The following is a 144179-nucleotide window of genomic DNA, read 5'->3' as shown; positions in this document are numbered from 1 at the left end:
TTATTTTTGGACCAAAATTTATTTTTGATGCTTCAAAATATTCTAACGGACCCTCTGATGTCACATGGACTACTTTGATGATGTTTTTCTTACCTTTCTGGACATGGACAGTACACCGTACACACAGCTTCAATGGAGGGACTGAGAGCTCTCAGACTAAATCTAAAATATCTTAAACTGTGTTCAAGTTTAAGATATTTTAAAAAAAGTTGGTGTTGGTTAACTTTTATTTTCAAAGGAAATGTCTCAAAAGAAAACAGAAAAACAAAAACTGGAAAGTCATATACTTTGTGCTAACATTTTACTCCAGACTGCCTTACAAACGAGGGTCAGTTCAGCACTGGAGTGTGCAAAGATTGCTTCTGAAAGAGGGATCAATACCAACGCTTCATGCACAAACATTTAGACTCCAGACAAAGTAAGCATCATGCATCATATTTGGTTTTCCAAAAGAACCTCTTGGCTCTCTGTAGGGGAATGTTGCTAAAGCTACCATTGTCTCTGCCTGTTTTCACTGATGCTGCCTTCACGTGCTACCAGAATGATCACGAATAGGAATGTGGTAGTTAAAAATTGCATTTGGAAGCAATGTGAGGTCAGTGACATGGTTAAAACCCATTAAACCGTATGACCACGGTATGCCTGTGAGCATTTCATGAGTTCTTGAAGCTCCACACTTTTCTGAGAAGGGAGCAGGGTTTCCAGGTTATGCAACAAAACCCTCCCACCGACATGAAAAACAACCTGCGGTAACGGTGTAAAAGTAGCCCAATTCCACTGGAAAAAAAGCGGACTTGGCAACACTGGAAGTGAGGCGGGAGCACTGGCTTATATTCATTTCAATTCATTACACATACACACAGAGTTTTGGCTCATACCCTAAAAGTGGCAATTTCAACAAGCTATAAAAAAATCTGTGGGGTATATTTTGAGATAAAACTTTGCATACACACTCCCAGGACATCAGAGAACAAATTAAAATATTGTATCAATATATTGTATTGTACTGTATTTTTACAGTTAAAATTATACTTTTTCGAGTATATTACTTGAGCTTTAGCATACTATAATAGTCAACATTAAAAAGTATACTTTTGTGACTATTTCACACTATATAAAATGTACTTTGTTCACTTAATTTTTTTTTTTTTTACAAAAATATTCTGAGAATCAGTCATGAAAGTAAACTTAAGTGGCCTTTTATTTTATTCATCTTACATCTGCAAGTACTTTTTTTTAAATAAACATTTTTGTGCAGTAAAAGTGAACATTCAATATATTTACACACTTCTTTCTCACAAGAGTTATATTTTTCTTCACAGTAGTAATAGGGTGGCTGTTTTCTCAAAAGTACTAAAAGAATATTTAATGGAATTGTTTAGTAGTAGAATTGGAATCAGAAGCACTACGCCTTAAGACGGCATTTTAGAGATAGGGCACTTGAAAGGGTCCTCAGCTCAAACATGAAAAAGAATGTACACCAGACAATTGATTTAAGATTTAACTGCATCCTCGAGCAATACTGCCAATACCATCCACTACATCTTTGCACCCAGCCCTTCAAAAAAAAAAAAGTTTTCAGACAGTGTGTCTGCCTGCCACGAATGCCAAATAGAACTGCAAGATCTCAGAGCCCCAGAGACAATCGCCACAAAATCAGACAGTAGAAGCACTAAGGAGAGAGAGATGAAGGATGGGTAGGACCTCTTTGAAGACTTTTAATAGGCCTGCTTTGTGCGCTACAGCTGCAAGTATCTGTCACACTGAGTCCAGATGTAGAAACACACTCTTCCCTTACTCAGACTTCCTCTGCGTAGATCTCAGCACGCTGGTTAGTTGCTATCTTAGTTTCTTAAAATCTACTACAGACAAAAGAAAAGAAAACCTTAGTCTAAAACCAACACTAACATAACAAACCCTAACCACCTGTAAACAAGATCAAAACTGACTCTAGACAAGAAAAATAGCCAGAAAACAGCATTTTTGTATTTCTATGAAAGTCTTTCTTTATGAGAACTAAATTTTGAGCTTCTGTCCTCCAGTTCATTCACTCAGGTGTCCTAGCATTACTGTAATCCATTAAAGTATGACAACCACAATGTCAGCAGCAGTAATGAGCACACAATGAAGGAATAAACAGAAACCATCTTTATTAATCAAATTAACACCCAGGAGATTGCTGGAGGTCACAGAAACACAACCACCTGAAACACAGGACCGGACACAGACCAAAGAGGGCTTAAATGCAGAGAATAGTAATTAACTGAAACTAACAGATGAAAACATATCCAAAACTAATTATAGTAACACAAGCAAAATGGGAACAGGGAAAACCAAGACTTTTTTTTATTATCATTATTATTTGAACAGTGCATTGTTTTAAAAATTTAAATTTTCTAATTGTTCAAATGTTTTGCTTGAAAGTGTATTTGTGTGTGGACTGTATATGTTTTTGTAATATTAAAATAAATACCTATTGGTTTGATATACTATAGCCCCTTTCACACTGCCATTCTGGCAAATACACGGGTAATGTGTTCCGGCAATTGTTCCCGGGTCGCTAGATTGTGCACTTTCACACTGCTAGTGATTACCCAGGATATGTGTGTGCTTTCACACACAACCCGTAAAGATCCCGTAACGACACGTGACATCAGCGCGTGACGTGTAATGTACGAGTCGACAACGCTAGGCACGTTATACTTTCACTGAAGCAAGCAAACGATCTCTGCGTCAGCGTGGAAAGTGAGGAACTAACTGATCTCTGCTTCATTATAGTTTCCCCCTTTTTTTATCGCGAACGTTGATCTTCTTCCAATACAGGAGGTAAAAGAGTCGCGCTATAATCACTTAGACACGGAATTAGATCTTTTGTTCACACAGCGCTCGTCCCGGGTTGAATCTGGCTATGTTACTAGGTCCCCGACCCGGGTTCAATGCCGGAATCAATCCCGGGACTAGGGTGACCACCTGCTAATAAGCCCAAGGGGGGACAAGGGATATGTTTCTGAGGGACAATGTGGGACACCTTGCGCGGCGGTGCCCCCACCCCATGGGCAGACTCGCTGATAGTGGTTTACCCATTTCTAGCACATACCACCTTACATGGTATATTAATAATGCCATATTACCCTAAACATGTGTAATTGCTGTTGTATGCTCATGACAGAATTGACAGATGCACTTCCACTTACGATTTACTTTAGCTATTTTGTTTATTTTTAATTACAATTTATTCACTTTAAATACATTATAATATAAAATTATAGGATTAAAATGAATTGTAGTTGTTCAACACCACAGGAACAGTTTAAAAAAAAGTCTAACATCACAACTCAAGGGAAGGGAATTCACTCATTCACTAATCCCTATATAGTGTATGGCAGTTGAGTTCACTATATCAGGAAGGAGTGAACAAATAAATAAGTGAACGGATTCGGACAGTGACATGTAGCCTACACTGTGCGTGAGACTTGGAGCTGTTGCAAAAACATTGCCATGTGTACTTTTATATTACATGTACCTAATTTTAGAAAATAATACTAATAGCAATAATACTCAAAATTACTTTATATTGCAGTTATACCTCCGCGTCAGCTTTGTGGTTTCATCGATGTAATAATAAAAAATTTTTTTAATGCTTTTATATTCACAATCATTAAATGCTATTAAAATAACGTACTGAGAACAAAAATAAACACACACAAACGTTCATAATTATGTATTTATTACTTTTAGTATCTTGACACTTGCTCAAGCAGCGTTTTGAGCTCAGATAAGATGGCTGTTGAGCGTCCTCAGGCGACCGTTAATTTTACATCACAATACACTACATGTTATTAATGGAAAAATGTAAATTATCCACCAAATTATCATCATTTTTGTAAGTTAACAACGATGCCACCTCAGTAAATTAGTCAGATATTAAACTGAGTTATTGTCTACACAACATATTTTGATATAAATAATGTAGGAAAAACGTTAAAACCGAAATGATAAAGATTTAAACTTCATCTCTCATTCAAACTTGCTCGTGCTGAACTGTCAAGTAATGTTCGTTTGGCTGCCTGGGGCTCGAGGATATAGAGCAATCAACTTTTTTTGAGCAAGCATTGATTATGCGTGACACAGTCTCAATTTGTGGGACTCGTGAATTGGGCTTCAAACGCTGTGCGCGCATGCGCTACGCGGGACGGGTGGTCACCCTACCCGGGACGTGTTTGTTTTCACACAGAAGGCAACCAGGCAATGTTCCGGCAATATGCTGGGTCCGACGTGCAGTGTGAAAGTGGCTTATGAGATGCATAGACTACACTTTAACATTGTCATTTTAACATTTAACAATTGTCCTGCTGTGCAGTCCTTACAGTAATTTTTTAATATATATATATATATATATATATATATATATATATATATATATGAAGTAACACTTTTTTATACATATATTTTCAGTTTGGTGGCTTAAGTTGCTGCCTGAAATTTTAAATGAAAATTATGTGGCTTCCTATATCTTATGGTACCTCTTCGCTGAGGTAAAGGTTATTAGCCTTATTAGCCTAGTCACTGAGCATTTCCTTTAGAAATGTTTGAAATGTTAATGGAGGACGTTCATTTTGGAGCTGCTTGTAAATCACTAAGTAGCAGAGTGCATTACTTACATGTTATATGATTAAGAGCTACCTCAAATTCTATATGTTTATATATATCTGCTGAAAAGAATGATCGCTGGGAGAAGTGAAGAAAGAAGCCACAACCCTTTCTCTATGGCTAGAAATGTTATGCTCTGTTCTCAAAGACAACAGTAGGGATACAAATATGCATAAACCACTAACCACAGCTAATTCTTAACTCTAGACTAAACAAAAGAGGATCAGACTTCCTGTAAAACTCTGGACATCATATTTTGACAGAATAAGTTTAGGTCACAGTTCCAAGAGAAATTCACAGACTGTATTTATGTTTTGTATGTCATTTAAACAGTATAAATTTTACCCAGCAGACACTCTGCATAGATTTTTAGAGAATACAGGATATTTCCAAAGCAAGACTTGCCACAATTATGCAAGAGTATTGCATTAATTCTCCTCATCTAAAAAGCCCACCACAAATCACTATATATGGCTTAGGTTCCTCCAACAATGCAAGTCTATAGGCACCAATTCTCACTATTAACTAGTTGCTTATAGCATACCTATTATTAACATACTAACTGTTTATTAGTACTTATAAAGCACATATTCTGTGTGAGCATGACCATATTCTACAATCCTACCTAAAAATTGAACAACTACCTTACTAACTGCTTTAAAGCAGAAAATTTATTCTCCGTTAATTAAAAGGATCATTTCATTCCTGGATGATTTCTTTCTTCTGTTGAACACAAAAGAAGATATTTTGGTAACTGTAGATGTCCTTTTTTTATGTGTGGGAAAAAATATCCTTAAAAGATCCTGTTTTATGTTTCACAGAAGAGAAAAAGCCACACAGGTTTGGAGCGACATTAGAGCAAAGTCAGTGATGACAATTTCCATTTTTGGGTGAACTTTCCCTTTAATGTATTTCTGAACAACAAGCAGTAAATATTACCTTGAACAGACGGAAGTACAGTACTTCTCTGCTTCCATTACAGTACAAGACAAACTGTGAGGATTTATATAACAGTTCATTTTACTGTAAAAAAAGAAAATACTCTTCACTTTTCACTGACTGCATGCCACATGAGCTGCTCTCGGGGGTATTATTACAGCTCTGCCTTTCGTTAAATACAAATTCTGCTGATTCAGGCCGTCAGCAGAGAACGTGAAACATTCAATACTAGAAACACCTGACCTTCCGCTTCTGCATGTAGCAAAAGTTTGATGCTTTCCTTCAAATATCTGGAATTTCAGCTGTTTTTGCATACAAGGCAATACTCTATTAATGTCTGACCATAGAACCTAATGTGTTTCAGCCTCATAATGATCCTGTCAAACACAGGAACAGTTACAGATTCCATTATGGAGTCGCACAGGCACACATGGCATGTTATTCAGTCTTGGTGGACAGATCTGTGATGCAGGAAGAGTCTGAGACATACATGAGCAAGACGGGAGAGACACAGAGCTTTGAAGAGAGGATAGGGAATACATTAACTGCTTAAAAATTTGGGCTAAGCCGAGCTGGAAGAAAAAGAGCTTTGGAGTTTGGAGGAAAAAGAGACCGCGTGGGATGAAAATGTGAAGAAATGTGTCAAGGGTTGATAAAACGAATCTTATCAGGGGTGCATTCCTCATCTTTGAGAGATAGAGGCCAGGGAAACATTAAGGAGATGAAACAAGCATATTTGCAGCTGGTTTCTTTTACTTGTTCTGGTTCACAGGTTGTAGTTAAAGGTGTTTGCAAGCATCGGGATTAATATTCGTCATTTTAGGATTATGGATTTAAACAACCTCCGAGCCATTAATAATAAACTTTCATATTTAAGTTATCATGCAACATTTGTCATTGAGTCATATCTCAAATTTTGTGGCTTGTTAAAGGGGAAAGTGTTAGAAACAAACATCTTTCACCTTGGTGAAAGCTGCTGACTGACTGAACTATATATATATAAAGAATGATTTTCTCTTTTTCATAATTTTGATCTTAAATCATAGCACAAGCTATATATGTGTATTTTATCATTTAATATTTTTATACACAATGTCACGCTTTCTTTTTTGTGCAAGAATGACGTCGGTCACCACCTTTTGGCATACACTACACCTATCAAGTTAGGGTCCTGTTGGTGGTGGGAATGCAAACAGGATCAGGGTTTACTGTCAAGAATTGTACCGTACCGTACTGTACTGAACCGTATCGCTTGTTGGAAAGAGCCTTTAGTAATCATCATAACATCCCGGGTGTAGTAATCACCCAGAACAATCTAGAAAATGCCTATTAACCACCTAGCAATTGCCTTGCAACCATCCAGAACAGCCATGTGAAACCACCTAGAAACCCCCAAAGCATGGGCACCATAAACTGCCCAGGAAACACCCATAATCAGCTTACAAACAGACCGGAAATGCCCTATTGACCACCCAGAGCATCCAAGAAATGCCTAAGTAGCCATCTAGAAATGTGAAAATCCTTAGTAATCATTCTCAACACTTTAGCATTGTGGGAGCAAGCTCAGCATGCACAAAGAGCACTGGCATATTCTCCAATAAATGTGAAAATCTGAGTCCACAAAGGTTTCCCATATTGCCTTGAAGGTAAAAGCATTGAGGACATTCTCCCATATTAAAGAAACACAGAGACATGAATGAATGTCCTGCACCAAATGTTCCTGGGCATATTGATGTATGTCATCGGTTCATTCTGCTCTGAGAAGAAACCATAATGTGTGTGATGTTGAATGCTTGTGTTGCAGTGTTCCACTCTTTAAATAAAACCATCTCTGGGCTTCAGTCTCTTGTCTTGCTAGCCTGTGCACTGGCACCGTTTCAGTGGAAGCTGTCTATTGCTGGATTGATTGCTTGCTGTGTGCATGATTGTGCAGTCCTTCCAAGCTTTTCCTTCCAGAAGCTGTTTTGCACACAAAAGGCTAAGAACGATCATCTGGCTTTTCTCTACACCCTCTTCTTTCCCCAGTCATGCGAGGTTGAAACGTCTGTGCGCTCAGTAAGAGGCCAGATAAGCCTTCCCATCAGCCCTCTCGCCCCCCCTCATCCATGTTGGGGAAGATTTTGTTGATGCAAGGTCAGAGCTCCCCATGGCACTTCCACACTGGCACGTTTCGAGCCCTGTGCTCGGGCAAAATATCAGTGACATTCTGCATTCATGCAGCTTTTGTTTAGTGGCTCCAAAACAGAAGGGCAAACATGTTCATGTGTAACCTCTTTGTTGTTAACGTGTACTTCTGCATGAATTTCGACTTACAGTAATGCAAATTTAACATTAGACGTGATTGCTTTATTTTAGTCCTGGGGCTCAGTTTATTTTCCATGGAGGCCTGACGCAACAGGAAATCTCACGCAGAGAAAGAAAAAATATCCTAGACATTACTTCCTGTAAGCGATATGTAGGCAGGGCTCCGGATAACCAACAGAACCTGCCAGCTAACACATTTGTGTGAACACATTCATACACTCAAACATTCCCGTTGGATTTATCATGGCAATGTTTGACTAATTACTCCCTAAATTCTAAACTGAAATAATAAATAAGTCTTGAACTCGTAAACTGTTTTAAACTTCATGGCAGGCACTTTTCCCTCAGTAATAACACACTAATTGCAGGGAAAATCCACCGAGAGCAAACTGGTTGTTTTTCTCAGGGGTTCACTGGTGGGAAACCAAGTGTCGCTGTGATCGAGGACGGACTTGGTGGGTGCAAAATCAGTCTATTTTTTTCTTTTTTTTTTTTATTACGGTCACACTTTATTTTAGGGTCCAATTCTCACTGTTAACTAACCAATAACTATGACTTTTGCCTCAATTAACTCCTTATTTGCTGCTTATTAATAGTTTATAAGGTAGTTGTTAAGTTTAGGGTATTGGGTAGGATTATGGATGTCATGCATTATATGTACTTTATAAGCACTAATAAACAGCCAATATGTTAATAATAGACATGCTAATAAGCAAGTAGTTATTAGTGTGAATCGGGCCCTATACTAAAGTGTTACCGAATTTACATAATATATTCAAACAATGAAAATAAAGTGTCCGTAAAGATGCAGTTACTGCAAGGGGGTGTGGCGACCTTGTGTGGATGCAAATTGCTGGAAGGTTTTCTTTTGTCTATGGAATAACATGCACGGATGAATCCTGTACAATAAGACCAGAAATCCTTGAGGCAGCATGCAGTCCATTATCCAGTCCAGTCCATTTTCAATCCTGGTCCACTGCACGTCTGACACACTCTGTTTAGTTGACAGAGGTCTGTATTAAATCAGGTGTATTAAATAGGGAAGACTTTAAAATATGCAGTGCTGTCGCTCCCTTAGACCAAAAGAAGAAGAAAAAAAAGATTTCAACTAAATTCGTTTACTTACCCCTACTGCTCCTCAGGCACAATAGTACCGTAAAGCTGCAAGTCGTCTTTAACTCCTCCTGTTGATTCCTGCAGGACTGTGAGTTGACATTTGTGTACACAAAGAGTCTCTAAACCAGAAGGCTGTAACAGACAGGCGTGAGTAACTTAACTATGGCTTTATATTTGATTTCAATGCACCTGTGGACATAAATATGTACCAAAAGCCAGAAATGTCGGAATTATTAGGAATGATTTCACACAAATGGCCCTGAGGGTATGATAAAGCGCTTTGTAGAACCAGTTAAACTGACTCACTGTTTGTATCAGCATATTACCAAAAGAGCTCTTATATAACTCAAGCCGGCAAGCTTAAGCATGCAAATTGTTGAAACTTGCAAGATAATGCTGTCCCAAGGACATGGGACCTTCAGAGACATACAAGTTTATACAAATTCACTGTCCTTGCTCTAAATGTGTAGTTTAATATAGTTTGAAATTGTCAGATTGGCTCAACCACATTAGTCTTCGTAAAGCAATTATATGAAGGTGACAAATAATTATATTGTCCCCCATTAGTCATATTTTCCATGTCCTCTACATAGTCCTCTAGATATATCAGTGATGTGTAGTTGACTTCTGAAATGAGGTAAAGTCTCATCTCTGCATTTACTGTGTGCTTTTTTTTTTTTTTTGTCCAATGCAATATCATATTTGCATATGATGTTTACGAGTAATGCTTTTGAGTGTGTTAAACCCAAACTATACTCTGGATTTGAACTCATTCAAACAAACAAAAAATGGCAGTATTTTTGATCATTTTCATAAAACATTCATGGCCCCCTGAATATATTGTTGCATGAATATCTGAATATAGAAAAGAAAGAACAGAGCCTGACTAAAAACACCCGCTTACCCCAATGTAAGGATCGGAGGGACTAGGACAATTTTTAATACACCTCCGAATGGATTTGTCTGAAAGAAGAAAGTCATATAGACCTAGGATGCTTTGAGGATGAGTAAAACACAGACTAATTCATATCTGGGTGAACTAACCATTTAACCACTTAATATTGTGAATATTAATGGGTTTTTTTTTAACCCACTTTAAACCTTTATCGAGTGCCTGTAATAACTTCTGATGTGACCTGCATTCTGCTGCATAAAGAGCATTTAAGAATAAATCAGTTCTCAGATACCAATGACTCTTTTTCGCACCACGAATGATCGTATCTGGTATGAATAGCCCCATAAGGATGTATTGGATTTGATTCAAAAGCGTTGTTCTGCCAAATCTTTGCATTCAGTGTGAAAAGGCACAGCCCAATTTCTCTCAGTTGGCTGTATGCATGCACAAGTGTTTGCATCAAAACTGTCATGATTTCCTTTAGATCATGGCTCAACTCGACAAGTTTAAACGAGACAGTGAGATGCGAACACAGGAAGAAGATGCAAACTCAAACAGCCAGGACTCAAACCAGTGACCTTGTTGTGAGATGACAGTGTTTCCCACTGAGCCTGCATGCTGCCCCTGAAATGAACTCTTCACACAATCTATATTTCCATATTTTGTTTTCTCAGACATATTTTTGAAGAGACACCACTTCCCTTGCCTCCTTGGAGAAAATGACTCAGCTCTATATGTTGAAAAGACAATCTAGTGAGTCATATTTTAAGTCTCCCTGGTCACGTCAATTCCGTTTGGTGTGCCATGATCACTGATTTAGGCCAGGCAAAGACGATGCAATCAGAAACAGATGGTGGCAGCGTTGGATATGTCTGTGATGGTTCCTATAGAGTGCAGTAGATGTATTTAGGGAATCTCTAAGTGGTCATACTGAGAAAGAAAATGAGTATAGTTACCACACACTGCTATAACATCTGCAGCTTGTTAAACATCCTACACAATAGCTTTTGGGTGTGCTAGTGTTCACAAAGTTTCTGTTAAAAGTTTCAGTTATGGTAGTGCTAGATCTGATACTTTTAGTCATTCTATGCCTAACTGCTCTGTTTGTTGAGGGAATTAAGTATAGTAGTCTGTCTTGAATTTGAAAACAGTATTGCTCAGTATAAATTTTTATTATCCTAAAAATGTAGAGGTAAGTTTTAGATTTTTCTGTCTGGCATCATCCAAAGCCACAATCCTGCACAGCTGAGCTGAGTTTGGCATTTATCAGCAGAGTCCTGAAGCTCAAAGCCGTGAGTGGCCGAAGACAGACTCCGTTCCCCTCCGGAGAATCACTGACTCACCCTGTCACAAGGTGAAAAAAAGCCAAATTCAGCCGACACTGCTAGTGAACAGAAGCTGAATGTGCTAAGTGGGTGTTACTATGACCGCACAGGCTACACACGACTGTCTGAAACCATCAGTCATCCCTGAGGAGCCGCCGCTTCAAACTGACATTTTCTCTTACAGAAACAACAGTTAGGGGGATTCGACAATAACACAAACATAATACGTGCTGCATATTTACATTTAGTGAAGGGCTTTTCACACGTGATATAGTTAACCCTGGAACTTCTTAACCCCATCTTACTTCACTTTAACACTTTTCATAATTTACCCAGGGTTGACAATTAATCCTGTGTATTAATGAGCTGACGTTTTCATACTGTACATTTCTCAACCTAAATCCTGTAGATTAACATTCTTATTTGCATGTTGCTCCTTTTGAAAAAAACAGCATATGTTAGTTGGGTATGTTTTGAAGCATGGCAGCTGGATTGAGCTGGTCCTAGCTGGTCATTAACTGGTTTAAACTGAAAACCAACTTAAACCAGCTCATAACAAACTTAGGACCAGCTCAAACCAGCTGGCATGCTTCAAACTGTTGTAATGTTGTTACTCACCGGAACTCCAATGACTTTTAAATGGCGTCTTTCAATGTGCAGTCTGTAGTGAAAGCTCCCCCGACTCACGTCATAGGTCCCTTGTTCAAGACCTGCAAGGTTTCGGGGCCAGTTTGGAACAAGGATCTGGGATCTCATTCATAAACATTGCGTACGCACAAAATGGACATAGAATAAAGCGTACACACTTTTCCACGCACATATTTACATTTAGCTAACACTTTTATTCAAAGCAACTTACAATTGCTATATATATGAAGAGTTCAGATGCAAAAGCCTCTAAATGCCATTTGAAATTTTCATCTAAAATTAGGATTTTTATCAAATTTCTATATTTATGTTCAGTTATTTCACTTTAATAGCCTGGAAAAGGATCTGCACATTGCCATTAGAGTAAAATTTCTCAACCTAAGCATAGGAGCTGGTTAAAAATCGTAATTTTAGATGAAAATTTCAGATGGCACTTAGAGGCTTTTGCATCTGAACTCTTCATATATATATTTATATATATATATATATATATATATATATATATATATATATATATATATATATATATATATATCAGAGGTCGCACGCCTCTGGAGCAACTAGGGGTTAAGTGTCTTGCTCAGGGACACATTGGTGTCTCATATTGGATTCAAACCCGGGTCTCTCACACCAAAGGCATGTGTCTTATCCACTGTGCACACCACCCTATCATACATATCATGATTTTATTAAAAAAATACATTTGTCGTAAATATGTATGCAACGTACAGACTACATTCTAGACCATGCGCACAAACTATTATTCTTGTAGTGGGAAACGTAATGAAGTAAACAATGATTTTATATCAATTTCAATACATATACAGTTTTACATTAAATATTCCACTCTCATTAATGGAGATAAGCACTGAAATTCTGTAATTTTACAAACAACATAATTACATCATATTATTAACAATAAACATTTTGCTACGATTTAATGACAGCAATGAGTGCTATGGGTGCACAATAACTGAGCTTTAAACTAAACTGCATGTTATGAGAAATATTTTAGCAAGAAGAATGATCAGTGATGTGGACTTACTTTGATATAGCGGACTGCTGGATTCAGTTCTCAAATAGTCCATTGTCCGGTTTGAATAGGACCAATGATATTACATTACTGTACAACTGCAGCTGCATGGAAATGTTGATGCTGTGTGAAGGCATCTCCACATTATGAAAAATACAATTAGAAGAAAACGGTAATATCAGCACAGTTTCTTTTTTAAAATACATTTTCAGTGATGCTCTGAGACAATTGTCAGTCAGTTGTATTTACACTGCAATAAATATAGCTATTTATTTCCACTAAAAATAGATAAAAGTTATTTACCTTATTAGCAAAACTGCGTACATTTAATTTGATTTGAATTGTTTAAAACAATTGAAATACTATTTAGCCAGTGAAAAATAATGAGACCAACTCTGCTCTTAAATATTTATCTGATAACTATTTTAATCAGTTTTTTATATGGACATTTTCATTCTAAAATATAACAGGGATACTGGATGATTTTCAGCAATAAAAATTAGATGTAAATATTAATAGAGCAATTATCTGCACCTCAGTAGTACATTGTAAAACATTATGCAATAATAACTTATTGAGTGTACATTTTAATTTTAATTCAAATTCAAATGTATATTCAAATTAATAAATATATGTATTGTCCCCGTATTGGGACAATAAAGCCCTTCCCTAACCCATCCTAACCCATACTTTATTTTTTAACTCTTTGATTATATTCTTCACTTTCATTGAAAATAAATGGTTTTCTGATGTGATCTGAAACTTGAAAAGGGGGAAAATGTTTGCTAAAAGGCAGATTCGAAACCCAGGTTGATCGTTTTACCATCTGCACCCCTAGAGCTAAAAACTGATGGCTATCTTTTGTAGTGTTGACTAGCTAAATATCTTCAGCCAACAAGGCGGGCTATTTGCACTTGGTGTAAATAGACATTGCATAAAAATGTATGTGTATGTAACAAATGGCGCTAGGGTCTGGATAGATTTATGACGCTGTAAGGTCCACGCACTCGGTCCAAGGAAGGTGTCCAGTGCTGGCTGAAGGTTTCTTGCGTGTTCGGTCTTTTCAGTGTGCAAAATTATTTAATTTAAATTCAAAATTCATTTTATTATCTAATCTGACTCCGAATTTAGGTTGAAAGGCAAATTGGTTGTTTGTCTGTCTCTAATTATTAGTATTATTCTGGCATTTGATTATTCTAGTTAACTCTTGACTTTATATTTACTCAATCATAAGAAACATAAGTTGCACAGGGTGCCTCACATCAGCCGTTTTATGTGTGCCCCATGATCAATAACTCGCTAGTCTGAACATTATTACAACTATTTAATAAACCACCTCATGCTTGTCATTCTTTAAATAGTAGATCTGTTTAGCCCCCTACAGTAGGGTGACCACCTGCTAATAAGCCCAAGGGGTATGTTTCTGAGGGACAATGTGGGACACCCCATGGGCAAGACTCACTGATAGTGGTTTACCCATTTCTAGCACATACCACCTTACATGGTATATTAATAATGCCCTATTCCCCTAAACATGTGTAATTGCTGCTGTACTGTATGACAGAATTGACAAATGCACTTCCACTTATGATTTACTTTAGCTATTTAATTTTATTTATTTTTCATTACAATTTATTCACTTTAAGAATATATTACTGCTCATATACAGCATTCGCTTTGAACAAGACTGAATGATTTGTCCAGGGTTTTTTTTTTCTCTCATGTTTTTGTAATGTTTGGGAAGCCAGAATGCGCATGCATCAACAGAAACTGTTTTTTTTTTTCAGCGAACCATGCCATCCCTATTACCTCAATAATCAATCAATTACAGGCCTAAAACAATCATGCCCGAGCAGACGGATATTAGTACATCTCATCACACCGGCACCCACGTCTAAATCAGTTGTATGGTCTGGTTTTCAGTCTAAAACAGTTGCGTCAAGTAAAAATGTCTCGTCTTTTTCGGGAGGTGCACGCACAGTCAGCGGAGGCATGCACCTCCCAACTCGCACCGGAGGCTCGAACCTTTTTTTCTCAGATTTTGAAAAACTCCAGTGTGGGGTTGACACTGCAAAACCCCTGCTAACCTTCTTCAGGACGAGGTTTCTTAATCCAGAATAGAAATCAGTGCTAATCCTGCTTCTAAACTACAAGTGTGAAACATGCCTTTATTTGGGGTTAAACGTGGGGTTTAGAATGGTAATAACCCAGGGTTGTGGTCAGTGTGAAAAGCCCGAAGCCATTTTGTTTTTGTTTTTTGAGCAGGAAAGCTTAGGATTCAAGGTCTTCTGTATTTCCACCCACTCATTAACCACTCACTGATGGCTTACGTCAGTAACACACAGAATCACTTCGTATTTTGGAAAGAACAGTCGCTCTGGAGAAGATTCCATTAATTATACAGTGAAATCATGTACTGGTGCTGCTTGAAAGAATAAAACAACTAACCCTTTTAAGGCACCAGAGAGGTTTGGGCTTTTACACATGAGGTCATGTGTTTAGGTCTCGACAGGACAGTTCAAGCATCTCTCCTCACCGGCCCAAAGGGATTTCTCATTAATGCTATCAGCAGTTCTAGCTCATATGCTGTCCCAGCCATGCAAGTCATGAGAGGAGAAAAGGTACTATTAAATACACAGTTAACAGCTCAAGAGCCCAGGAGAAAAGATGGTAAGAAGTCATTTAGCAGAGGCTTGTATCCAAAGCAACTTACTAGGGCAATCTTCCCTTGAGTAACCAATATCTTGTTAAATGGTGCAACAGTGTTAGCTCATGGATCAACACATGCATGAGTTTAACTTGTTGGTTACCATCCCAGATCTTTAACCACAACACCACTTAAAAACAGTTTGCAGGACTTGATTTTGTCCATCATGGTTTGAGTGGATCATTGTCATTTGCTAATTGCTGCAGTTGCTTAATGAAAGTGATAGGTTTCTGGAGAGGAGGGATTGAAACGTAATTGCCCTGCTATAAGGCACTAAACTTAAACTTTGTCAGTACATTCAATGGAAAAAGAACATTGGTAACATTTTAGATTAGAAAACACATTCACTATTAACAAACAACTCATAATTTGCTGCTTATTGATAGTAAGTAAGGTAGTTGTTGTAAAAGTGATGTTTAGGTCTGGGGTCGTGTTAAAAGATCTAGAATATGATAATGCAGAAAAAAGCATTAATTTGTCTTTTGTAAATACTAAACAGCCAATTAGTAATATGCATGATAATTACTGTAGCAACCAGTGAATGCCATAATCTAAATTGTTACATATTCAGAATTGTTTAAAGCAAGCTCCTGGAGCATCCGACTACTCTCAAATTTAGATATTTTATGCACGCTCTTGTAATTTTTCAGCGGCTGCAAAATTCAATATTTTGATACAAGAAGTCCTCAGTGAGGTGGTTACATGATACTTGAAAAGCCCAGTGGTCCCACAGGACAAGCTAATGGATTCCCTTGAAGTGATTTCCTGCCCAGATGTGATTGTGGTCCAGGCGGATAGACTGAAATACTAATGAGTGTGTCTTGAAAGGATTATCCTCATTATCTTTTGCCTGCATCGTCCCATCAGTTCTACTGACTGGAACTCTCATTCCATATAAAGTTCTTAATGAACTTGCATCATAAACTCGAACACATGTGCCAAATGTGATGACTTGTTAGTAAATCAAAATACATTAATGATATGCAGTTTAACCTACAACCAGGTCATGACTTGACACACAATGTCGTCACTGAACATCATCATGACCTGTTTACAGAGACAATCCATCTGGATCGACCTGAAATTAAATGTCTTGTCAAGCCCAAAATGAAAATGGTTTATGGATTCCTCCACGGATCGAACCACCTTCCTTCCAGTTTCCAGACCAGAACACTACACCTCACCACCTCATATTTCACAGCACCAACACTCTTTTACATTCATAAGGCTCTCTTTTTTAGGAGAGCACCTCAATGTGTCTAAAGCATGTTTGTAAAGCGCCAGACCATTTTAATATAGTTGAAATACTTTTTGAAGGCCTTTAAGCTGTATGACAAATTGAGAAGCAAGAGAAAAGCTAAATCTGCTATCTGGTTAAGTCTCAGATGGCTGTGCTTAACCTGCAGCTACCGCTAATGAAAGGAATGTGGCTCGCTGTCATTTTCAGCCCACTGGAGATTTCTTGTGAGTCAGGAAACGGCAGAGCGCTGACGGCTAGAGAACATACTGCTGATTCAGAAAACAAATCAGATTCCTATGGATGGCAAGTGTGAACGTCTGCATAATGGAACAGCAGCTGTTAACTGATGGGATCCTTGGTGAATAAACCAATGGTGAACTTGTTTAGGTTAAAGAAACAATGCATGTTATTCGTACACCATATGTTTCAGTTCAGGTGATATTAATCAAGTCACTTCACAAATCTGCATTGGCTTCACTTTAATTCTCAGAGGAACCAATAGATCATTTTGTTGCCAAATGTATTAGAAATGCTGAGCAATGGTTTTAGAGAGAAAAAGAGTTGGAATGGACATTTTGTTCCAAAAAAGTTTTTATCTGCATAATCACAACTGGGTGAAACTCGTCAATGAATTTCTTTAATTCAGCATGCAGCCGGCTACCAATATCTGGCATACTGTACCAGCCTGATCTTACTAGAATTAGTTGATATTCACATGCAATATTAAAGGCATATTTTTGTGTACTTTCTGCTCGCTCCCATATTGCTTCCTGTCATGTCCTGTCCTGACTCCCACATTGCTTTCACATATACTGTGTGCTGAAACATACAAGAAGGACATATGGGCAGCATCTAAACTATTTTTAAAAATTACTATCTATACAAGCAAGTTTATAAACAAGCTTTTTTTTCCATTAACAATTTAAAGTTTATGCTTATGTACAAAGACTGAATCCATAAAAATAATAGTTAACACTTTATGTGAAGGACCTATTCTCACTATTATCTAGCATGCATATTATTAGCATATGACATATCACTAGTCTAAGACTAGACTAGGCCTTTTCTGTTGCTGCAAATATTTGAAATTCTGACATTTAAGCTGTTGGAATGCTGTTTAAATGGAAAGAAATTTGACCAACTCTAGTTGTTTTTAAATGTGAAAAATAAATGAAAATAGCATATTGGCTGTATTTTAACACCTATAAAGCACATATCGATGCCTTATTCTGCATGATCATATTTTAGATCCCTTAATCCACAACATACCTAAAATTAACAACTTACTCACTAATTATTAATAAGCATCAAATTTGGAGTTTACTGAGGCAAAATAGTCATAGTTAATAGTTAGTTAATAATGAAAGCTTAAAATAAAGAGTGACTAAATAAGAAAATTTCACCAGAAGTCACAGAACAGAATGAAACTGTAATGAAAAATGATGTAAATGTGATTAACCTAAAATGATTCAGAAACAATTCTAAATCTCTGAAGTTTTTCATACTGCATGTAAAATGCTTAAGTTTGTTGTCAGTACGACAAAAAAAAAAAAATAATATATATATATATATATATATATATATGACTCTGACACTATTTCAGGACTCATGGATCAGCCCTATTCCAGCATTAAATTGTTGCCGGTTAGTGAATGAGATGCCAGTCTTTGCACTGAAAACCATGCAGAAAATTGGCATAACTGTTCAGCACATTCACCCCCTGCTCTGTAAGTTGTAGCCGCATGATGCAATCAGTAAGAAACGGAAAAGCATACAAAGCAGAAAAAAAGCGTTGGAATGAGAAGAAGGAGAGAGAGCTGAGATAAAAATAAATGGCACTACTGTTGGCGAAGGTCTGCGCGGACGATAATACTAACAATCTGCTGCAGAGCACTGCCAATGTGTACAGGAAACACAGCGGAACTGCGCCGGGAGGGGGTGGGATGCATACGCACATACACACATATACTCATAAATGCATATGAATTCTCTAAGAAATGAACCCAAGAAAAATCTGATAAAACCCAAACAAATATTTATAAACAAAACTCAACACACAGTTCATTCCAAAACCAGTCTCTGCAAATAGACTTTTGAACATGAGGCGTCGCAGACTTTCTGGGCTTGGCTGCTTTTGCTGCACAGCTTTCTGGGTATTCAGCATGGTGGGAGCACATATCTGGATGTCTTCAGCAACAGATGCGACAGGATGGTTTAGGGAGCGTCTGGGTCACAGACGTCACACAAACACACCCACATGTACACACAGGACGTGTGTGTCTGGCAGAGAACTTGTGTTGCTGCAAATACAAACTGGCAGAGTGCTGCTTCATGAGAACCGTCACCAATAGGAATCTTTTAAGTCTTTCAGCATATGTTTGTGAACATCTGGATGCCAAGATCAGTAGAATTTTGGGGTCTTGAAAAGCAGCGGAAAAAAAGCAGTCCATGGAAAAGCAGAAGATGGAAGTGCATCAAAATCTCAAAGCCTCACAGTTCTAAACCACTTTTAATTGACATCGCATTCGGTAACGAGTTTTGATTTCTATGCTGTTTAATGTTTGCATTATTTTACACTTACATATGTGATCGCTCGTTTCTGTGTCTTCTTCACTGTATTTTGATCCAGATGTTCAGTACTCTTTCATAAGACATGTAAAAGCGCCCCCTACCGCATAACAATGAAATGGAAAAGCTGAAAATTCTATCAATGGCATAAAAAGAGTTAACATCAGTGCAACAAATAACACGCTACAAAAGTTTATGTTTTTGTTTTTTTTTTCAACGATGCCATTGAAGAAACATTCAGTGAACAGAACTGTAAATAACCTTTTTTTCGTCTAAATCTAAAGAATGTTTTCTGCTAAACAGAACCTTTTGTGCACTTGAAAGTTTTCACGGATGTTCTTGATGGAACCATCAAGAATCTATTTTACTGTACACGAGCAGCTGGATCCAGCATATGACTGCACTCAACTATAATCATGACTTTGCTATGTCACAGTGCACAGTTCCATCAGTGTTAATGATGGTGATCTATCAAAGCTGGAAACATTGCTGGCAGTGTTCTTCTGCCCACAGGCCACAGTTGCACCTCAATGTTATACAGCTCTTGTAATAACATTTGTGTCTTTAGAAAAATACAGTGTATTAGAAGTCACATGTCTGGAGAGAGGTTAATGACACACATGGGACTGAAGTGATGAGGTCTATGATGTGCCAGGAATCAGGGTTGATTTAGGAGAGCTCACCTTAAAGGCAGTGAGGCACTGAAGCAGATCGAGACCCACTGGGCCTTTTGGGCAATGACACTCACTCGGTCACTACTGTATAACCTTAACCAGAGCACAAGTACACACAACATCATATGAATGAATCCTGAATGAGTCCTTCAGCACTGTTGGGTGTCCATTACAGCTTTATTACATTGTTATAAAATAATATTCAAATTACTCAGCTTGTGTTTGAATATGATATGAAAATTAAGAATCTAAAATATCCTTGAACAAGATCAAATCTCCATTACACCATATCTTAATCAGATGCAACAAGTCTGCTGCATGCAATAAACATAGTAATTTTGTGTAATTGTGTAGTTAATCAGAGTTTTTGGCCTAATCGGCTGTGACGGCACTATCCCGTAGTGAATTCTATTTTTGGAATGTTTCTATTTCTGGATACAAACCGTGTGTCCAATGACAGTGAAAACTTTAGGTACTGATTATATGCATTGTATTACTCTGAAAAAGGTTCAGTTTGGTCACACTGTAGTTTGGGTACCAATTCTCACTATTAACTACAACTTTTGCCTCAATCAACTCTTTACTTTTTTTTAGGTATGTGGTTAAAATGTAAAATATGCTCATACACGATAAGGCAAAAATATGTGCTTTATAAGTACCAATAAACAGCCAATATGATAGTAATAATAAGCACTAGATAATACATTTTTATTTCTAGTTCATATATTATTGCGGGTGATGTTAGGTCTGTTGATTTAACTCATTAATTTAATTTGTTGGTTATAAAAAAAAATGTTAAAAATGGTTAACGCTTTTAATGCACCATCCTGGCAAAAATCTACAGAAGACATCTTACACTGATTGACTGTTTCTGAATGAATCTGGATTTTGGGTGAACCAATGATTCAATGAAAGATTCATGAAGTAAGCTATTTAGTTAATTCTTTAATGGATCATTCATTTTAATATATCAACTGAAAGTGAAATTGAAAGTAAAGTTACGTGTGGCCAAGCATGGTGACCCATTATCAGAATTTGAGCTCATTTAACCCATCCAAAAGCACACAGACCCTGAACACACACCTGGATGGAATAAATGATTCAATGACATTTACCACAACCTACTGACAGTTTCTCTTTCTTATTATTTCATTCTTTGCATATTTCCATGTCAATAATAATAATAAACCGATTAAAAGGACAGTTTACCCCGAAATTAGAATTCTGTCATTATTTATTCACCAGCATGTTTTTTTATTTATTTTTTATTTATTTATTTATTTTATAAAGTACGATATATTGGTTAAAATTTGACTTCCATTGTGTGTATATATATATATATATATATATATATATAGAGAGAGAGAGAGAGAGAGAGAGAGAGAGAGAGAGAGATGGGAGGAGCAAATGACAGACACAGTGGGCATGGCGCCAGGCCTCAGAGAGGCTTTTATTCACAGAAAATAAAGGAAAACAGGGAAATAAATGTGGCCAAAGTGGAAAAGGGTCCAAAGCAACAGGGAATCTGGTGTCCTCATCGTGCTGCTGGGTTAGTGTGGGTCGGGCAGTGTTCATGGAGGAAGGGTCCAGGTAAGGGACGGAGTCCGACGGCCGCACGCGCTCCCCTCTCCTGTCCGGGGCCCAAGGACATAAACCCCAAGTGGGTATAACTGCAAACCGGAGATCTCCAAAATGGGGTGTGAGCTCCAAAATTGGGCAGAACCTCCAAAATGGGGCGGGTCTCATTCAGAAAGACTTTCACCATCGGCTGTGGCTTCAGCCAATTGTTACTGACTTACATTTCAAAATAAAACTTTACAAATTAAACATTATTTCTAGTTCATCTAAAATAAAATATGCAATATAAATAAATGTTCTCCATGAGAGCAGAGCCCAAAGCTTGTGGCCAGTGGTGTTTGGACCCAAGTCTGAACCTTTGCTTCATGATAGATTTTCATAGATTTTCTATGGGGTTAAGGTCAGGCGAGTTTGCTGGCCAATTAAGAACAGGGATACCATGGTCCTTAAACTACACTGTGTGTACTGGCACTGTGTGTAGGTACACAGATGAAATCTGCATCTCCATAAAGTTGCAGTAGGAAGCAGTAGGAAGCATGAAGTTCTGTAAAACATACTGGTATATGGCTGCGTTGACCTTGGACCTCAGAAAAAACAGTGGACCATCACCAGCAGATAACATGGCACCCCAAACCATCACTGACTGTGGAAACTTTACACTAGACCTCAAGCAAAGTGGATTGTGTGCCTCTCCTCTCTTCCTCCAGACTCTGGGACCCTGATTTCCAAAGGAAATACAAAATTTACTTTAATCAGAGAACATTACTTTGAAACACTCAGCAGTGGTTCTTGAAGCACTGACTCCAGCTGCAGTCCACTCTTTGTGAATCTCCCCCACATTTTTGAATGGGTTTTGTTTCACAATCCTCTCCAGTGTGCGGTTATCCCTATTGCTTGTCTCCTTTTTTCTCCCACATCTTTTACTTCCCTTCGCCTCTCTATCAATGTGCTAGGGAATAGAAGTATTGTTTTGATTAATCTCTTTTTCTTTCTCTTGTTTCAATTATGTTTCAGTTGTTTTTTGTTTATAACCAAATCTTACTATGTGTTTCCAGATCCCTACTATCACTACCACTCGCAAACCACACATCACACAATGTAGGCAGTGCATTCTTAACAACCTGCACACTTTTCCTATATCTGCTTATACACTACTTTCTTTTTCAATTGGTCTCTGGAATTGTCAGTCTGCTGTAAACAAAGCCGATTTCATTACTTCTATTATTAGTCATTCAAAGCTTAATCTCATGGCCCTAACAGAGACCTGGATCAAACCAGAGGACACTGCTACACCTGCAGCACTCTCCAATAATTTCTCATTTTCCCACTCCCCCCGTTTGACTGGAAGAGGTGGAGGTACTGGTCTACTCATCTCCTATGATTGAAAATGTAATCCTTTACCATCTTTGGGTATCAACAGCTCCTTTGAATATCATTCAGTTACTGTTAACTACCCTCTTAAAATACATTTTGTAGTTTGGTGATTGACCCCCAGGACCACTGGGTAACTTTTTGGATGAATTAGATGTGTTGCTCTCAACCTTTCCTGAGGATGGTACCCTAAACTGTTTGCATCTTTGGATTCTAACAGTGCTACTGATACTTTCTGCTCCATTTTTACATCTTGTTTAGACACTGTTTGCCCCTTAACTTCTAGGCCAGCCCGTAACACCCCTTCTGCCCCTTAGTTATCTGATGTTCTACGTGAACACCGTTCTAAGCTTAGAGCTGCAAATCCAAAAATACTACTGACCTTAATGTGTATCAGTCACTCCTATCTTCCTTCTCTGCTAATGTCTCCACTGCTAAAATGACATACTACTACTACATGCTTTTTAAAACATTTTCCTCACTTCTTTGTCCTCTTCCTCCACCTCCTGCTTCATCTCTAATAGCTGACGACTTTGCAACATTTTTCATTAATAAAATTAAACACATTAGCGCACAATTTTCCACACCACAATCAGTCAAGCTCATATCACCAGCAAACTTACACTCATGTACATCCTTCTCTTCACTCGCTGAGGCAGAAGTCTCAAAACTCATCCTTTCTAATCACCCTACTACTTGCCCACTTGATCCTATTCCATCTCATCTCCTTCAAGCCATTTCTCCCGCAGTTGTACCTGCACTCACTCACATCATCAACACATCCCTCCACACTGGTGTTTTTCCCTCATCATTTAGACAGGCTCGTGTAACTCCACTACTTAAGAAACCCACCCTCAACACATCTCTTTTAGAGAACTACAGACCAGTTTCCCTTCTTCCTTTCATTGCAAAAACACTTGAACGAGCTGTGTTCAACCAAGTCTCTACGTTTCTCACACACAACAACCACCTTGACAGCAACCAATCTGGCTTCAGAAGTGGACATTTAACTGAGACGACCTTGCTCTCAGTTGTTGAAGTTCTAAGACTGGCAAGAGCAGAATCCAAATCTTCAGTACTTATACTGCTTGATCTGTCCGCTGCTTTTGACACGGTTAACCACCAGATCCTCCTATAAACGCTACTGGCGAAAGGCATCTCAGGAACAACACTTCAATGGTTTGAGTCTTACCTATCATAGGTCCTTCAAATTATCCAGGAGAGGTGAGGAGTCCAAGTCACAACATCTAACTACTGGGGTGCCTCAGGGCTCAGTTCTTGGACCACTTCTCCTCTCTGTCTACATGGCATCATTAGGTTCAGTCATTCAGAATCATGGCTTTTCAAACCACTGCTATGCTGATGACACTCAACTCTACCTCTCATTCCATCCTGTTGATCCGACGGTAGCTATTCGCATCTCAGCTTGTCTAACAGACATTTCTTCCTGGATGATGGATCATCACCATCAGCTCAACCTTGCCAAGACAGAACTGCTTGTGATTCCAGCAAACCCATCGTTTCATCACAATTTCACCATCAAGTTAGGCACATCAACCATAACTCCTTCAAAAACAGCTAGAAGCCTTGGAGTTATGATTGATGATCAGCTGGCTTTCTCACACCGCATTGCTAAAACTGTCTGATCCTGCAGATTTGCTTTATTCAACATCAGTAAGATCAGGCCCTTTCCTTCAGAACATGCTGCACAACTCCTTGTTCAAGCTCTTGTTCTGTCCAGGCTGGACTATTGCAATGCCCTCTTGTCAGGTCTTCCAGCGAATTCTATCAAACCTTTACAATTAATTCAGAACGTGTCAGCAAGATTAATTTTTAATGAGCCAAAAAGAATTCACGTCACACCTCTGTTTATCAATTTGCACTGGCTACCAACAGCTGCTCGCATAAAATTCAAGGCATTGATGTTTGCCTACAAAACTACCACTGGCTCTGCACTCATTTATCTAAATTTGTTACTTCAGACTTATGTGCCCTCTAGAAGCTTTCGTTCTGCAAGTGAACATCACTTGATTGTTCATCCCAAAGAAGCACAAAATCACTTTTACAGACTTTTAAATTAAACGTTCGCTCCTGGTGGAATGACATCCCCAACTCAATCCAAGCAGCTGTGTCCTGTGTGCCATCTTCAAGAATCGGCTTAAAACACATCTCTTCCATCTTTATTTGACCCTCTAACTTTAACACTCACTATTCTAATTCTATTCTTAAAAAAATCTAACTACCTTTCTAATCTTTTTGTATTCTATTTGCTTTAAATTTATTTTGCAATTGTATGTGTGTAAAATGAGGTTGTCACGGTTTTACGCTGCCTGAAGGAATACGGAGTCGAGGATAAACGGAATAAGGTTTTTAATATATCCAACACAGGGGATATCCAACATGGAGCACAGAGGTAGACACACGTAAGTAGCAAGTGGTAATGAAGACCCGACAAAACAGAACTGAAAAGACAAGGCTTAAGTACAAAGGATAATTGGGGAAACACAGGTGGATGGAATCATTAAATTGACAGGGACATGGAACACATGAGGAAGATAATAGACACACCTGGGAACTAATCAAACTAAACACGGAAGACAGAAACTGGGTCACGGGCAAAAACAAGCTAAATGAGTCCAGGTGTGTGACAGTACTCCCCCCTCCCGGTAGGTGCGTCCTCGCACCGTAGAAACAACAGGGGGAGGCGTAGGTGGGAACTTGGGAGGAGGTTCCGGTGGAGGACGGACTTCCAGGAGGGGGCCAGCAGACAGGGACCACAGAAGGAGGAGCCAGGGAGGAGACGACGGAGGAAGGAGCCAGGGAGGAGACAGGAGCAGGAGGAGCCAGATGGTCCACCAGAGACCAGCCAGGACGGAGATCCAAGGTGGGGTCGACGGCGGGAGGAGCCATGGTGAAGGAAGGGTCGACGACACCAGGGGGCCGACAGGCGGAGACTGCACCGGTGGGTGAGGAGCCCAAGATGGAGCAGCACAGCCGCAGAGCCAGGGTGACGTCGAGGATCCGGAGGGCCTAGGTGGAGCTGAAGGCTCAGGCGACCAAGGCAGAGGCGGGGTCCTGGCAGACCGTTGTGGAGCCGGAGTGACCGAGGATGGAGGTGGAACTGGAGGGAAGGAGGAGCCTGACAGAGCCGGAGGGATGGAGTGACGAGGTGGAACCAGAGGAGAGGAGTCCCGAGGTGGCGGATGGTCGACGACTGACCAAGGTGGAGCCGGAGGGACGAGGGAGCCCGGCGGAGCAGGTGGGATGACAGGCCACGGTGGAGACGAGGGAGCTAAGAGCCAAGGCGGAGCCGCTGGGTCGAAGGACCGAGGAGGAGTCCAGGGCTCGGAGGCTGGAGGCGGAGACAGGGCCTTAACACGCCAAGGCGGAGCTGGAGACTGGCAGTCCAGCGGCGAACCACCGCGCCCTGATGGCGCGGACTGAGGGTGAGCTGCGGGACTGACTGGCACCAGCAGGGATGGCGAGGAACTGGCTGGTCTAGGAGGAGGAGAGAGGAGAAGGATGGGAGGAAGGACAGGAGGATCAGGACTGGACGGAACCAGCGAAAGAGGAGTAGAGGGACCAGCAGGTTTGGGAGGAGGCGGGAGAGGGAGGCTGGGAGGGAATACAGGAGACACAGAAGATTCAGGGCTGGGCGGAACCAGTGGTGAAACAGAAAAATCATGGCTGGGCGGAACCAGCAGAGACACAGAAGATTCAGAGCTGGGCGGAACCAGCGGAGACACAGAAGATTCAGAGCTGGGCGGAACCAGCGGAGACACAGAAGATTCAGAGCTGGGCGGAACCAGCGGAGACACAGAAGATTCAGAGCTGGGCGGAACCAGCGGAGACACAGAAGATTCAGAGCTGGGCGGAACCAGCGGAGACACAGAAAACTCAGGGCTGGGCGGAACCAGCGGAGAAACAGAAGATTCAGAGCTGGGCGGAGCCAGCGGAGATACAGGAAACTCAGGGCTGGGCGGAACCAGCGGAGAAACAGAAAACTCAGGGCTGGGCGTAACCAGCGGAGAAACAGAAAACTCAGGGCTGGGCGTAACCAGCGGAGAAACAGAAAACTCAGGGCTGGGCGTAACCAGCGGAGAAACAGAAAACTCAGGGCTGGGCGTAACCAGCGGAGAAACAGAAAACTCAGGGCTGGGCGGAACCAGCGGAAATGGAGCAGAGGAAATGACTGGAGGAGGTAGGAGTGGGAGACTGAGAGGGTATACAGGGGAATCAGGGCTGGACGGAACCAGCGGAGAAACAGAAAACTCAGGGCTGGGCGGAACCAGCGGAAATGGAGCAGAGGAAATGACTGGAGGAGGTAGGAGTGGGAGACTGAGAGGGTATACAGGGGAATCAGGGCTGGACGGAACCAGCGGGGAAACAGGAATATTAGGGATTACCTCCGTAGACCAGTCCATCAGATCCAGAACTTGCTCCATATGACTTTCAGAGACTGCATATAGCTCACCCTCAGTCGCAGGAGTGTGGGCAGGGCTTTCCTCCACGCCCTCGATCTCCACGAGGACTCCCACGATGCACGGTGTTGCCGGCTCACACACCTGGTCAGTCGTGCTCTCGAGATCCTGTTCCCTGACAGTGGATGGCTCGGGCTCTGCGGCTGCGGTGGGCTCTGGCTCCGTGCGGCGTGATGGTGGCTGGCTGGTCTCTGGGTCGGGAGTGGGGCTGGCGAGGTCCTCTATGGGGCAGACGGTGAGAGGTGACCCATTTCTCGCCAGAGTCCACTCCACGTATGCGGCGAAATTCTCTCGAGGACCATCTTCGGACGACAACGCTCTGCATTTGGAGTTCAGGCTGGTGTTGTAGAAGGTGCAGAGCGCGCCGTCCGGGTAGCTGGTGGCATTTGCTAATAGGAGAAACCATCTGGTGTGGTCCTCGAGAGAGCGTTCTTCCTGCTTCAGCAGAAGGATGAGGAATTCGGGACGATAGAGGGGATCCATAGAAACACTAAGAAAAGAAAAGACTTTGAAAACACAAAAACAAAACGGAGGGAAGAACACGCAGTTTTCTATTTTCTCTTATTTGGTCGGGTCTTCTGTCACGGTTTTACGCTGCCTGAAGGAATACGGAGTCGAGGATAAACGGAATAAGGTTTTTAATATATCCAACACAGGGGATATCCAACATGGAGCACAGAGGTAGACACACGTAAGTAGCAAGTGGTAATGAAGACCCGACAAAACAGAACTGAAAAGACAAGGCTTAAGTACAAAGGATAATTGGGGAAACACAGGTGGATGGAATCATTAAATTGACAGGGACATGGAACACATGAGGAAGATAATAGACACACCTGGGAACTAATCAAACTAAACACGGAAGACAGAAACTGGGTCACGGGCAAAAACAAGCTAAATGAGTCCAGGTGTGTGACAGAGGTGTGTGTACAGATGAGGACAGTGGAAGCAATCAAAAACAACAAAAAGAGCAACGATATATAAGTGCTATAACAAGTCTCAATTAGGTTAACAAAGTACACGTAGCAATGGGATTTTATATATATATATATATATATATAGTGAGACATTCATTTTGTTGTGTTTTGTAGCATAGACTGGTGTTGACAGATAAAGTGCTTGACACTGGAATCTTATCGTATCATGTTCATTTAGGAGATGGTTTAACATAACTTGAAACTTTTGCTTTTATAATACACTGACAACCACAATATAATATATATACATCAAAGTCAATGAACAATTCATACAGTATAACTGAAATATTAATAGCACCATTCTACTCAACTGGATTACTTAAGTGCATTCATGTCCATGGCACAAACAGTGCTAGATGAGTTTAATAAGTTTTCTCATTAGGGAGTCCTAAGTATCAGCAACATTCATGCTTGCATTCATAAACACCACCAATAAACAAATGGGTAAAAAAAATAAACCAAAAAGTTAAAAGAGAATAAAGCTAAAGGCTCATAAGGCTTCAGGAAAATACTGTAGTGCAATTACACTGTATCAGATTGTGTTTCTGTTATAGTAGTGCTGGACTTAATGTTAGGTAAATGATGAAATTCACACATCTTTTATTGTTATAATTCAGCAAATTGTAATCTAGCAGTCGTTACCCAGCGGTCTATGAGATACAAACTATGAACCTTGTAGTACTGGAGTATGCAGGTGCAGATCCATCACTCTTCATTACAGCGTCTGGAACAGGGCTGTTACTAAAACACCAACCAAAACATCTATGTGACGCAAATGTCACATATAAATACTAGATTAAACATACGCTATTATCATCAATACAAAAGACTAGAGGAATTTTGCATTCAGCGTTCAGACTCCCCAAGTGCTTTATATAATCAAAAATGCCTCCTCACATTTCAAGCACTTAAACTTATTAAATGTAATGAAAACACTTAACATCTAATAAATGGCCAGGCACACACTGAATCTGCACATGCAGAAATAACACTTTCATATTAATATTTGTATTTTATGTTGTTTAAATCCATTCCTCTGAATTCAGATAAAGATTTTCCCTCAAAAGTAGACTCTAAAAACTGATGTGCTAAAAACAACCCAATTTGGGTTATTTTGGCAACCCAGCGCTAAAACAAAAAAGTACAAACCCAACCCAACTAACTCGGTTACATTTTTGACCCAGCATGCTGGGTTGCTTTTTTTATGGTTTAAAATCACCACACTGCTAGGATAAAATGAACCCAAATTGAGCTAGGCATTAAATCTACAAATATTTTTCATTTTAAAATCACTTTTACACAGAATGACTATCAAAAGGTAAATATTTATTAAAAACAAGAAGAGAAAACAGTCAAAAGTACCATGCATGTCACAGACAAATGAAGAACAAATGCAGAAAAGAATGGTGTCAGGATTGGACCTGTTGTCATGTGTGTCAGTTCTTGTTTTTCCTTATTTGGTCTGTTTCCTGTCCTTGTTTAGTTTGATTATTAATTTAATCCCTGCACCTGTGTTTCTTCATTATCCTGTCTTTATAAGCCCAAGTCCTTTCAGTTATGTTTTGTCTGGCCTACCAGTAACATATGTGTGTCTTCCTCCTGTTTTCCATGTTTGCTTTACTGCTGTGTTGGATTACTAAAGACTTTTCTGATTATCCTTGGCTCTATGTTCCTTCCGGCAACGTAGTGTGACAGAAGACCCGACTTCAACGGTCTAAATTGTATGTATGTTTGTTTTCTGTGTTTTCTCCTCCGTACTTTTTCTTTTCATCATTTTGTACCCCTCCTTTGCCCGCAATACCTCCTCCTGCTGGAGCATGGAGAGAATTTGCTCAGGGCACACACCAGACTGTTCTGGATCATGGCACGCCTCCCCAACTATCTGGACGTCGTGCTCTGTTCATTCTATGTGCCAGTTTGAAAATGGTGTACAGAGCGCTGTCATCCGAGGGCACTGGCGATAAATGGATCTCAATTCCCCACCTGTTCCCAGGGATTGATCACCAGTGCCACTCCTGTTCCAGAGTCCAGCCCATCATCTCCCCATGGTACAGCGCATAAACCAGAGACCAACCCCTCAGACCAGGTGGGAGAGCCAGCTACAGTGCCCACCGCAAGGGAGAGCGCCGCGGATAGTGTGAGTGCGGAGTGGAGCTCTGACCCCTGCATCGTGGCTGAGGATGAGTTGAATATGGAACGCCAAAAGGGCCAAGAGGAGGAGGATCTTATAGACTGGAAATCTGAACTGGAGGTTGAACTGCCCCCTCTCTTCTCTGTCGTCTCTGCTTGTCCCATCCAGCCCTCCTTCATCCTTGGTTTCCCCATCCAGCCCTGAAGGGGCTCTTGATCCTCCAGTCCTAAAAGGTGTCCTCCAGTGCCCGCTCGTTGAAAATACTGATTATCCAGACTCTCAATGGATTGACAAAAAATTTAAAATATCTTCATTTGTGTTCTAGGTTTGGAATGACATGAAGTAAATTATTTTGTGTGTGTGTGTGTGTGTGTGTGTGTGTGTGTGTGTGTGTGAACGAATCCTTTAAGAAAGGAAGACAAAGAATGATGAGTCTCCAAATAAGACAACTCCAAAGTTGGTTTGAGTTCTCCAATGAAAAACATGGACATCTCAAAAGAATGATGTTCTCCTATGCCTCTGGCTTTCAACATCTACAAAAACAAACATTCTTTTAGTTAAATACAACCAAAAACAAATTAATAACATGATGGAAATAAAGATATATGTTTTAGCTTACCCCAAGGACATCCAAGATGTAGGTTTCTTTGTTTCCGCGGTATTTCCCATTTTGATATTTTTAGGTCAAACCGTTCTTGTCTGTGACTCACATAATGAATGTCTATGGTCACCATGAGTGATGTAGACGCGCGAGAGATCGCCTTCTGGCGCTTTCCGCGCTTGCACAGACTAAGCCAGAGCGCACGTGCACGTCCCATCAGGAAGCACTCGCGCACTCAGATCAGTTTGACGTTGTTGTGTACAAGAGGTAAAAACTATATAAATACTGTTCGTTTTCTTACATAAACCGCTCGTTTCGTGTCTTAGGTCATCAATGTGTACTTATGATGGGGAATTGTTTAATTTTGACTCCTCTGTGCATGTTCTTTGAGGTGGTGACCATAGACATCCACAATGTGAGCCACAGACAAGAATGGTTTGACCTAAAAATATCAAAATGGGAAATACTGAGGAAACAAAGAAACCTACATCTTGGATGTCCTTGAGGTAAGCTAAAACATATCAAAATTTAATCTGAGAGTAAACTATCCCTTCAAGTTATGCTTGCTTTAAACTGTCTTTGCCTCTCTTCTGAAGAAGCTGAGAAAATCACCCCCTCCTCACACAAGCAGGCTTCTGTGTGGTTTATTCCCCAGCGTGTTCACAACAATTCTGAAATATTACATGCGAAACATTACTTTAACAATTATAACTTAATCAGCCTCAAAATAAATGGGCTAGATTTTATTACATAATGCCGATTCCTTTAGGAAACTACATTCATTTTAACTGTGAAAAAGCAGATGATGAATTAACATGTAAATATGTTAATAATCATCTGTTAACACCTCAAAAATTGTAAATATAGTATACATTAAATGTAAATATGACATAAATCACTCAGTGACATTATATAAGAAGTACCTCTTCCATTCAGTAAAAGAGGCCGTTAAGGCTAACTTATTTCTGAGGCGAAAACCGGGTCCAATTATTTTTTTATATGAGTGTTTTTCTTTTTTGACTGTCTTACATGAAATCTCAAAATACTCCCTTGACATAAAAAATAAATTATGACTTTACTGGGTTACTCTATCAAGACCACTTTTTAACTCAAATTAGGTTAAAACAACCCAACTTCCTTACCTAGCAATATCAACCCATATTGTATACAATATCAACACAGATTTGTCACTCAGAGCCACAGATGAGACCACCAGGATCAATGCGGTGGTCCATGGCAGCCCTTGTGGCCACAGAGAGACATCTGTTCATATTTCACCTTGACACCTCGCTAGTGCTTTTCTGGATTGTTCAGGGACTCTGTAAACACAGTCATCGACAAATTCCAGGTAGTCAATAAACAAGCAGACTCATTTCAGTGATTTCTCGATCGCCATTTTAATGGGGCTAGTAGGTGGTTCCCGTTCCTTGTATCAGGAAGTTCAGAAACGGAGCATTGCTAATCGTAATCCCTTTCAGAGGGTCATAGGGCTATCCTCCTCCACTTTGAATGTCTACATGGCAGCACATCGCGCCCCTGTGGGTGAGCAGTCTCTGGGAGGGAACCCGTTAGTAACAGGTTTCTTCTGGGGTACCTGGAGGCTGAGGTCTCCGGTACACCCAAGGATGCCTACTTGGGATTTGGCTGTGGTTTTAAAGGCCCTTTTGAAAGCTCACTTTGAATCCCTGGAGGAGGTTTCATTGAGATTTCTTACAGTCAAGACTGTATTCCTACTAGCCATCTTTTCCTTAAAGTGGGTCGGTGACCTGCAAGCCCTGTCAGTGGCCACATCATGTCTTAAGTTTGAGCCTGGTATCGCAAGTGCATTTCTTTACCCCAGATCTCCCAAAGGTGTCCTCTATTGTTCCACATCAAGTCGTTCTACAGGCATTCTGTCCTCCTCCCTTTTGTGACTCAGACCAAGAAAAGTTTAATTGTGTGTGTCCAGTACAAGCTGACTCACTGCAGTTGGATAGTGAATGCTATAACTACTGCATACGAGTCTTCTGGTCTTCCATCAACACTGGGGGTTAGGGCTCATTCTACTAGAGGTATAACGGCCTCCAAGGCCTTAGATCTGGTGTATCCATCCACGATATTTGCAATGCTGCGGGATGGTTCATGCCTCTGACCTTCATCAGGTTCCACAGCCTTGACTTTGAGACCACTAAGACCTTCCAGCTTAGCTGTGCCATTCCCATGATAAATCAAAAGTCAAATAAATCAAAATGACAAAGAAAAAAAAGGAAATTTGTCATCAGGTACCATGTTCAATAAAGCAGCATCTCAGAGATCTCAAATCAATTATTTTACAGTAGTAATTACTCCACCACATAGATTTGATTTCATTAACAATGACTAGGAAACAGTCATGACTAGCTAGTTTGTTTCCACAACAATGCATCGTACTATGGTGGATAATCAGTGAGTTACATCGTTGTACGATAAACACACACCAGATCTCTCTACCACACATATCTGAAAGCAGTGTTGGGGGTAATACATTACAAGTAATGTATTACAAGTTACGTAATCAGGTTACTTTTATTAAATAACTAGTAAAGTAACACATTACTTACAAGCAAGCCCAGGCAAAATTAGAAAAAGTATCTCAAAAGTAACACAATGCATAAAAGGAAATGCCATTACTTAATGCATTACTTTTTCAAAAGTAACTTTCCCCAACACTGTTTGAAAGATGTTTCAGTTTCCTACTACATATTACAATTTTATGCTAATCAATGCAAAAAACAAACATGCATCATACCAAGAACATTTACAGTGCCTTAATGTGAAACCACTTCAAAAATTGCCTTTCACCACTATCATATACAATCAAAACCTACGTGAATTTTAGGTTCACATTTTTTAGTGTATTACCCATTTAGGCCCCCCAAAAACTGCAAGTTTGGAATTCTAAAGAAATTCCTGCCTGGGTTAAAGTGCAAGAAATGTAGGGAAAGATAGAGACAAGGACTGAATGATATTGCAGATGTGAGCTTCAGTATGCAGCGGAGCATCTCAAGGGCTCCGACTGCAGGTAGTGAGAGACAGAGAGAAAGCATTTCTGCTCATCTTCATCATTCCAACCAAATTGAACAGATTCCAGTGAGTTCAGTGTGAGTAGGCAAACACAGGTGAGTTTCAGTAACAGAATTGGAAATCTATATTCTTCATACTGATGAAGGTGAGTGTAGTCGAGCTCTACTACAAAACCTAGTGAGCTATCTAATGTCTACAAATGGCAGCTGTCCTGTTAAGCAGCACAGTATTTTATATAACTGTGCTATACCCAAAAATGTTTATGTCAAGAGTGCATCTAAAAATAAGAAGTTCACTAAATTTTGGGAAAGAACTGAAACATATATGCTTATATACCAATAATACAGTATAGTGTTCCTTGATTTCAGTAACTTTATGAAATAAAACTGTAAAGTGCCTTTGTAAGAAAGTATTTAGCACCTCCAGGCACTGGTTTATTCCTCTACAGTTCTGTCAGTTGCCATCAGACAGTATAATGTCTTCAGTCTGCGATCTCAGTGAGGAGTAACTGACATTGAACAAGGACAGTTTCTTTGTGGACCAAACACAGTCACCAGCAGTGCTGGGCAGCAATTGATGCAACAAAACTCACTCACTTACACGTATAATGGATATCGCATTGTTTAATGTTAGTACCTGTACATTTTTTAAACACATAATTGTATGATGTAATTAAATTGTATGTATATAATGAGATTATTGCTAAGAAAATCTTTCTTTGATGATAATAAATTGGTGCTGCATTCTTTTGTCATTTGTTAATTTCACTAAATGCAAAGGTGCATTTATTAGTTTAGTGCTAATTTAAAGGGGTCATGGACTGCCTCTCTATTTTTGTTCTTTGAGGTCCACTTATAATGTTCTCAAGATGTTTACATCCAAAAACATCACAATTTAGAAGTAATAGGCTATTTTCTGTCCTGTTTTGACTCCCCTCATTAGAGTGCTCTGTTTGAATAGACATGGCGGATTGTAGACTCGGAAGTAAACGCCCACTGCTATGATTGGCTAATAGTCATGTGTGATTGACAGCCTACATCCTTCTTCAGATCCATCTTTATCATTTGGTTTCTGCGTAGACCTGTGCGTTCACCTCTTTCCTCTACGCGCACAAATCAGTGGGCGAGGCTAAACAGACATTGAGGTTGATGCTTTCTGGGGTTTTTTACCTGTTTTTAGACTAACGAAAAATTTTGAGTTCTGAAAACAGGATGTTTTTATAGTACAATGACCCACTGTCAAAAGATCAAGGGAATTTTGGTTTCTCACAGCTTGTAAGGGTGATTTGAATTGGATTTAAATCTTGTAAACTGGACAATCAATGATCCTCTTTCTCTTACAGGTTGCTAGAATGCCTTTTAACTTATTCTAGTGAATTCATCCCCAATGAATTCATCTTCAGAACATTCGGGAATCAATTCATTCTAGAGAATCAGTTCATTTAGTGCTCTGAATTAGGAGGATTGATCAAGGTTTGGTCATTACAGTGAGTCAGTTCGATCTCAGTGATAGCACAACATTTACATGAAGTGTTTCAGAATTTAATTCTGCTAAAGAATTTAACATACAGAGGGTTAAGGATGCATAGAATTTGGCTTTGGGATTCTGTATCTACTATGTACAGCATGCAGACTTTAAAAATGTAACACTGATACCTTGTTCTAATAATGTCCAGTCTGACTGCATTTTCTTCAAGTACATGCCTGTTTTTATGGACTTTGATGTTGGTCATTTTGCAGCTGAATTTCTCCTTTGAGATAACGTCTTTAACGCCTTTCTCCTACTATAGTTTGATTCCTGTATTTAAGATCAGTCACTCTAATTAGACAGTGTGTGTGTGTGTGTGTATGTGTGACAGAGATACAGTGCCGTCACCTGAGCTCTTGAGAGGGTCTGTCAGCGTTTGATGAGTAGATCATTACTGGCTGTTGAACTGGTGAGACCCAGGGGCCACTTCCATGTCATCGACTGCGCAACAAAATAAATCATCCACACATGCATATAGCCTACTCACCTCATTAAAACATTCTGTTATTCCTTCATCGTGAACAGGGAGAAATCAAAACTTCCCTTTCCTTGACCTTACAAACTAAATAGCAGGAAAATAAGAGGCAAATAAAACTTAAAATACTAAAGTTTTCAAATGAAAAAGATTTGACAACAATGTATAGCCTACCATACTGTATATCAACACATTATAATAAATAAGGTTAACTAACATGAACCAACAGTGAGTAATAGGCTACATTTGTTACACTATTTATTGATCTTTGGTTACATTAGTTCATAAAAGTACTACTTTATGTTATCTGAGGTACATTAAATAATAATGCAAGATACAAAGCAACTACTGTATACAGTATTTAGGATTTGTTTTACTTTTAATATAAATTTCAAATTCATTCTGATGGTTCACTAACCTGCAATAACTCAAATGTCTTCTGTTTCTTTCCCATTTTGGTTCTGGGAGTTATTAAATTTGGTGAGCAGATACAAAATTCTGTGAAAAGGGACCATTGCTTTACGGCATCAACAAATGACCGTGTAATTATGACTTACACTTAACCGTAGGGGCTTCCAAAGTCACAAAAATGTCATACAGTTGCTTTAAAAATACATTAACAAATGTTAAAATTAAAATTACATTGCATTAGAATGTTTTTTTTCGATGCAATGATTTAGTTTTCATTGTTAGTTTATGTTAACTAATGTAGTTACCTAATGATAAAAAAGTAACTCATAGTAAATTGTTGCCAACAATTTACATACAGACATTGTCTAGTAGATTTGTAATTTTTGATGTGTTGTCTTAATAAACATCAATACCTTAAAAATAAATACTTAAAGGGTCAGTTCACCCAAAAATGAAAATTAGCCTATTATTTGCTCACCCTCAAACCATTCAGGTCTATATGACTTTCTTCTTTCAGACGAATCCAGCTCTATGAAGTGAGAAAAAAGTGTTTATTACGTCTGAAATATGGATATTTATCTTACAAAAATACACATGAATTTCCTACAGGAGGCTTTTTTTCATGCCCCAGAGCCGTGTTTTATTAAGGATGTGCGTTATTTGACGACTTGTGGACTGTTGTATAGAAACACCCACTTTGCTGATAGAGTTTGGAAGAGCCAGGAGAATGTTTAATATAACTCTGACTGAATTTGTCTAAAAGAAGAAAGTCATATATACCTAGGATGCCTCGAGGGTGAGTCATTTTGGGGTGAACTAACCCTTTAAATACTTTGAAATGTCAGTTGTTTTGTTTTAGCATTTTTACTGATCTGTTGGCAAAGATATGTGAAGGTGCACAATAAAAAATATAAATGCTCTTTAAATCGACATCAGTAGTTTAATGTAGATTTCTAAGAGCCCCCTTTATCCAGAGATGTGTGTGTGTGTGTGTTTAAGCTTCTTTAATCCTGCACTAGGCTCATGTTCTGTATGAAACTAAAAGAGCTCAGCTATTGTTGCAAGTCTATAGAGAAAATTGCTGCAGTTTTGTAGAAAAAAAAGCTTACAGTAGGTCAGACTGTGGTTGGCTCGAGATGCATTCAGTGTGTTTGTAATTGCCTGAATAATGGACAATTAATCCAGTGTTTCTTATAGTAAAAGGCTTTAAGGGTCATGGCATACATTTTTATCAGTTTATTTTCCCCCCTGAGGTCCACTTAAAATGTTATAGCCTTTATATTATTATTGATATATATTTTATTAGCATTTTCTGTCCCTCTTATGCCATTTTGTATTAAATCTATTGACTATTGGTCGTGTTACCGGACATTTAAGACTCCACCAGTTTTTGCAGTTTGGTTTCAGTCAATCATTTTTCTGGACTGTGGAGGAAGCTTTATACAGCTATGTCAAGGGCTTTCATTCCAAAAGATCAATGAAAAGTCTTTTTGGTAGAAAATTACTTTAAGTCAAACATATTCCAATGTGTATTCTAAATAATTTAATGCAACCAAAGCAAACGGTGGTATTTATGTAAGCAGGCTGGCTGAGCAAACGCCAGTCTCTAGCTGTAGGGCAGGACTGACTTCATGGAGCAGGAAAACATCCCTAAACAGAACTGTTAATGTTTAAAGATGACGACAATAAGAAAACCAGGCCCTTGCGTTGGCATTTCATTAAAGTTTTAGTTGGCATGCAATTTAGTTTCTAAAAAGAGGAAAGCAAGTACCATTTTTTTTAATACTAGAATCACAGTGATGTTTGTAATTAACACATATTTTAATGATAGATCTTGAACTCATTTCACCAACAGTGTAAATTTTTTATTTTTTTTTATCTGTAAAGACTCTTAGAATTTGCTTTTTTTGTGTGTGTGTGTGTGTGTTTGTGTGTGTAAATCTAAAACAGAAAAGTTTCTTTGGCCTCAGATTCTTTCAGTGTTTAGGATTCAAATCACAATATGCCAAGACAGGAGACAACACTTTAAAGACTGTTAAACTGTTAAAGAGGAAAGAACTTCACTTGACCTTTTGTTCAGATGTTGTTTTTCGGCATAGAGAAATATCAACTCCACTATTTTCACAAAGATAAAAATGCCAGAACTCTTACAAATTTGCCACATTAAGAAATGTTGATTTCATGTTATTGTAGACCTGCTCAGAGTGTTTACATTCACAAAACCAGGTCCAAAAACAGCAAAATTCTGAAAACACATCCATATTCCAATAGACACCAGGGCCACTCAGGTTTGTGGGAAAACAGCCTCCCTTTCCATTTAGATAAAGCTGAAAAAATAAATAGGTCTCTTTTTTATATTCCTCTCGTGTACCCTTGGATTTCACGTCTGGGCAGATGCACATATGGCAGACCAGCTGCTGTTGATATATAATAATCATTTTACTCAGTGCACTTATGAATATGAATTCAAGACCATGTGCTGCTGGCCTCACAGCTCATTCTGTGGCTCACGCTGGAAGCTTACATTATTTCATTACATTATTAATCGCTCCGATGGACTTCACCCACGGGCGATACACGTGATTCAAACATTTCAAATATTCTGTGTTAAACAGCTGGAAATTCCTCTAACAAGCTCTGTACAAATAGCCAAATTCAAACCTTGACAGGCCAGATGTTTAGTCTCGTAGACAACAACTGCATCCCAAAATGACAAACCATACACTATGCACTTATACACTATATACTTATGCACTATGTACTCAACGATATAGTGTATGAATTATATAAGGTTATTTTGTCATTAATAATCAGAGTCTGTTAGCCCCTAACCAGACAGGAACATACATCTGGATCTGGCTGCTGTCTGGGTCCCATTTGTGATATAATTAAAGAAGTCAGTGTATGAAGTGTCCAACATTCCTCTCTTCATTTTTCATTTAAGTACATCATCCAGATATTCAAACTTTTTCTTTTTGGAATTTTCAGTGTGAACACACTACTGCACAAAGAATAGTGCATAAGTATGTTATTCCGCATGACAAATTCAATGATTAAAATCAATTATGTTATACAATCAATGATGACTGCGATTCATTGTAGAATTTATGTCACATTCCCGTTCATCTCAATGGCAGTTGCTCTGCCGGTGCAGGACTACCTGAAAGTTTAGATAGGCCAAATATGCCAAGATGCATACTTTTCTTCACTTCTTGAAATTCGTAAAATGTCATACTCTGAGTGAGCAGTTTTTTGGAGTCCCAAACTCTTTAATGTACTGCCCTGTTGAGTACTGGGGTGTGCTATCGCCCTAGTAATACATGTGGGGAATGAATTACTTTATGTTATGGGGCCGTTAAAACGGAAACTTATGAAAACGGGCTTCAAAGTTTTTGAAAAAGATAATGTTGTTGTTTCCTTGTAAACTGCTAAAGAAAAAAAGTGGAACCAGTGACTTTATGCACATGCGTGCTCACTCTATAGGAATACGTGTGAAGTCTTTACAAAGTGACATCGGCATCTACTGGCCTGATATGAATAATACAACATTATTTGTTTATTTTCGTTTGTCTGTGTGAATGAGGTTTATTTTGATAATGATGTGATCTGTACACAAATCTTTTTAGTACACTGTCGTCATGAAAACATGCCCTAAAGCATTCACATCTGCATTCATGATGTTGCATAAAGTATGTATCTGGTGAAAAAACAAAAAACAAAACACAATCTAATTGCAATTCATTCATTATTTAATTTTGATGAATTGGTGGAAAATCTATATTTTCATATGATCTGCCAATGGCCCTCTGATAGTTAGGTTTAAGGGTAGAGCTTCATGCTTTTTTCTAAAAATCATACATTTTCATATGATTTGTAAGTTTTTGCATATATATATATATATATATATATACAGTATTGTTCAAAATAATAGCAGTACAATGTGACTAACCAGAATAATCAAGGTTTTTCGTATATTTTTTTATTGCTACGTGGCAAACAAGTTACCAGTAGGTTCAGTAGATTCTCAGAAAACAAATGAGACCCAGCATTCATGATATGCACGCTCTTAAGGCTGTGCAATTGGGCAATTAGTTGAATTAGTTGAAAGGGATGTGTTCAAAAAAATAGCAGTGTGGCATTCAATCACTGAGGTCATCAATTTTGTGAAGAAACAGGTGTGAATCAGGTGGCCCCTATTTAAGGATGAAGCCAACACTTGTTGAACATGCATTTGAAAGCTGAGGAAATGGGTCGTTCAAGACATTGTTCAGAAGAACAGCTTACTTTGATTAAAAAGTTGATTAGAGAGGGGAAAACCTATAAAGAGGTGCAAAAAATGATAGGCTGTTCAGCTAAAATGATCTCCAATGCCTTAAAATGGAGAGCAAAACCAGAGAGACGTGGAAGAAAACGGAAGACAACCATCAAAATGGATAGAAGAATAACCAGAATGGCAAAGGCTCAGCCAATGATCACCTCCAGGATGATCAAAGACAGTCTGGAGTTACCTGTAAGTACTGTGACAGTTAGAAGACGTCTGTGTGAAGCTAATCTATTTTCAAGAATCCCCCGCAAAGTCCCTCTGTTAAAAAAAAGGCATGTGCAGAAGAGGTTACAATTTGCCAAAGAACACATCAACTGGCCTAAAGAGAAATGGAGGAACATTTTGTGGACTGATGAGAGTAAAATTGTTCTTTTTGGGTCCAAGGGCCACAGGCAGTTTGTGAGACGACCCCCAAACTCTGAATTCAAGCCACAGTACACAGTGAAGACAGTGAAGCATGGAGGTGCAAGCATCATGATATGGGCATGTTTCTCCTACTATGGTGTTGGGCCTATTTATCGCATACCAGGGATCATGGATCAGTTTGCATATGTTAAAATACTTGAAGAGGTCATGTTGCCCTATGCTGAAGAGGACATGCCCTTGAAATGGTTGTTTCAACAAGACAATGACCCAAAACACACTAGTAAACGGGCAAAGTCTTGGTTCCAAACCAACAAAATTAATGTTATGGAGTGGCCAGCCCAATCTCCAGACCTTAATCCAATTGAGAACTTGTGGGGTGATATCAAAAATGCTGTTTCTGAAGCAAAACCAAGAAATGTGAATGAATTGTGGAATGTTGTTAAAGAATCATGGAGTGGAATAACAGCTGAGAGGTGCCACAAGTTGTTTGACTCCATGCCACACAGATGTCAAGCAGTTTTAAAAAACTGTGGTCGTACAACTAAATATTAGTTTAGTGATTCACAGGATTGCTAAATCCCAGAAAAAAAAAATGTTTGTACAAAATAGTTTTGAGTTTGTACAGTCAAAGGTAGACACTGCTATTTTTTTGAACACACCCCTTTCAACTAATTGCCCAATTGCACAGCCTTAAGAGCGTGCATATCATAAATGCTGGGTCTTGTTTGTTTTCTGACAATCTACTGAACCTACTGGTAACTTGTTTGCCACGTAGCAATAAAAAATATACTAAAAACCTTGATTATTCTGGTTAGTCACATTGTACTGCTATTATTTTGAACAAAACTGTATATATATATATATATATATATATATATATATATATATATATATTTATTTTTTTTTATTTTTTTTTTTTCTACAATTTCACATGAGATCGGGTTGAAACTACACTTTAAAGAAAAACTAAAATTTCTTTTAACATTCATTAGCATTCTAGGGATAAATCGAAGGGATGTGTTTACATAAAAACATTTTTCAAACTAAAAACTTAACATTTATTTGTTTTGGTCGTTTATTTACACAACAATGGTGTTTTTTTATATTTACACCAAGGTACAACATTAGAAAGATTAGACCCTTCCTGTCAGAGCAAGCAACCCAACTTCTTGGCCAAGCTCTTGTTCTCTCCAGACTGGACTATTGTAATGCTCTCCTGGCTCTTCCTGCATGTACTGTCAAGCCTCTGCAATTGATCCAGAATGCAGCAGCGAGGGTTGTCTTCAATGAGCCAAAAAAAGCTCACGTTACTCCTCTCCTCATCAGGTTACACTGGCTACCAGTAGCCGCTCGCTTCAAATTCAAGGTACTGATGCTTGCCTACAAGACGACCACTGGCACTGCACCAACATACCTAAACTCTCTGGTTAAATCTTATGTGCCCTCCAGAAGTTTGCGCTCTGCAAGTGGACGACGCCTTGTGGTACCATCCCAAAGAAGTACAAAATCACTCTCACGGACCTTTTCCTGGACTGTGCCCAGCTGGCGGAATGACCTCCCAATCTCAATTCGTACAGCCGAGTATTTACTCATTTTCATAACATCTAAAGACTCATCTTTTTCGCCAGTACTTAACCATCTAATACTAGCACTTTCCCTTCTTTTCTTGTCTTTTCATTTATTAAAATAAAAAATAATAAATAAATAAAAACACCTGGCTATGCGTTATGTACTAGACTTGTCATGGCACTTGTATACTGTTGTTGTTCGCTTGTACACCTGACTGCTTCTGTTGTTCTCATTTGTAAGTCGCTTTGGATAAAAGCGTCTGCTAAATGATTAAATGTAAATGTAATGTAGAATGTTTTGGGATCCTGAAAATGTCAACTTAAAAAAGTTTCCAAAAAAGTTAAAAAAATAGATTCCAAAGTGCATGTTTACAATTATCGTCTCCATGTAAACTACGAATACACGAATTTGTGAAAACTGTGGTATCATGCACAAGCATATTACATGTTTGGCCTGTAGGTATTTCCGCAGGAACGTAGTGTTTCTTTACCAAGTGATATCGCCATCTACTGGCCTGGCATGTAAAATAAAGCATTTTTGTCATTTTCGTAGATGTGTGAACAGTAAATGTTTTGAAAACGCTGCCAAATCTTATATTTTAGTACATCGTTATCATGTAAGCATGTCATTGTCATGTAAACGTATCCACATCTACATTTACTGTACAGTCCTGTGTAAAATATGTCTCTAAAATATATCTGGTCTCAAACTGATTGTAGGGAAAAAAAAATGCAATACTCTGCTTTTTTCAAAAAATCATACATTGGAACTACACTTTAAAGAAAAACTGACTTTTCTTGTAACATTGATTAGCATTCTAGGGATAAATCTAAGATTGTCAGGATCCTGCCCTGACAGTCCTATCCATATTGTCTCTGTTCCATGTTTCTTTTTTTTTTTTTTTGTCTAAGCACATGGTTCTGTCTTTGTTCGTGTCTGCCACTTACTCCCCTTGTCCCACCTCCTTGTAACCCCTGGTCACGCCCCCTTGTTTAGCCTTTGTCTGCTTGATTGTTTTCACCTGATCCTCATGTGTACTGTTCTATATATTGGGTTATCTTTCCTTGTGTCTCTGCTGGTTCATTTTTGGTGTTTACTTGTCTCTTAGCCCAGAATTTATCCCTTTGAGCTTGATCATTATTTTTGACCTCTTATCTAGTTATTTATATCCTTTTTGGTCTTTAGTTTTGTTTCTCAATTTGATTTATTTATGCTAAATACCAGAGTGGGATATTGCCTGTCATCCACCGCTAACTGACATAATTTACTGTATGTGCCACAATTCAGTGTTTAATCCATCTGCTCTGTGAGCTGATGTTTAGAGTAAGACAGCCTCAAATCCTACTGTTTGGTTGGTTGAACAAATAATGTTACAATGGTTGAGGCCCAGCCCTTTCTCTGACCTTTAACACAGAGATTAAACATTCAAAACATTCAGAGTATTCCCATAAATAACAGCTCCAGGAAAAACTAATTGCCTGGATAATTCCAGCTGACTTCATCTCACGAGTTTCTGAAGCTCTTAAATATTCCTCCCTGATCGTTTCTGACAGACTGAAGAGAAACTCGCCAACGAGACGCTCTGGCTGACGTGATCAGAACATTAATATGTGTTTGTGCACCATCTTATGAAGTAAAGAGGATCATCTCAAGTGGAATAAGATTTCAAAGAAACACGAGACATTAAAGTTGTGTACTAATTTTCATTTATAATTTGCACTGTGATGTACTTCGAAATAAAATGGAAAAGAAAACCAAGAAAGAATCAACTTGCAGTTTAATAATCAGATGTGACGCTGATCATGTGAACGTCTTTGTACAAACCTGGAGTTCAAGAGGGAAACCAAATAAATTCACATTCATTTTCATTTTAGTTTTTTAATATACATACAGTATATATAAGATATATTTAGTGCTGCCAAATGATTGATCACAATTAATCGCATCAAAAATGTTGTGTGTATATAAATACACACACATACAATATATATTTTGAAAAAAAATTACATGCATATATTTATATCCTTATATTTTATATTAAATATATTTCATAAACATATTTATGTATTTGTGTATATTAAATATGCACAGTATATTATGTAAACACAAACTTTTATTTTGGATGCGATTAATCGTTTCATAGCACTAATACACACACACACACACACACACACATACAATTTCTGGTTAAATCTGTTTTGGACAAATGTTTTTTTTTTTTTTTTCGTTATCACTTTCCAAAAAAGCGAAATTATCAGAAAATGAAAAGTAAATGCACATTACAAGCATTAGTGATGGGTTATTTGCTTTTTATGTTCTTTGTGCTGAATGATGGGAAATGTAGTTTTATGCCTTGCCATGTTATTTTCAGTATACTATGATTAGGTACGTGCTAAATCTAATCTCAAATGTGAAACAAATGGAAATAAATTGAATTTGAATTCGGATAGAAATGGACAGATGGAAATAACACCCCTCCAAGCTCCAAGTATGAATCAAATAATCAGAAACTTTAACATGTCTGTACTCTTTTAAATATTAGTCCGACCCGGATGTAAATGATGTTATGGTCTTAGGTACAAAAAAAGCTAAATATAATCCTATGGCCAGAAAGAATCCTAAATGCAGTGTAATAAATTAATTCAACATCCCCATCTTTAGTGCCAACCATTTTTAGGCAACTGAACTGTAGCATAGTGCATGATGCAAGTATGAAGCAAATACAAGAAAATCTGTAATATTGTCTTTATCAACAGAAGAGCTCTGTGATTTCCCGCTGAATTGGTCTCTGTGTTCACTCTGTGTTCACACCACCTGTGGCAGCTCATCTCAGCCCGTCTCCAGGGTTATGAGTGAATCCACTGCAATCAGAGCCATTGGAGTCTGCTTTCATCAAGATAAATGCTGTTAATAAACCACAACCTGCCAGAAAAACACAGCACTCATTTGAGGAAAGCCAGGCCTGGGATATATGCATGTGAGCGCCTGCATAACAGAGCTATGTAGAACATAAAGTCATTTCTGGCGTACGATGTTGAGTTTTTCATGCGGTAGACCACATTAACATCCCATACTACTTCTGTAATATGACTCATTTCTGTGAAACAGGACATTAAAGGGGAATATATTACGCAGGATGTTTTATCCATTGGGAACTGATTGGATTGTATGAAATGGGTGTTGGTTTATTAATAAGAAGGACTGATGTCAACTGGAAAGGAAGTTATTTTGTTTTAACGAATGATTACTAACATGCACATAGTAAATGCTCATAAGAAGATCTGAAACATGCATTAAGAAAGCTCTTGAATAGCAAACACTCTTGAAACTGTGTGAAGAATGTGTCCAAGTTGCAGTTTATTCAGTGCATGGTGCTATGTTGTACATTTGTCTTTTTTCCAGTGGTGGCAAAAGAAAAAAGGGTGTGATGAGAAGAAAGAAAACCTCTGAGGAAAAACGTACGATTCGTTTCTTTTCTTCACCCCGGACTAGCATAGGAATGGAGTGCAACAATGAAGAAAACAACACTGAACGAACTACACCACCTCGGTCTCTGTACAGGATACTATTTGAACTATTATAAAAGCGTAACATTTTAAAATAGACATTTAAAAACAGGACGTGCTGGACTCGTCAGTTTGACGTGGGGCAGTATACTTTACGCCACCGGCAGTGTTGATGCACAATATAAAATCCTCAATTTCCCACTTTGAGTTTCTAGAATTGAATTACTGCTCCAGAATTGTCAGTCGTGACCTTTAAAGTCAATCAGAGGCAAATGAATGTCTGAATGAATGACTGAAACTCATTTTAATTTGCTGTAGATCTGCCCGATCTCTTTCAGATTCATGCTTGGCACAATTAATTACCATAATTGCTAATTAGCCCCATTCCTGGCTAATCGATTCCAATTCATCTAAAACCACTTCAGGTTGTGTGTGGATGTTCGTTTTGAAGGCTCTGCAGATCTGCTATAGACCACATGGGTAAGAACATACTGCCCCCTCTAGTAGAAAAGTAGAAATATACTGAACATGAGCAAAGTTATCCCTGCAAATCCCATTTAAAAACTGGCGGGAGCTGGTGTTTGGGATTCTGGATCTAATACAAAAACATCAAGAGAGCAGGGCATCTAAAATGCAAAGTACACACACAGACGAGAAACAAAACTGATGAAAATAAATAGAAATATCACAGAGTGTAGTTTCACTACAATACCCCACCATATCTTCATCGGACCCCCAATCCATGATGACACAGGACGATGTTAACAACAAAACAAAAGAACAATTATACAAGCCTTCAACAAAAATGCAAAGTAACTTTAAAACACAAGAGAATATCTGAAATCGCTCCAGCATTCTGAAGGAAAATGACACATTATTTTTACACCGAGAACAAAATAATACTTTCACATTTAAGAGGAACATAAAATAGGGGACTTTACAACAGGATGGACTTCTGGACTAAGAACAGTTCACCCAAAAAAAATTAAAATGATGTAATTTACTCTCACTTTACTCATGTTTTCCCAAACCGTTCCAAAAATGAGCACCATAAAAGTAAAAAAAGCAGTAATGTGCCTCATATACCATAATCCAAGTCCTGCGACATCATATGATGGTTTTAAGGAACAATTGCCATTTACTCACTGAAATCTTCCCCTGCAATGCTCAAATCTTATTGGTGTGTTCAAACATTTATGATAAACCTGTCAAATTTAAATGCATGAACGGAAATTAAATTATGGAATTATAGAACTCGAAGGAATGGTTCACCAAAAATTCTATAATCAATTTATCAATTTTGTATGACTTTCTCTTGTGTGGAATGCAAAAGAAGAATGTTGATAATCAAGAAAATCCTAAAATTCAGCTTAGCATCACTAGATGACGAATTTGTATTTTGGGTGGATGAACGTGCCCTTTAAGTGTTTCAGATTATGACAGATAATCAACCAATTGCAAACAAATATTAAATAAAATAAAAAAATCAACAACAACAACAAAATGACACTTTAAGAAAATTCCTGCCGCCCAGTTATTGTAATGTGAACTTACCCTTTGGAATCCACCAAACACAGTATGAATCTGAGTTAAAAAGTTGCTCTTTAGCCACTGTTTTAGAAAAGGGTTTTGTAACATGGTTCAGTCCATCATGGAATGTCATTGACGTGGTGCAGGTCAGGCAGGGTTTTGGAAGAAGTCTGCCCGAGGAGTGAATTATGCTTGTGGACGCTGGATGCTCAGTTTGCAGTATGAGTTGTTTGAGACCTGACAGATGTGTCTCAGATGGAAATGACTGGGTGGGACATGTGCTGCTACAGGAAGTGTTTGTCCGTGAGGGAACCCGTGGGTTGATGGGAAGGGGCCGGTCGTGAGGGATCTTGCGTTGTATTTTCACATTCGTAAACCCGACTGGTCGCGTTTCTTTCACCCTGCATTGATGTGAGATCAAAGCCTAATCAACAATCATGCGAGACAAACAAAACAAGACAGCATTTCTGGCAAAAAGTAAACAATCCCACGGGTCACAGAGTCAGTGATGAAAACCAGGATGGCCTGCGGCATGCAGACCTGAACGACATGGAAATAATGTTGGATGAGTGAAAGAAAGAGAGGTAAACACTGACGGGGCGAATGGGGTGAACTGGGTCTGTGCACGCACAACACAGGGCACTCTGGGAACAAACTAGTAGGGCAGCATTACCCATCATCCTCTAGGAGCTGTGTGTCTGTATACATACCACCCTGACAGCTGTTTAAACAGCACCAGACGCCCTGTGCCTCACACACACACACACAATAAAAGGACTAACGCGGAGACGCTTCCCTTTCTGGACTTGTTTTTCATTTTATTACATATATTTCTGTAAGCCAAGTTCTATACAGTCAAAACAACAGATCAAAAGCAATCTTAAATCCAAACATTCTGTTGATTGTTTTATTTATTTTTTAAGTGTTTTAAATGTTGAATGTTTAGAAACTTTTGGGGACAGATAAATTATTCTGGGAATGAAGTGATGGTCTTTATCAGTGTTGTTTTGTCAAGTTAATAAATAAATAAATAAATAAAAAAGGCTGAATGTTAAAGTATATATATATATATATATTTATATATATATATATATATATATATATATATATATATATATATATATATATATATATATATATATATATTACAAAAAAGTAATAAAAATGACAAAAGCACACAACAAAATTGCTAAAAAAAGACAACAAAAATATTAAATATAGGCTAATTCAAATTATTATTATAACTGTTTTGGTAAATACTATAATAGTGCATTTAACACACACACATACTAAAATAGCACTGTTCATCCTCATGGGCCATAAGTATGTAGTAAGTAGTAATTTAATAAAATAAAATTATTAACAACTTAACAACACTGAATATTAAGGTCATCTAACATCATCTAATTAATATGATGTATCATCTAATATCTAATACATTTGAATATTGAATGAAATTCTGCATCTCTTTCCCCCCTCGATTGAAATTCTGGAGCTGAACTGGGATATCACCAACCTGCATGTGTGTGTAACAGCTGTAAATATGGCAGTATTAGAGTGCTTTCTAAGGGACTGAGCTTTTTATTGGAGCACAGTTAATGGTAACAGTAAATCATACAGTTTAAGTGTCCATGTCTAATTCTCCGAGCTTCTCCTTTAGCACTTCTTTCTGTTGGTATGAAGTGTGCTCTGGAGGGTTTCCATCGTTTGCATCTAATTAAAGGATCTTGCTTTATTTGTAATGCCAGGCCTGCACTAATCCTCAGTTTTGAAATTTAGCAATTTTTAAAATGTCAAATTTTTATAAAAATTGAAAAGACAAAATCTCAGAAAGGCTGTGATGGGTTTAATGTATCGTGGGAGACGGTGTGGCTGTTTGGCACATAGGAGCAGAGATTTAAACCTATGCCATAAACACATCAATCTCAAGTGCTATTAGAGAGCCGCAGAGGGGCAGGAGACTCCATCACTGATACAATAATGTGTTTGTGCAGGAGCAATGCTGGCAATATTGAAAGGGAGGCATCGTATGGAATTAAATCATAGCTCTGAAATGTACAGCTGCTGGTCATACAATTAGAATATCATCAAAAAGTTGACTTATTTCACTAATTCCATTCAAAAAGTGAAACGTGTATATTATATTTATTAATTACACACAGACTGATATATTTAAAATGTTTATTTATTTTAATTTTATTGAAATAATATTAACTCTAATCAGCTAATTAACACAAAACCTGCAAAGACTTTAAATGGTCTCTCAGTCTAGTTCTGTAGGCTACACAATCATGGGGAAGACTGCTGACTTGACAGTTGTCCAAAAGACGACCATTGGAGGGCAAGACACAAAAGGTCACTGCAAAAGAGGCAGCTGTTCACAGAGCTCTGTGTCCAAGCACATTGATAGAGAGGCGAAGGGAAGGAAAAGACGTGGTAGAAAAAAAGTGTACAAGCAATAGGGATAACTGCACCCTGGAGAGGATTGTGAAACAAAACCCATTCAGAAATGTGGGGGAGATTCACAAAGAGTGGACTGCCGCTGGAGTCAGTGCTTCAAGAACCACTACACACAAACCCTGGGCTCTCATAACACCTGAGCAGTACCACAGACTGATCGACTCCATGCCACGCTGCATTGCTGCAGTAATTCAGGCAAAACAGACACAACTAAGTATTGAGTGCTGTACATGTTCATACTTTTCAGTCGGCCAAGATTTCTAAAAATCCTTTCTTTGTATTGGTCTAAAGTAATATTCAAATTTTCTGAGATGCTAAATTTGGGGTTTTCTTTAGCTGTCAGTTATAATCATCAAAATTAAAAGAAATAAACATTTGAAATATATCAGTCTGTGTGTAGTGAATGAATATAATATACAAGTTTCACTTTTTGAATTGAATTAATCAACTTTCAAATGAAATGGAATGAAATAAATCAACTTTTTGATGATATTCTAATTATATGACCAGCACCTGTATATCCTAAAACAGTGGTCAGCAATCTTTTTTACATGAAATCTTCTTGAAATCGCTTTGACACACTCACAACTAAATATTATTACTCATTATTCATTCTAAAAAAGAAGCATGCCTAAAATTGTTATTGCACTCTAAACAAAGAAATCCAGAAAGGTAGGTTTTTCTTTTTCAGTCATATGAATAAAATACACTCTAATTATACTGCAGAAGATATACTGTGTGTAATCATGTGCGTGTCTGCAGCAGATCTTATTTTGTAGATTTGCTGCAGTCACTCATCATTTTATCACTGAATATTCGCAGCAGTCGTCTGTTAGCAGCTTTAATTCATCTGGCTGACAGAACGAAAAATCAGTTGTTTTTTCCACCTTATTTAAAGGGTAAAAAATAACTTTTCATTAACTTCAGCATTTTTTTCTCTTCTTTTTTAACCATAATCATATTTTTTCAGCAAAAAGGTTTAGCAAAATGCATCCTCCAGCTCAGAATGCAGCACTTTCTCCTTTAATTTTCCACTTTTTCCACTAGAGCTCCTTTAATTTCTCCAGTGTTTGGCTTCTCATATTGATCATAACTGAATAAAACATGCTGAGTGACGACTAGAGGCATTATCACAAGATGTTTTTTTGGCATGCAGATTACTTCAGTATTTCTAAAATAAATACATATATATTATATTAATCTCACTTGCTATATTCGTTCATGTGCTGAAGCGGGTCTCATTCTCAGTCAGGCTGTGCAGGAGGAAACTAACCTGTGTCTCACGCCGGAGTTATTCAGGAGTGATCTCGGTTTCCTGATGCACCACCACTTTAGTCACAGACATGTCAGGGTGCTGCTCCTTCGCCTCCTTTATAGCCTGAGCAAGAGCCTGGAGAGCAGAGAGGACAGTACTGAAACCAGTCCACTAAACCTACACATTTAAAGGCCCCATGAAATAAAAACTGAACCTTTGTGGCTTTTAATCCAAGCTTTGAGGTCTGTAACATTTCAGATATATACAATTAGCTTTTCTCTTTCAGGAAAATAGACCAATACTGTTGACATATTCTCCTTCTCCGAGCCTTTAGGACGTTTTTATCCTATAACTCCTGTCTATAATACATTCTGCATCTACTGTGTGGCCGACATGATTATTAACTCTATGTGCATTTCACCTTATCATGGTCAATCTCAGTGTCTCCAGTGATCACGATTCTCTTCTCGATACGGGTCTCTGAGATCCCGCCTTTCACCGTCTGAGCAGAGAAAGGGAAGAGAACGAGAGAATGAGAGAGCCAGAAACACAGTGAAGTGTATATCTCATCTGTGCAGTACGCCAGCTCTTCACTAACTTTGTAAGATGCTGTGGAATGGTGATATATATTGTAATTAAACATGGCTTTATCTTATACACACAGCCTCTTGGCACCATTGTGCCCTAACTTGTGTGGAGCAATTGTGTTTTGCAGAAAGTGTTCGTCTTATAATTTGAAGTTTTACGTTGTGCTTAACCCATTTAACACAAATCAGTTGTTGTTTTCGCAGCAGACACTGCAGGTTTAGACGTAGCTTCATGTACCTTGGTGATCTGGGTGGTGGTGGTGGTGCTGACGGTCTCTGAGGTGATGGTCTGAGCACTCAACAGCATCCCAGACTCCTTCTCTGAAAGCGCGTTGGGCTATTAGCAAACAAATACACATGTGCTTAGAAATCTCTTCCATTACATCCCTCATTTATCACTTACAGTACATCCAAAGCCATTTCCTGTGGAGCCCCAAAGGGCGCACAGTAACGGAAAAACATGAGATGAGTTTTGTTGTTGTAAGTGAATTCATGTATTTTAAAGATGGACGAGTTTTCTACACTAACCAAAAGAGATGTCAGCAATAAGGTTGATTCAAAGAGCGAGCGGGCTCACCTGTGCAGACTCATACGTGATGGTCTTGGTCTCTGTATGCACAACTGGGATGTCCTTGGAGGCGATTTCGCTGCGAAGGGAGTTGGTGACATCAGAAATGGTGATCGTTTTCGTCTTCACCACAGGAGACTGTGAGAGGGGTCAAGACACAGTAGAAAGTGAGCAGAGAATTGCTTTTCTCACTACATTTACTTCACCTCACACACATCAACAGTTACTAAACACCTTCTGGGACCTTTGGCCAAGCCTTTGTACCGTGAGATTGATATTCTGTGCTGACTATCTGCTAGACAAGAAAAATTGCTTAGCCTCGTGAGACTTTAAATAGTTGGCAAAAAAAAAACAGGTACAAAATACATTAACTTCAATGATTTCATATGTACTTTATCACCTTTTCCAATAAAAATAATTTTCTTTTATGGTGTGTAAAAAAGAAAAGCTATCTAAAAACGCTTATTATGGCACACTGACTAGATTTCTTTGAATTTCTTTTAAAATTGCCACCTAGCTGAGTTAATAATAAAGGCAGAGAAAAGTGTTAAACCCAATTAATCAAACATGTCACAATCACGATGTGGACTGCAATAAATTAACAATATCACAATTATGGTATTGAGTAAAACAGGAACATAGTTCTGGATTTGTAGTATAAGAAATAACTGCATGCTTTTGCTAGTATATTAACATAAATTCCAACTAAAATAATTTAAAGTTATGATTTCTGTAATAATCAGTCTCGGTTGGAAATAAATTATTCTTCACAGAATTGAGTCCCAGTGGAGAAAATATCAGGAAGCTCCACAAACACTCCTCCATTAAGAGTGAAGAGTTAATTCTACAACTATATACATCCTCTTGACTGAGAGGACCTGAATGAAGCCTTCATCAAACCTAAAAGCCCACCGTTCCTATTACCCACAATGCTTGGCTCAGATATGCAGATTATGCATTTCAAAACCATCACAAATTAGTATGGTTTTGCTTTTTAATATTTTATCTATAGGCACTCGGCCAAAAAAGCTTTTGATCTAGGAACATTTGGCACATTGTAAGTCAAATTAAATTTTTATCCAATAATGGAGATGTCAGGTTGACAGATGGGAATAAACACTCTGGATAATTCAAGCCAAATCATGGGCTCACCGTGTGGTGCTTTCAAAAGAACAGATTGGTGTGGAAACTCGCATCAGTCTGCAAGTCTCCTTTTACATAGTTATCCATTTCAAGGGGTTATTGGATGCCCATTTTCCACATGTTGACATGATTCTTTAGGGTCTTACTGAAAATAACATATACTGTACTTTTATTATGCACTAAACCGTTTTAGTGTATCTTCCTTTAAATGCTAATGAGCTCTGCTGACCCCGCCCATCTCCTCTGTGGGATGACAAGCTGTTCTCATGAGATGGTTTACTTTAGCCACGGAACTTGCTGACTAGAACATTATTAGGAAAGGCATTTGCAAAGATTCCTTAAAAAAACCTTATACTCACTTTTTCCGGAGGTGAAGCTGGATCACGAATGATTTGAGCAAACATAGACACATTTATTTATCTATGACTGATGACAGTCACTCAGAGCGGGTCTAAGGTAAGACGCCAGTCCAGTCTGAGCTCAAATGCTACTGTTGCATAAGAAAATTATGCAAATTAGGTAACAAAGATATGTCCTGAACAAAATTTGCAATCACCCATCTTGCAGAAGGATTCTGAATATTACGATGCATCAAATCCACAATCAGCTACTCTTTACTGGGACTGTCCAGCATCACTCCACCAGTCTGATCCAGACACCTCAAAAATGAGTCAAATAAATATGCCATCTACTCTGACAACAGTAGATTTTTTACTTCTTTTTACAGAGAAAGAGGCTATGATTGTTGTATCATGTAAGACACATTTAGAAACTGGCATGCAGGAGTACTGATGTTTTTGATGCATGCTGGAGTCCCACTGAAGGAGAAACAGGATAATATTTGTGTGATGTGTAATTAAAGCCCTGATCTGAAAGTCTGATCCACTTAGGGCTGATACAACATAAATACTTCACAAAGAAGAAGACGGTATTACAGAAAATGTCCCTTTCGTTATGGATCGGCTGGCAATGGAGGAGAGATTTATATCTGCAAAGAGAAGCATAGTGCTACGTGTGCTGAAAAGTTGTCCAGAGAAGTCCAGTGGTCACAGCGTGGAGCTACCACTACATTTGCACATACTGAAGGAATTACAATGTTTGCAAGGCAGAAAAAAAAAAGTTTACGTTTCAAATGAACATAGGTTTGAGCCTTTGCTTGTGTATAACTGAAAGACCAATCACAAACCATTTAACAAAAACATCCCTTAAACCTGAAACGGTCTACAAGTCAAAGTTTTAAATGTAGTCTGTGTGGTATATGGTTTGCACTTATTTGCAGAAAATTTAAAAACATAATCAGAAGAACAACTTAACTCGATCTCATCTTGCAAACATCTTGTAATAAACAATGTTTTAGTTTTTTTATTATTACTGAAACAATGCCTAGAATCCAAGAGAGAGAAATAGTAAAACCGCTCCTTATTTTTTCATAATCCAGACAAGCTCAGTCTGAGAGCAGCTGCTGCCTCCCTGATATCTATTTCATTTCTTCCACGGTCTCTCAAATGAAGACAAGCCACCAGAGCATCAGCGTCAGGACCAGCAGGCTGCTCAACAGGAACGAGACGCGGGGGCGATGCAGTACCACTGGGTACAGCTGGCAGACACGGGCCGGTTCCTCTGTGGACATGCCTATGAAGATTTGGATGACATGTCCCTGAGCCTCAGTGTCTTTTTCTTCATTGCAATCATCATCATCTTCATCCTCCTCCATATGCTGCAGCAGCGGCGGGCCTCCTGGCGCGGGCGCCCACCTGACCCTTAACTGCTTTCGCCTGGACGTGCCTGCTGCACGCTTCCATCTCTGCGCAGGGCAACGGGACACCAAGAGAGACACAGAACAATGAACAAACATGTGGAGTGGGGAGAGACTGATGAGGGGGAGTGGGTCTGAAGGGTCCAGGCTCAGGATCTGAGCTTAGAGTTGAAGCGGGCCAGATGGATTTAAGCAAAGGCCTTATGGGTTTTTATGGTGTTGATGGACACTGGATTGAGATTAAGATTGGCAGCAGACATTGGACATTGTTTTGGCAGTGTGAGTATCCGTCAGTGACAGAAAACACCATAAGAACCAGCAGGGTTTGGATGGGACGGGTCACTAAGCGAGGATCAGATCAGTGGATGTTTCTGTCGCAGAACTAGACTCACAGTCATCCACAAATAATAAACAATTGTTGCTAACTAAGGTTCGGAATTGATTCCATTTTTAATGTGCGTTTCTGCCAATAAATACTTTTAAATACTGAACAGGGGATATGAGTGAATCTGTAGCACCACAGCTACAGAGAAACAAAGCAACTGTTTTAGTTGAGAGTTTGTGGTCTGAATCAAATGTAATAAAAGACAGAGTGCTTAAACGGACAACATAGCTTTATACTGCAATGTTCTCGTTGACCGCACGCAACAACGTACAGCACAACCGGTGTAAACTGATTTACGAACAAATGACTCTGAATTGATCAAAAAGACTCACAAATTAACTTATGAGTGTTCAGACTAATGACTTTATAATTGACTGAGTTGGTCAGGGGTGCATTTCCCATACAACTGCATAGCTTGCTGCTGAACTATCATTGTACGATGCATCATTGGAGAATTAAACTGGTAGTCATGATTTCTTCCTGAAACCATGGTAGTACGTTGCATGTTGGTTCAACAAAATAGAGCTGTAGTTAATGACACCAAACAAGAGGTGGAGTGCTATTTGTTCTCAAATTAATATCAGGTTCTTGCTGTGACTAAATAACAATGTATCTGTGGCCCTAATCAATCACACCTGAGCATGCTAATCAGTTTCTTCAGGATCATTAGGATTGGAGCTAAACTCTGAAGTAAAGTGGATCTTGCAAGCCAAATTTGAGGATCCCTTTACTAGAGCAATTATGTTCATGTATACACTACATGCAGATTTTAAAGATTCTGCTTTCATTCTCTTGACCAACTAAAAGCCTTTAGTTAAAATACGTATTAACTATGTACTGAATGAAAGATACAGATTGCATATGATAGTTTGCTTGTTTTGCTCAAGATCCATAAGTATTTAAGTAAGCAATGCTTCTAACCACAGCTCGAGATCTAAACGTAAATCTTTGTAACTAGCTCAACAACAAAATTGTTGAACTGTGTTAATAATGAAGCAACTCGCACCCAGTTGGCTAAGAATGCTTTTGGGAAACACACCCGAAAAACACACACTCGTACATTTACATGACTGATATATATATATATATATATATATATATATATATATATATATATATATTAGGCATGCACGATATTGGATTTTGGCCGATATTCGATATGCCGATATTTTCTAAATAATTTTGGCCGATGCCGATACCGATATCGATATATATACAAATATATACTGATATATTTACAAATATATACTGATATATTTAAACTTAAATTTTACTGAAGAGAAATCCATGTATCTCTTCTGTACTGATTCTACCATAAATTTATTATTTTACAAATGTAGACAGACATTCACATCTGAAAAACAGGTCAATTATTTCACTTGGAGAATATCGGTTTGGCTCATCGGCAGAAATATTCATATCGGCCGATACCGATAATGGTCATTTTAAGCTTTTATCGGCCGATACCGATGTTGTGCCGATATTATCGTGCATCCCTAATATATATATATATATATATATATATATATTTTTTTTTTTATCCCATTTTTGAAAAGATTTCGGTTCATACAGCTCCATGAAAACAACAACAACAAAAAAACGCTGTATTTTTAATGCCAGGCCAGTAGTTGGCGATGTTAATTTGACTACCTAAAGACTGAACACGTAATACGCATGTGCATGACGTCACCATTTTCATAAATCTGTGTTTTTTTTTTATTTACACAGAAATTATAATGGCATCATTTTCAAAACTTGCAATATTTACCCCATTTTCAAAATGTACACGTATTAATTGAAATGAAAAGTAAATAAATTATTAATTAAATTAGTTAAGAGACTTTATTAGAGAAGTGGATGTTAATTCATGCTGTGTACTTACAAAAAATGCTTTAGGAAAGAGATTATTATAATAAAACATAATTTAATTATTAAAAAACTGCATCAAATTTTTGTTTAATCTACATTTAAGGCCAATTATGGGGAATTATTCCTGATAATTTGCAAATGAATCATTAATTGAATGATTCAACTGAACTGCTTGGTGGAATCAAAAGAAGTATCTTTCCATTTCTTACTAGGGCTGTCATTTTTGAATATTAGTCTAGACCTAACACAGAGATGTTCAATGCTGGACATGTGCTTTTGAAATCTATTGAGAAAAAAAAAACAGACACCGAATTCTAAATACAAGTGCACGCTGTTTAGACAGAATTTGACAGAATAAGAGAATTTGAATTGTAGTTCATTTTGGATTGAAAGGAGTGTGTGATATGGCAGTTTAGTGTGCTCAAGTCTGAGACTGGTACATGATGTAATAGGCCTCAGCAGAGGAGGGCCGCGGGGCGAGAGAACGCGCCTCTCTCTGGGCGCTTCTAGACACTCCTGCTTGTGGAGAGGAGGAGGAGCGAGGTGGAGAAGGAGCTATGGATGACAGTGGAGGAGGACAAGACTGCGATCCAGGACAAGACTTTTGCAAGGAGGGTTGGAGGAGAGTAAACAAAGGGAAGGAAAGGATGGACAACCAGTGAAGGACAGGAACAAGAGGATGAAAAGGGGAAAAGACAATGAAATGAAGAGGAGGAGGCGTCAGTTTCTTATTATTTCCTTTTTTACTACTTTCTCCTTTTAGAGCTACTTTGGTTGTCAATAAACTAAAAGCCTCATGCAGCATCGTAACGCAGTGTAATCTAGCCATGCGATTCGCAGATCAAAGCAGAGGAAAGCCGGCGCTAGCCATTCAGAGAGCAGCAGCAGTACTAAAGGGGCGTGGCTTTGGGAGTGGGCGTGGTCAGGGGCTCTATAAAAGCCGTAGCACTGAGCAGATTCAGAGAGAGAGGAGATCTCCTACTCTGATTGGGCCATGGCCATAGCGTCCAACAGCCATTTGTGCTTCTGCATGTGTCGTTCTTTATCTACATAAAGAAACGTCAGTCTTTTCAGGCGCAAATGCTTCACAGCCCTGGCAGTAATGACCAAATGAGAGTACGTTTACCTCTGATATACCCCCCGCTACTCTGTGTAGGGGTAGGAGAGGAGGCGTCTTCACCTGTGTGCACACGTGCCCACACACACAAACGCACACTGAGAGTTTATAAAATAACTGCTTATTCAGATAACATGCTACATGTGTCAATGAGCAACTAGATGCATGCTTTATCAGTGGAAAAAAGAAAATGAATTAAATCCTTTAATAAAACTTATTTACGTAACGATTACAATTTCATTTTAAAGAAACTTTGGTAACACTTTAGTATAGGGCCCAATTCACACTAATAAGTAGTTGCTTATTAGCATGTCTATTATTAACATATTGGCTGTTTATTGGTGCTTATAAAGTACATATAATGCATGACATCCATAATCCTACCCAATACCATAAACTTAACACCTACCTTATAAACTATTAATAAGCAGCAAATAAGGAGTTAATTGAGGCAAAAGTCATAGTTAATGGTTAGTTAATAGTGAGAATTGGACCCTAAAATAAAGTGTGACCGAAACTTTTTAATTCTCTGTTCACATACTTTCCAGTTTTATATAACTTCCTTTTATCTGTGAAACAAAAAGTAGACAATTAGAAGATTATTCTTCTATTTGTATGAACAGAGAAGACTTGAAGTATTGCATGCTTTCTACTGTTTCCCACAGGGACTAAGAGCAACCAGCACAACTCTCCCATGTATTCGACAGAAGAAAGAGAGCGGGGCTTGATTAGCATTAGTTGTTCTTATGATTCCGAATGATTTTAACAGAATAAGCATTCAGATCCATGGGTGAAGTTGTCTAATTTACTGCCTGTCACATCAAACAGACTATGACTGGAAAATACACCATTCTGACACTGTTACTACATGATTGATGGAAACCTTTCTCTAAAAATGTACGTTTATTGAGATTCATTATAGTATTATGAGCGAAAAATACAATGATAAAAAAAAAAATATTTGTTAATTGGAAATAAAGGCTAAAGGCTTATTTATAGTAAAATATAAATGTTAGATGAAAAACAAAATTGGAAAATGTAAGAAATGCTGCTCTGGCAAATATTTTTTATTTTATTTTTTTAAGTTGAATATCTAAAATTACTAGAACTGAAATTAACAGAAAAAGTAATGCAAATTACAACAGGATATTATTTTCCTATAATAAATAAATAAATCTTTAAAAAAGATTAATAAATCTTATTTATTAATTTATTAAAAGATTAATAAATCTTAAACTAAAATTAAAATGAAAAATAATATATATATAAAACCTGAATCAAGTAAATAATGTATAAATAAATATAATAATAATAATAATAAAACTATAATACATAAAGAAAATTAACACTTAATTATGAAAAATTTGAATGTATAATAACAATAAATTTACACAGGAAAAGACAGTCTAACTTACATATAAAGTGACTTTTTTAAATGTGTCATCTAGAGGCTGGCAATTTATGAACACTTTGGTGATTCCACAGTAATACAAAAGAAAATGCAAATAGTGTTTCATCAGTCACTGAAAACAGCTCTGAAATCCATCCAATAGTTCAAAACAGATAACTCAGAAAAGAAAGCATAATATACGCATTGTTCATTCATATCTATTTTGCTTACAACTAACAAACTCTGAGTATCATTCAAAGATTTAATGCCACTTTTGGCAAACTTTGGAAAAAACAGTCACTAGCTCTGTATTGACCTGTCAAAAACCTGTCAACATACTATATATATATATATATATATAGACAGCTGAACACTTATGGACAGCTAAAGTTACCTCCATTTCATGAAGCCAGCAATCTATCATCAAGACTTTTCCAGTCTTTATGAAAAAGGCATACAAAGGGTCAAATATCCAACAGTGTACAGTAACCTTTAACCCCAGTACTCACGTCGGGCTGCTGCTGGCCGTTGATGCTGGCGGTCCGGAAGGGCGAGTGGGTGGACAGACGCTTGTCCCACTCGCTGGGCCTGGGCTCGGGCACCGACTCCATGAAGCTTCGCTTGAGCTCGCTGATACTGCTGTGATGACGCATGATTTCTGTCTGTGTCTTTTCCACATCCTGAGAGAGAAAGAGAGGTCCAGGCAGAGAGAAAGCTCACCAAAAACGTCAAAAAAAAAAGGAGGATAGAAGAAGAGAAATTTGGGAACCAGCAGCGAAATTGAGATAAAAAGAAAGAGCACAGGACAGATGAAGAATTAGGAGAGGGGAAATAACCCAAAGAAGACATCTCATTAGTAAGATGATCTGACATGAATCACTGTTTTACCCCAATCTATCTCAGGGGCGTCACATCTAGGGTTGGGAATCAAGCATTTTTACTGCACAATTTCAAGATATTTGGTTCCGTTAACAATACTTGAATGTCAAAAGACCCGATCTAGAGTGGGTTGTGAGGTTGCAGTCTGCACTGAATGTGAGCAACACTTTTAAAAAGAAAAATTCCAAAAGAGAGTTTTTGTAGTGATTCCACAGAAGAACACTTTTTGTCTTTAACTCATGGGCTTATAATGAGTTTGAACTCACAAAACAATTCACTTACTGAATTGTTATAGTACATTTAACATAAATTAAGACCAAAATCATTATATTTCCTGTGATCCCCATCCCTAGTCACATTATTTTCAGTCGAGTGAATGACACACACAAAGCCATTTAACAGATCGGCCACTGGCCACCAAGACACAGGTCTCTTCTTTACACATTCACTGTCTTCTAATGTTCCTCTTTTTCATCACCTGCAGCCCGATTTGTCTCCCATCATCTCAGCTCAGTGGCACTGGGTAATCAGCTATGCTCAGACACTGTGAGGCTATGAATATTCATGTCAGAGAGGAGGCTTTGTGATTGCTCAAAACAAATGATCCATGTGTGCACAGACAGATTGTGATTAATGAGCTTGAGTTTATTCACATAACTCCAGATCTGTGTCTTGGTGCCCAACAGAACATCTGCGAGAATGAAACACTCTCATGACAAACCATCCCTCATCATCTCCATCAGACTACAGACTGACAGCTGACACTTAAAAAAATAAATAGCATTGCCAAGAAGTTTGTCAGTCTCCTTAATTTTTAGTTTTTTTTTTTTTTTAAGAGATAGTTCACCTAAAATGAAAATTAGACCATAAATGACTCAACCTCATGTCGTTTACAATTCGTCTGATTGTAAACAAGGTGCAGTGTTTTCTTTTCTTTGCACACAAAAATTATTCTCTTTAGCTTCATAACATTACGGTTGAACCCTTGACGTCACATGGACTATTTTAACAATGTCCTTACTTCCTTTATGGGCCTTGAACCTGGTATTATCCTTGTTGTCTATGCAGGGCCAGAAAGCTCTAGGATTTCATGAAAAATATTATGATAACAGGTTTGGAACGACATGAGGCTGAGAGAATGACAGAATTTTCATTTTTGGGTGAACTATCCCTTTAAGAATTATTCAAGTTACAAGCTGTAACATTTAAGATCACAGGTTAGTAGTTTGAAACAGCTATGTGGCAAATTAATAACAAATGAAAAGCATTGTGGTATAGTTAAGACACTATGGTTTTGTTCCAAACTCTAGTGAGCTGCTAAACTAGACATTTTAAAGTGGAAATTAAACATTTATTAGAAAAACATCTTAATTTCCAAATTTCTACCTAACTATCTAGCTAGTGCGCCACCATGTTGGAGTGACATTGCTATCTACATAGTGGTGCTGGTCAGTTTAGATACAAACATATAGAGCATATAACCCACTCAAAGTCTTCTCCTCTAGACGTATATGTGAGAAAGTTTGAAATCTTTGACCAGTGCCTGTGCTTTTCCTCTAAGATATAAGGGATAACAATAAATCTGTACTCATATGTACAGTTAGAAAAATCTTGCTGTATATGTACAGTACAATGCTAATGGTAAATTTTGCATCACACACACTATACACATGTAAAAAACAAAGTGTATATACCTTGTTTGGCAGAATTTTAAGGTAACATTCTCATTCTATATATCACTTCCAAAAAAGGAAATCCAGGAATGCATTGCAATAAGGTTTTCAATATCTATTAAAGCATTGTGTCTGTAGCTTAGCAACATGTTAATATCAGCTCTATAACAATTGATTTATGTAGCATTGTTTTGTATGGTTTTGCTGGAGATTACTTTAAAAGACAGTCTGGCAAGCAGCTCACTAGGGTTTGTGAAAAAAAAAAATAGAATTTTAGTTTTTAAATCATTAATTAATGTCTTCTAATGCTAATTTGTTATTAGGAGAGAGATGAGGTGGGGATCATGTGAGCACTTCAGAAGTTTTACCATTAGATAAACTGTCCAAGCTCCAGTGTCAACAGAGCCTGGGATCAGACATGGGTCAAATGACTAGATTCTAGCAGTTTCTAAATAAATAAATTATACTAAATAAATGATCTACTAAATAAATTATATGCTGTCATAATTCACTGCAGCATATGATGGATATTTGTCCCATGTCTGCTGATTTATGAAAGAAAGCAGAATGCAAAACAGTGCTTGGCTCAAACACCAACAGCAATATTAAACACTTAATATAATGAAACTGTATTTGATGCACACATAGTGTTATTGTATATGAAATTTGGTTAGATACAGAGGTCACGGGGTTAGAAAAGAGGTTAGTACGTAAGTGAAGGGGTTAATGTCACAGAATCCTTCTGGTTTTCAGACTCATTATCAGACTCATTAGACCTCACAACAATGGAAACAGCCTTTGTAGTAACTATGTAAATATATGACTGGGACAGACTATACCGATTGTATACAGGTGCATCTAAAAAATTTGAATATCATGGAAAATGTCTTTATTTTTTGTAATTTAATAAAAAATCACAAACATTTTTATATTCTAGATTAATTGAACACAAACCAAAATATTTCAAGAGTTTTTTTTTGTTTTTTTTGCTTACATTTTGATAGTTACAAGCTTGATTAGTTTGATTAATTTTAAATATATAAACTGGGTACCTCTTGGGTTAGTTTAGTACATGCAACCACAATTATGGGAAAGACCACAGACTAGAGAGTTGTCCAAAAGACAATCATCAACATCCTCCACACGGCAGAAGTTCTTTGCTGAAAGGGCTGGCTGTTCACAGAGTGCTGTATCAAAATATATTCATAGAAAGTTGACTGGATGGAATAAGTGTGGTAGGAAAGGTGCACAGGGATGACCACAGCCTTGGGAAGATTGTCAGGAAAAGCTGATTCAAGAACTTTGGAGAGCTTCACAAGGAGTGGACTGAAGCTGGAGTCAGTGCATCAAGAGTCACTACACTCAGATGTCTTCAGGAAAAGGGCTACAACCAAGCCACTCCTAAACCAGAAAAACGTCAGAAGCATTTCACCTGGGGTAAGGAGAAAAAGAACTGGACTGTTGCTCAGTGGTCCACAGTCCTCTTTTCAGATGAAAGTAAATTTAGCATTTCATTTGGAAATCAAGGTCTGGAGTCTGGATGAAGACCGGAGAGGCACAGAATCCAAAGTCCAGTGTGAAGTTTCTGAAGTCAGAGAAGATTTGGGTGCTGTGACGTCTGCTGGTATTGCTCCATTGTGTTTTATCAAGTCCAAAGTCAATGCAGCCATCTACCAGGAGATTTTGGAGCACTTTATGCTTCCATCTGCTGAAAAGCTTTATGGAGATGCTGGTTTCATTTTCCAGTAGGACTTTAGCACCTGCCCACAGTGCCAAACTACTTCCAAGTGGTTTGATGACCATGATATTACTGTGCTTGATTGTGAAGAGGAAGATAAGTAACATCTGACAAACAATAAAGAGGAGCTGAAGGCCGCTATCAAAGCAACCTGGGCTTCAGTAACGCCTCAGCAGTGCCACAGACTGATTGACTCCATGCCACGCTGCATGCAGCAGTAATTCATACAAAAGGAGACCCAACCAAGTTTTGAGTGCATAATTAAACCTATCTTGAACATTTCTGTTTTGTAAATATTTTTTTGATTGATTTTTGAGAAAAAATATTTAAAAAAATATATTTTCCTAAGCTGTAAATCATTACCATCAGAATTAAAGCAAAAAACTCCTGAAATACTTTAGTTTGTGTGCAATGAATCTAGAATATAAGAAGGTTTGTTTTTTTAATTAAATTACAAAAAATAAATAACTTTTCCATGATATTCAATTTTTTTTAGATGCACCTGTACTGTGTAACACTACAAATCAGTAATATTATAATCATGTGAACTGGCAACAAATAAAACAATAAAAGCATGCATTAGAAATCTAAATGTACAGCCAATGATTATATGTTATGCTGGAGCACAAAACCAGTAATAAGCATACATTTTTGGCTGAGATACAACTATTTGAAAATCTGGAATCTAAGGGTGCAAAAAAATCTAAATATTGAGAAAACCGCCTTTAAAATTGTCCAAATGAAGTTATTGGCAATGCATGATACTAGGCAAAAATTTGTAGGAAATGTATAAAATATCTTCATGAAACATGATCTTTGCTTAATATCCTAATGATTTTTGGCATAAAAGAAAAAAATCAATCGTTTTGACCCATACAATGTATTGTTGGCTACTGCTACATATATACTATACCTGTGTGGCTTATGACAGGTTATGTGGGCCAGGGTCACATATATCGGTCTAAACAGTAGACTTCAGTATATCTATGGGCTTGTCACAGTATGTTTAACTATGGGTAAATATATTTTTAACCCAGCCTAATGGCCACTTTAACCCGGAGTCATGAAATCCTGTATTAGAAGCATGTCAGCATGTTTTTTGTAGTGCTAAACTCCAATCTGTGGTGCCAAACAGCATGAAACAATATGGTGCTAGAAAGTTACAGCAAGTAGTTTAGCAATTAAAAACCAATTGTAATCTAAACTATTCCCTGATTAAAAATCCATGCTCTTCGTGCAGCTGTTTTGATTAGTTTCAGTGTCCCAGGGAAAGCATTAAAATTGTCAAATGGTGACAGAAAACGTTATCTAGATATAAGAGACAGTGTTGTTGCTGTTTTTTGTACATTAGCAGATTTATGCAGTGACAGTTTCACAAGTGGACAGTTCTGTACACATGCTTTACTTATCCAATCAGTAGTACTAAGCTGTTTGGTCATGCCATCAAGTTTTATTACACACCAGAAGGCTAAGTCAAGAAATTGATTACCCGGGTTTAATTTAATAATGTGAACAGAAAAAAAGATAACACGGTTATAATTGGGTTATTGGTTCCAAGTGTGAAAAGCCCATTAGAAATATTTAGAAAAGGTAAAGGCAAGAGTCTACTGTAAAAATTAAAATGAAGGTATTCATGCTAAGAGCCTAATGCTCTAAAAGGCATCTAACATTGCTTCAATTAAATAAATGTTACTCATTAAAAAGCTTTTTGCATGCAATCAACTACTGGCTACATTTTTGGATCGACTCAAATTTGCATGAAAAAAAATCTAATATAAAAGAAGCAAAGAAAGAATAATTCCCAATCATATATTTAATAAAATAGTGCTAAGCAAACAGAGAATATATAGAAGCGAGTACTTGCATTACAGTTAGTGAGGTAAATAGTGCATGCCAAGCCTTTAGGGTTAAGCTACAAAACAAACACAAAAGAGAGAGTGTGGTGAGAAGAATGAAGAAAGAAACAAGATGAAACAGAATCTCATGCAGTGATACATGCAGCAGCAAAAACAAGACATTTCCAGAGTTTCCATACAAACCTCCAACATTAAATTGCTATGTCTGATATAAAGAGTTTCACCCTCAATTTTCTTAGCTCTTTTCTGTGAAGAACAGGGAAAAAATAGAGTTGGCAGTGCTTTGAACGTTGAGAAAGTCGTGAAATGATTCTTGGGTAATTTTTAAGGTTTGTTCTGCAGTTGCATTCAGTGTATGGGGACGTGGAGGGATGGAGACAAATCATATATGGATGAACCCCAGCAGCCACGGCTAGACAGAGAGGAGAGGTCAGAAGTCAGGGGTGACTGCGAGGTCAGGTGATAATTGTGCAATTTGTAAAGTTATGAAAGTGTAATGAGCTATCGGTTTAAAATTAAACTTCTCTTTGCCATCATTGGTGAAACACTATGTATTTGCTGTGCAACTCTGGTGTTATCAAAACAGCATCCTGACCAAACCACACTGGCTAAACCTGTGTAAACTGTGTCTTGTTGTAAGATGTATATCAGTGACTTTGTCTGTAATTTTGTGATAATCTATAAAACCACCCCACCAGTCAAAGGTTTGGACATACGTGACTGAATATTCATATCTGGTGGGCTTTTTATCTAGTGAAAAAATAAGTGTGCTTATTGTATTAAATGTGCATTTGTAGTGTACTTCAAATTGCAATATATTTCAGTACATTTAAAAAAAAAAAGGATAATAATACTGAAATAAAAGACCACATAAGTGTACTGTCATATGTTCCTTATCACTTTCTAAAAGTGCACTTTATAATAAGGTCAAATTAAGTTTTATTTTAAATATTTTATTTCACTTTGTTGTGCTTATCTAAGTTTCTGAACCAACTCAGGCCACAAGAGATGGTGGTCATAGACAATGTATTGTGTGTTATAGCTTTATCTAGCATATGGTTCTGTGTAAATAAAAGTAGACAATCATTCTTAAAAGGTGTTTCTACTAGTTTTGGGAATGATTCACTGTGTGTGCTGTCAGGCTTGAGCACATCTTTAGAGAGCCTATCTGTATTGGAGAAGAGACCCACTGCTCCGATTTCTTCTTTCCTGCAAATGTTATAATTGCAAAAGCATCCAACTACAAAAAAGATCAACAGTACTTCAGACAGTTGCAAACTGAGGAGGCATAAACCTCTTCCCTCTGACATCCTCTCTAATGGATGACAACTTTGACAATTTTTCACAGATACAGTAACAATCAGCAGCAGGCAATTCTCAACACAACAAACTTAAACACCCACGACTCACATGTAAATCTCTATTCTTCTCTTATGGAGGCAGAAGTCTCTAAAATTCCCCTCTCCAATCATCCTACCACTATCACCATCCTATCCTACCATTGATCCAATTCCCTCCTATCTTTAATACGCCATCTCTCCTACAGTTTAACCTGCACTCACATCCATCATAAATGCATCACTACGCACTGGCACTCTTTCCAACACATTCAAGCAGACTTGTGCAACCGACACTAAATACCAGACCACCTGCAGACTAGTCTCTCCTCCAGTTCACTGCGAAAAACAATTAAGCAAGATATTTTCTTCTTTCTTCCCACAGAACAACTTGCTGGATAGAAAATCAGTGAGGATTTGACTTTATTGACTTAATTACAATGTGGACATTTAACAGATACGCCTTTGTGGGTGGAAAGGACATAATCCGTCTTCATTTTGTTCAACTGGTATGCTGCCTTTGACAGTGTCTCTTTTCTAACCTCTCCAACATGGGAATCACAAACAAGCAGAGAAAGGCTCCTAAGTCCTACCTTACAGGTCGATTCTTCAGGGGATCATGAGGTATCAGCTAACCATAGGGGTACCACAGGGTTCAGTGCTTGGCCCCGTCTCCTTTTCAGTATATACATGTATACTACTGAGATCATCTAGGATGTGTGTTTGTTTTTTTTTTCAGGAAAACAGGTATGTCCAAACCTCTAACTGTGTTTTTAGTGTAAATAGTGTATACTACTGTATATAAAGTGCAAACAACTAACTGATTTTTTTTCTCTAGTTGTTATACATTATCTGCATGTTACAGTTGACAAATATTAAGTTTTGAACAAGCTTTAAATTACTTCTCTAAATGTCTCTAAATTGACTTGGTCTTAAAAATTCTAAAGTCTGATGTAAATGTCTTCTTTCAATTAATACTTATCCCGTTTAGTTTTAAACTTGGAGTAACTCAGGTTTGAAGCAGGGGAACACAGTTTATCTTCTAAAAAACGATTTTGTACAGTATATGTAAAAGACAGAGCATGACGGAGACAATGCATGCTAGAGTAAATGCCCCAATAACAATGCAAAAGTTCATTTGAACTTCACTCATAATGAACACTTTCCTCATTCCGTAAACCTCAGTTTATATTGATTCACTCACTGTCACTCCCTGAATACTAGGTTCATATCTGACAGCTACAGTGCTGACTTGTACAGCCAAACTCATACAAGTGCAAGCAAGATACAGGCAAAGCAGATGAGAAAATGTTTTTTGTTGTAAAACATGGGCAGTGCGGAAATGATGAGTACAATGGCATCGTCCTCATGCTGCGATACCCATACGGAACGAGCTCTGACCTTCCTCATGCGCACCATCTCTGTGTCCGCTCTTGGCGACTGTTCAGACCCCAGAGGGGAAGGAAGAGAGCATGTAAGTGTTTATAAAAAGCATGATTCACAATGGTTGTGATTTCTTCACAGCTGTTCATGTATGACTTATAGTATGTGATATTGTTAGAATGATCTAATATATAGTTTAATACAAATGATGATGGTCTATTATTGAAAGTTAAATTACTGCTTTTGTAATTGATCCTTTGCTAAGCCTCACCTTAACATTTCTGACCAATCCAACACTTTTTTACACTTTACATTTATGCATTTGGCTGACACTTTTATCCAAAGTGACTCACATTGCATTTAAGGTACAATTCTCTTATGCTCTACAAGGCTACATTTATATGCTCAAAAATACAGTAAAAACAGTAATATAGTGAAATATTATTACAATCTAAAATAACTGTTTTCAGTATATTTGAAATATTGATTTATTCCCGTGATGCAAAGCTGAATTTTCAGCAGCCACTACATCAAACTTCAGTGTCATCAGAAATGCTAATGTGCTGGTCAATTATTAATAAAGTTTCGAATTAGCAATGTTGGAAGCATTTTTTTCTGCGTAATATTTTTGTCTTATCTGTTGTGTCTTGACAAATAAAAAGTATTCATTTCTTTTCTTAAACCATAATTACCCTAAACTTTTAAGTGGTAGTGTATCAAAAAAATATTAAGCATCTATATTGATCAAATTTATCAACATAGACAATAATCATTCATGTTTCTTGAGCATCACATCAGCATATTGTGATGATTTCTGAAGAATCACTGAAGATTGGCAGATAACATTTTGAAAATTTATTTTCAAATGTAATTTGTGTCTTTACTGTACTTTTAATCAAATAAATGCAGCCTTAATGAGCATGAAGAGACTTCTTAGGACACTAAACAATATTCATTATTGCAAACTTTTAAACAGTGTATGTGTAACGAGGTATACTAATGTTTTTAACTTAAGATACTGTAACTCTTTTACATATATAAAAGACTGTAGTTGAGGGACATTTAGTAAAACTTGTCTGAGCGCGAAACAGTTATCAAAAGAGGTGAAGCTTAGTGATTGGCCAACTGTGTAAAATGTTTTCGCATATAATAACAAAATGAAGTTGGCCACTAAGGTAAATGACTGTTGTACATGCTCTTATGTGTTTGGCTGAAATCTTGAGCACAAACCTGGCTCTTTCTCTCCCCATTGGTGGCGGTCACCAGCGGGGCATCACGGTGCCGTCGTTCTCGCCGGGCTACCGTCTGCAGCAGCACAGAGAGAGTACACATACTCCTGCTGTCTCACACAGACCTAAATATCATGGCTGCCTTGCATTTGTGGTCACAAGCGAAGATGCATTTTGTTGCTAATTTGTGCTGGTTATTATGTCGAGCTTGGTGAGAATAAGCCGTATTGCTGTATGAACACTTCAAAAGTCAGTCTGTGCTACAAGTTTATGAAAATAGGTTTATCCTTAAATATTTGCTTTTAGCTGTACTAACACATTGTATGGGGGGAAATGTGGACTCTAAAATAAATGGTATTAATTATGATTAAAATTCCATTCATTGAAAAAGCTAAAGTATAAATATTTGAGTGTTTTTTAGCACATTTGTGTGTGTCATACCTTGATGTCAGGTGTGCCCTCTGCTTTGGTGCTGTGTGTTTTGGAGCCATCTGTCACATGGGCCTCTGCCTTCCTCTCAGTGGAGCGAGGACGGCCCGTGGGTGTGGACGTCTCTTTACGGTCAGTGCGGGCGGCAGATGCTATTGGGGAAGCAACCATGTCGCCTGGGGAGATGGGAGACATGATGGGAGCGCTGACGGGACGGGCGTTCTTATCTGGGGTCGAGACCATGGCTGTCAGAGAGGGACATATGGGACAAAATGTTTTGCTTAAGTCATAGACTATAAATACATATTCACTTTAACATTCTGTAGACAATGTCAATTGTTTGAGTTTTGCCTGCTGTAAAACCAGTTCAGCTGTTTGCTATGAAACTCCGATGAGAGACAAGGTACAATTTTAAGGCCATCAAACAAAATAATATACAATCTTATCCTTATTGTGATTATTATAGGGTAATGTAATCCTAAATCAGTTGCAAAAAGCAACCTTCACTGAATGCAATGAATGCACTGTAGGTCGCTTTGGATAAAAGCGTCTGCTAAATGCATTAATTAAGACTTTAGTACATCTTTATATGAAACTTAAAAAAATTATTCTATTGTACTAAAATGTGGTTAAATCATATTGCTGAATGTAGATATAAAATATCTGTAATTTCTACTGAAATTTGTATATACAAAAAATATATTACATATCAGCTCAAATGTTATATTGAAAAACACTGCACTACAATTATAATGATTTTACAAATTAAAATAAGCATACCGCTTTAAATCAGAACAAAATATTATTAAACCAGATTTATTTTACAAAGTTCACTTTTTAAAAATGTACTTAAGCGTGAAGAAACACCGTCATGAAAGTATGTCTCTTTAAGGTCACTTAAGTGGCCTTTTATTTAATTAATATTATATTAATTTGCACATACATTTTTTTTTTTTTTTTTTTTTTAGTTTCTTAGATTTGAAGCATACTACAAGTACACATTCAATACAACTATGCACACTTCTTTTTTTCACAAGGGCATGTAAAAAAATAAAAAAAACTCAACTCTGAGTTAACTCAAAATTTTAAAATATCTCCAGAAATGTAACAAATGCTGTTGTTTTTTGTAAGAGCTGAATGTTTAGGAGGAAAGAAGATCAAGTTGAGGGGATAAATATCTACCTCTGGTAAAAGTGCAGCCCAGGAACACAAACCAATCAACCTGAACTGTTTTGTATTTTTGTTCATGATATACACAGTATATATATTTTTTTTTCGTTTCGTCTCTAGGACCTTCATGGCTTTTGAACTGATCCAGCTCCTGTCAGACTGTGGGAGTTGCTCTGGGCTCATACTGACCTGCCAATCAAACACAACTCCAACAAACATAAGGACAACTGCTTGCTTAGGTACTCCGAACCTCACTCTGCATGGACTTTAATGTCTTCACAGGTGCATTCTGGGAGTTGTGTTTCATAAAAATGAACAATACCAAACTTAAAAGCCTCAGGAAGCAACTTATCAATCAAACTACTAATCAAAACAGCAATCTATCTTGCTTTTCCTTCTACAAGTATTTCAGAGAGGGCCGTTTGCTGATTGCATCCACTGACTATGTAGGATTCATGGAGTTTTTATGTAAATAACCTCCAGTCTGCAGAAGGTAATTAATCTGTGTCCGTGTTCTGCCTGGGGGCTGAATGGTTAAATTAGCAGTGGGTTAACCAGGGTTGTTTTTTTGGATCGCACCCCTGCTGTGATTTCTCTCCCACAGTGAGTTCACCTACACTGCCTAAAGCAAGCACGGTTTATTTATACCACAAGAAATCACCTCAGAGACACCCTGGCTCCGTTCCAAACTCTAGTGAGCTGTCACTGTCCACACAGCCTCCAGAGACGCTCTCCATAGACACCCACAGCTGATTCCGGAGGGGTAACACTTTATTTTAAGAATCAATTCTCACTATTAAATAATAATACATATTACTAGCATACTGGCTGTTGATTAGTACTTACAAAGCACATATATATGCCTTGTTCTGCATGATCATACTTTAGATCCCTCAAACCACCCCATACCTGAATAGGGCTGTGCAATAAATCGAATGCAATTTTCATGCACATCTCACCAGTAAAAACACTCCTGTAATTAGTAGTATATCTCCAGGACGTGCATTCGGATCAGGGTTGCCAGGTTTTTTATAACAAATCCTCACCAGTTGCTACTCAAAACTAGTCCAAAACTAGCCCAATCGCGCTTCGAGGTGGTTCCCTGGAAAGTTGACTTTTTATATTAATGTCAGTCAAATTAAGTTTTGATTAAAGTAGATTTCAATCATTGTTTTTTAATCTATTGCTGTGTTCAAAAGTTCATCGTGTCGACTACAATCACATGTAAAATCCTGGATTATAACTGATTTAACTAATTACAATATTAAAACAAATTGCAATTTCATGAAATACTGTACATGAAATAAAGTTTTAATAGAAATGTCTAGAAAAGTATATTTAGCTTATCATAAATACTTGTCAGTACATTCAGCAGTTCACATTTACAATAGAAGTGCATTTGAAAGTACAGACAGTATGTACCTACTTAAGTTCAGCTAATTGCATTTAATAAAATAAAAATAATTAAATACTATAATACATTTTTATTTAATTGCAGTTAACAGTGTGCAAAAACATTACATTTTACATTCAGTTCACATTTAAGTTTATTCTTCTAAAATACATTATTTCTGTTTTTTTCTTTTCTTTCAAGTGCTCTTGATTAAAAGAAGAGACATTTTTTCACAAGGGTCTAAATAGTGAGATTTTTATTATTATTATTATTATTTCATCAAGTATGTGCAAGTAAAGTTGTTTTAGAAATTCAGCTCAATGGAGGAATCCTATAGAGCAGCATGAGTGTGAAATGGACTTGACACACAGTTTGAGACACATTTCAGAAATACACTACTGTCAACATGACTTAGCCAAAATTTGAGGCACAAGATGGCCAGCAGGGGTCCACACCTCCGCTTGAAGACTGAGAAAGCTGTCCAGCATCAGGATGTTAGTGAGTAGAGCAGCCTGAAAACTGAGTCTGTGTGTCCTTCAGCCAAGATTCAACAGAGACAAATGACTTCTGATCACAGCTCAAATAAAAACAGATGCTTGCGGCACAGCTTACATAAAGAGTCCAACATCCCTATGAGTAGTGCTTTAGAGAACTGGAGAAACGGAGACTGAAAGAGTAAACAGGATCCCAAACAGAGCAAAAGGCTGGCAATGATTGGCCAGAATCCAACAAAGAGGGCCAATCATCTGCCTCTATTTTCAACCTAACCAGCTTTATCCATACACAATCAGATAAATGGCTAAAAGAAAGGGAAAAAGGTAAGACTTCACCTTTATAGTCCACTTTAAACATTCTGCTGATTATAAGTAACTGCAACTTCTTCTAACCCTAACCTACTAATCCTCAATGACTGCTAGTTGACGTGCAGTTACAAAGTTACCTATAGTTGGTAGAATGTCTAAAGTGGACTACAGAAATAAAGGAGAATAAACACACCTCCATCTAAGCTGCGGGATGCCCGCTTACTGGCGGAGCGCTGGAAATGCGGAGCGGGTCTGTCGATCATGGAGCTGGCCTGGCGGGTCTGGGCTTGAGTTCGGCCGCTGTAGCGAAACTTCGATCCCAGAGCCAGGAACTTCCTGGGAGTGGTGGCCGCTTCTGTGGACGTCAACCTGAGACCACAGAGTCACGTCTCTTCATCATGTACTTGGACTGGGACGGGAATACATGCTGTGATGTGCTGTTTGATATTCATACCTGAAGAACGTGTGATGCTCCACACACACTTTCCACAGTTTCTTGGCGGCCTTGTAGTTGGGCAGCTTAAAGCCAATGGCGCTTTCGTAATGTTCCAGCTAAAATTAAACAAATAGGAAATACCATTCTTGAACTAACAAAAAAAAAATATATATATGTTTAGTATATGTGAGTATATATGTGCACCTTCTTGCACATTAAGATGTCGTGTTTAATCTTTGATTTTAATTTCCAGTTAATAGTACTGAGTGAGAAAAAAAGACAAATAAATACGTTATAAAATGCACAATTTGAAACTGAAACATTGAAATTATTTTTTCGCAAATTAAGGAGCCGTCATATTGTTTTTTTATATGAAGTTTGATCATTTTCACAGGAATGAGCTATACAGATTTAAAAAATGTAAAGATTGTTTTGAAATAATAATAAATTAAAACACGAATTGTTAAACATTTATCATAAAGAATGTAAATTAATTATAGAGTAACAATTAATTATAATTAGAAAATGAAATAATAAAATGAAAACTAATATATATATATATATATATCAGATCTTGCAACATTACAACAAAATGTATATCAGACTTACGTCAGACGGCCGTATCTTGATGAAGAAACTGCTGCGTTTGTAGGAGACTTTGAGAACCTTTGGCCAGGGGAATCGATTGATCCTCAGCTTGTCCTTATACACCATCAGGCCACTGGAGCAGACACCCAGCATTATATCCACTCCATCCAGATCCTGACAGAAAGAAAGAGAGAGACAGAGAGAGAGAGAGAGAGAGAGAGAAATGATCTGATCTTTTGACTCAAGTTATTGAAAAGCAGTGTGTAAACAAAGACTTTGCAATCACAAAGCTCCACCACTAGGGGGTGGCATGCCTTCTCTTTTAAAAAATGAATCCATCGTTTCTTTAAATCCATGGCTTGATGCAAACAGATTGACCTGGTTTCAACTACCAAATCTGAGCAGTGACAGGACATGCGATGCTTTTATCACAAGCACTCCTGTGAGATGGAGGACATTTGAGACATTTGAGTCCGATGCTTTTGCAGACTGATGCTTTGACATGAAGTACGCAGTGGTTTAATCAGTGCCGAGGAGAGTCACACTGTTTAACTGGGACGTGTCATTGAATGTGTTTTAAATCACAGCACGCCTCAGTAAATGGAGACTCAATGCATTTATGTAAAGTAAATGTATTCTGACTGTAAAAAATATCAATAAAATCCCAAACAATTCAATTTTGTGTAAAGTACTTAATTAAAATTGGTTTTAATGCCATTTTAGCATATAATTTATTTATTCCAAATTTTTAAGAAAATATTGTCTCATGGATTTTATACTGTATTGCAAACATTGCAAACCTCATAAAAAAGACTATTAAACACCTAATTTAATATCTAATGTGGCTATTCTTTTTATTATTATTATTATTATTTTGTACTTCATGTAAGTATCTCTAGTTAATCTACTGTACCTTTGCCTGGTGGAGGTCAACCCCATACATGGCCAGTTTTTTAGCATTCTCCAGGAACATCATATCAGCTTGAGCCGGACTCATAGATCTGTAGAAAAACAAGTAAACAAACAAACAAAAACTAGTTATAACAACATACTTTGCTACAGAAAAGGAAAGTGCATCATATGCTAGCCTCTTGTAAATGTGCATTTTTTTCAACTGCGTTAAAAAAATAAGTGCGCGCCAGTAAGAAGCAGTCATGATCACCTGTATGTGCGGTGCAGCTCCATCACTTTCTCCTCCAGCTCCCTGGTCTGTCCTGGGATGAGCTGCAGCTCCTTGGCGTAGTCAGTGGCGTGCACCTCGGGGTCGTACTCGCCCAGCTCAGACTGCAGGGCGTAAGATCCCAGCAGGGCCAGGGTCACGAAAGAGCAGGGCAGCCGGCCGTTCTTGATGTCCTTCCGCAGCTGCAAACACAAGTAGTACCTGCAGAGCGCAAAGACTTTCATATAAGCTCAAAAACACAAAGACAATATGGGGCGAGATATCACACATGACAATATGTTGTTGCAAAACGTAATGCGCAGGAGTCCAGAAGTGTAACCGTGATAACAGCAGTAAAGTGACGTCAGCGCACCGCTGTGATTACTCAGGGTGAAAGGGCTTTTGTAATTTACGAGTGTGATAATGAAACTGGCAAGAGAATTGCATGCTCACTTGGTAGAAAACAGCAGGAAGCCTTCCATTTTATTAATGATTTAATCTGGCAAGTCTCGGAAATGATTATTATTATTTTTTTAATTAGTGAGTAAGCAAGCCAGAGAGAGAGAGAGAGAGAGGAAGAGAGAGACAAACTACTATCATAGATGGCAGGAACTGGATATTAGTAAGGATGACAACTGAATTCTTCTGGTTCTGATTCGAATTGTAAATGCACTTCTTTTTTGGTGTTTATCTTGTAAAAATCTAGTAGCAGTGTCACTGCTGAATGCACACAAGATATGAACTACCCTTTCAGGACTGACCGAAAATGTGTTTGTTAACACTTGCTTGTTATCTTTAAATAAGCCAACTGCTCTGATTGGTCTTCAGCGTGTGAGTGTTTGCTTAATACTTTGTTTCTGTAGCTGTCGTTTAAATTGTTACTAGCTGCTTAGAAGGATTAGTTCAATTTTTACTTATTTCTTATTTCTACTCTTTAAATTTTTCATTGTAATTTGTATTTTCTGAATATCTGTGAATATTTGTGCATTCAGTTGGGCTTACAGCAATTTTAGTACTTCATGGAGTGCAGCAGCTGTCTCATAGAATTCAGATTGCGTTATTAGCAAATTGTTAATAGCGGTATGCATAGCAAATCAATTTAAATGATTATTGTTGTTTATAGCAGAGCCAGCAGAAAGTATCTGGTGACATGAAATTTCAATGATAACACACGAGGTAAGTAACTTTAAAATTTAAAGAGGTTTTTATTACTTTGTTTATCTAAAATATTTTGTGAACTCTTCAAAGCAAAATAAGCATTATTTGTTTTCATATCCTTAAAAAAGGGAACTAAGTACTTTTGTGCAGCTGTAGCATCAGAATACATAGCTATGATTGCAATTTTAACCAAATTCAATAGCAGCAGAATGACATAGCAAATTCAGATCCAATGTTAGAAATAATATTAAGTCAAATTATTGTTGCTAAAATAGCAGCGGAAGTACTTTAGTTGCTTGAAATTTCAGTGATTAATGCATGGGCTTAGTAGCTATTTCAATTGAAATAGGCATTTCATTTATTTGCTTTTTTAACAGGGCTTACAGTAGATTTTGTAAATTATTCAAAGCAAATTAGGAATTATTTGATTGCGTTTGCTTATTAATAAAGACACTTATAGCAATTTTAAATATTTTTGTGCAGCTGAAGCAGCAGTATGCATAGCTATTTAGATCGCAAGTTTAGTGAATTTTAACAGCAGCAGCATGCATAATAAAATTCAGACGCAATGTTAGAAATACAGGTGCTGGTTTATTTTGAAGACTCTTTCCTTTTGGACACTTTTATATCCCGTTTTGGACATTTTTATGTTATGTTTCTGTTAATAAAATTCTCTCTGAGGCCTGAAGCCACACCCACTGTGTCTGTTGTTTGCTCCTCCTGCTACTATATTATATATATATATATATATATATATATATATATATATATATATATATATATATATATATATATATATATATATATATGTATGTATTATAAAAAAGTGCTGTTCACCTGGTGATGTCTTCTGATAGCTGGGCAGGATCAGGCGGGTAGAACTTCACATTGAATGTGAAATCGTAATTAGTGCCTAAATAAATGCACACATGACTTAAAACAGGAACAGAACATTAGACACTAAAGGCCTTTCTACACTGAGCGCGGAAAAGCAAAACGAATATCGGACGTGGTGATGCTCTGGAATAAAATAACAGATTACTATAGATGCTTCTGCATAGATTGCGGACATTCAAAAAAAATGTTTCTCTTATTTTCTCTTCAAATAGTAAATGTAGTCTTTTGGATCTGCATCTAAGCGTGCAGGTGTGAATTAGCAGAAGGCGATCAATCGTTTCACGCATGGTGTGAAAGCAACGTTCGTCATGATTCGACTCGCTTTTTTGCATCATGCTCAGTGTGAAAAGGCCATAACTTTATTTTTCTATGTCAAGGAGATGAACGGCGGTGATGTGACTCACCTTGTACTTGCCGTCTGATCTCCTTGGTGAAGTCCAGCCATGTCTAAAAGACAAATAAAGCTTTAACTAAAAGCCTGTTTACACAAGCTCTACTGGGCAGATTCAGATTCTGCTTGACTGTGTTTTTATCATTTAAACATTTTTTTCATATACTTCCTCTGTGTAGTTGTTATTGTTACAACTGTGGTGTAGTTTCATAATTTTATTCTTATAGAACTACAGTAGAATGATTATTAAACTTAATTATTATTGTAATGAAACTGTGTTTTATAGCAATGGTAAAGAATAGTTTCAATAACAGTTTAAGTCATTTAAAAAGAAAACAACCATTATTTCTATTTTGACTAGAATTCCACTCCAAAGTTAATCTAAAAATGAAGAAAACATGCTGTGTCAAGAAAAAAAAAAACATGCCACCTACAGATTAAAAGAGTGAGTGCTAACAGACCTTTACGGTTGGCGTCTCCCATATTGCCAGACCATAATAGTCTTTCTCTAACAGGTTCAGGTGGTCACACACTTTTGCAAACAGCTCCTGGCCTTTGGCATGTTTCTGAAAACAAAGAAATGTAGTTTAAAGACAGAAGCTGTTTGGAACAGTACTATTTAATTATTTTAGTCAGACAACAACTGTAGTCCTTAAATAGCAGCTTGTTAGCCACAAGCATTAAAGCATACAGTGACTGATTAGGGGTGGGCGAAATCTCGATATTTAAAATAAATCGATATATTTTTTAAACACGATATGGGTTTTGACATATCATATATATATATATCGATATATTGTTTATATTTAATTCTGATTCCGCCACTTTGCTTGTTTGCCTTCTCTGTGCTGTGCTCGCCCCCTGCCTCCTTGATTTTGTTCCCCCTCCCATCGCGTGTTGTCTCATAAACATGACGGCGTCCTCAACCAGCTCGGAGGCTACAGAACTAGTCTCAAAAAAGTACAACTGGCTCCATTTTTATGGAGATACTTTGGTTTTAAGGCGTCGGGCGAACAGCAGGCAGATGTCTACTGTAGGGCCCTATGATTTCCGCGATGCAAAAAACGCGGAGGGAATTGCAGAATCCAGTCATAAAAACGGAATTTACAGTTTAACGCGGAATGTCACGGAATTTGTCAAAATTTGAATTAATTAATCAAAAGTAGGTCATTGCACTCACATCAAATCGCGATATGGACTAATATCTGTAAATATTAAGCCCGAAAAGTCAATTTAAACATGAATCCTGCATGTTCTGTGTGTCTCTGTTAATGAATGAAGCAGAAGCGCGGCTTCATTGATTACACACACGTCTCACTAAATAAATATGAGAACACATGAGGAACATCTACAGAACTCAACTGAGAGTCACTTTATGATTATCTGACCATTTGATTTGAGTAAAACTATATCACATCATAGACTGTAGTATCGAATAATCTATTACTATCGTTCTGCAGAATGTACATAGCCTACTACTACTATTAAAATGAAACAAACAATTTTTTAAGGAATAATCACACAACATTTCTTCCATGTTTTATTTTTAATAGTAAATCCCCTTCATTTACCAAAAAATAAAGTTTGCTTAATTTTAAATAATTAAAAGATACATTTATATGAATGTTTTATGCCTTCATTTGATAACCAGAAAAATGTAAATACACAGAATTTCAGAGGGGACAAACATTTCATAAGGCTATTTTAAGAATTTCTTTCTTTTTTTTTTTTTTTTCTTTTCTTTTTTTTTTTTTTTTACAAATTACGTTGTTTTTATGCATTTAAATAATTACACATGCTAAAACACAGAATTAGGTAACAATAAAACATATGGTGAAGAAAAAAATAAAACATTTCATAGGGCCCTAAACGTAATATTTGGCTTTTCTTTTTTTTTGCTGTAGTTTTGGGGGGTTATTTTTCCTGTAAAGATATTGATATATATTGTATATCGAGATATAGCAAAATATAATGAGATATATTTTTTGCTCCATATTGCCCAGCCCTAATATATATATATATATATATATACATTTATATAAATTATAACAGGAAATTGACATAAAATGTTTAAATGATGACATAAAAAGTCTTAATTATTGTAATGTAATTTATAAGTCATAGTTATAACAAAAAGTGAAAACTATGATAAACAACAATGTCAGTACAACGTCAATATAAACACATTTTACATTAATAATTTTGACTATTTACCTCATAATCATGACTCATAATCAAGACATAAATGAAAATTATGAGATACTATGTCATGTTTTTTGATAGTTTTTTTCTTATGTGGCAGGAATGTTCTTCTATAATAGAATGCATATTGTGCTCAGTACGCTGATTTTTTTGTATGCATGGAATACCCAGATTCTATAGTACACAACAGAGTGCATTATGCTGGGAACTGTATCCCACAATGCAATGTGTATGGCTTTACTTTCCAGGGTGAATGAACCAGAAGTTATTAGGGACATGATGTTTTTGATTAATTACTATTGTGGAACTGCAAGTAACGAGGTCATGTGACGACAAAGTAACAGCTGTTTGAGACGTGGAATTTTGCAGAACTAATTTTGAATTAGGCCTGTACGGTTCAAGTTCTATAAAAATAGTTGCCTTATATTTCATTCATATTTCATGTTAACAGCAAAATTAGCTGTGAATGTAAAGCGAGAATTGCGGGTCAAGTTGATTCTAATAGGGATGTTCTGTTTCACTAAGGGTGCTGTCTCTGTAGATATCAGAAATCAAGTCTGCTCAGTGGGTTTCAGACAAGAGCCACACATTACGATGGCAACGAAAACAGGCCAAAGTGTCAGATCAGCAGAAATAGTCTCTGGGTAGTCTGAGAGTTAATTAGCAAAGGAAGTAAAAGCCCTTGAGCAATGCTTGAGTTTCAGAGTCGCTCTTGCGGGACTAGACAACGATACAGCACTCTTGATAAGCAACAAAAGCAGTGTGTGTGTGTGTGTCACTTACTTCGAGCTCACACTCGAACAGAGTATCATCCAGCAGCTTGATTTTGCAGTGCATGACCCTGGGGCGGCGAAATGTTTTCTGCTTCTTCCCCTCCTCCTCCTCTTCCTCCGCCACCGCGTTATCCTCCTGTTTTTCTTCCTCTTTTTCTCCTTCCTCCTTTACCTCTGTTTCTGCCGCACCTGCGTCTTCCAGCTTGGCCTCTTCCTCTACTTTCTCTTTTTCCTTCTCACACTCCTTGTCATTCTCTCCCTCCTGTCCTTTGGCCTTGTCCTCGTTTTTCTTCTCCTCCTTCTCTTTTTTCTCCTTTTTCTCTTTCTTCTCTGCTTTCTCTTTTTTCTGTGGTTTCTCCTTCTTCTCCGGCTTCTCCTTGTCTGCTTTCTCCTTCTTTTCCTTTTCCTTCTTTTCCTTCTTCTTCTTCTCCCCCTTCTCCCCCTTTTCTGCCTTGCCGGACTCCAGCTCGGCGTCTTTCTTCTGATCTGCTACAATTTGCTGGAGGAAAACAAATAAGTTAAAAATCCAAAGTTTATATTACTACAAAATTAATGTGCTGGAGGAAGACTAATGTGTTCCTTTTTAGAACCAAGGTTCTACAGAATGATTATTTTAGAGTTTTTGAAAGTAAGCCAACTTGATTGCCAATAACCAATAATTTTGTATGTGTAAAACATAAACTAAATGCCATTTTTTAAAGTCACTGATGATACTAGTGATGATTATAAAACATTTTTTACAGTGCAACCTTTTTTTATTTTCATGGGGTCATTGGTCCCCCTTTTTTCACAAGTTGATATGATTCTTTAGAGTCTTAAAGTCTATAACATACTTTGGTTAAAGTTTCTCGTTGGAATCTGAGAATGGCTTGATTTTAGAAAGGGGTCATGATTTATCAAGATATTAAAAAAATAAATGAAAATGTCTTCTTTTGCATTCAACAGAAAATAAATTCATACAGGTTTGGAACAACATGAGAGTGAGAAAATTGGGACAGAATTTTAATTTTTGGATGATCTATCCCTTTAAAACACTTCGTATTCAAGAGAAAAGAGAGCAGAATAAATAATCAAATGCTAGCATAAGGGGGAAAAAAGCTGAAGCATTTTGACAGAAGTCAGCAATGCCTAAAATACCAACCGTTCAGTGAGAAAAGTCTCTCTGAAAGCTTTTAGTGAACTGTGCTGCTGGAGGTTTTAACACGCAACCTTTAACCGTAACTCGACATGTGAATGTGAGATGTGTGAAGCCCCACAGTTCAGTTGCCCTTGCTACATGCAAACAGTGAGAACATCCAGTTGTCATCCTGAGGTCAAAAGTAAGCCCACACACGGGATTGCTCTGACTTTAAAAAGTCTTAGAGATACTTTAATGTTTTGCTTCAGAAGACTTAATTTAGAAGTGTGGAACACTTTTGTCCCAAATGGTGATGATTAATTAGCGCTTCTTTAATGCAAACAAAATAGATAAGCTACAACAGGCTAGCATGTCAGCTGTGGTGATGCTAGGGCTGATTTATCAATATAAAAATATTCCTGCTTGCTGTCAAACTACTTCAAACCAACTGATAGCAGCAGGTGACTGAGTAACAACTAACCTCAAAACGACTGTCGTAACTTATTTTTATCAAAATGTATCCAATACTTTTTGGATGCTCAAAACTGGAAATGCTTAAGGACTGTTGTGTTAGCTTACATTTTTTACCACCATCTTTAAGTTTTTATGACAACGTTTAAATGCTTATATTTTATTGAGTAGAAACATAAGTATATCATTAAAATAGTTAATAGAAAAATGCTTATATGCAACTCAGATTTGAGTGATGATTGTTAAAATATAATTAATTACATGATTAGGGTTTTAATGTTCAGCTATAAAAACTTTCATTTCAGTTCCAGTAAAAAATAAATATCAGTGCATCACTACTTTTATGGTGCTTTTTGCCCTTTTCATATATTATATATCAGTGTTAATTTTGACAGGCATTTTAGATTTAGTCTTAGTCTTTATCTAAATGCTTAGTAGGTTTAGTCACATTTTAGCCATTTTAGTCTTTCATAGTTTTAGTCTAGTTTTAGTAGACGAAAGGTCATTGCATTTTTGTCAACTTTTAGTCATTACTTTTAGTCATTATTTTAGTCAAACTGCAGTTATCAACATTTATTTTGGTAGCTATTTTATATGAGGTATTCAAAGTAAAATAATCATTAATTCTTCTCTATTTAGACCAAATCAATTAAGGATTGAATTTGGAAAAAACTTGAATAAATTATGACAATTTTCATTTTTGTGTGAACCTTTAATAGTATAGTGAAAAGGGAGCAACATATACAAATTATAGTTGTTAATATATAATATAGATAATAAATTTAATTTAACTTTTTTGAAAAAGAAGCATAATAAGACAAATATGAAAAAGATACAAATTAAACTCATTTTTTTCTTTTTTAGATACAGTAGGTTTACTTAAAGTGCACTTTTATTTAAAACATATTTCGCTTGTTTACATTAATGACATGGCATACGTATTACTGACACCGTTCAGTTATTTGGACTGCTGTGTGTGTATTTGGGCAATGAGAACTGATCGCGTGCAGTACTGCCTATGGAAGTGGATCGCTAAGTAAATCGACCATGAATTGTGACTCCCCGGAAACACCGTACTCTTTTCCCCTTTCGTATGCTGAGGCCATTGTTTCAGTTCGCTAGTTTGCATTTTGTTAATTTATCTATCCACTGCGGCTACCATACCGAGACTAGATATGCGAACGCCCTTTATCCTATTGCAATCCAATGACAGGGATGCACATTTTATGTCTGGTAGTCCTCCAAAAATATTATAGTCCCTTCTCGTCCTGTTTACGAAGAGGCGGCATAAATTTCGTCATAGTTTTTATCATCAGATATTAGGTTTAGCCCATCGACGCTTGTTAACAAATATTTTTTATCCTCGTCTTCGTTGACGAAATGAACACTGTTATATATACACACAAAAATCTGGCTCTAGTTTTCATACCATCCTCTTTCTCACCTGGTTTTCAGCACTGCTGATTGAGTGCTGGTCTAGAGCAACATCGCCCTCTATGCGCAGTTCCGGCTCGGGGTCCGCTATGGGAGCTTTGGGTTCTTCCTGGCTGCCCTTGTCCCGGGCCCTCTCTGTCTCCGCCCCCTCGCCGTCAGAGCACTGTGAGCGGCGCTTCAGGAAGGAGGAGAAGAGCCGGGAGAGGCTGCGGCCAGCGGAGGTGCGCTGACGTGGCTTCAGCTCCTGTTCCTCCTCCGAGCCCCTGGGGGGCGGTGAGGTGCCAGAGGGGCTGTCCTGAGCGGTGTCAGCGGGGCCTGGCTCCTGTGCAGAGGGGTCCTCCTCTTCCTGCTGCTGCTCACACACCTGCTTCTTATGAATGCTCTCCGCCTCGTCTGTGGTCATGGCAGTCGCTGCAGGAAGAGACGTTTCGGGTTATTTTACAGCACTGTTGAAAGTGTCCGTATACTACACTATTTCCAGTGGATTTTCAAAGTATGTCTCGGTCAGTATGCACTTGAAAATGTGCAACAGGAAGTAAGTGCACTGAAATTTGGGGCTGGGTATCGATTCAGATGTCAAGCTCTTAATCCTATTTGATTCTCTTTTTTTTTTATTACATTCAGTGAATATCGTTTTAATATAAATACTATTGATATTTCTAAAAAAATGTAAACACCAGTTTACAAATGGTGAATTAATAAAATTAAATTAAAATTAAGAACCACAGGCCTTTATTTTAAACCTATTATTTTTGTGTATAGGCTTCTTTTTTGAGCAATAATAGGACCCTATAAAATGTTTTTGTAATTTTTTTCTGGTAATCAAATGAAGGCATAAAACATTAATTTAATTCATCCTAATCAAATGAAAATTAAAACCTTTTATTTTTTGGCAAATAAAGTGCTGCACAACAAAGGTTTACTGTTAAATAAAAAAAATATAAAAGAAAATGTGATTATTCCTTTAAAAATAAAAATGTATTTATATGTATCAGCAGTAGTATGTCTTAAGACTGCTAAATAGTCATATATTCTGACGTTTCTTAACGTTAAACTATACTTTTATTTTGACGGGTTGCCGTGAGGAACTTGCAGCTGCTGTGCATGTGATGTGATTGTAGTCTTCTCAAATTAAACAGATCTCAAATTCAGAGCAGCTGGAGATGATATTCGTGTATTCATATCATCAAAGTGAGACAGCAAAGCTGAAAACATTGCGAGCATCGTCCACGATTTAGTTTGTGTGTAAGTTACATTAGTATCTGCCATTCATTAATTGTTTGCAGAAATCATGGCACCTTATGCGTCAAATTCTTCTGCAGATTGTTTGTATTCCTATTGTATTTCCCCTGAGCATTGAGAATCACCCGTAATGGCTTTGTTATTGGTTCTCATCCACAGTATCGTTTGCTCATAACATCTGAAATGATAAGCGCTGAATGAATCACAGGCTTTCTGTTGTAACATCGCGCAAGGGAAATAAGGGTGACATATAGAGGAGAAGAGTATTGATAAGATTCACGTTAATCAGATCTTGTTTTAAATGTAGGCTGAAATAAATCCCAGAAAAGATCAATTCCTGAAACATTGGAGTGGCACTCAACTTTTTAATGCACAGAATAGGGCTGGACGATTAATCGAAAAGTAATCAAAATTCAGGACCTCTAACCGACGTGATTTTCCCATGTTGGTTATTTCGGTTTTTTAATCCTGTTAACACTTCCCCATTAACAGCACACTACCATGTGTGTAGACACATAACTCTGCTTTCCAGTCAGTGGCATAAAAGCAAAACACTGAGGTGTACACCGGTTCAACACAGCGATGGCGCGAGTCTTGCGTCTTCACTAAACTTTGTCAGTTGTATTTGTTTTATGGTTTGGACGTTCAAGCGATTAGACGGTGGGATGTGTATTATTATTTCGAGCTCCCCTCCGCGCAGCTGCATTGTGACACGAGCACTCATATAAACAGCTGTGAAGATTGCGCGCACAGAGGAACGCAAAAACTAGTTGTCAGCGCTGTTCTGTGATTTATCACTAAAGTAGCTTAGAATCTCAAAACTTATTATAGCATATTTTTCTACTTCTGAAGGAACTAGGCTATTTACAACCCACTGCTTCACAATAATATAGAGACGGTATGACTAACTCACACACGCAATCACTTGTACTTGGCAACAAGCCAACATACTGTTATGCTATTTAAACTTCTTTTTCTTCTTCTTCTTATAATTATTTTTCTGAGAATAAATTCTAAACGCTACTCCTCCTAGGGCTTTAAAGCAACAAGCCCCAAACTCGGCAGACACCTGCGGGATAGAGGGGTGCTTGTTGCTGTATCTTTTCAGAGTGATCAGACTTAAAGTTTTTTTTTATTAATTTTTAAATGTAAAAATGCATTACCCATAGACTTACATTGCCTGAGAAAAATTGCGCCCCTAAAGTTGCAATGAGATTTAGGGGAGGAGTCGGGTTCGTTTTACTTTTAAAACCGGTTAAAAATACAAGTAAATAATAAAATTTCCCTCAAACTGACAAGATAAACCAACATATCTGATTAGTACAGGGGTTAGGGCTCATTAATAATTTATTTCTGGGCAGAGAGCAGTCAGAAAGATGAGAGAAGAATCACTGCTGCTGTCTCCACGGAGCTCACAACGAGCGAATTCATTCTTAAGACCTTTTAAAACGGCGATTGCACGCAATCCACACGTTAGAACACACCAAGAGCTAAATTCAGATGTTTCTGAACCGTTAAAAGTAATAACATGATATATTCGCGGCAGCCAAATGTCCACGAGCTCGCGATGTATTTCTCTGAACACTTGAAGTCCACATGACAGCCGCATTTCGGGGCGAGATCGGACAAATAAATAGGCTACACATTTCATTCACACTGACAAGCTAAACCAACATGGGTCATTCTCACGAAACAGTTGAAACGCCATGTCACTAGTGATTTTAGATATTAAACATGCAATTTAGTAATATATAAAAACACCATAATAAAGACAATACTGTTCTCTACCTTGCACAAAGAGTAATTTCAACATAGGAATTAATTATTTTTGCATTTTATTGCATTTTCTGCTGAAATTCTCATTACCGCAATGCGTCCAGCTGTATCTTAACTTATGTTATGTTGTAATTTAAACAAATTACAATTAAAATATTCTGAAAAAAGTAAATGGATATTCTTCTATAATTTTTCACATGACAGAAAAATGACAGACTGAATATTCATGTATAATAATAATGATACAATAGTGGAAATATAAAGTGTCCATGACTAATGTTCTCATCCTCCGCAATATTTTTTGAGGGTCAATAACGCACGCAAATGTTTTTTTAATATAAATCTTGATTTTAAATTAAGCAACACATGAGGCAGAACCTTCGAAATACCAACAAGGTAGGCAGGTATCTTCATATTGTTCCAGTTAAAAGTGTAAAATTCTCTTGTCAGAACGTGAACACGACAAATTGATTATCATCACCGAAACGGGTAGTTTTCCACATTTAGAAAAATATTAGATTACAAATTTTCTATGAAAATATACTTAATTAATGACTGATAATATACACAGAGTAAAAATTAGCTAAATCATCATGGCTTCTCTGTTGTTAGCAAAACATGCTAAGACACCTCATCCTCCGCAACACCATTTTCACTCACCGCAACAATTTAAGGCCAGTTGCGGTAGAGAGAACCTCTTTTTCGGTAATGAGAATTTAATCATACAGACTATTGTTAAATGTATGTAATGAGTTATTAAATTAAATATTATTTAATAACAAAACAAAAAAGCTTAAGCAAAGGCTAGGGTGACCAATTTCAGAGAAAACTTTTATACCAACCCACCAAATCCCAGGAAGGAGAGAGACATTATGGGTTAGAGGTTACAGTAGGAGTAGTTATCAAAAATTGTTGGGAAGCCTACACAAATGTTGGTGCATCTATCATTATGAGGACTTTCTATAAGTGTAATGATTTTTATACTGAGCAACAGAACTTTGTGTGTGTGTGTGTGTGTTCACTGCTGTGTGTGTGCACTTTGGATGGGTTAAATGCAGAGCACAAATTCTGAGTATGGGTCACCATACTTGGCTGTATGTCATATTAGAATAATTTCTAAAGGATCATTTGACACTGAAACCTAGAGTAATGATGCTAAAAATTCAGCTTTGTCACCACAGAAATAAAATTCTGGTTTAAAGTATATTAAAAAGATAACAATCACTTTATCATAATATTACTGTTTTTACTGTAGTTCTGATCAAATAAATGCAGCCTTGATGAGCAGAAGAAGCTTCAAAAAAACTTTTTTTATTTTTTATTATTGATGCTAAACTTTTGAATGGCAGTGTATTTAAAAATAAAAAATGCGGCAGTTTTAAATTCTAATTCAAAAACAATTATTATAGAATGGTTAGGGTTAAATTGAATGAGAACATCTTTAAGGAAAAAAGAAAAATATATTGTGAATCATCTTTTTAGGAATGAGCGATTTTGGAAAAACTTTAGGTTCACACTTGGGTATACTCTTTACCAGAACCAACTCTTTCAGTAGAAAGAAAAAAATCCACTTGAGTTATCAAAGACTACATTCCCACTGTCAATGACTATTAATAAATAGTTATTACATAATTATATGATTATTACATAAAATATAAAATAAAATGAGAAACATTATTTTGTAATAATGTATTGTGAATATTTTTTTAATAATAAAACTAAAATTACAAAACTAATATTAGTCTTGTTTGTTTTCTAACATTGCACTATTAAGTATTTATTTTTGTGGAAAACCACAGGGTGCCCTTTAAACTGCTTCTCATAAAACCTATTCATAAAGCAGCTGTGACAGAATTTTACTAAGGAATGGGGAGAAATCTTAAGCTAAGAAAAAGAGTGAGGACGACCTTCTTGGTATGGATGATGTCAGCATGATTATTAACTACACCCACAGTGATTGGCTGATAAGGGATGGGTATCTGTCAGTTATTTTATAATAGAAATATTGTAGAATGAGATATCATGTTACCATAATCAAATAAAGATTTAAAAATAAAAATGTTGCAATATTCAAATAAAGTTTGAACTAGAGTGTCAATAATTAAACAAGCATATGTTCAGCTAATTGTCAGCTTCTACATGTCTGCATCTTATAAATAATTGTTATATGTATAAGCAGCCTTTTAAATAAGACTAGAATTATTATGGCTGATATGACAGTAAGATTTAGTACAAAGGTAAAAGAAATCCAAACTGGGATACTAAAATATTTTGTGAAAATGGCCCCTGGTGTTTATACCCTATATTATCTAGTTATGAAGCACTGCAAAATAATTTATGCCAATATTATCTCATTTATTTTCTACATTAAATATTATTTGTTTGACTATACCACATACTTAATATGCCTATTAACATTACCGAAATCATGAACCTCATTTTCGTAAGCTATGTATCATTACCGCAACATGTGTTCTTTTAAGATTTATTTAAGAAATTGAAAAATAGTAGTCTGCTTTTAAATGTATGTGCAGAATCTATACATTATGTTCTTTCAGGTTTGCAACATCATTTTGAAAATATTTCAGTTTTTACTGAAAAAAAAAAAAAATTGGCTGCAAAATGCAGAAGGTGTTGCGGTAATGAGAGAAATAATTGAAAATCACATAAAAATTTTATTATAAAAATATATGTTATTCCAGAGTTTCAAGTAACTGTGCATGACTGTTAATAAACCATTTTTAAAAATGTGAAAATGTATTATTTTTCCCCACATCACTGGACTTTTCAGAGTGTTACGGTAATGAGATTTTTAAGGACATGTTTTGGAAAATATGTTCAAAAAGTTGTTAAATTGTCAGTAAAACTTTTTTAAATTTATGGTCACTGACACTTCAGACCCGGCTCTTAATGCTTAAAAAGAAAATTTGTTGATACAAACATTTTTTTAAATGTCATATATGAAATCTTTGAAACTACGATTTCGTGAGAATCACCCACATATGTTATTATTACCGGGTCAGATCTCATTTATAAACTAGAATTAAAAGTTAGTGAACTAACTTTGATGTTGGCTTGGCCATCTTGGCCATGGGGCAAAAGAGCCACAGTACTTGTGTGCCCAACATTCTTGAGTTGCCCCGCAGCAAAAAATAAAAAATAATAATACCATAAAAACTACACCTTATTTCAGTCTTTTTCCATGGTCCCTTGCTGTTTTCTTTTTTAATAAAAAGCCTAGGCTATGATAACAGCTACGACAGGGTTGTCTAGCTGAATGCGAAATAAGTCATGCAAAAACCATAATCTCCTAAATACTATTCAATTTAATCTTATTTTAATAGTACTGACAACATATTTTAAGTTATCACACTACTGAAAAATTAAAGAAGGGACACTATATATAGTATACTTCGGTGAGTCAAGAGCTAAACAAAAAGTTCTGTTTCATTACAAAATACTGTAACTTTTATAAACGTTATACTATAACCACAAAATTTTAATTAATATTTAAAATAAATATTTCATAAAACTGAAACTTAAATATATTATTTTTATAGGCTATACAAAACAGAAAAGAAAAAAGACTAAATAATAAGGCTGAATAAGCTGATCTATAGCATGTTAAATGGTGGTTGCCTGTCTATGAATGGTACACCCCTCTAAGCACACAGAAGTGGTTTGACCCAAGTCCTCAGCAGCCAATTACACTGACCTGTTCAAACTGATTTTTAAGGCATACTTCACTTGTATTTCATGTGTATTTAACTTGTATTTAAAACGTGAAATACACGTTAAATACACGCTGATTTTTCATGAGTAAACAACGCGTATTTAACGCTTTAAATACGTGTTGTCTACGCGTGAAATACACGTATTTAACGTGTATTTGACCCTCTTGGCCTTCCATACACATTAGAAGGGAGACGTGAAAAAAGGACATCGCATACTTTATCACAGAATATTTGTTCGGCAGCACTTGTTTAGTTTAAAAGTAGACATGTCAAGCTTTCGGTCAGATATCTCATTAATAAATTATGTCTCTGACCAAAGAACAGAGAGAAAGACGAGAGAGAAATGAGCACTTCATCAGCATTTTTTAAGAGATTCCAAAAATAATATCACAGCACTAGTCCACCCATTAGAACACAACAAGAGCAGAATTCAGGTGTTTTTGATATGTTTATGTGTGAAAAATGACATATAATTTGACAGCGTGATACAGCTTATGAATACTGGAAGGAAAAAAAGTCACGACAGCCTTTTAACTCTGGAGTCGATTAACGCATATACACATTTTGAGTCATTTTCTTCTGATAACCCCGAAAATTACTTAAATTACACTTTCAGTTTTAATCGTACAGATAAGAGCAATACATCAATCGAATCTGTAAAGGGTCTACTTTTTTTTGGATACAAACATAATGACAACAAAACTTTGTGTACTTATAAAATAAAGATAACAAACAAGGTGTGCTGTCTGCAGCCTTGGTCTGCGCTGATCTTCATTTACAAACACTTCATTAAAATGAACTGTAACTCCATGAATACTCAACGAAGAGACATGGGAGAGATAACTATAGAAAGCTTGACATGTCTACTTCTAAACTACTTTTAAAACAAGTACTGCCGAACAAATATTCTGTGATAAATTAATCCATATCAAAACAACGCAATGTCCTTTTTTCACATTTCCCTTCATTATATCTAATGTGTCTGGAAGGCCAAGAGGGTCAAATACATGTGAATTTTAACGCGTCAACAGCACGTTAAATACGTGTATTTCACGCGTAGACAACACGTATTTAACGCGTTAAATACGTGTTGTTTACTCGTGAAAAATCAGCGCGTTTCTTATTTAGTCTTTTTTCTTTTCTGTTTTGTATAGCCTATAGAAATAATATATTTAAGTTTCAGTTTTATGAAATATTATTTTTTTACTAAATATTAATTAAAATTTTGTGGTGATAGTATAAAGTTTATAAAAGTTACAGTATTTTGTAATGAAACAGGACTTTTTGTTTAGCTCTTGACTTGCCGAAGTATACTATATATAGTGTCCCTTCTTTAATTTTTCAGTAGTGTGATAACTTAAAATATGTTGTCAGTACTATTAAAATAAGATTAAATTGAATAGTATTTAGGAGATTATGGTTTTTGCATGACTTATTTCGCATTCAGCTAGACAACCCTGGCGTAGCTGTTCTCATAGCCTAGGCTTTTTATTAAAAAAGACAACAGCAAGGGACCATGGAAAAAGACTGTTGCAGGTGTATTTTTTATGGTATTATTATTTTTATTTTTTTGCAGCAGGGCAACTCAAGAATGTTGGGCACACAAGTACTGTGGCTCTTTTGCCCCATGGCCAAGATGGCCAAGCCAACATCAAAGTTAGTTCACTAACTTTTAATTCTAGTTTATCTTTATCTGATCTTTATTTAACTCTTACACAGAGCAATAATCTGTAAGAAATGTTACGAACATAGATCAAATAACTGCTGATAGTGAGCTATGATGTCAGATCGCTCTTTCAATGGAAAAAAATATCCCACCTTTATAAGTCAATCATATTTACAGTACAAACCTTGTCAGTCAACTATGAGGGCAAAAAAACAAAACAGAAAAAAAATAATCTTTCATTAATCGTAATCGAGGTAAAATGTTAAATTAATCGTGGTTTTGATTTTAGGCCATAATCGTCCAGCCTTAGCACAGAAACATTTTTGCGATATTCTAAACAGTTTTCGTACGCTTTAATAATGTTGTATTTAATTCCAAAGGAAAGGATTCCTCAGTTCAACACTGTATCAATGAAATAAATCTCGGCTCGCAAACTTTTACTCTGTCGACAAACGAACTCGCAACATCGTTTTACATGTCTTGTCATGCCAGAGCTGTCAAACATGTGTAGCGATACAATGTTGTTTCTACAAACAATAAATGAACAGCATAACAACTTACTAGCCACAGAGCTAACTTCTGAAAAAGTACTTGAAGACTCAAAATAAAATGCATCGCCCGGACAGCAGTTATTTGACACGCAACCGATAATACTGTTTGTTAGTTTACATATAATCTAAAATGTTGTAGAATGCTGGAGGAGAATGAACTTACTGGGGTTTGACGCAGATGTGACAGTATGCGGAAACTTGTGCGCGCTAACAAATTCAACTTTTCATGCGATCTTGTATATCATGAGCGCGTGCTATAAAACGTACTGTAAATAACCAACAAATATATCACTCTGCCAGCGGCACTAACTTCAGCTGCAAACACTGTACTGGGAACAACGGCGCCGTTTCGAGCCCAGTTTCCTTTCTCCACAGAGCTGCTTCGAATGAAATTACACTTTATTGTGTGTTGTACACACACCAGGGATGGAAATTAACTTTTTTGTCCACCGGCCGGGTGAAACCGTATGCTATTTTTATTTACCCGCCACGGTAGCCGGTAGGTGAAGCGAGTTTACCTGTCACCCGTATTTGGCTGGTAGCGGGTGCTAATTTGCATCCCTGGTCTTTTGTGAACTGAGTTTCACGCACAGATGAAAACAAATGTTCAAAATGTTCAAGCGTCCAACTACGCGTGAACAAGAGTCTGCACTGCTGCCTCTTCAGGACCCTAACCCTGACTGTGATTCCAATTGCCCATATGGTTACTCAGACCCTGTGCTTGGCATGTTCATTACAGTTCATCAGAGACGTACTGATATCCGATGAGTGTCTCAGTGAATCATTTAAATGTTGGACTGTTCTATTCAACCCACAAAGCTGTCATTTAACTTTTTTCAATCACTTCTGCAATCTAGGTGTAAGAGAAACTGAGCACTGCCACACAACGACAGATGCACTCTGTGCATCTCCACTGAACCTTGAATAGTTTTAACAACCCAAAAACAACTGAAAGAACCTCACACTCGTATGTGCCTTCAAATAATGCAACAGTCTATCAGTCAAGCCATATCCAAGTATGACAAGCTCATATGTTTAGTGTTAAATCTAATTACACAGAGATCACATACAAACCACTTCGGTAAAGATGTTTGTGAGCCAGCCTACTCTAAAGCTGATGACATCACAGCAGATTTACACACTAAAGCATTATGGGTATTGCCTGAGGTCAGCTGTGTCAGCGTCCACTCACACATGCAGCAACGAGGCTTGAGCTAACCAGCTGACGGTAACCGTGATATTCAAATCAGGAAATATCGACATGATATTAATTTAGGGTGTGACGATATACTGGTACTGACGATAACCACAATATTGAAAATGAACAGGACACTTATGATAACACGACACGCAAATAACCTACCTACCATAAACTATAGGTTAAAGAGATTAAAATACGGGTACGCAAGTGAACAGGTTAAAGCATCAGTTTGGATGTTAATATTTATTCATCATACTGTTGAACTTGACAGTATTTTGTCTCGTTTTTTTATAGGGAGCTTCAAAGAATATAGAGAAAACCAGAGTCTCACGTCAGCTGTGACCTGAAGAAGAAGAAGTGAAAATGCATGTTTCCTGTGTTTACCAGTATCCTTATGTTCATTGGGTAAAACGAAAAACTAACTAACTAAATAAACAAAGTAAAATTAATGTGGCTGATTCACCTATAGACTTATTTTTCTATAGTTTTCTATAGATATTGTGATATATCGATATTGTAAATTCTTTTTACCGCAATAAACGTGGTATGAAAAATCTAATATTGTGACAGCCCTAATTCCATACTATGACAACTACAGAGCACACAGTGATGGAAAAAATATATTTCATTGCTTTTGTGTTCTCTTCCATGAAGGTTGTGTTCTTTGAGAAATTTTTCTATTCACTTGCTAAACTTTTGAAATCTTTCACAAAACTGGTAAAGAAAATAATATTTTAACATCTTATTGTTACAATATTACAATGTTGGCACTCCCACCAGCTCCATTTTCTACGGCTCTTGGCCCTGCCCTGCTGGCTACAAATGTGAGACTTTATTTCAGTGCTTTTGATATTTCAATACTTTTGAAAGTGAACAAAAGTACCAGGTAGCAGCTTTCTTTAAGTACAAGTGGTACCGAGTAACCCGGTCAACCCGGTTCGCATACAACGCTATGATTTCTGCGAAGCAGAAAACGCAACGGAATCTCAAAATCCAGTCATGAAAATGAAACGTACATTTTAATATGGACAGTCATGGAAAAAGTTAGCATAAATTAATCAAATCAAATCTGTACATGGACCAGTATCTGTAAAAGTTGGTTAAAATATGAATCCTGCATGTTCTGCGCATTCCTGTGTGAATGAATGAATGGTTTGTTTACTACATAGACTGAAGCGTGTGACGCTTGCAGTAATTTCAGCATCTGCTGTCTCAATGAGGACATAAAATACATCAATAACATTACCAGAACTGTTCTGAGTCACTTCACAAGCATTTTACCGTTTCATTTGAGTAAAACCAGTGTCAATTTAAAGGTATTCACGGCAACCCGTCCAAATAAGTTCATTTTTACATAAAGGCATTGTGCAAAAATTTTACTATTATTTAGTAGAATGTATGTGATACTGCTAGATATTTTAAAAAAAAATGTTAAAGAAATAAATCACACAATATTTCTTTGTTTTAATTTTAATAGCAAATCCCCTTTATTTACCAAAAAATTTAATTAGCATATTATTGTGTTTTCCTTTGGTACCAAAATTGGTACCGAGAACCGTGGATTTTCACTGGTATTGGTACCGAATACTGAAATTTTGGTACCGTGACAACACTAGGAGTCAGCGAATATAATTTTTTTTTAATGCAAGGTTTGCGGGTAATGCAAATGAACACAAAGTTTCTCAGGGAAACACATTACTATTACATAACATTTACACTGCAAACTTTTTGTGAGGCAACATAAATGTTTTGTAAGTGAATGCAAAGTTTATGAATGCGGTGTTTAACTGTTGACTGATCATAAAGGTACACTCACGTTAGTGAAATCAGAGCAAGTGGAAAAAAGGTCTGCTGTATTCTTCTTAATAGCATAGCTATGAGATAACCACCACTCACACAGAAGTCACTTTCAAACCAAGCAGGTTTTTTTTACTCCATGCAATGAATTAATTTTACCAACCTGAAAATGCAATATTTTCCCATGCAGATTTCACATGAGGTTCAAGTTGGTCAAGTGAATTTATCAAGCTGACCAACAGAAATCTGCTTGGTTTGAAAGTGACTTCTGTGTTTCATATCTCACTACACTACTGGAACTTTTTTCCCCCATGAAAAACGCTAAAATGGCTGCACCTTAACTACTGTATTATACAAGAATTACATCAAAGAGAATCACTGCGACTACAAAGAACATGATCTCACTGAACATGTTCTCATGCTGTTCTGATGTCCCCTACAGATTCAGACTAAACTGAGGGACTTCCTCATGTCTCCTGACTCAACGCATCATCCGTCCCATCCTCCAAACTATCTCTCCATTGTCCCCTCTATCCTCCACCTGTACAAAAGCTAAAAAAAGTCCCTCCTCCAAGCTGATATTGCATTGAAACTTGGGTCTGTGGCCCGTGATTTCAACTAGGCCGACTTCAACACTATTTTTGCTTTATTTTTACCTAGATTAATGGAGATGACAATTAATAAAATGATTGATTATTAAGTTATCATTCTAGTTTACAGCACACAGACAAGTAAATGAATACAGGCTCAAATAGCTCCCTGTTTAATCATCTTGTCCACACACACACACACACACACACACAGGTCTGCTATTCAGCCGTCGTTCTTTCCCATTCACTAGCAAAGTAATTACAAAGCCTCATTATGAGGGTCCAAGTTTAAGCAGTCTCTTGAGGACAGACTGGACTAAAAAAGTCTATCCCATTCATGCAGAAAGGCTGCTTCTGTTTGAGTCATAATGTTTATTCAACTAATCTGGCACTAAGATGCATTTAACCTCCCTCTCACAACAAATATCACATTATTCTCAATATATCAACAGGTCAAGTATGATCCCTGTCATTTAATGTGTGTGAGTCAGGTTTTGAAATGTCCCCACAAGCACAGTACAGTCTAAAATCCCTCACATCATGAGGATCAGCCAACAGTCCTCATGAGGAAAACACGTACAGAGTTCTGGCATGAAACTCCAGATGGTGCAGTCTGATAGGTCTGGCGCAATCTGACATAATGACATCATTTTTACACGGCACAGCTGATTGGTCTTCTCCTGTATCAGTAGCCAATGAGCAAGTTGCTCAACATTCAAATATTTGACTAGTGCTTGCTTTAGCAGTTTTAGCATGCTTTAGAAACCCTCCACCTTCCCCAGCTCCATCTGTATAGATCTGCTATGGGGTGAACATGTATGCTATATGGTAGGGCTGGGAAATTAATCGAAGAAGTGTGAAAGAGAACTTACACTGTTCCTCAGGGGGATTTTTTGTATCCTTCATAAAAACAGCAACATTTTGTACAAAAAGAAATTCATGTGTCATATTCAAAGACGATGTCCAGATCAGATTTAGATCGTTAATCAGAACATAGATGGAGTCAATCACTTCCATCAACACCCCCAAAACTTTACAGCGCTACAACACTTCCTGGGACGACGTTTCATTCACGTTTGGCAAGTTTGATTATGCTGTTTGTTTGATTTATGGTGATTGCGTTATTTGACATATACTTCTGTTTACATATGCAATCGCTTTTTTCTGATTCTTTTTTGATCCAGACATTCAGTACTCTTTCAGAAGACGTTTAATAGCGGCTCCTATCATATATCACTGAAAACACGCAAAAACAGCCGGAAAATTCTGTCAATGGCAGGGAATCGGTTAATGAGCAAATTAGAAAAGACAAAATATAAAATTGCAGAAAGGTCCGTGTGAATACTACACAATAAAATACTCCATCTCAACAGAGTGGATACTTATATACAAAATACTACACTTCTCATTCTGAAATGAAACCAAACAGGAATTGAACTTCTCAACTTCTCCATTTATTTACTTAAAGTCCTTAACAAACCAAAATCCCCACCCAGCATCTGCTCAACTAAACCATTCAGCTGCAAACAGTGTGATTATCAGCGCCTTTCTACTTTGCAGAAGATTTTCCATTTAAATAATTTAATCTACCTGCAGCAAACGCGCACATACACACTGAGCTGAGAGTCAAACGATGACACACACTGCAACCTGTGCACAAACACACACACACAGAGCATGACGGTCTGTGATCACAACTGGAAACAATGAAACCGTTACTAGTTGAAAACATGAAATTTGTAAGTAAAACAGGGTCATTCCATGTCAAATCAAACTAATTTCCTAATAATATTTTTTATGATGAAAGATAAGCATAATGTAGTAAAGCACTATTTTGTAGACTGATGGCAGCAGCATCATTTAATTGTTACACAGAGACAGGTACTTTAAGTCTATTAGTAAAATCTGTTGACTTCAGCAATCTCTCTTCTTTGTAACCCAAAGGTGACAGGGTTAGTATCAGTTGTATGCATAGTGACCAACATTTGGTTTTTGACCACTGAAAAAAGCAGCAGTTTTCTTATATCTAGAAAAGGAACAATGTAAAGCCTTAAAAGTTAAGATACCAAAACAAAACTTTAAATCTAAAAGGATTTTAAGATATATTGAATACTTCTTGAGTTACAGCCATGCATTGCAAACTTCAGGGTAAAATTAGGGGTTTCCTAATTTTTGAATTATCTCTATTGGAACATTATGCAAAGACTGCTAAAGTCAACAGATTTTACTAAAAGACCCAATCTCTGTCTGTAAATAAACAATGCCGCCATCTTTCTAAAGTCATTTTTACCCAAATTGACTGCAAATCTAGATTACTCACTAAATATATATATATATATATATATCCATGACTTAATATTTTGACTTTCTTCTTATAAAAGAAGAGTTGTACTTGTTGGGTTGACCCGGAATGACCCTTTTATTTTATTAGAGATGAAGGGTAAATGAAGTGGCTCGAGTCTGTGTGTAATGTGGTTTCTGTCAACTGCTTCCAGTCTGAAGAACTTGCTTGATAATGATGGGAGTGATCTAGTTTTGTTTTGCGTCAGCTCCTGATTTGAGACCAGCAGGTGCAGAGCCCATTTTCCCGTCCCAGAACTGTCTCGTATTCTGCGCTGTGTCTGTGGGAAAGGGCTATAATTCAGTCCATCTCATTTTTCTGGCCCGGAGGAACAGGTGAGCCGGGTGTGTGGATGTCTGGAAGCTTCCTGTTAGACCCGTCTGTTATTACAGTAAACAAACACGAGCCTCTTTTCCCCACAGGCTGTCCAATATCTCAACCAAATCCACCTCATCCTTTCTACAGGCGCTGTCACACTGCTAATATCCTGTTCACTGCCAGTATGAGAACTGTCTACATGCATTTGTGTTTTACAATGCTTTTGTAGGGCCGTTATTAATGGTGCGGGGTGGAGGAAGGAGGGGCCGAGGGCGTGACGGCATGGATTTACAGACACAATGACTGAAACAAACACACAGAACTGAGACAGAGACGCATTAGACATGCTGGAGTCCTGAACCCTGCCTGATCACCAGACAACACCAACGCTGAGCTCATCAGGACACCAGTCAGCCACCAGACAAAATCTACAACAACAAAAGTGTCAAAACAGACAAAGTTCAGATAACAAGTAATACAAAAATTTGATTATACAAATAGAAACATGAATGTACATAATAAAACAGACATACAAATAAATAAATAAATAAACCAGTGACAGAAGAAAAAAATGTAAGGGGTAGGTTTAGGAGTAGGGTTAGAGATACAGTTTCTACAGTATACAACCCATTAATCCTATGGAATGTGCCCATAATTAAAGGAATATTGAGTGGTGTGTGTGTGTGTGTGTGTGTGTGTGTGTGTGTGTGTATACCTTCTTAACCATATTTTGGAGACTCCCATGTTAATTGGAGCATCCCATCCCATATTTTAATGGCTCTCTGGCGCTGAAAGTGTACCTCCAGCAGCTACAGCAAGAGAACAGTAATGGTGGACCGCAGCTTCTCACTCAGGGCTGTGTATGCTAATAAGGCAGAGAGTGTCACAGATGGGCGGGACTTTCACTGACTATAACGTCATAGTCTGGAACTGCTCTTGTGGAGAGATTTATGACAGGTTTATGATTTTTAAGGGATTATAAAACAATGAGTAAGTGGATTTTTACCATTATAGGCTGGTGTTTTCACACACTGCGGCTACACAACTGTGTCCAAACACCTTATAAAAGTGATTTTTGTGTTCTATGGCCAGGCATGAAGGCGGTTCAGGGGTTATAAAGGTGAGAAGGATATTACCCCTCTAGGGGGGTCAGAGGGCATGCTCCCCCATAAGAAAAATTGTAATATTCCATATTTTAAAGCATCAGTCTAATGCATTTTGAGATGCTTTTTTGCCAACCTTGGGAGAGCTGGAGAAACTTAACTTCAGCCATTACTTTCAAGTCAAAATGCGTATCCTCTACGCAAATTGCATACAGGTTGGCAGGTCTGCTTATTGATAGAACGATGGACCACTTTCCCTTCTGCCTTGTCAATCCACTCACCTCAAAATCTACCTCCTCAAAAACGGTAGCCTTTTGCTAATAATTTTCCAATTTTCCAATGTTAGCTGGCTAACGTTGCGTTCTCTCCTGCTGTGTTCAATGACTCAATTCATCAAGCTATAGCTAACGTTGGCTAAGTCCATGTCATAAGAGCTCCTGGGTAACTTAACTTATATAAACCAGAAAATATTAAAATTATTGAAACCATCACTCACCAAATTCATTGGTTTCAAAATGGTGAATTTCGCCGAAAGGTGAGGGATTTTCATGTATGTATGGCACCTTTAAAGGTGCTGTATGATTTTGACTCTACTAAAGCATAAAAATACTGTAAGATGTTGACATATTTGTTTATCTGAAAAGCAATGCTGCAGTAAGTTATTCTTCTTTGAAAATATGTGTCCGGCCGGAATGTCTGTCTCTGTTTTGGTTTCTGAAACCCGCCCACTGCCAGTTTACCCAACTGTATTTCAGTACCCCGGGTTAGCAGTTGGCCTAAAAAACACATTTTGTTTCATTTATCAAGTGGGCTCGCTCCTGTTGGTGTCATCAATCTGGCAACCTGTGTGTGTGTGTGTGTGTGTGTGTGTGTGTGTGTGTGTGTGTGTGTGTGTGTGTCAAATCTGGGGAGGAGGGACCATGTGAAAAAAACTCTCCAATATTTTGAATTTGGACTGCAATTCCTAGTTCAGCCACTCGGTGTCAACCCTACATACCGCCCCTTTAAATAAACATTTAATAACAACATAATAACGATTACTCCACTGTTCCACTGTACAAACACTTTATCTATAAATAAATTAGTATTTTAGTTTTGATAATAATAAATAAAATACACGTTCAACAGAATAGTAATGACTATTAAGAATACTCCACTGAACAAACTCTCTGAAGCTCTGTTTTTGTTTGGATCCTCTGGCCGCTAATACCACTGTATTTACACTAATCCACTCTCTATAGTCCCCTCCCCCTCCACACACACACACACACACACACACTTCTCCATCTCCCTGCTGCATCTGCCATCTATCAATACATCACAAAACGCTCATATGGAAATTACATCACTTATAACTCTTTTAAAATACACACTCCCCATGAACCAAAACAGACTTTTATCCCATTTTTGCCATTGGACACCCACAACTTTATCTAATTACAGCTCTCTAAATTATATAAACACACACACACACACTCACAAAATCATCCTCGACACTGCCCACGCACAACATCATCCCTTTACAGTTCACCTAAACGCACAGGTACAAACACACACACATACCCCATCATCCTCTTATGCATCAAGTGCAGATACACACACACACACACACTCATCCAATTATATCTCAGTGCAACCCTTACAGTGTATTACAGTCAACTGTGTTCAGATGACAGCAGGCAAAACTCACGTCCACAACAACAACACGTCTGTGTATAGTTGCTGAAGCCATCTTCCTTATCTCACACACACACACACACACACACACACACACACACACACACACACACATACACACAGAGACCTCTGACCTGTCCTGACACACTTCATAAAGGAACACACTCAAATTATTGACACAGATCATAATCAATCCCACAAGAACCCAAGATCAGATTAAACTGACACATCAATACTCATTATCTTCACAGACCTAGCTTCATACCAGTCCTGCTTTTCTCTGGAAGAGACACGGGTTAGGTTGTATAGCTAAATAAAATATACAGCAATATTCTTCCACCTTTTGTTTGCATTTTATACATACATATATATATATATTATACTTGGCAAGTTCATTTTTCATAATAACAGACATCTGTTGTTTGCATTCTTGGCAGTTTTTATGAGGCTTTTTAAATAGTGTTTATATCGTTATCGGAATTATATCGTATCGGCCCAAATTAAGAAACTTTATCATGATATACATTTTGGCCACATCGTCCAGCCCTAGTACAAATATGTACTATTTAGGTAATAAATTTATACTTTTGAGATATGCACCCTTTAGGAGCAAATAAGGTACAAAGGTGTGCGTTTAAAAAAGGTATCACTCAAAGGGACAGCTTTTGTACTTTTTCTCTTTTTTTGACTATGCAGAACAAATGCTTTTGACTGACAAAGTTTTGTTTTAATAATCATCAAGTTCACTGTGTGTTTGTTCAGTAGTACAGCATCACTGTAATTAATAAAAACAGAGCATCATTAAACATCTAGACTATATTTGTGTTTATTTACAAACATCAAGCTAATCAGGGGATTCATGTGGAAATGTTCCAGGAAGCACAGATCGGTTTTCAAAAACAAGATGTGTAAAAGCAGCAGTATATTAGCATACTATATTATACAGTCAGAGAGCAGACTCACACGTCTCAGTCCAGCACACTGATGCTGCAGTCCATCAGGACTCAATTATTAGGACGGACTGATGGCTTCTGGCCAACCGACCAACCTCACACGTGCTCTTTGGAGCCATTTCTGCCCAGTGACACTATAGTCTACACTTTGTCATGCAAACTTAAAAATGGGAAAATATATATCTTTTTTACATCTATAAACAATCTATAAACTGGAAGCTCCTAACATCAAGACAAATTCCTGGTGAGTGTAAACACACTCGGCAATAACGCTTTCTAATTCTGAATAAAGCTCTTTCTCAACTTCTTTTTCCAACAGTTTCAGCAAAATAATTTTAGACTGCACTCAACAAGAGTATTTCTAGCTGGTTAAACTATTTAGCATAATCTGAAAATGCATATCCACTATTAAAATCTATCCTCCATTATTCTGGGGGATTGAGAAAGGATCCTGGAAATCTCTGGATAAATCCCCAGGAATAACAGCTCCTGCTCTGGAATGCTGCACTGTGATTGGCTGGCAGGAGCAAGAGCTGCTGATTGGGCATAAAAACAGCAAGCGGGGACCCCACAGGAGCAGGTGTGACAGCACACCCAACACAAACACACTCACACCAGCAGCCACGCAAATCACACACTTTCACTTCAGGACTAAGCGCTATGAACAAAATCACTAACTTATATACAAGTGTGAACTACACAAACTCATTGTTTTGCATCAGATGTATGGAAAAGAGCAACGTGAACATCCTCAGCTCAGTGAAAGGCTCTATTCCTTTAAAACACATATACATACAATTTGGCTCTTGATTGGATGGATGCACAACAACAATGCCTTCCTCTGGGTGCATCATTTCACACTAGTTTCTTCTTCTGTGTTTACCTCCAGTCACCCCAGCACTGATGCCACATCAACAGAGGCACTTTAGGGGTTCGGTGACAGTAAACGATGGGAAGACAGAGTAAACGGAGTTGTGGAAAGCCTAAGTGCTGTATGCAGAAAGTGAGCTTAAGACTGGAAAGCGGCTTTCAAATTAATCGGGGTCCTGTGCTGGATTAGACAGAAACGCTCTCTCTCTCTAACGTAGTGTGAACAAGCTTCTGGATCTCACTGTCAGTTGTTCTTGCTCTCATTGTAATGTTGGTCTGCATCTTTAGACGCCCGGTTTCTGCTCACCCTGGGCTCAAGGACAGGAGCCAGCTGTGAATGACCCAGAAAACTGTTGCCTAAGCAATCTCGATTTACATAGACAACAGAAACGCAGAACATGGAGGGAGACGCTATATGTTTTGACCATTAAACCTTAAGTGTCTATTATCTTTCTGATGTTAAAATCCTTTTCCGTATTCCAGTTTGATGTGCTGAGACGATAAGCAAGATATTAGCAGGCTGACTTCATGAATACACTTACATATTCTTTTAAAAATTTCAATTAAACTAATTCACCTTTTAAAAATAACTTTTTAAAGTAAATGTTTTTATGAAACAAACCTAGATAATGCAACCAGATCACATTCTGAGCAATCACTCTCATATTTTCTTAAAAAGTAATGACTAGTTGTTTTTGTAATTCCATTTGGTGCCACTAATGTTGCCAAAATTGCACACTTTACCTTTTGAGAGCCTCTAGATCTGATAAACAAGCGTCCAATCAGAGATAGGTCCGATAAACCAAATTAAGATGCCAATTTTCAGCAAACCACTGATGGACAGACCAAATATGACCAAATTAACAAAATGAGAGATTCCTCTTGGGACACCCAAAGGGTAATGGCTGGGGCCGTGAAACACACACACACACACACACACACAGGGGCTCAGAAGGATGAACTCAGAACAATCAAACCAATCAATGACCACATGGTCACACAGTGCACCTGATCTCCATGGACACGAAACAGATGGGGGCGGTCGCTCGAGACAGCGGGAGCAAAACAGACAGAAAACACCAGGGAAAAAAGGCAGAAAGAGAGAAACAGAAGAACTACCAAAAAAACATTTAACAAACAAAGAAAACTGAAAATTCAAGAAACTTGAATTACGAAAACGAAATATTACAGATCAACGAGAAACAGAAAGCATAACAGAACCATTTACAACACCCTGAGCCCCAAACAATAACACTTCAGCCATTAAACACTCCAGGTGGGGCGAGCTTATGAACTCTCACAAATCATAATTCTACAAAGAATTTCTAATTTCAACAGAAACACACAAACCCTGATGAACCCAAATAGTGTGTTAGACCTCCTTCTGATCTGAAATGCATCATGTGCAGAAGTTGCTGGGCTGTCAAGAACAAACAAACACCAGAGAGACCTTAAGGAACCGAAACCATTTATCTGTTTGTGCTATAAACAGACATAACTCATGAGTGCTTTTGCTGCACAACAGAATGATAGCAAAGAGCGTGCAAACAACATGCACATTCAGAAAATAGCATGTTAATCAAAAGAAAACGGCATTTTTATGACACATCTCTGTCTATTTTTTTTTTTTTTAACAAATACAAAGGCTAAACCACTTCTGTTTATAAATGGGGATTGATTGCATAAGATTTCTGAATGGGCTCAGACTGATGCCAAAGCACAGAGACAATAAACTGAAGGTATCTATTATAGTAACATTGCCTGGGGGTTGAAATGCAATGCTAAGTCTCCAGGACTCACTGCATGTGAGCATTAGTTGACTTCAACACTGTGGGAGACTGATGATGATGCAGAAGGACATCTGACATTTAAACATAATTATTGTTTGGTGCAGCCACATTTATTCTGTATTATTAAATAATACCGAATGAAATAGCCGATTTGGATGTCACCATTTGAAGCACGTTTCAGAAAGAAAGAAAGAACCAAGATAACTCCAGCGCCCTTAATTTGATCGTATATAATCTAATTAGCTATCTACCCTAATCAAACCGAGTAACAACCGTGTTATACACAACAAGATTTAGTAATAAACACTGAAATATCAATACAACGTTGTTTGGCGTAATACACCTGTCTGAAGAAACGTAAACAAGCGCTTTATTCTCTCACGAGACATTTTCCCAGGACACGACCCAGAGGACATAAAACTGCATCAGAAATGATACATTCCGCGACTAATTTGGGATATTTAAAAGCAAAGCGGTTAAGAACTGAAAATATTTGCATGTACTGAGTGCTATTAACCATTAGATCTATGAGATGCGAACAGCCCGCCAACAAAGCGACGAAACAATACAACAAATCAGAGCTCTCGACTATAACTTTAGGGATTTTATAGTTTTTTGATAGCTGTCCATCAAAAAAAAAAACATTAATATTGAGGGTCATAATGTATGAGCAGGTGCAAGTGAATGAAATGTCTGAAAATGGCGCCTAATGTGAAAAAACAAAACAAAACAAATGTCAACAGATCCCCGTCCTCGCGAGCATCACACAATACATAATCCAGCTTGCTCTCTTACCTTTCCCTTTAATTCATCAACGAGTAGAAATAATCCAGCACAAGCTATCCAGAAACCGCTTTCCCTCAGATTTCACACAACGAGCAAACTCATGAACAAAATCATCCAAGCTGTTTTAAAACGGTGTTTAGATTCTAGTAAAAAGGGGGGTCTAGCTATGCAATGAGCCGAGCGTATTTGGAAAGGCGACCAATGGGAGACGAGCAGAGATAGGAATGAGCCAATCAGACGCGAGAACACTGAGCTTCGGTCCCTGCGCTAAAGCTGTAGCAGCATCGTAACCAAGGAGACTTAGAAACGGGATCAACCGGATTCGTCTTGAAAAACAAACCGCTTTTTATCAGCTTCATAACCCCCAAATAAAATAAAATACACAAATATTATCAGACGCAGCTGGATTCATTTCATTTTAGTAACATCCGATAAAAGTTTTGCTCTTTAAGTGGAAAAATCTCCACCTCCTCTAAATTATTTAATTTATTTTAATTAAATTTTATTTCGTTTATTATTTTATTTAATTGTATTGTATTTCATTTTTGTATGTATTTTTGAGCCATTTTATTTTATTACCATTTCTTTTGAAGCAAAAATAAAAAAAAAATAAAATAGTTATTGTCACAAATCTCAGATATAAACCTCATAATTCAGGTTCAGTTATGCGGTGTCTCCTGCTATTTATGGACTACCTTCTCCATTAGACTGTAGTAAATCTCAGAGTTTTGTTAAAGCACACAATAATTGTGACTGGAGGGTTTGGAGTGACCCCTCTGCCCTCAGAATATGCCATCATCCATCACTACTAGTAAATAATGCATGATGGTGGCGCCCTAGCGAAACTGCACAAACTAAAAGTGCATGTGCATTTCTATTTGCACACATTTATTTGTTCTGGTGTGGAGGAGCATTCAGCAAACAGTCTTAAAAATAAGGGTTCTTTAGTGACTTCATTGAAGAACCTTTAACATCCATGGAATATTTAGATTACGTTTTTAGAATATTAAAATGTTCTTCACACTTTAGAAGTACTTTATAGAACAGTTCATGCAAAGGTTCTTTGGGATCCAAAAACAGGATCACTGAGAAAACCCACTTTTGGAACTTAGAAACTTCAAGCATGATTGAAATATTACTGGTTTTAAAACATAAGAGACCTCGAGGGACGTCATAAAGCTTTGTCCTTTTTTTTTTTTTTTGGAAACATAACTGTATCTTTTATTAGAGGCTGGTTTGATTGATAATTAATAGTATATGGATCTCTGTCTGTGACATTCTGGTCTCCTGTGGTTCCCACATCAGGAGAATTGGCCCTTCCCTTCACTAATTTAAAGGGCCATACATCTGCTCAAACAGAATGACAGCAGCAAGCAGACAGTCCCAGTCCCCAGAGATGGGCGGGACAGAAGGCAGACAATCACACCCCGTCCTTCCAGAACCTCCTGCATCTCCTCCTCCAGATCTTCTCCATTCACATCTATGCTAGTGGCACCAGCTGGGCACCAAAGCCCTAATTACTGCTCGCCAAGCAGCGCATCTCTAACCTGACAGGCCGTATGAGACGTCCTGCCGGAGGAGTCATGTCAGACGCGCTAACGCTAACATGGGCCAGAGATTTAGGGGATCATTAGCGAAGTCAAAAATCATCAGCACTCTGTCTGTGTTTCAAACGCAGCATCTCAGGATGTCTAGAGACTTCACACAAAGCTTTACTTTTACAAACAGTAATGAAGATAAACACTATCATCACTGGCAGGAAAATACATGCAGGAATAATACAGATTTTACTGTTGTTGTTCAAGGGAAGTCTATTACGCTCACCAAGCCTGCATTCATTTGATCAAAATACATAAATAGATCACAGTCTTCGGTGTCACATGATCCTTCAGAAATGAATCTGATTTGCTGATCGTTTATTATTGGTGCTCAGTTATGTTCTAAATGCTGAAAACAGCTCCTTAGTAAATGGATAGAAATTTGAACCTTTGAAATAGAAATCTTTTGTAATTATAAGTGCCATTACTGTAGACTTTGATCAATTCAGTCTGTTCTTGTTGAATAAACGTATTCATTTTTTTTTTTTTTTCTTGATGCAGCAGCAAAACTGACAGCATTAATCTACATTGATAATAATCAGAAATGTTTCATGAGCAGCAAATCCGCATATTGTAATGATTTCTGAAAATCATGTGACACTGAAGACTGGAGGAACGATGCTGAAAATTCAGTTTCAATCACAGTATATATTTCACAGTAATGCTGCTGATGTTTTTTCGCCTTGGAAATTGCAGCTTGGGTTGGCAAAAGGCCCTTATAAAAAATGTGAAAAATACACAATTTTTTACTATGAATTATTAAATGGCAGTGTAAGTGGAAACATTTTTGTTGCCATACAATGAGGCAAGATACAATTAGTAACAGTAAGACAGCAAATGAAATATACAGTTTAACAGCTGGGTAAAATAAAATAAAATGAAATAATAAAATAAAATACATTTAATACAACAAACAAACAGTTTATGTATTAAATGGCATACTTTAATATATATATATATATATATATATATATATATATATATATATATATATATATATGTATATATATATATATATATATATATATATATATATATATATATATTATTCTGGATTAATTGCATCCAGAATAAAAGTATTTGTTCCATCATCTTTTTTGTTCTGTTTTGTTTACAAATACTTTTTTGTGATGAACTCATCCAGTGTACTTGCTCTCTTCCTCGGGGTGTTTTTGAGTGTCACTGTTTCCTGCTGGGATGAATATTTTGGTCTGTTTTTGTGTTTTGCTGTCTGGCATGTTGTTAATCCAGAGCTCAAGCCAGTGGCCACCTGTTCCTCCGTTTCCTCATCTGACTCTCTGCTGACATCTGCTGACACTCTGTAAATATGCGCTCATTTTTATCTCTGGCTCACAAAATGAAGCAAATAAAGTATGATATATCCTCCTGAGACACGATTTTTTTTTTAGAGCATAAGAAAAAATTGAAAAATTATATTTTATTCATATCATGCTATGTCCACAGTAGAGAACACTGTGACTAAATATATATATATATATATATATATATATATATATATATATATATATATATACATGAATATGAATGAATGAAGTACATGAATGAACCTGTTGTGAGGTTTTACAGTATAATAGTTTACAACTGCAACTAGAAATTCATAAAAGGAATTTACAGTATTTTACAGTAATTTCATCTTTAAAGCCTTACATTTTATTCAAATATAAGTAAATAAATATAATTAATTAATTGTATACCCTTTTCTGGAAGCTATTTCCTAAGCAGGGTTTTGTAAAAGATCTCTTTGCAGTCTGTTCCCATTTCCCATCATCTGTCAGAGTCTGAACCCTGTGAAACCTTCATCAGCCTGAGGTTTTGTGTTTCAGGCCTCATCTCTGACAGCACAGATACACTGATCTGATTCCATCTGTCCGTCTCTAGATAGCTGTACTTTCTCAATCGCTGTTTTAAATACAATTTTTGGATTTTCTTAAAATCTTACACTTGACAGCCAGAAATATGAAGTCGGGGCAGAAGAGAGCATAGATTTCTGCTTTCATGCTGCTTAGCACACTGTATTTAGCGCAGGGAAGACTGATACCTCACACTGCATTAAACTAATGTGAGTTCACTGACAGAAGCATACTGTGACCTTTTTGTTGTGCTGAGCTTTGCAGATCTCAATATAAAGATTAGAAGTAAAAGGACAGACTCACCACAAATCACATCAGACCGTTTCCAACGACATCAGCAGCCAGTGAAGGATGATCCAGTTCAGTCGTGAAAACAGAAGCAAGAGAGGCAGAGAAAACAAATCAGAAACACCTCTGAAGACAGATAAACTGTAAGCATACTTAGTCAATCTGAGCTAATGAAGTAAATAAAGTACATTTTGATTTCATGTAGACTTAAAAGCATGGTCAAATCCCACTAAAGAGAAGAATGTAAGAGGCACTTATACAGTATTGCTACTTTAAACCCAGGAAACTTGGACAGTTCTTTCTACCTCAGCAGTCTGGAAAAATATAGTAGGTGAAAATATGAGCTAGCTCTCTATAAATACTTTCTCTTGTTCTTATCACTCGCTAGTAATGTTCAATATTTAATGTTGCCCAGAATGAAACCAAACTCCCATAAAGCTGAAGACAGGTGCCTCGTATTTCATTATCCCGATGCTGCTTTTCTCCACAGCCTTTCTTGCTCCCCTAAATTACATTTCCAAAAGATAATGAAGAACATGACTTGATCACAAGAGGACGGAATGGATACCAAGTTTTTTTTGGGAGAAAAATAACTCATCTTAAACTCTGCTCCTCACACAGAGCTATTACTTCAGATGACTTTTATTATAGTACACCAAACTGATGGACTATTCCATGATCTTTGTGTGTTGCTTTTCACTTGTCACTTTATGCTTTCTATGGAAAATCCTGCTAAACACTTTCAGATGTGAAGATGGGATTACAGAGGTGTCTTTAATACACAGGAAAAATCCATGTTTAGACAACCTGGGAATACAGTTTCACGTCTTCCAAAGAGAAGAGACGAGATGTCATCATTACTTTAAGATTTCACCACAAAGGTTAGGATAAAAATGGCAGTCCTTATTGTGTTCAGAGTTACACATGAACAGTTAAAGTCTATGGTGCATAGATTTATGCTTTCATTGTGTTTTTATTTTAAGTGGTCATTTCCAAAGCATGCCAGTACAGCTTAATTAGGACTGGAAATAAATGGAAAATGTCTTTAACCTTATTCGAAACAAAAAAAGACAAGTTTGTATCCACTTTCTGACACTGATGAGAGGTAATAATAATGCAATAGTCTGCAATTACTGCTTAAAGTATTAAAAATCATCGGTGAAAGCATTCAGTTCAGAGTCAGGGCTGAAAACCCTTGTGAAAATGAAGTGTGCTTAGCTGAATGAGCACATGTAGAATACTTTTTTTTCTGAACTTGCAGATAATACAATATTAACAAAATAAAAGGCCACTTTAGTGTACTAAGAGTTCACTGTCATTAGTGTTTCTAAACACATTAAAAACATACTTTGAAATAGTATGTAGTACTTTTACTAAATGTACTAAATTGTAACTTAATCATTACAAATGTGTAATTACGTACTATTTATGTAAATACATGATGTACAAGTTTCAGTGGAAATTACATTAGTGTATTTTAGTTCATTATAATTATGAAGTTACATATAAAGATGAACTTAAGTTTTGAAAAACCCTAAAAACGTATATATTTTTTTCATTTAGTTAATATAATAACATGCTATTAATGGTCTTAAGGCGAGACACTGCAGGTGAATAGGGTAAAAGAAATAACTAATAGTTATCACCTTACTTACCCAGTTGATTGATTACATTGAATATTGCAAACATTTTTTGTATTACAAGTATTCAAAAATGTTATGTTTAAATATGCAAATGAGGCATTATTTAATGAAATATGCGCTAATTTGCCAAAATGTCTAGTACAAAAATCTGAACACAAGATTAAGTCAGTTTAATTATTATTATTTTTTTACATATTAGAGTCAAATGTTTTTACAGAGGGAATTCTGGGTATCTTTTTTTTGTCACTCCATAATTCAGAAAATACTTTGAACAGCCAGAATTCAGTATATTTTAACAATTTTGGGGGGAATAAAATGTTGTTTATAATCAAGGAAAATATATATGAACAAATCCCTCTGTAATGTTTGGTGTGTGTGAGTGCTACTGAAGTGGAGATTTATGGCTCAGTGTTGGAGAAAAAAACTTAAAAAATATGTATTGTATCTATTGACACAAACAGATAAAGTGCTATAAAAGAAACACTTAACAGTGTCTTTTGGATGTTTTCCTTCCACTAGTTTGAAACAGCACAAAATCTCAAAAGCCGGCAACAGAGCCCACTGTAAGAGAGCATGCGGCCAATAGAGAGAGAGCGTGGAGTGAAGCTCCGCCCACTGCACTGTGGCTGAGGGTCAGCTGATTATACAGCTGGGACTGATGGACTTCAAGGAGGACCTTATAGACTGGGAAAACCCCTGAATGGGCTCCCATTTCCCAATAAAGCCCAGAGAAAGTTCCTGTTCCCATGTCTAGCCCAAGAGGGGTTCCTGTTCATGAGTTGCCGTGTTGCAGGGTTAATTTTTCATCGAATTTGCAATTTTCTTGTTGGTAATAAACATTTAAACTGTTATCCATTGTATTTTATGTTGTTCGGTATCAAAAAACGAAATATAATATGAAAAAGTAGGTAATATCTTACAGCAGTTTGCAACGATTCTCCTTTCCCCCACAATGCATTGCATCACGTCACCTTGGGCAGAGAATTTGCCATAACCCGCCTTGAGAGCATTGAGAGAGACTAGAGAGAGGAGTAGTAGACGAGAGTATTCAGATTGTAGATAAATAGATAAATACATAGAGATAGATAGGTAGACAGACAGACGGACAGACAGATAGATAGATAGATAGATAGATAGATAGATAGATAGATAGATAGATAGATAGATATCAACCAACAGCGACCAAAACGCACTCAGTTCCCAACACCACAAGCTGTCAATGCAGTTTCCATAGGACGGCACCGCCCACACAGGCGCCTGCCAAACACAGCGACAGACACGCGGCTACATTTGCAACAACATTTTCACTGGAGAAAGAGATAAACGCTTAGAAACACCCATATAGCTAGCATGATGCCTTCTATTTTTCTAGATGACAAAGTTTACCAGTACTACGACACTATGACAAAGGTTACTTTTCTGAACTAACGTCAGGATCACTGCCACTAGATATAAAGAAAACTTTGATTTTTCACTCTGTGCTATTCAATGACAGTAAAAAAAATTAAATATATGCCGTTATTGTGCACTGCTGCTCGTAGACTAGCTCCAGTGCTCATTACTGCGTTGCTAAACGATAGCAACTCACCAGGACACTTCACCAACTCTCCACTCATTCTCCTCGGACGATGCATTTAACTGGCTTTGATGGCCAACAGTTCTTGCCATTTCTTAATTTGCCCTCTCACATCTGGCAGGTTCGAAATTGTACAGCAGCAGGCCATCATAAATGTTGGCTCTTGCCACCTCTTCCTCATCCCAGTCAGTCGTCTTAGTTCTAATACTAGACTGAAGCTACATTTCCTCCTCCACTTCTCCCCAATATGACGTCATCACTGAATTGCATAAAAAAAAACAAAAATACCAAAATACCAAGTTAATACCAGTTAATACCAAAAACTTAAAAAACTGTTCTTTAATACCATTTTTGAGACATTTTAAAATTGATATACATGTATGTATATTGAGTGATTTGTGTACCCATTAATCGACAGTGGTGGTTGACCTGCAACATGGGCTTTTTAACATGGGCTTCCACCCCCACCCACCCACTCCAGCATCCCCCACCACTGGCAGCTCATCTGATCGCCCTCAGCCCAGCATCAGCATGGTGCAAGTTCTGCGGGACTGCCATCCTCCAGCGTCACTGGGGCTGGAGCATCCCTTGACTCCACCTCCAGCCTCTAAGCCCTGGACTTCACCTTGGGCCATGGACCCGTCGGCTCAACCCTGGCTACTAGCTCCCTCCTCTCTGCCGTGGCAGTCCACTAGCTCCCCCAGGCTCCCTCGTCCCTCCGGCTCTGCCTTGGTTCGGCATCGACCATCCTGTGCCTTGGGACTCCACTATTCCGGCTGTGCCTCGTCCCTTTGTCTTTCTGGCTCAGTCAGGCTCCTTCATCCCTTCGTCTCCTCCTCAGTTCTCTGTCACCCCGGCTCCACCGTGGTCTTTCAGATCCCCACCTCCACGTGAGTAGCCGACGCCATCTGCTCCGTCTTGGCCTTCCGGATCCTCATCGTCACCCTGGCTCATCAGCTCTCCACCTCGGGCTCCTCCGCCACCTGCTCCTCCATCATTGTCAGCCCTTCCTCCTCCATAGCTCTTCCCAGAGGGCACTCCACTCAGGACTCACTCAAGACCCATCATGAACTGCATTTGCCACAAGACCTCATACCTGGGACTGATTGCACTCACACCTGCACCTCATTTCCATACACAAAAAAGCTGCTCTCACACAGGCACTCATTGCGAAGTCTTGTTTAGCCTGTCTGACATTTCCGAGCGTTTTTCCTTTTGTTCCGTTTGTTCCTTCTATACCTGACCTTTGGATTGTTTATACCGACTCTGATTCTCTGCTGCTTCCCCAGACATCTGCTTGTTTCTGTTATTGATTCTGGATATCACTGACATACCTGATGCCATTACTGATTATTGCCTGTCTGACCATCCTTATAATAAAAGTTCTGCATATGGATCCGCACGTCTCTGGCTCATCGTTACAATTTACATGATTCTTAATTTATATAATGATTAATTTTGTTAAATAAAACCCTCTTGGTCTAACACAAAGACATAAAACCTCTATTCTATTCTAATATATTCTATTATATTCTATTCCAAAAACTTAGGGCCGCTCTTTCAAAGAACCAGACATTGTCACAGAAATATTAATACATTAAGCTTTTATAAATCCATACAAATAAATATGTGCTGAACTACTAAAAATGGCAGACTGCGTTAAGTATCATACATGACAGAAAAAAACAACAACTGTATATTGCAGTCTCAAACCCAGAACAATTGTGAATATGACAATCAGGATTCAGCTTTGAGAACTTAACATTCATCTTTGCTGTTTTCTCTCTAGACGAACCACTTCACATCCCCTCACAGCTCAATAAAATCTTCTGATATGCTGACAACACAGCTATTATTGGATTCATAAAAATGGTGAAATCCCATACTGAGCACATCAGCAAAGAAGCATTAAGACAACACCCTCAACAACACATCAAAAAACACAAAGCACAGTTTAACACTTTAAGATCTCAATAAAAACCACCCGTACAAACTCAGCTACTATACTCTTCATAAAACAATGCCCACCTGAGCATTTATAACTGCATTTCCCCTACAACTTTTAACATAAACCTACTGGCTAACGTATACCCAGACCCTAATCCACCTGCACTGTGATACATTACATAACATGTTCATGACATACATCCATCCCTCTGAATGAACCCAGCATATTGTATGTGCTGTTTCTCATTGAGTTGTATTTACTGGAACCGAGCTGTTTAACACATGCAAAGCAAAAACTCTCTGGTCATTAATTATACATTAATTCACCCTTCTTCTCCCCTTTTCCCTGTTTCCCCTACTCTGTGATGTAACATGCTTCCAGTGGAGTTTGAAAAGTTGTGCGGTGCATGTGTTTCATAAATCATTGCATTTTCAGGGTTTGATTTCAGGGGTGGGTGAGCCAAAGTGAAGCTTCCAGCAAATCTGTACAATGCTATCACAGTTTACACCATTAAGGAGACATATTTTTCCTACAATCAGGGAGTCCTCAAGGGCATGTAAGAACACTGTAGCCTCTTGAATACTTCAATCAATGATTTTACCATAAACACATGAGACTGCACAAACGTCTAAAAACAGCTGTAAAACCCTAAATCAATGTAAATATTGCTAATCTGCGTTAAACTGCTCTTCTTTTCCTCTAGAACACGTTGACATCTACATGACATTTAAGTGAGGGGGAGATGAGTGAGAGATTGCCAATTTCTCTGCAGTACGATAAATAACACCATAATAATGCATATGCATTACATAACTCACATCTGCTGAGCTGACACGGATAGAAACGGACCCATATGCTTCAAATCTGCATTACATGACTGAAATGGTCGGACATTGCGAAATAATACCATAAAATGACAACGACACCGCATCAAAACGACAGATCTCACGCCAGAGCAATGCGATAATAATCGTGCTAACGCGAGCAGAATGGTCATCTCTATCCGATTCTCCAATAAATCCAGCTTGGAATGTCTTTAATGTGTTTTATTTGAACGGTCTAATGCACGCGCTGATCCAGCTGACGGCGCGAAACGTTTTTAACGGTCACTGCTGTAACTATAGCAACATTAACTGTCAATCAGCATGGCACGTTACACCTCAGCAATAACGGCTCCGCTGCCGCACGCGAGATAACGCTACTAGTCAGGGACGTTAACCTTCACTATTCTGACCGGGCGGCTTAAACGGCGATCCCAGAAAAGGTAAGTGTTTACCTGAGGCGAAGAAAAGGCACTGTCCTTTATCCCCGTGGTTTTCCAGTACAATAATAGGTTTTTGTGTGGACGCTGAGATCTCGTAGGCGAGCGTCACAGCTCTTCTCTGATGATGCGCCCTAGCTGATGTTCAAATCACGATTTCCTTTCTGTTGTGGGTGATGTGGTGGTGAAACATCTGCAAACTGGTCCTAGGTTCAACACCTAGCAGGGTTAATGCCTGTGAGCCTACTTCAGAAGGGTCTACTTGACCGCATATATTGAAAGAGAAAAAATAAATCATATTTTTTTAATGAAAATGAAACCTTTATTCATTCATGAACACATCCGTGTTTGCATTATGGAACAAGTGTCGGTTTGTTGATCAGTGGATCCTGTACAGTGAATGGGTGCCATCAGAAAATAAAGTCAAAACATCGCAGTAATCCAAAATTATTTTAAGTAATTCACAAACTGCTTTTTGTTTGTAAACAAATCTATATTATTATTTCATATTATTTTATATAATATTATATTACTGTTAGTTTCAGCTAAAATATAAGTCTTCTATCTAAAATATTGCTTTCTCCAGTGATAAAAAAAATTCATCTTGTCTGAATCAGGAGAGAAATATGCAAAGATCAACCATTGTCAAGCACAATCCAAAACAGTTCTAAATAATAATAATAAGTATTGTTATTTTTGGCTGGAAGGTTAAACATAATGGATTTGTTTCTAATGAACACACGTACTGTATTTTCACTTTATAAACACGTTAACAATGGATTGGAGTCTTGTGTATAACTGGATTTTTATCAGCTGTTTGAACTCCCAGTCTGATGGCACCCATTCACTGTTCACAAACACATCTGCATCTTGGAAGTGCCAAAAATTCTTCAAAAATAAGGCTTCAGATAGGTTTAATCCAATTCTGAAGAGACTTGAATCTTTTACTTGTATATACACACTGCAATGCACATCCATACAGCTCAAGTTTTATGGGTTTATATTAACAAGACGGTGATTAAAAGATGACAGTATTAAAATTTTAGGGTAAACAATAAGGAATATTCTGCATTCAGAACAAGATGAGCTTTTTGTTATGTGACACCCTGTACGTGTAGTCACAGGAATAATTTGTTTTATTTTCCCATGTGTTTAATTATTTAATTTCTGTTTATAAAGTTGTTTACTGTTATTAGGGTTAATGGTGATGCGTAGTGATCTTAGTGGACAGTAGGGGGAGACGCTGTGCTGATTAGGTACTGTGTGATTAAAGGTGAGTCGCAGAGAAGAGGCCATTACAAGAGCGACTCCATGACTAAAAGCAGCAAAACTGTGTCTCTCCTTGTTTATTTAAACAGGTGGGTGAAATCGATCACCAAGGATATAAAACATTAAAGAAAATGTCGATTTCATGTGTATGTGGTTGCAGGAGGGTAATATACATTTCCTGGGTCAAATTAAGATGTTTAAAAGAGACATTGTTTGTGTTTATGAAAAAGCTGATTCTTTCGCGGGTGTTTTGGCGTTAGGCCTTGTATTAATATAAGACCATCCAAATTGTTAGAGGCTCCAACACACTGAATACCCAAAGTAATGTAATGTTTATTGTGTTTACAGTTTTATAATTGTGTTTGTAGCATGTAAAGTGATGTATTGAGCAATTGCCATACATGTTAAAATATCTATATATACCTTTTGAATATTATATGCTGTTATTGTTTTGATATGATGTTTTAATGATCTTCCTTCTGTTTAAGTATATTTGCTCTATATAGTAATTCAGTTTCAATGTTTATATATCGTGTAATTAATGGTTCGCTCAACTTTTTAGTTATACAGTGGCTTATAACATTTTTGCACATACAAGGGAGACTGCAATGTATAGTGATGTAAAGGAAGGAGATACTGAGTTATATGACAGAAATACAGATTGAGTGTAAGAAAACTTGTACAAGCCTTATGCAACACGTTTATTAGTGTTTGGGTTGAGTCACATGCAAGGTGACCTAAGACATTGTGATTAAATTATACAACAAATATATGTAAAATGATACAATCTTTGACTTGTTATAATAAATGATTACAAGAGCGACTCCATGACTAAAAGCAGCAAAACTGTGTCTCTCCTTGTTTATTTAAACAGAAAACTTACTGCAGCACCTCCAGTCAGACGGCGGGTGTGCTACAGATTTTGGGGGCTCGTCCGGGATCTAGCGCCACCTGCTGGTACGCGGATCCAATGCAAATGAACCAAAGGACGGCTGAGTGACGGGTGATCGGCGTAAGGACCACGAAGGGCAGCTCGAGAGCAGCAGGAGAACCAAGGTTCGGCAGTGAAGGTGTTTCCTGGCTGGGGAGGAGCATTGCAGCGTGGTGTGAGCCAAGGGTGAACCCATCAGTTTCAGGATCGTCTATGAAATGACTTCTAGCGAGAGAAAAGCAACGGTGTGGGAAATCAAGAAAAAGCTTCATCAGCTAACCCATGATGAACTGATCAGCCTGATGGATTGTCTGGAGCCAGCTACAGACCCAGAAAGAAACAGGTTGGATATAACTGACGAAGAGTGTTGCTTTGAGTACATTGTTGATTACATGGCCAGTGACTCTCTTCTAGGATTAGAAGATGGGGGTTTGTCTCACCTGCTCCTGTTGAAAGACCGTGTTGATTTGATAATCCAGAAACGTAATGTCAGTTCTGCTTTGCATGACACTGAGTCACTTACACCACCACAACAACCTACACTTACCACACACACGCAGACACAACAGATGGAATATAACCAATTGGTAAATAGCTATGAAGAGTTAGGGCGAAAACTAGCACAATACAAAATTGATGCCAACCCTAGTAAATCAGAATCTCCCCAGATTAGTTGTAGCTTGCCTGTGAATGTAGCTCGTGAGGCGAGTGGTGGAAAAAGGGAAAGTATGATTTCTCTCCGTGATCTTCAGCTACTGCCGTTCCAACACAGGGAGTTCAAAATTCAGGGGGGGCAGATTGGTGACAGTACCTCTGATATAAGCTACACAAGTGTAACCAAGCAAATAGATGAAGGACTAGCAGCTAACCACAGTGAAAATGATATCATCAGAGGTGTCCTGAGAGTCATTAAGCCAGGGAACTTTAAGGACATGTTAGTTAACAAGGAGGGACTGACAATCCAAGAGTTAAAGAGTTTCCTACAGTCACATTTGAATGAGAGAAGTAGCTCTGAGCTCTTCCAGGAGTTAATGTGCGGTAAACAGAATGACAACGAGACTCCCCAACAATTCCTGTATAGATTGATTGGCCTGAAACAGAAACTAATTTTCCTGTCTAAGCAAGCTGTCACAGACCTGGAGTATGACGAACAGACAATTCAAAATGTGTTTCTGAGAACAATTTATCAGGGCATGGCTGCTAAGTACAACCAGTTTCGCACAGAATTGAAACCTCTGCTTACAAACCGGCTGGTTACAGATGAGGCACTTCTGCGCCAAGTAACTCAGATAGCCAGTGACGAGAGTGAAAGACAACGTCGGTTGGGACAAGCTTCACGTCAAAGAGTGTCGAATGCCCTCAGCGCCCAGTGTGAGTCCAGCCAAGGTAGGAATGCAGATTGCAATAGACAAATTGATCAAACTGAGACGATTCGTCGTCTAAGTGCACAAATTGAAGCTCTTACAAAGACTGTTGAATCACTTGCAAGGGCGAGAACAACAGAAGGTTCGTGCAAAGTCCCTGATTCCCAGATGCAGCGAAAGCATCGTAGACAGAGGTGTCCCAGATGTAGTAGCAAAGATGTTACCGTTTGCAATCATTGCTTTTCGTGTGGTGAGGAAGGACATCTTGCGGTGGGCTGCCTAAGGAGGGAAAAGGTTTCGGGAAACGACCAGCGGCCACTGACAAGGGGCGAACAGTGACCGTGCATCCCCAGCCCCAGGTTAAGGAGAAAGAAGCTCGTATGGTTAGAACAGCTGATTCGTCAAACCAAAGAGAACATCCCCGTGATCGTGTAGCCCAGCTCATTGGGAAGAAAGCTATCCTCAAGTGCCACATCCATGGTTTTGCAGTAACCGCTCTACTGGACACAGGAGCACAAGTGAGTATAATCGATCACAACTGGAAGAGTAAATACTTACCAGAACAAACTCTGAGACCGCTGTCAGAGATAGTCAATGGGAGCGATTTCAGTGTTTCAGCTGTTAATGGAGAACCGTTGCCATTTGAGGGATGGGTAGAACTGACAGTGAACCTGCCTGGGAATGATGACCCAAGTTTGGTTATTCAAGTGCCTTTCCTTGTGGGGAAGATACCATTAGAGCGGCCGTTGCTGGGGTTTAATGTCATAGAGGAACTAATAAGAGGAAAGGAGGACACTGAACAGGGCCTATGTGCATTTTCAGAACTACTAAAGATAGCCCTGGACATCAAAGGTGAACAAGTCAACGCGATAGTGAACCTCATTCAGGAACAACCCCATGTGCACCCTGAGGCTGTTGTCACAGTTGGCCCTAGAGATGTTGTCATACCAACAGGCCAAGTTACTCATGTAAAATGTGAGGTACCGGTTGACTTGAAATTTTCGGAGCCAGTAGTGCTGTTCGAGTCCAATGAGGAGAGTGCATCATTGACTCAATTAGACATTGGAGAAGGTCTTATGGAATTAGAGGGGACAGATCGGCCATATGTTAGGGTTCCCTTGTGCAACCCTAACACTTGGGAAGTCACTATAAGACGACATACACCTCTAGGAAGTATACAGACTATAGCTAGTATTATCAAAACGGAGCAACAAGACCTGGAAAAAAAATGGTGACCTACCAATGAGCCGGGGAGAAAAACCAGGTTCCCAAGTACAGGAGGACGACTGCAGGGCAGACAGTTTGTGGCATCCGCCGGTCGATTTAAGTCATCTGGAAGAAGAACAGCAGAAAATAGTCAAAGGCATGCTTCATGAAGAAGCCAGCGTCTTCTCCCATGGGGATGATGATATTGGGTGTATCCCAAGCTTACAGATGACAATTAACCTGAAGGATGACATCCCTGTTCAGCGAGCCTATGCCTCCATCCCAAAACCCCTGTATAAGGAAGTGAAGGAATACGTCCAGGACTTACTAGCTCGGGGTTGGGTGGTAAAGTCAAAGTCTCCGTATGCAGCCCCGGTGGTGTGTGTCCGGAAGAAAGATGGCACGCTGAGACTGTGTATAGACTACAGATTATTGAATCAGAAGACAGTTCCAGACCGACATCCACTTCCCCGGATCCAGGACCTTATTGACACCCTTGGAGGCTACCGATGGTTTTCAATCTTAGATCAGGGGAAGGCCTACCATCAGGGATTCATGGCAGAGGGATCTCGACACCTTACTGCATTCACGACCCCTTGGGGACTATATGAGTGGGTGCGCATACCTTTTGGATTGGCTAACGCACCAGCGGCATTCCAGAGGAGTATGGAGGGAATGGTGGATTCACTGAGAGATGAATTATGCATACCATATCTTGATGACATACTTTGCTTTGGCAAAACATTCAGTGATCATGTCCAGGGACTTAGGAGAGTTCTTAGAGTACTGAAGGATCATGGGGTAAAGTTGAGGCCAGCAAAGTGTGAGCTCTTCAAGAGGGAGGTCAGATATGTGGGAAGACTAGTTTCAGAGGATGGTGTTCGCATCGACCCAAAAGACCTAGAAGCGGTCCTCTCCCTAAAAGAGCAAAAGCCCACCACCGTTGGGGAGTTGCGGCGATTGTTGGGGTTCCTCAGTTATTACCGCACCTTCATCCAGGATTTTTCACGAATCGCTAAACCACTGTATGAGCTCCTCCAGTCTCGGGGAACAATAGCAGTTGAGGAGCAGAATAAATCTGGTAAAGCTGGGAAAAGAGGAAATCAGTTACCATCCCGTGCAAAAGTAGAGTGGACGAGTGTGCACCAAGGTGTGTTGGAGAGACTCATTGAGGCGCTAACCACTCCCCCAGTACTAGCTTACCCGAACTTTGAACTTCCATTTGTACTCCATACAGATGCGTCCGAACAGGGGCTTGGGGCTGTGCTCTACCAACAGCAAGAGGGCCGGCTCAGAGTCATTGGCTATGGTTCCAGGACGTTGACTCCTGCTGAGAGAAGTTATAGGCTCCACTCCGGCAAGCTTGAGTTTTTGGCACTCAAATGGGCGGTCTGTGAGAAGTTCCGCGATTACTTGTTCTATGCGCCACACTTTACAGTCTTCACAGACAACAACCCATTGACGTATGTCCTCAGGACGGCCAAACTCAATGCGGTTGGACATAGATGGGTTGGAGAATTGGCGGACTTCAGATTTGACATTCGCTACAGACCAGGCAAAGTGAACATGGATGCAGACATGCTCTCTCGATGTCCCCTCGATATCGATAAGTTTATAACTGCATGTACTGAAGTTCTCACCGAGGAGGTGGTCCGGGCCACATGGGAAGGACTTCAGGCTGACCAAGAGAAAGATGTTGCTTGGGTTGCAGCTCTTAATGCACGTCAAGAGGATGTAGAGTGCCTATTTGGAAAGAGGTTTATGACGCTTGATCACTCTGAGGTGAGAGCAGCTCAGAGGGAAGATCCTGTTGTTGGTAAGGTGATCGAATTAAAAGAGAGTGGTGGGGAGATTACACCTGACGTGATGAAAACTGCAAAAGGAGGCCTCAAGAGACTGTTGTATGAGTGGAGAAAATTGGATCTCCAAAATGGACAGCTCTTTCGTAAGACCAGTCACAGATCTCAACTTGTTCTTCCAGCTAAGTTTAAACAGGTGGCCTTGAAACAGCTACACAATGACATGGGTCATGTTGGGACGGAACGTGTTCTGGACTTAGCAAGGAACAGATTCTACTGGCCTTTTATGAAGAAGGAGATCGAGCACTATGTCACCCAGCAGTGCCAATGCGTGAAGCAAAAGAAACCAGTGGTGAAGATCAGAGCCCCGATGGGAAGTCTTACCTCAAGTTGCCCACTGGATCTGGTGTCCATCGATTACCTCCACCTGGAGCGGAGTCGTGGTGGATACGAATATATCCTGGTCCTGGTGGACCATTTTACCAGATTTGCCCAGGCGTACCCGACAAGAGACAAGTCTGGAAGGACGGCAGCTGAGAGGATATTTAATGACTATATCCCAAGATTTGGTTACCCTTCTCGGCTTCATCATGACCAAGGCCGTGAATTCGAGAACCATCTCTTTGCAACTTTGCAGCGGTTGACAGGTGTCAGCAATTCAAGAACAACACCTTATCACCCCCAAGCAAATCCAGCAGAACGCTTCAATCGCACCCTGCTACAAATGTTGAGAACGCTGGAGGAGAAAGAAAAGGACAGGTGGAAAGATCACCTCCCAAAGGTAGTGCATGCTTACAATTGCACTAAGCATGAGGCCACAGGGTTCTCTCCATTCTTCCTTCTGTATGGACGTCACCCTCGCTTGCCCATAGACTTGTTGTTTGGTCTAAGATCAGAGGATGGCCAATACTCACCTCGAGAGTATGCAGAGAAGTGGGCCCAACGGATGGCTGATGCTTATAAACTAGCTTCGGACAACAGTAAACAAGCGAGTGCACGGAACAAGAAATACTATGACCAGCACCTTCGTGGTGTTGTGCTGCAACCCGGAGATCGAGTTCTGGTTCGGAACCTGAGTGAACGAGGTGGGCCTGGAAAGTTAAGGTCATATTGGGAGAAAACAGTGCATGTAGTCAAAGAAAGAGTAGGAGATGGCCCAGTCTATCATGTATACCCCGAGTCCAGTGGAGGTCAAAATCCGGCGACGATACGTACCTTGCATCGGAACCTGCTTCACCTGGTTAACGACCTACCTGTAGATCCGCCACCTCCGGGAGCTAACAACCTATGTAGACCTAAGGGAAGGAAACAAAGATTGTTAAAATCAGCAAGACAGCCTGAAGAAGCAAATTCAAGTGATTCATGTTCAGATGACAGTGATGCTCCGAGAGCATACTACTGGTTGCGATCCTCAGAAAAGCCGAGAGCTGAGCAGAGAAGGATTATTTCTGAAGCGTACGAAAGAGAAGATCGGGGATGGGGAAAAGGTGAGGATAGACCTGCAAGGAATGAAGGGATTGCTGTAGGAGTACAGGAAGAATACTTACCTGAGTCGGAGGCAACTCACCCATCAACTGACTTATCTGTGGCCCTAGAACCTGAGATGATGGAGGATGAGCAGAGAGAGATGGTATCTGTGAAGGGAGAAAGACAAATGGGTAGTTCAATAGGAAAAGCTGAAGATGTATATGTGAGAAAATCAAGCAGAGAAAGGAAACCCACACGGGTCTTTACTTACCCCTCATTGGGTCAGCCCAATTATGAACTCACCACTGAGATCGGGGCTGCTCAATTTATGCCGACACAGCAGTTACCATACTACTCAAATGGGGTACAGGGACCAGTATATGTGACTTGTGCTTATGTTCCTCCTACATTTGCTTATCAGATAGGTTCCCATCCTCCTTTATCATATTATACTAACTTTTGTGGACACTAGAGAATTAGTACTCACAAGAAAATGGAACTAAGACACGTACACTTACATGACCATGAGCAATTAACACACAGATTACACTTTGACAAAGGAATCTTGAAATTGGTTGCATCTGAGTAGATTGTTTGTGTAATTGGGAAAAATGTTTATAAGGGTTCAGGGGTCAGTGTTGTGTGGGGCCATTTCTTTTTGTCAGGGAGAGTGTGACACCCTGTACGTGTAGTCACAGGAATAATTTGTTTTATTTTCCCATGTGTTTAATTATTTAATTTCTGTTTATAAAGTTGTTTACTGTTATTAGGGTTAATGGTGATGCGTAGTGATCTTAGTGGACAGTAGGGGGAGACGCTGTGCTGATTAGGTACTGTGTGATTAAAGGTGAGTCGCAGAGAAGAGGCCATTACAAGAGCGACTCCATGACTAAAAGCAGCAAAACTGTGTCTCTCCTTGTTTATTTAAACAGGTGGGTGAAATCGATCACCAAGGATATAAAACATTAAAGAAAATGTCGATTTCATGTGTATGTGGTTGCAGGAGGGTAATATACATTTCCTGGGTCAAATTAAGATGTTTAAAAGAGACATTGTTTGTGTTTATGAAAAAGCTGATTCTTTCGCGGGTGTTTTGGCGTTAGGCCTTGTATTAATATAAGACCATCCAAATTGTTAGAGGCTCCAACACACTGAATACCCAAAGTAATGTAATGTTTATTGTGTTTACAGTTTTATAATTGTGTTTGTAGCATGTAAAGTGATGTATTGAGCAATTGCCATACATGTTAAAATATCTATATATACCTTTTGAATATTATATGCTGTTATTGTTTTGATATGATGTTTTAATGATCTTCCTTCTGTTTAAGTATATTTGCTCTATATAGTAATTCAGTTTCAATGTTTATATATCGTGTAATTAATGGTTCGCTCAACTTTTTAGTTATACAGTGGCTTATAACATTTTTGCACATACAAGGGAGACTGCAATGTATAGTGATGTAAAGGAAGGAGATACTGAGTTATATGACAGAAATACAGATTGAGTGTAAGAAAACTTGTACAAGCCTTATGCAACACGTTTATTAGTGTTTGGGTTGAGTCACATGCAAGGTGACCTAAGACATTGTGATTAAATTATACAACAAATATATGTAAAATGATACAATCTTTGACTTGTTATAATAAATGATTACAAGAGCGACTCCATGACTAAAAGCAGCAAAACTGTGTCTCTCCTTGTTTATTTAAACAGAAAACTTACTGCAGCACCTCCAGTCAGACGGCGGGTGTGCTACAGTTAGATGAGCTTGTAGCATTATATTAATTACCAAAAAGATATTTTTGTGTTTTGTGTGGCTATACTTTTAAAACAATGAGTGATATTTTGGCCAAACTGGCCTCATTCACTTCTGTTGTGTCTCACTGTAACCAAGAAATGAAAAAAGATGGACGAGTGTAAATGAATGTTGTGTTATGTTAGCCCCTGTCTGAAGACATAAGCTTAAAGCAGCACTCTGTAGACCTGTAACTCTTATGAATGCTTGTGTATTAAAAAAGTGACTTTAAAAATCAATAATCCACAGAATATATATATAAAAATATAATTTCTTTATTGGAAAATAAAAGTGCATCAGAAAAGAACTTGCTGCTATCATTGCCAGGTGATTACAATGAACACAGAGTAATACAGTACACATACAACACTACATTTAAGAGTTAAACGACAGTTACATAAATTAGTACGATCTGTACACGGTCTTCTTACAGTATTTACACAAGGTGTATTCGTCATTGTTCAGTTCCTTTACAAGGAGTCATTTCCTATTAAATAAACAGTAAACAACATAGGCAGTATCTCATTATCCAGCCTCATTTGTTGGAGTGTTTTCTTCCCAAAATACTTTGGGACTCATTAGTGATTTTCATACTTGACAGATTGGGTTCAATTAGATACAAATATTAAAAGTTATTAAGGTCGGTTTTTAAATATAATTCCTTGTTATAAGGTAAAAAAATAATAATAATAATAAAGATAAACCAATTGACGAATTAAATGAAAAAAAAAATACATATCAGGTGTATGATTACATTATTGTCATTTCAGTCTATTCCTGTATTGAGGAAAACGTTCTCGAAATTAACTCATTATATGAATGATTTAATTAATAACTTCATATCCACAATGTCTTAAAGGAATAGTTAACCCAAAAATAACTAAAACAATACATTTACAAAATCCAAAAAAAAAAAAAAGTAATTGTTTAACCCCACACTTTTCCAAACCCATGACATTTTGTTCCAGAACGAAAGGAGAATTTTTTTAAGAAAATCCATGCAGCTTTTTCTACACAATGACATTGTATAGTGACCAAATTGTTATTGATTTAAATCTTAGACTGTTCCTTGTGCCAAATTACATCACGACTTCAGAATCTGGAAAATAGTGAAACACTTTTATGGGCTATATTTCGGTTTTGGTTCTGTGGTGAGCTTTACAGATATGGTGACTGAATTTTCCTGGAAAAAAGCTGCATCAAAAACTCTTTTTGTATTCTGAAACCGTTAAGGAACAGGTTTGAAACAACATGAGGTTGAGTAAATGATGACAGAAATGTCATTTCTGAGTGAACTATCTTTCTAACACAAAGTTCTCAGTGCTTTAGGTCTACTGTAGCAGGACCAGTCAGAAACAGCCAGATGACTTCAGAGCATCACAAAAGACAAAAAAAGAGAAGAAAAGTTTGCAGGGCCATTATCGATGCCCACGTCATGTCAAACATTCTCGTTTTTTCTGCTCACGAGTCGTGAGAATATCAGGGTCCAGTAAAACAGGGAGCTGCCTCATGTGCACATGTGCTTGATCGTCAGTGTGAGTGTGTTACACGGGACAGCTCCTCACATGTCATTATCATAGTCCCCGATCATTCTCCGTGAGTTTGAGGCGAGGAAGATGTCGTTCTCACGGGGGCAATCATGATGACAGGAGCAGGTCTTAATGAACATCATCTTCTTCCTGAAAGAGTCTCCCTCGGGACAGCGGAACTCCACCTCGGCCGTGACGGTGGTGTGAGGCGTGCAGCAGCGGCCGTCCGTACACACCCCGCAGAACTTCGGCTTATAAAGCCTGACGCTGTGGCATCCGGACAGTTCGAAACGCATCCCGCGCTGGCTCTTAGGGGTCCGCACGCACTTCTTCCCTCTCTGTAATGAAGAGGAGGAGGTGGGCTTTTAATATTTGAGATACTTTGTGATGGGTTTACTGAAAAAAAGGCCAGAAGCAAACTCAGCACCACTTTCAACTAGTGTTTTGGATGGTGATTTATGTGACAATGCTGTTTCGGTGGTCAAAAAATGCTAACTTATGAAAACTGGCTTCAAAGCGCAAGTTTTTGAAAACGATACCATTATGGCCTCAATGTAAAGTACAAAGTAAGCATGGTCCCCTTATACATGCGTTTTTATCAAAGTCAATTTTAGGGCAAGTCATGTCACTCGGCGGCCATCTTTGAAATGCCTGCATGCAAGTGTAGCTCCTATCTCTTTAAATGGGGGAAGCAAATTCTCCAAAACTGACAACACTTGAATATATGCTGTTGTCTGCGCAGCTGCATACAGTGGGTGTGCTAGGATATCAGTTGAAACTCTGCAGATGATGGAAATTTAAATCAGGAACCAAGAGCTGAACTGGTAGCACAACAGATTTTACTCTAATGGGCGCTATAATGCACCATGCATAATGACTGCAATTTTAGTAAGCAATCACATTCAAGAAGAAGATGTAATAATTAGTTCTCTTGTATTAGGTAAACCATTGTCATGTTGTACTAATTCATTCCTATTATTTACTAATTCGTTCCAATGGGATACAATTCAACTCAATTAAAAAGAAAGTGTAAACAAAGTAGTGCAATGTGGCCATGATTTACCTACTGTAAAACAAGGGTGGGGGAAATACATCATGGAAATAAATTCTTAATCTTTGGCCACAATTTCAATTTTTTTTCTCATGCCATCTTCAGGGCTCTCTAGTTTCTGGCCTTAAGGCCAGGGTATACTTAATTTTCCATGTTCCATCTAAAACGCTTAAGTGTGCTAACCTTTTTACAAGCATACTCTATTGACTGTGAATGTGGACTGACGCATCAGATGTACGCACACTACACAGAGGACCTTTTGTTTTTGAGTGCTCAAACTATCAGTGCTCAAGATGAAATTTACGTCACACAGTCTGTCCGCGAGCCAGAGCAGAAAAGGCCAGTGTATGTTTGGTTTAACTTAGTGCTCTCTTACCTTGATGTCCTTTTCCAGCTCTGCATTGCAGGGGCGGATCATGCACATGCGAGACTGCCGCTCCAGCTGGCATTGCTCATTGTCATTGGTTACACGAGAGGACACCCCCATGCCACAGGTTGCAGAGCATTCGCTCCAGTCAGTGGTCTGAACGATGCAGTTGTCCCTCGCGCTCTCAGGCTGGACATCCTGACCGGATAGTTCTCTATATGCTGAAGAAGAGGAAGTGCATGTTAAATTCTTGCTCTGATGATCACAACAACTTGGAAAGAATATCACTGTCATGTAGTGCGGCTATTAGAATGAGTTTAGTCAAATTTGGAAATTCACAATGCACGGGACCATATTTCATGTGACTCCTGACCACAAAAGCACAGGTATATTTGTAGCAATTGCCAACAATACATCATATGGGTCAAAATTATCTTTTTTTTATGCCAAAAATTATTAGGATATTAAGTAAAGATCATGTTCCATGAAGGTAATATGGGAATTTCTTACCATAAATATATCAAATTTTAATTTGATTAGTAATATGCATTGCTAATAACTTCATTTGGACAACTTTAAATGCGATTTTCTCAATATTTTGATTTTTAGGCACTCTCAGATTCCAGATTTTTTAAATAGATATTATGCTAACAACATATACATCAATGGCAAGCTTACTTATTCAGCTTTTTAGATGATGCATCTCAATTATTTATTTTTTTAATTACCCTTATGACTGGTTTTGTGGTCCAGGGACATATATATTTTATTTATAGGTGGTCCCCTTCTCCCACAAAGAGAGCACTTTTAAGAGATTGGGAGATTTGGAAAAGGCCAGCTGTTTCAACTTAATGGAGTAAAATGAAAGAAAAGTTGACTTGCCGATTGACCTACCAGCCATTGCTGACTGGAAGGTGTCTTCCTGTGGGATCTGGTCGCACACCCACTCCTCACAGCACTTGCCGGGGATCTGGACGCGTCGTGGGTAGGGACAGTCAGGAGAGGGCAGCCGTATGTTGCTGGCACAGGTCGGCACGCAGCCGATCTCTCCATTCATGCAGACACAGTGATGTTTGCAGCTGGGCTGAAACGTCTCCCCACTGCGGTATATCACACCGCCCAGGTCACACGTCTGACCCTCTTGAGCTGCATCACATGCAACACCCATTAGACAAACTTACTGATACTAAAAGGCTCCTACTTGTGGACAAAAAATGTAGTGCAATACATGCAAAACATTTCAGTCGTTTCCTTGTTACATAACACTCAATTACTGTACTTTCCAAAATGCAACATTACACTCACCCATGCAGATGCCTGTCTCAGTGTCACTCAGCACTCCATAGTCACAATACAGGTCCTTATGGTGGTCACATGGCTCCAGGAAAGAGCAGGGCTCTCCTGCCTGTCGGGCACACACTTTACAGCAGCTGCAGCCGTCCAGCACTAGACTGGTGCCCACAGGACACAAGGGGCTCTCGGGCGGGCAGTCACAGGGCCGAGTGCAGTCCTGACACAGCGCCTGCATAGAACATGCAACAGAAGCATTCTCATAAATCTGTGGTGATGATAATTTAATCAACTCCAAAGATTATTCTGAAATGTCTGGGATAAATTAAATGCTATGATCGGACAGTCTGTGTGCAATACTCTTTATGGCCACAAGGGGGATATGCTTTTCAGTTGTAGATTTGTAACCTGAAAAGTGATGTTTTGGAACACATAAAGCATCTTTAAAATAATGATAGGTGTAGAAAAATATGAAAGATTCAAAAAAGTTTGTCTGCTTCACTGAAAACAGTTGTTGTAGAATCAGAAATTCTCGCAGAAATTGTAAGTAAATTTCACAAACAATTAGTATCAGTGAATTAGGCTGCATGTCAATGTGATTTTGAAAAACGTAGTCGTAGAACGTATAGTGAAATGATGTTACTTTTACATTATATATAAATATTAGGTTTATATAGTATAAATATGTAGAATATATAAATTCAAATGGTAGATGAGAGTCTTAGAAGTCAAAGCAGATGGGTTTGACATCATTGTTCTCAGCATCACAAAATCACATGCAAACACCTTAATATTCACATTAAACATTATGGCAAAACTTTATTAGAATGCATGTAATTATAGCTAATTTGAACAATTACCTAAACTTATACTTATGACTAACCAACTCACTCTGCAAACAGTATCACACTGTCGTTTCAAAATAATTCATCATTCATTTACATAATCAAATCAGCTAATTTATGTTATTTTCTCCAGAAGAGAGCTTCATTTATTTTAAATATATACAATATAATTGCTGTGTTCACTCACCGTGTGTAAAAGCAAGCAGAGAACGATGCATGATCTGGTGAAAACTGTTCCAGCCATTTCCTCCCAAGAGTTCTTTACAGAAGCGCACACTCCACGGGTTTGTTTTGGTTCTCTGGTGTGTGTGATCGCTGTCAGACTGCAGGATTGTAGTGGAGTGGAGAGCAGAGAGCCCTTCTTTAAATACGACCAGAATGGGGTGTAGCCCACCGGAGTCAAGCCATGCCACGCGACCCAGAGGGGTGAACATATTTCAATTCCAGATGGTTTTCCATAATGTTTGAAAACACAAGAGATGCTGTCAACCAGCCTTTCAATTAATCATACCACAAATTCCAGAGCGTGCACATGGGGGGAAAGTCTGGTTTCTGCACATGGTTTGACTGCTGTTTATCTGAATATTGATGTTGATACTGTTGGAATGCAACAATGTTTAGACGTCATACAAGTGATGTGTGAAACTTTGCATCCACACTTTATGTTTGGTCTGGCATTGCATTTAACAGCAAAAACAAAACTGATATACACAGGCTGTTTTGTTACCCAATTCTTTCCCTCCACATGATGTCATGCTAGACGGGCCTGCAGGGCAGAGGATATGACACGGCCCACAATTTAATATTTGCTGAGACCAAATTACAAAGAGGACAGTGTGAAGTTGTGTTTAGTGGAAATCCAAAACAAGCTCATGAAATCAGTCTGTGTCAGGTGAAGAGAAAGCAAAGTGGTAGAATGGCAGTGTTTATTTTTTTTCCCTCCTTGCTGCTATTTCCTGAAGGTTTTGTATTTGAGACAAAATGTACTCAATAACAGAAGCAGTTCAACCTTGATGTTTACATTTCTGAAGAAAACCTATCTATCTATTGTCCATACAATTAAAGTATGACACAATTGACTGTCATATGTGCGAAAAACAGGCATTTTTCAAAAAGAGTTTGAACATTGTTTAAATTATGAAGTAAATGATGACAGATTTTTAATTTTTGGACGCACTAATCCTTGATGTATTAAAGTTTATTGGCATATTCAGTAGTATTTAGCTAGCATTAGCATTGACTTTCTTTTAGTACTTAAGTACCGATACCACAACCACAATGGTGGATCACCATAATCCTTTTTTATGTAAATTACATTGATACTAAAGTTTTATGATATGTTTACACAATAACAATGTATAAACATGGAAACGGTTTCCTGTTTTGTTTTTAAAAGGTTTTGTATACAATGTTGAAGACAAATGATCCCATTTCTCACTGATTCAAGAAAACAACTAAAATGCTGTATTATTCATGCCGGGCCAGTAGTTGGCGATGTCACTTTGTAAAGAAACGCTATGACATCACCAATTTCTCAAATTTGCATTTTTTTTTTTGTTTACAAGGATAAACATTCACAAGGAAAATGTGCACCTTGAAACCGTCTCAAATATTTGTTTTCAGGCTCCCAAATCTCTGTGATTGTGTAAATGAATGAATGGATCGCGTCATTTCAACATGGCGGAGTACACGAAGGAAGTGACCATTCTTATATTATCTTAACTATTTTGAGTGAAGTCTCATGTGACTCTCCACAAAAAACTGTTTATTCTTACTGTCTGCAACTTTTTGATTGAGCACCAAATTACTGAATGCTGCTCTAATGCTTAGAATTGTTCAAATATCATGCTAGTTAAACAAATTTACCACAAAACAACCTCAGAACATGTTTGACATATGTTAAAGCTTTTCAACAATGTTTGCTTTGCAGGCTCCTGTAAGTTTTGCACGTGCGGCCCACTGGATATCAGCTGCAAACAGAGCTTTATCGTGCTGTGGCATGCTACGAGCTTTCTTGTTTTCATGGGAATTTTCTTTCTCAGGGCTGGGGAACTTGAGGTGCAGGAATGTAACAGCGGGCAGTGCGCCGTGGTCTCCCTCCTCTACTCCAGAGTGGCGGGTTGGGGATTGTGCTTTGGCAACGGGATACTCCGGTATGGCCATGAAACATGTACATAAGTTCAAAACAGAGCCGTAACTAAGGAGGGCCGTAAATATCCTCAAGCTGTGAGACTGTGGAGTTGCCATGACTCTGTTACTGTGGGACACGCTCCTAACTGGACTCGCTGTCTCGGTCTGTCGCGTCTGCATCTGGTGTGTTCAGTCTTCTGCCGGCTTCAGACTATAGTGGGATGGGACTCGCTTTCAGTGTCACCAAAATGTTGAGTGAGGATCTGTTGCTATGAGCCCAATGATTATGAAACCCTTCCATAGACTGATGAGTAATATTTTATATTAGATCAGCAAACTTTAAGAGCTATATATACACATGCGCGCACACACACACATTATATAAAATTAAGATAAGCCTGTGTCATGTGTCAGATCTTACAATCTTTTTTTATTCTTCATGGTGACAGCAGCTGTTTTTCTATGGACCCTAATAATCCATTTGTAATCGGACTTGTAACCCCGTCTGAATAAAGAAATCACATCCTACGTAACAAATTTAGGTTGTAAAAATGTTGTGGGAATACTGTTATTTCCAGTTTTCTAGTCGTGATTAGAACGCTATTAAAATACTCTATCTGTAATAACAGACAAAGCAATAATGAGAACGTAATCAAAAGAGTTACTCACACATGTGTGCTAAACTGTCAGATTCAAAATAGTCGCAGCATTATCTTTTAGTTTGAATCTTTTGGAAAATCCTGCACTGAATTGTGCCTTGTTTGTAAACAAGTCCGTGGTAAAATGAATTAAACAAAGGATGAAGTTCTTACTGACACGGTCTGGATCTTCATTAAAAATACAGTTCTTTCACTCTTTCCTAACATTGGGATGAGAAGGAAGGCAATGCATAGACTGTTTTTCCACAACTTGGCACTGTACAGCATCTTGTGGAACATCTTTATTTTTTTGGTTTCTGTGTAGATCTGAATTTGCCTTTCATTATTACACTACAGGTGCAAATCAGTGGGCGGGGCTAAACAGGCAGTGATGCAGAAGCAGGTGTTGATCTTCTGTGGAGGTGTGTTTAGCCGCACTATTACATCATAGAGTAGCACATTCCACAAGCTGTCACCCTGTGGTCTGTGTGGGTCCTAGCACCCCAGTGTAGTGGTGGGGACACTATACTGTCAACAAGCACCGTCCTTCGGATGAGACTTTAAACCGAGGTCCTGACTTATTTAAAAATTTCAAAATCCCAGGATGTCTTTTGAAAAAAGTAGAGGTGTGACCTCGGCATCCTGGCTAAATTCAAATGGCCTGACTACACTGATCACTGGTAAAACATTGATTCTAATGAATGTTTCAGTGTTTCAGTAATTAAGCTGCTGTAGAGGTGAACTCCAAAACCTCTCTGATTGGATTAACTATGAGGTGAATCATCCAGGAATCACACTACACAGCTTGAAAAGAAAAAAATCCACTACATTTCCTGTCAGGAGGATGTAATATCCTTCACCAGAGACGTGTTAACTTCGTCATCCCGAATCACATGCATCTGTCCAGTGGTCTATCGGAAGCATCTTGGCTCCCTTTGGTGAGAAGAAAGAAGGATTTCAGGATGGGTCCTGACCTCTCTCTGCAGATCTCCATTACATGAGGTGTTTGCTCTGATTCAAGTTGAAGTCTTAGTTCCTTCCTTTATCCTCAGCAGGCAACCTTCACAGCACTGCTATCATTTTAAAAAGACAGAGAGGATTTCTAAATCTATGTGTGAATGGAATAGTTTATAGTTACATAAAATTATAAATGTGTTTTAGAGCTCTAACTAAGCATGCTTTAAGGAAGTTTTAAAATTGCAAGCATTGATTCTGTTGACTACAGTTTATAAAGCACCATAAGTGCACATTACACAGTCACCACCACGCTTACGGAAGGTGTTTCTGTAAACTGTCAGATAAAGCATCTGTTACGATTTATTAACCTGTGAACGACAGTAAGGGCCTAATTTACTAAACAGGGCAAATTAGTGTGAGAGCGTAATTCCAATACAGCGCCCATGGGTGTGGAAATTTCTGCAGGTGATTTATTGACAATGCGCAAATTAAAGAACACAGACGCAAGATTTAATTGACATATTGACCAATGCAATATACCAAGCACAGTGCAGATTAGCATAGTTGCAAATAAGCAATAAGGCATATAGCAAATAAGAATAATCAGGTGCAGGTGGTCTACAAGCGACACAGGTGTAAAATATTTAAGAGGGTTTTTTGGGGAGGTAATGGAGCAAATACCAGTAATTTGATGACCACAAATGCTAGTAAACGGCATTGTGTGATTAATTAAAAATTATCCTCCCATAAACTTTGTGTCTGAAACGGAAACTCTACAAATAAATATTCAATCAGGTCAAGTCCATGCCTTTTCTTTAGTAAGTCCTGACAGTACTATTTTTATGTCAAAGGGTGGTTTGCACAGGTGCAAGTTTTTTAGTGCCCCATAATAAGTTTGAGGCTTTGCATTTGTATTAATCTCATTAACGCCAGCAGACAGAATGGCAGAACATTTGTCTAACACTTTAAAGATAAAGAGGTTTTTACACTGATGTTCCCCAAGGTTCACCTTTAGGTCCGTTTACATTTTCAAAATGGTGGGGCGAAACGTCTCACTCTTGAGATTGAATCCATCTTCCACAATTAAATATCTCATTAATGGGGAGTGAAATGCTTTTGAAAAATGCTGTCCTGCACAGTTAGCTAGAAAAAAAAAAATCACAATACCCTAGCAGAGCATCAAGAAGAAATTGCATGCCAATGGAGGGCAAACATGCAAACTCTATACACACCCTTTGTTATGGGGCAACAGTCCTTCACAATGAACATGCTCAACAAATTAAAAAGAAAGAAGCACATTGTACTTTATTTTTAATTTAATTTTTTTTTTTTTTTCACCAGATGAATAATTTTGTATTACATCTCGGATCAGAGCCATTAGTTTATTTTCTGGTTGTTATGTGCAGTGGGACAGGAGGGTTAACATCATGTCTGTAAAGATCTCTGATTCAGCATCAGTGCACTTACCCTGTATTCAGTTCAAAGCTCCCACTTCAAAGAGGCCAAGAATGGGCAAAGCTTTGGGTGTATTTTCATGCTCATGTCAAATGTACTTTCATTAAGCAGCTCTCGTTTTGGTTAATCTCTGCTTCTGACTGGATGCAGACGTAAGCACTTGTTCTCATGAGTATTTCATACTTCACACCTGCCTTTGCTTACTCTCCATCTGATTTCTGTCTTGCTGTAGATAGGGGATTTCTGACAGCAGTTTTTGTTGGTTAAGCAAGATAAGAGGTTTGATGGAGATTTTTCAAGTAAACTAAAATAAAAATTGTCCTGACACAAAAGCAAGACAATGCAACTATTCGATCCAGGATAACATTTAGAGCTTTAGAGCTGTGGTGAATTGACCGCTAATAAATAAATGGGAGAAAAGTACAAAACTATTCCCAAATAAAAAGTAGTGCAAGTTTTGCACAGAGATAGAGGGAATAGTCCAGACAATCAGTTTAGTGCAGAAAGGCTAAATTGTGTTCTTCTGATAGACATAATGGTGGATTTCAGTTGGTAAAAGAAGTCTGTTATGTATGTTATGTTTTCACTTTATTAGCCTGAGCCTAGGCAGTGATGACTTCATCTGACCCTACATTGGGCCCTCATTGAGCATATGTCAGCCTAGTTTTTGCATTTTGTACTGTATTGACATTGTTATTAGTTCTTCGATGTTGGTTTGGTGTGTCAAGGCCTTGAGCCAAATGCACACTAAAGAACTACAACAGGTCCAATAGTTGCCGTGAACTTTAGAAAAGAAAGAAACACAGATTTGTAACATTGTAAATCAGGTTGTTGTAGTTTACAAAACCCAATGAAAGAAATCCAACAATTTGCTCTTTTATTGCTCACATTCTTTTAAACAGGAGGCCATCCAACTTTTTAAATGTTCTTTTGTGCAACTCCAAAACTTTTATGTAAGGCATTGTCAATGAGAGCCATGTACAAATCCAATATTCCCCTAATGACGCTGGTTTTCAAATAGTTTTGGTAGGCTGCAATAAATTGTATCAACATCTGCCTGAAATGGTCAGGCAACATTCAGTCAAAGCTAATTTAATAGTAGAGAGTATGTTTAACATCTAAAACAACACAAGTGTAATTTCCCAACATACATAAAGAGCCCATTTACTCTTTGACTAGACATGAGTGAGGACTAAAAACTGCTGTCAGTTCTTTCTCTTAAAGAAGGAAGTAAAACACTTAAAGGCTCCATTTAAAAAGTAAGCAAAGGATGATTATTATTATTTTTATTTTTTTTGACAATGTCTTATTTCACTACCAACTCAATGGCTTTCTTTCTTCTGTTTACTGAGGAAATGTACCAGTTTAAGGAATAAATTGGGGATATGTCATTCATTTTTATTTTCCTAACTTTATGGCCACTTTGTTGGCAAGTTTGTTACAGAATACAAAATTTGAGTCTGTTCATCACAGTCCTCTGTAACTTTAATTTCATAATATTGAAAACGTAGCCAGGATATTCTTCAAATATTTCAAGCGGTATTATGGAGTATAACACCTTTTGTGCTTCACAGAAATATTCATATGGCTTTGAAAACACACAAAGCTGAACAAATGCTGACAGAACTTCCATTTTGGGGGAATAATTTCTTTAACAGCCTACACTGTTGGACTCTATATTTGATGTAATAAAGGTTTCTTGTAACTCACTGTGATGACAAAAGCACCTTGTCTCTAATGAGGTGAATCGTACTCGGCTAAAAATAGTTTTTTTCTCTTTTCCCTCAGGATGTTGTTGAAGCTTCTGGTACATTCCTCACACACTTGGCCCGTCTGCATCGTCATCCCTTTTTTCTTTTTTCCTCTTTCCCGTTCCCTCCTGTCTCACTGTGGATGGATTTTGAGAAGCACTTTGTGTCCCATACCTGTGGTTTTGTGGTGTTCTGCTGTATCGTCTAGTAATGAGTTAAGTTTAGACAGCTGATTCTTTTTCACGTTAAAATGTTTTCTATTTTCTTCTCCTTTTCTGGAATCGTACAGTGTTTTCCCCCCTCTGGCACATGTCTGGGATCTTATATTGGATGCATGATGCAATAAATACACTGAGGATGAAGAGAATCAGATGTATTTAGAGACTGCTGACTGCTGTAATTCTCCATTGGGCTTTGCTAAAGGAAATGGGCCTTTGTTAAATCATGTATAACCGAGCTCAATGTAGTCGTCAGTGCTTGTGCTTTGCATGAGGAACTAATGAAATGCATATGAAATACAAAAGTCTGTGTCTTATTAATGTATGGTCACAAGGGTTTCATCATTAACTTAAAATAAAGTAAGTAATAAACAATGATTGAATTATTATTATTATTAGTGTTGCTGTACTGTAGCTCAATTGGTAATGCATTGCATTAGCAGAGCAAGGTTGTAGGTTTGATTCCCAGGGAGCACGTTAGGTAAAAAAAAATGTTAGTCTAAATGCACTCTAAGTCGCTTTTAAAGCGTCTGCTAAATGCATCCATTTATTTATTATTACAAAGTGCACTTTTACTTAAATGGGTTAAGAAATATAATCATGACGTCGCTTTAAGAACACTTAAGTGGCCATTTAATTCATTAATATTATATTATATCTACAGGTTTTTTAGTTTGCTTTTTTTATGTAAGAGCTCATTCAATAAAATTAAGGACAGTTCTTCACAAGGGTGACTCGATGTCAGAGTTTGTGAAAAATGGGGTGTGATTTACAACTGACATTAAATCAGTGCATCCAAATTTGTGAAAGTCCTAGTTTCCACCAAGGTTGAGATTTTACTGGTGGCCCCTAACAAGAAAAGGATAGAATGTTTAAATGTTCAATGTTCCACAAATTCTGGAACATCCTGTGCTTCTAGATTCCACCCATGTCAATATAAGCAGTGAAAGATCTCCAGTCTGCAGCCCAGATGTGCCTCTCTGAAGCACATATCTCACGCAGCCACTTGACCCTTTAAAGCTGTCCCAAGACTGATAAACCTAATTATCTTCAGTTCTGACATACATTGAACGTGTATGAATCCACAGAGGATGCACAGACACCTGTGAACCATTCCAGCCAACAGGTGGTCGAAACATCTACTAACTGTTGACCCGAGCTGAGGTCAATGAACCACATTCAACCACTGAATGATTATAGACGTTTTAAACCCTACAGGAGACCCCTGTTCTTAGAAATAGCAGCAAAAGTCCAGCAGCACCTGATATGTGTTCTGAAATTAAGTTAAAGTCAACATGAAACACTGAAATTCAATGAGAAAAAAGGTTTGCAATTCATTGTAAAAGTGGAGCATCCGCTAACCCCACTTGCTCAAATTCATAATTTTCTATTAACCTTTGTAAGATTAATGATATAAGAAAAGTGTCAGAAAAACTGCCCACAGCTTAAACAAAATTGGCTTTTTTATATTAAATTGGTTACATTTATATCCCTAAAAATTACCATGCACATTAACGCCATAATTGTTTATTTAATTTCAAGTAGACTTTAACTTCAGAGAACCTGAGGGTAAAACTCCCTCAACTATAAAATGCATTTTCAAAAGACTACACTTATAAACATATTAAACCAAACTAAACTAGCCCAAACTAACTGTATCTGCTCGTTCAGTGTCGTCAGGATGGTAATTTGTTGTTGGTTATTGCTGTTGTTGTAGATTATTGCTGCTGCTACAAAGCAAGTACAGGAACTTGCTACTGCCAAAACATACATTGAAAAAGTTCTGTGAGTATTTAAGACATATTGCTGCTGCACAAGTAGCATATATTATAACCCGTAGCAGAACTATGCAGGTGGAGCTGGGGAAGGTGGAGGGTTTTAGCTTGTGCCAAGTAGTTTAACGATGTGGATATTATCCGTTTCTGTGAACGACCCACTTTAGACATTTTACTACCTATAAGAAGCTTTGCAACTACAAGTCAACTAGCAGTTTTAGAGGACACTTTATTTTGATGGTCCACCAGCAGACATTCAACTGACTATTAATAATATGTCAACACATTTTACTAACACTAACAGTCTACTAATGTAGTAGTTAATTAGAATTTACATGTAGTAGGCTAGTAAATTAGTGAAAGTTAGCTGACGTAGTTGCAAAGTTATTTATACACTAAAAAAAATTATAAACGCAACATTTGTTCCCCCCCCCCCCCATTTTTCATGAGCTGATCGTGTGGCATATCAAGATGTTGATTAGACAGCAGGATTATTTCACAGGTGTGCCTTAGGCTGGCCACAATAAAAGGCCACTCTAAAATGTGTAGTTTTATCACACAGCACAATGCCACAGATGTCGCAAGTTTTGAGGGAGCGTGCAATTGGCATACTGACTGCAGGAATATCCACCAGAGCTGTTGCCTGTGAATTGAATGTCCATTTCTCTAACATAAGCCCAGGGCCTCCACATCCAGCATCTTCACCTCCGAGATCGTCTGAGACCAGCCACCTGGACAGCTGCTGCAACAATCAGTTTGCATTACCAAATAATTTCTGCACAAACTATCAGAAATGGTGGTCACACCAGATATTGAATGGTCCCCAACCAATACAGTTAAACTGCACATTTTAGAGTGGCCTATTATTGTGGCCAGCCTAAGGCACACCTGTGCAATAATCATGCTGTCTTATTAACATCTTGATATGCCACACCTGTGAGGTGGATAGATTATCTCAGCAAAGGAGAAGTGCTTACTAACACAGATTTAGACAGATTTGTGAACAATATTTGAATATTTGCAAAAACAAAAGTGTTGTGTTTATAATTTTGTTCAGTATAGTTAGTAAAATATCTAAAGTGGAAAAAAAAGTTGTTGTTTTTTTTTTATAAATAGTGAGTTCACATTGGAAATTCCAGAATCAAGAACTTCAAATACTTAAATGCTGCACTTAATAAAATAAAAATAAAAAATAAAGTGTGGAATGTTCTTGACTATCACAGATTTTGAACTGTCACAAAATTGTCACTGGAATAGTAAGTCTACCCTTTCCACCTTATTTCCCACTAAAGGGTGCATATAGGTAACTTGAAGTTACATATAAGCACCTAAAGTATACATGCAAGTAGATAAATGGTAGTACCATTTATATCCCACTGACAGCCTTTGTATCTTTTTTTCTTTGAGCATAGCGTGTAGAGACAGGCTATCAGACTTATGCTTAATGACAAAACAACCTTATAACATTTAAACAGTAGACAGTAGAGTGCACTGTGCATATTAAAATTGCATAGTGTATATAAAGTGTCATGGATGGTTAATATAAGAGGGTGAAAGGTCATTGTAATGAAAATAAATTGTTCAGAACTTCATCAGTATGTTTAGAATACTGTATAATTAAAAACATTTACTTGTTTGGTATCCTGAAAACCATTACCATGTGTTCATTACAAACATGGAGGTGATTAATGTCAAACTAAGCGGATTTTTTTCTTCTGTTTATTCGGCATGTGTTCATCTCTACCAGACTGGGAGGTATACGCGTTTCCAAAATTATATACTCCATGAAATATTGAGTTAAAGATTTGTGCTTCTGTCCCAGAATGGAACTCCACCAAAGCTCCGGGGTGGTCTGATGTCTCATCCCAAAACTTGCGTATTTTCAGAGGCAAGAAGCTATATTCAACTTCAGTATCAGCCCGTCTGTGGTTTGACTGTTCATTTTCCCTGTCATCATACTGGACTCTGTTTGTGAGCTATTTTCTGAAAAGAGCTCTGCCTTTGCTTTGTTGACCCAAGAGATTGAGGAAGACTAATTTTTATTAGTGGTGGAAGGGTTACGTACACATTTTCAAGGTGGTTTTGGAAACTCCGAATTAAATAATAGACTAATATATCTTAGCATTGCTGACGTGGAGCTGAGATGAGTCAAAAAGGACTTTTCATTCCATTCTAGCACAAATGCACAACAGTTATGTGAGTTATGTTGTGGAAACTTTTCACCTGAACAACTGATTACATAACAGCACTGCTGTGAGATCTCAGGAGCTTGCGTTTACCATAATCTGGCCATGGAAAAGCATTTTCAAATACAGACTGATAAACAGGGCTGTCAGATCACTCCAGTTAGACTGTATATGCATCTACATAATAAACAGTAAATGCAATCAATTAGTAATGTCTTCACAACAAGCAAACCATCTTTGGAAGTCAAGGTGATCTGTACAATATTTTGATTATTTATTTATTTTTATTTTTTTCAAAAAGATGAGAGTGTTCAGTAGAGGTTTCCCAAAAATGTTCCTTCCATTGTTCAGACAAACAGATAAACCTGCCCTAAACTCACACCATTAGTTGACTGGACAACCCAACAGCAATATTTGTGTAAAATCATGTGCATCTGTCAAGAGTGGTTTAATAACAAATGGCAAAAAATCTCATATGCAAATTTGATATATTTACATATTAAATAAATTTTCATATGAAGGAAAACCATTAATGAAA

The 144179-nt window shown here is 37.9% G+C and overlaps 2 protein-coding genes across 12 annotated transcripts; both read right to left on the bottom strand.

Moving 5' to 3' along the window:
- Positions 1 to 46285: 46285 nt before the first annotated feature.
- Positions 46286 to 117756, bottom strand: LOC113119165 (protein 4.1-like). Of its 10 annotated transcripts, none has more exons than XM_026288421.1 (21): positions 117630 to 117756; positions 85045 to 85445; positions 82023 to 82511; positions 79499 to 79603; positions 79051 to 79093; positions 78587 to 78662; positions 76595 to 76813; positions 76346 to 76433; positions 75454 to 75606; positions 74863 to 74960; positions 74602 to 74777; positions 71055 to 71287; positions 70615 to 70689; positions 69403 to 69441; positions 66848 to 66910; positions 61028 to 61198; positions 52868 to 52996; positions 52529 to 52627; positions 52125 to 52205; positions 51722 to 51838; positions 46286 to 48389 (listed from the first exon to the last, which is right to left on the bottom strand). In XM_026288421.1, the coding sequence occupies exons 2-20, from the start codon at positions 85435 to 85437 to the stop codon at positions 51740 to 51742; spliced, it is 2829 nt and encodes a 942-aa protein (XP_026144206.1). In that variant the 5' UTR covers positions 85438 to 85445; positions 117630 to 117756; the 3' UTR covers positions 46286 to 48389; positions 51722 to 51739. The 10 variants fall into 10 exon arrangements, with proteins under 10 accessions (XP_026144206.1, XP_026144197.1, XP_026144198.1 ...); XM_026288412.1 differs by lacking the exon at positions 117630 to 117756 and adding an exon at positions 113750 to 113894 and having other exon boundaries at positions 85045 to 85427; XM_026288413.1 differs by lacking the exon at positions 117630 to 117756 and adding an exon at positions 107439 to 107619.
- A 9952-nt stretch (positions 117757 to 127708) lies between these two features.
- LOC113119166 (connective tissue growth factor-like) lies at positions 127709 to 132886 on the bottom strand. 2 transcript variants are annotated; one of them, XM_026288423.1, is made up of 5 exons: positions 132719 to 132886; positions 131702 to 131918; positions 131291 to 131542; positions 130406 to 130617; positions 127709 to 129316 (listed from the first exon to the last, which is right to left on the bottom strand). In XM_026288423.1, exons 1-5 carry the CDS (start codon positions 132773 to 132775, stop codon positions 129011 to 129013), a joined length of 1044 nt encoding a protein of 347 aa, XP_026144208.1. In that variant the 5' UTR covers positions 132776 to 132886; the 3' UTR covers positions 127709 to 129010. The 2 variants fall into 2 exon arrangements, with proteins under 2 accessions (XP_026144208.1, XP_026144207.1); XM_026288422.1 differs by having other exon boundaries at positions 131279 to 131542; positions 132719 to 132885.
- Positions 132887 to 144179: the final 11293 nt, after the last annotated feature.

Source organism: Carassius auratus, chromosome 19, assembly GCF_003368295.1.
Source record: "Carassius auratus strain Wakin chromosome 19, ASM336829v1, whole genome shotgun sequence".
In the NCBI taxonomy this organism is placed as follows: domain Eukaryota; kingdom Metazoa; phylum Chordata; class Actinopteri; order Cypriniformes; family Cyprinidae; genus Carassius; species Carassius auratus.
Note: the sequence above shows the minus strand (reverse complement) of the source record. Positions and strands in the feature narration are given on the sequence as shown.

Bases quoted from the DNA above. Each gene is read 5' to 3' on its own strand.
- LOC113119165 (XM_026288412.1), bottom strand. From the start codon at position 113,792: ATGCAATGCATTGTGGGGGAAAGGAGAATCGTTGCAAACTGCT. The intron at 78,663-79,050 runs GTGAGTCACATC...GCATTTATTTAG, and splicing joins GATCAGACGGCAAGTACAAG to GCACTAATTACGATTTCACA. The intron at 74,961-75,453 runs GTAAGTCTGATA...GTTTAATTTTAG, and splicing joins TCAAGATACGGCCGTCTGAC to CTGGAACATTACGAAAGCGC.
- LOC113119166 (XM_026288422.1), bottom strand. From the start codon at position 132,775: ATGGCTGGAACAGTTTTCACCAGATCATGCATCGTTCTCTGCTTGCTT. The intron at 131,919-132,718 runs GTGAGTGAACAC...TGTTCTATGCAG, and splicing joins TCTGCTTGCTTTTACACACG to GCGCTGTGTCAGGACTGCAC. The intron at 130,618-131,278 runs GCAAGTCAACTT...CCTCTTCTTCAG, and splicing joins AATGGCTGGTAGGTCAATCG to CATATAGAGAACTATCCGGT.